Source organism: Leptodactylus fuscus, chromosome 2 (genome assembly GCF_031893055.1).
Source record: "Leptodactylus fuscus isolate aLepFus1 chromosome 2, aLepFus1.hap2, whole genome shotgun sequence".
Lineage (NCBI taxonomy): Eukaryota > Metazoa > Chordata > Amphibia > Anura > Leptodactylidae > Leptodactylus > Leptodactylus fuscus.
Window position 1 is genome coordinate 99661463 of NC_134266.1, and position 144179 is coordinate 99805641.

Here is a 144179-nt window from a genome sequence, read left to right on the forward strand (position 1 = left end):
GAAGAAAGGACAGCCCGCCCCGGCGGTCTCCATAGACGACCATTGTGAGGGGGCGGATTATGACGTGGATTATGCACCATAATCCGCCCCCTCTGTGCCCATGTTAACAAGCCCTATGACAGCACCTCTATGTTTGTTCTATATGACTTTAGTGTAGGTGTCATCAGCCTAAAAATTATTGTGCGGCACTTAAGTACCTCATCTTTGATTTTTTTAATTGAAATCGGCACGCCGAACAAAAAAGGTTGCCTACCCCTGCTCTACAGCCTAGCCCCTAACCCCACACAATCACATTTACATATACTTTACCACTTTCACCCTCGCCTTAACGATACTCCAGGAGGCTACCTCTTTAAGGCAGCCATGTTTGCCGACCCCCACTGCTCTGACGATCCGTGACACCACCCACCCAGCCACTCCACTCTGTTGCCAGGAGCATGCGCATCTTAGCCACCTACAGAACGTGTTTCTAGCACGCCACCATTTTGCGCCTCCACCGTAGGCCGCAGCACCCGAACTACTCTCTCCAGCCCGCCACACTCTCCGACGGCACTCTCACCTCACTGCTGTTTCGGCTTCACGATCCATCCACCTTCCCTAGGTTTCCACACCAACGACACTGGTAAGTTCCGATAGCATGTTTGCATTGGGACTACTTCTGGCCTGTATACTCCGATGTACCGTTTCAACACACCACGGACACATAACAGTCGATAATAATGTTACCAATCTGCCTTACTGCCCACCTTAGAATTACCCGGCGTCCCTTCACATAAACTAGAACTCAAGATTGGCGTCCCTGTTCTACTCATGCGTAATCTCGATGCACCCCGATTGTGTAATGGCACGAGGCTACGTGTCACACAACTAGGAACAAATATCATTGAAGCCACTATTCTTACAGGAGCAGGTACAGGTGACAGAGTGTTAACCCCACGCATTCCAATTAGCCCAAATAATTTCCCATTACAATTCAAACGACTACAATTTCCCCTTAAGTTGGCTTTTACAATGACCATTAATAAATCCCAAGGACAAACACTGAAAGTAGCAGGAATACATTTGGCCACACCATGGTTCTCACATGGACAACATTATGTTGCTTGCTCAAGAGTATCCTGTGCTCAAAACTTACATGTACTGGCGGAAAATAACAAATCATACAATGTTGTATATCCAAGTATATTCACTTGTAATACTTCTGTCCCAAAGACACTATGTACAGTTTCTCAGAACACCGTATAGCAGCTGAAATACAAATTACATTCAACACAAAAGTCTCATGTGTTCTCTGGATTACAGCAAAACCAAGATACAAAGTTACATTTCATATCCCATACCTTATACACACTACTAAAACCTTACCCGCGCCTGTATATACCCACTTCTACAATCACCGCAGACGAAGTCGCGGGTACCAGCTAGTCAGATATAAAAATGAATTATAAAAGTAAATAAATCACAATTTATCCCAGCAACAAAAATGGTTGGTCTACAAACTTAGGAAAAATATTTTCCCCATATAGTGTAAGCCTTAGGGAAGCCACATCAGAATAGGACCAAAATACACCTGCTGCAGCTTCCAACAGTCACGACTTCCTGCTCCTGAGTAGGCCCAAATGAATACACCTAGTACGGAGGGTGTTGCTGTGAGGCAGACACCGCAGCTGAATCAGCCACGGAATCCACCTGAAGAAAGGGCAGCTCACTTCTTTTTTTCCGCTAGCAGGAACAAACTGCTGGCGGAAGAAAGAACGCTAGCGGTCTGCATAAACCTCCATTGTGAGGGGGCGGATTTTGAGGAGGATTCAGCGCCAAAGTCTGCTCCCTCTTGCCCTGTGTGAACAAGCCCTTAGCAGGAGAAAAATAATCAGAAGAGTTGAACTGCCATTTTTTAGCCTCCAATAAAAATTTGACTAAAGAACGATCAAAACCTCAGATAACCCCCTAAATTAAATAAATAAAAAGTACATCTGGAACCACAAAAAAATACGCCTTATGCAGTCCTGTATACAGAAATCTAAAAAGATAGAAAATCTTGTCATATTCTGATTTTGTTTTTCAAAGTTCTGGATTGCATTTTCTAAGGCCCCATTCACACGAGGCACGTGATGGCGTATTTTGGTTCAGATTTTGACGCAGGAAGGCATGTCAGAATAGGACCAAAATGCGCTTGCTGCAACTGTTGGAAGTTGCAGCTTCCCGTTCCGGAGTAGGTGCAAATGAATGGGCCTAGTCCGAAGGGTGCTGCCATGAGCCGGACGCCGTGGCTGGATCGGCCTCGGAATCAGCATGAAGAAAGGGCAGCTCGCTTCTTTTTTCCGTGAGCAAACCGCACACGGAAAAAAGTAGACTGCATAGACTGCTATTGTGAGGGGGTGGATTTTGAGGAGGATTCAGCGCCAAAATCCGCCCCCTCTTGCCCCGTGTGAACAGGGCCTAAAAGTGTTAAAACACACCCAAGACAACATAAATTTGGTACCACCATAATTCTACCCTCAGTGAGCGGAGTAAAAGCGAAGACCATAAGAAAGTTGCACAAACATTTTCAGTAATTTCACTTTATTCCGAATTATTTTCCAGCTTCCCAGTCCATTGTACAGAAGAACAGTTTGTCCCGCAAAATTTAAAGGGATTTTACTATTAGAATCTTGTTTTAAGCTAAACCCATGTCGGAATAGCCTTAAAGGGATACTATCATTTAAACACTTTTTTTTCTAGCTGACACGTTGGAATAGCCTTAAGAAAGGCTATTTGTCTCCTATCTTTATCAGTCGCCTCTGGCCTGCCGTTCGGCAGAAATGCCGGTAGTTACTGGTATGCAAATGAGTTCTTTCGCAGCACTGGGGGCGGGCCCCAGCGCTCAGACAGCACTGGGGGCGTCCCCAATGCTGCCAGAGAACTCTCTCCAGTGATGCCTCCATCTTCAACAGCAATCGCGTCTTCTTCCGGCTGGGGTCACACTCCGCTCTTGCACGAATGCGCAGTACGCTCCTGTAGTTCTCCGTAGTGGGGATGCCCTCATTGCTGTGAGAGAATTCATTTGCATATCGGTAAAAACCGGTATTTCTATGGAACAGCGGGCCAGAGGTGACTGAGCAAGGTAGGAGACGAATAGCCTTTCTTAAGGCTATTCCAACGTGGTAAATAGAAAAAATGTTGTTTTAGTGGTAGAATCTCTTTAAGGCTATTCTTTACAACGGGATTCTAATGATAGAATCCCTTAAAGCCCTCATATGGCTCTGTGAACGGAAAAGTAAAAAAAAAAGTTATGGCTTTAGGAAAATAGGGAGTGAAAAATGAAAACTAAAAAATGGCTGAATAATTAGTTGTAGTAGATTCCTATTGAGATGTCATAAATGTGGCTTTGGATCTGACTAGACTGTGTTCCAGGATTCGCCACTGCAGCCTGTACTATAATGAGCGGACTAGCATGGAGACTCTGAGGCAATTCCTACAAGCTTTCACTGTGTGGATTGGAGCTGCCCCGGCACGTCCTCCCCCAGCCCACTTTATCTGCTTATTTCACTAGGGAATTGTTTAGCCTGGATCTCGCCATAACCAACAGGATAAAGGAAGCCATAGAGTAGACTTGACCTCTAGATTTAGCGGGATCACCGGAAGCTGGCACGGCATGGACCCGGAAGTAGTTACAGATCAGGTCATGATGGCGCCGGGTAGTGTGGAGAAGAGCACAGGCGGCCAAGGATGGATGCGCGGCGCGTATCGCTTTATAACAGACAGGAATGACTTTCGGAGGTGACAATCGTTCATGTCTCTGTGTTGTGTCGCGGCCGGGCTTGCTCATGTGTCTGGGCTGTTTCTGGTCATGGCCGAGTTTGCTCACTTGTCTCGTCCTTACAGGAATCTCTTCGTGAATTTCGGGCTGTTTGTGGCTGGAGTCTGGGCCGCTCGGAACATGTTTGACATTGACTTGATGGCGCCGCAGCCCGGCATATGATGGGTGTTACTGCTGGTGAGTATTTGTCACCTCGCTAGTCCATAGTAGGGGCCACATGACATGTCACTTGTAGGGATCTGTGAATCGCAACATCAGGTCACCCTCTGAAAGGTCACACTTTCTTAGCTAGACACTTTGTCATATCTTTCTTAGATATGGAATAGATTTCAGTCCTTTAGTTTGCTAAATCGCCCAGCACCACCTATGAGGCGTCAGAAGGCTCCTGCAGTCCGATCATACAGGAGCCACACCAGAGACGGGCTGCACGTGAACAAATGCTATACTGAAGAGTTGCCAAGAGGGGGCAGAAACACCAAACTGGATATGAGATTCTGGGTTTAAAAAAAATCAAAAAAAAAAAATCATCAAACTTATTAAAGGTTGCCTGAGCAAAAAAATAAATATTTTTAAAATATGGGGTGGGGGGGTGATAAAGAAGTTACCTGTCTGCATTGGGAGGCACAAGGGAAAGGTGAGTTTAATTTTTTTTTTTTACTTGTTTTTACCTCAAACTGAGCCTAGGATTCGCTAGAATCCCATTCACTTTTCTCTGTTTGTAAAACCCCGTGTTTTTTTTTCTGTGTTTCCGCGCAAGCAAATCGTGACATTTACGCCACGTCGGGCCCCGGCCTTAGACTAGAATGTTAAAAATGTATTCTCCTATAAAATCCTATTTATTTCTTGAAAGTAAACAACTTGAGGACTGCATATGTCTCAGTGGATTATCAGTAACCATAGCCACAATCATGTAACTTTGTTCACAATCTTGGGTGTAAATGTTGGCACCCCTGAGTTTTTTTCCAGAAATTGAAGTCTCTCTTAGAAAATTATTACAATTACATGTTTTGTTATATACATGTTTATTTCCTTTGTGTGTACTGGAACAAAACAGAGAAGAAAGCCAAATATTATATAAAAAGTAGCAAAAGATAGAAAAAAAAAAAGCGCAGGGCACTCACCAAGCAACGGGTTCTTTAAAAGCAGAAGACTTTATTTCATCTTTTTAAAAACATCCAGTGCATAGGGATAGAGGAGATGGTATAACAAACAGATCAAGCGGCGATCGTTTCATGTAGTAAGCATTTCATCAGGCTTGCAGCGATGCTGAGCTGTGAGGATCGCCCCCCAGTACTAGTCTATGGACGAATACTGTCCTAAGGGGGGTGTTCCTCACAGTTTTGCGTCATAACATGGCGGTAAGGAACGCCCCCTCTGACAGTACAGATATATGGACTTCCTCAGCTACTAAAGTGCCACCATGTGAGGAAGTGTTCATTTGTGGGTAGCAGGGAAAGGTTTACAGGTAGTCTGTCAGCATAGAATTGAAATATGTAAGCTAAGCACAGCACCTTGTAGGGCTGTTTTTTTTTATTCAGGCCGGCTGTTCCACTTTTGTAAAAAATCGTCCTTTTATCCCTATGCAAATGAGCAGAAAAGGGCTTTTGGGGCGTTGCTTTCCATCAGCAGTTTGGGTGAATTTCCCTGTGGTGGTGTACTGAATTGTTTTATCACTGTCAGTTAGTGAGGTACAGCCATCTGGTGTCAGTGTGTGTACACTACTCCTGGCACTGTTACTGCTTGTACTAGTGGTACTACTGTTGCTATCTTTCATATTGTCAGTTACTTGAGGGGTTACATCCAAATCTGTAAAATAACATTTGCCATAGTAAATCATTAATATAGTGAAACGTAAGAATATTAACAGTTAAAGGGGTATTTCCATCGTGGCATTTATGTAACCTTTGCTACCCATGTCTGCCTTGAAAATGGAGCTTATATTTGCAGCTGCAGTGAAAAGAGAGGGCTGTGCATGTTTGGGTCTCTCCAATCACAGTAACAGGGCCCCATTTTCAATATAGTTGCAGAGCCAACCACTTGGACAGGCATCTTATTAGGTGTTTGTAGTTTATTTAGTGTATATATTCCACAAATTCCAAGATGGGGTATGTCTGTTTAAGGCCGGGGCCCCATGTGCTGTTAAAGCTGCGATTTGGCCGTGGCAGAAAAACAATGGTGTTTTTTACAGTTACTGTAAGGTGGATTGGATTCGCTACCTTATAAAAAAAAAAAAATACGCACAACAAACATGCTGCGATTCCCAAAACCATTGCGGTTTTGGAAATCGCAGAATATCAAAAATATCTCTGTAAACGTCATCGGTTTCCCTATACTCACTTTCTGTGAAAAACGCTGCAGGAAAAAACAAAATTTGTTGCTGCCTCTGTTTTTTTTTTTTTCCCCATTGCGTTTTTGCTGCGGCCCGCTATGTGGAGCTTTAGCCTAAATGTCTCCTGTTCTATGCTGTTTGCAGACATCTCATTTTCCTAGTCTCTTGACGTGGTCACCATTAATGATATTGAACACATCAACAAGTTTATTTTCCTGGCGTGGTCTCTGTAACTACCTGAGCAGGTGAAAGGTGCAGAGATCAGCGCGAGACTGCCACAAGTTTGCTATGAGGCTCCAGTTTGATGAGAATGTCTATAACCTATTTTTAGTTAAACAGTTGCTTTTGTTTCCCACTTTGCAGATTTCTGTGTGTCTCATGGAGTCTTTCTTTGTTGCAGTTTATTTCAGTCCCTTGCATCTGTACAGAAATCGGCAATTCCCCATGTCACCGTTTCAGGGTCTCCATTGTGCCGTAGAATGGACCAATCACATCGCTGATGACTTGGACTTGTTTGGGTTATTTATTGCTTTATAAAAGGATCACTGTGCTGGCAAAGATGAATAAAATAAGAGTTATTTGAGACATTTGTTTTGTAAATTTTAATGCAGAGCTTTGTCTTTACAAAAATAAAAAAAAATCTAAATAAAAGATGTCTACCTTTTATACTTGCCAGGAACATGGCCAGTTTACTTGGTGCCTCTAATAATAAGGCCAAGTTCACATTTCCAGTACTAGGCTGTTGTTCTCACTCATGTTAGAATTAGAGCAATGGACTTAAACGGCGCTGGAATGAATGATGGAGACGGGTCCTGATGCATTCAGGAAGACTTCCTCCATCTGAAAACTAAACATTGTGTAAAAATATTTTCACAGCACTCTGAAATGTCAATGGTTGGTCATGATCGGACATCTTAATGTAGGATATGAATCTGGGACTCAAAAAAATAAAGCTGAAATTGAACATTTGGCCAATTTTTATTGCAAAAATAGATTGCGAAGGTTCTGTCCACCATTAAGAATTTTATCATACATTGGATTGCTGCAGGGGAGAGAGGGAGGTAGATGAAAGATGGGATCTGCTGCTAGGAGAAGTGGGGCAAGGTCCTAGATATCTTATCTGAAAAGTAATCAAACTTGAAAGCAAGTATCCCCATGCAGTTTTTTCCAAGAGATCCCAGAGTATCATAATAGCCCATGGGATGTGAGCAAACACACAAAAACAGTTACTCACCTCCCCTGTGTACTGGCACTGCTCCTGGTTCCTCTTTAGGCCTACTAAATGATGTCAGGGACCCCTGAGGCCATGTAATTTTGGAGTCTTGAAGAGAACAAAGACCAGCACCAGATCTTGGGGAGGTAAGTAACACTTTTTTTTTTGTGTGTGTGTAAAAGTCTGTTCACCTCCCATTGACCTCTTCTATTTATACTCTCGGAGGTGAAGAGACCCCAGTGTATAATACTAATTCCAGTTTGGACATTTTCAGTCTAAACGAAACAGCTGGTGAAGGTTAGCGAACATTGTAATAATCAATGTGTACAAAATCACATGTTCTCCAGATTGACTGTCGGTTTCTGTTATTTTTCAATTAATTGACCAGCCCTAGTCATGGGGCACATGCACCTTGAACTTCTTCTTGGCCGATTGTGTGAGATTGGGGGAAGTTTGCCGGATCTGAGCTGTGAAGCCAGCCCTGGGCAGGAAAGGAGATTGTTTTTACGGGGAGGGGTTTCATCGCTTGTAGTGGCTCTGAAGATAGGAAAACCGATACACCAGTGGGCAAGGGAGTACCCCTTGTGCACCAGGAACGTTGTGAAATGGTGTATCAATGCTACTGTAATAATAAAGGTAAGTTAGTAAACCTCTCACTGTTACCAAACAAGTGTCATATTTATAATTATGTGTATATATTAGTCTTAAATTTAACAGTTTTGTTAATCCTTGGAATAAAAACAATTTGTTAAATTATTAGTTTTGACCTTTTGCCCAGATATCAAGATTCATACAGCTCTTATACAAGAATGTTAATTGGTAGTTTTGTTTGTGTTTTTAGACTAAACAGACCAAGAAGTAGAGTTCGGGTTCTGGCTTCAGAAACAGGTCATGCAGATAGGTTCGCTTCTGAAGTTTCTAATGAAGGAGAATTGGACTCTGCTTTAGTTTACAAAAAAAAAAAAAAAAAGTGTCTTCCTGGTTCATGATAATGTAAAATCTCAGAGAAAGAAGTGTAAAAATCCAGATAGAGTTTTTGTCCTGTCTACACTAAAGAGGAGGGTAAGAGGACTCAAAGGATTGGGACAAGGCTCAGTGTGGGCACTCCAGTAGCAAAGGCTTCTAAAAAGGGTGTCTTTGAGGGTCCACCTAAGTAGCTAAACTGATGACTTTCTTAGGTGTGCCCTGGAGTCTGCATCAGGTAGTTTTAGACCTAGTATTGCAGCTACAAGTGAAGCTAGATCAATGAAGGTCTGGGTAGTTCATTTGGAATCTCACATTAAAGACTACACCCCTAGGGAGCCGCTTTTGACTTCTATTCCTTCGTTCATGAAGGACTTTGACTTTATGGCTGATGTCTTGGCAGGCTCTGTTAAATTTCTATCAGGTCTTTGGCTTTTTCTAACTGCACAAAGGGCTCTGTGGCTAAAAACCTGGAAAAAGAGAGAATCAGGGATAAAAAAAAAAAAAAATAGTGTGTGGGATTCCACGTGAAGGGAAGAAAATCTTTGGTTCTTGTTTAGATGACCTACTTAAAGCCTCAGACAAGAAGTAGGGTTTCCTAACGTTTTCAGCTCTTTTTTTTTCCTTTAAGAAAAATCAGACCCTTTTGATACAACAAGAGTAAATTTCAGGAAAAGAAGGACCCCAGAATAAAAGAAATAGGGGATTATTTCTTTTCTCAACAGGATAAGCATAATGAAGAACCACAGCAACGAGGTCCCCAGTTGGAGAGGGGTTGACCCAGTTCCATCATGTCTGGAGTGGACAAGTGTGGTAACCACAGGTCTCAGCCAAGTTGCCCCTTTCATAAAGGTGCTTACTAAAGGATCTTGAGACAAACGCCTCCCCAGATAGGCGGACAGAGCGGCTACATGTACCTTTAGGGTGGCAGCAGCGAGCCCTCTGTCTAGTCCGTTTTGAAGAAAATCCAGGACCACCCTCACTGTATCAGCCATCACAGGGAATATATGTATCTCCTGGTTAGTGCCTATGGTTGTATTTTGTAGCTCCTACAGTGTCACTATTCAACTTATAAATTTACTACACGTGTGGAGACAGTATTACAGAAGGACTAGTTGACTTTTTAGTTTGCGCATAATATACCCAGACTAGCTCGCTAGTACCTAAGTCAACAGAGTGAATTCATATTTTATGTGCACAGTTAGGCAAATTGATAGAACTCAGTCCATATATAACCATCTTCTAACACTCTACCCAGCGCCGCACCTCTAATGAGCCGACCTGAGGCAACAGGACAAGCTGCGTGCGTTAACGTTATGGCAGCCCGGCAGTGGAAGCGAGCGGTGGCTTGGGGTGGGCCTGTGGATGCAGCGCTGCTTTAACTCTCGCCTATTAGCAGCAGCTCTGCTCCAGCGGACGCCCCTCATTCCTATCAGAGAGCAGGTCGTCTCCCTGCCTGCTTATGCCGCCCCTTCTTCACTCTCCTCCCCACACGCCAGGTGACGTGGCCATGTAATCAGACCCACACCCGATGTGTGCCTGTGCTCCTGCACGGTCTCACAAGACCACTGCGCAGGTTGAAGATCAGACAGTAGTAAGTACGCTGCTGCTGCTGAAAAAAAGCAGCTATAGGCACTGCTGTGAGGGAGGATGTTCCTGACACTGTGAGAAACGCCCTTCTGACTGTGAAGAGCTACGGTACCGGCACTAATAGCTCTTCACTGGGGGCACAGATCGGGAAAGCTGATAGTGAGCTTGAATTCAGGGCTCTGTTGGCTTTCCAGCAGTATATAAAACTGCATGTGCCCCAACTCATGAAAGGTCCTCTTTAATGGGCTCTGTGTAGGTGATGACAATATGGGTCAGGTGTCTGGAGAAGTGAGGATTCAAAGATGTCATCTGCCTCAGGCTGCAGAAAGGCTAGGTTCACCACTGACTCTACCCCCACCTATTCACCAGAGCATGGATAGGTTGTGTCTAAGATGAGCAAGTATGGGTAAAAATTGGCCTCTGAGGATTAGAGGAAGGAGGAAAATCTATTACAATTTCAGGGTAAGGCCTCCACTTCCTCCATAGCTAGGTGGATCAGGCAGTGTATTTCTCTAGTTTATACTTCCCAGCCTTTGTCCCCTCCAGAGGGTTTCGGTGCCCATTCTACCAGGGCCATAGCTACCTCTTGGGCAGGAACTTGGAGCTCTCTTCACACTTTTTAAAGACATTATTATTATTTTTTTTATCATTAAAGTTTTATTAAAGGTTTTCCCAAGGGTTTTACAAAAGGGAGGGGGGGGGGGGGGAGGAAAGGCAAGGGAAGATCAGGGAAACAATGGGAAAGAAAGAAGGGAAAAAAGGGGTTGGGAAAGGAGAACAGGGGGAGGGGGAGGCGGACTCTGACGCAGCAGAGTTAATATGGTGTAGTAGCAAAACAGAAAAAAAACAATAATCTGCAATATAAAAGTACAAGCAGGAACCATGCGAGAACCAGAAAAATGGTTTTCAGGAAAGAATTTGAGAAGTAGGCAGGCATCACAGGGGTGAGGAGGGGAAAAGGGCACGAAAATCTGAAGAGTAATAGAACATGTTCCACAGTAGCCAGGTCTGGTGGTGAAGTCGGTCATCAGGGCGAAGCATCGCCAGCATATCCTCCATTGTACGGATATGGAGGAACTCTTTCAGCCAGGAAAGGAGCGTGGGGGGGGATTGGGACTTCCACAGCCTCGGGATGACTGAACGTGCAGCTACCAACATAAACCCTAATAACTTGCGAATAGGTTTCCGGAACTTACGAGGGAAAAGGGAGAGAAGTAGAGGGGCCGGATCATCTTCTAAAACGACTCCTGTGACTTGAAGAATAACCCCTCTTACACTATCCCAAAAATGGCGAAGAAGGGGACATCCCCACCAGATGTGGGCCATCGTGCCGCGGTCGGTGAGACATCTCCAACACCTATCAGAGGTGGTTGGAAAGATGGTATGGAGCAGAGTCGGGACCCTGTACCATCTAGAAAGGATCTTGTAATTAGTCTCCTGAGCCTTACAGGAGATAGAAAATTTGTGACACATCTCAAAGGCCGATGACCACACCCCCAGCTCCCACCCCACCCCCCACGAAAGGCGGTAAGCCACCCTCCGGGTCCTCTAACAGAAAGTTGTATAAAAGAGAAACCGTATGTCCCGGCTGAGAAGCGGAGAGACAGAGGTGCTCTAAGGGCAGAAGTGGTCTATGGACATCTTGTGAACGCTTCAAGGACAAGTAGAAATGTGATAGTTGAGAACAGTGCCAATGGGCAGTCACTGAGTCTGGCCTGGAGGCTAAGGTCAACAAATCCGAGCGAGGAAGGAGAGCAGAGGTAGAGGTAACATGTGTAAGCCGAAGAAGAGGGTGGGGAGGGGGCGACCTAGAAAGGAGGAATTAAACGCTGCTGGAAAGTCGGGGTTGCCCGAGATCGGAGTCAGAGGGCCATCATTCCAGAAAAGCAATCGCATACCACTATAAATTCGGCACACACCCATAGTTTGACTCGCAACGAATGGGAGCAGATAGGGTTTGCAGTCCGTCCAAAATTTCTTGTGGAGCCAAGGGAGCGCCGTGAGCGGTATAGGGCTCAGAGACTCTTCTAGGGCGACCCAGAGCTTAGAGCGGGACGAATGGTGCCAATCGAGAATACGCGTGGCGACTGCCGCAAGGTAATACTTAGAGCAGTCAGGCACTGCTAGGCCTCCTCTCCTCTTAGGTTGGGACAGAGTACTCTGAGCAATGCGAGGGGGCTTAGAAGACCAGATAAACTTACAAAAAACCTGTCTAACCGCTGTGAAAAAAGATGCTGGGAGGATACAGGGGACTGTCTGGAAAAAGTACAATAGACGAGGGAGAACGTTCATTTTCAGGAGGTTGATGCGCCCCAACCAGGAGAGACCCTTAGCGTCCCAACGACCGAGATCAGATCGCAGCGTGCGCAGTAATGGAAGAAAGTTCAACGTGTAGGTGTCTGATAGGAGACTAGGAAGCTGAACTCCCAGGTATCGGATCGACTTGTGGGACCATTGGAAAGGGAAAGAGGCTCGCAGAGAGCTAAGGTCCGTCGCAGGCAAGGAAACATTAAGTGCAGAACTTTTAGAGAGATTTATCTTATAATTGCTATATGAGCTATAAATTTCAATCTCTAAGTATAGAAGGTAGAGACGTAAGGGGTTGTGTAACAAAGAGGAGAACATCATCAGCGAATGCGGAGACTTTTAAATGTAAGTCACCTGTTTGCAGGCCATTAATATCAGGGTTCTTCCTAATCGCCACCAAGAGATGTTCCATGACCAGGGCGTATAATAGGGGAGACAGGGGGCAGCCCTGACGGGTACCATTATAAATATCAGAGAGGAGAGAGAACCATTGACTCTAACCCGAGCCACAGGGGAGTTATAAAGAGCTCGGATGCGAGTAAGCATAGACGGGCCAAGTCCTAATTGAAGAAGTGTGGCCTCCAAGAACCTCCAGTCCACCCTGTCGAAGGCCTTCTCCGCATCCAGGGATAGGAGCAACATAGGTGTACGGGAGCGCTGAGCATGACGGATGGCGGAGAAGGCCTTCAGGGTATTGTCATGAGCCTCCCTACAGGGGACAAAGCCCACCTGATCTGGGTGAACAAGCTCCCCCATGTGCGGGCTGAGTCGGTTGGCTATCAGTTTGGCATATAATTTGGCATCGGTATTAAGAAGGGAGATAGGCCTATAGCTGGAACAGAGGGTATGATCTTTGCCCTCCTTAGGAAGGACGGTAATGTGCGCTTGGAGAAAGGAGGAGGGGAAGGGTGTATCAGAAGAGACAGAGTTGAAGGCGCGTAAAAGAGGCAAGAGCAGCTTGGCCTTGAGAACTTTATAAAACCGAGCCGTGTAGCCGTCGGGGCCGGGGCTCTTACCTCCCGGAAGAGATGAAATACCTGCCTCCAATTCCTGATCCGTGAACGGGGCCTCAAGAAGAGCCGCGTCATCACGTGACAAGGACGGCAAAGCGGTCGCTGCCACATATTGCGCTAATGTAAGAGCAGAAGATGAAGAGGAGCAAGAAGAGCCGGGAGGAGGGAGATGATAGAGGGAGCTATAATAATCCGAAAAGGCAGAGGCAATGTCAGACGTAATATGCGTAATGGAGCCCGAGGGTTTCTTAATGGCGGCACGGGATCAAGCAATACTGCACATACCCGAGCGCCATTTTCTTGTGCACTTTGTTCCATAGTCCACAACAAAATGGCGCTCGAGCATGTACAGTAGCGCTCAGAAGGGAGCGTTACTGCGTATGCCCGATATTTCAGTGTACAGGAGCGAGATGAGAGACGCTGGAGGTGGTTACAGGGAGAGAGGAATTTTCAGAGCACAAGCAAAATAGGGGACAGTTTGAAGGTATGACGCAGAGGGGGTGCATGAAGGCTTCAAGAAACGCCCAGGTTGCACAAACAGGCTCATTTACATTTCGATTTTACCTTATGTAATATAAATGGAGGAGTAGCAGCACCTGAATAGCGTTTTTAGGCATATGAATATCAAAAAACAAGTTATTCAAATGATAGAACCCCTTTAAGATTTAAGTATTTTCTGGCGTATAAGACGACCCCCAACTTTTCCAGTTAAAATATAGAGTTTGGGATATACTCACCGTATAAGACTACCCCTTTTCTGTTGGGTACCTCTTTTTAATGCATACTTACCCCTTGGCATACTCTTTAATGCTTTTTTTTTTATTTGCTTTCCAGTCCCGAATAGAGATGAGCGACTAGTATTCAAAACTATAGTTTCGAATACCTCGCTCCATAGGAATGAATGGAAGCGGCCGCCGCTGGCACTTAACCCCTTGGTGTTCAGCCACTTACATTCGTTCCTATGGAGCGAGGTATTCGAATACTATTCGCTCATCTCTAGTCCCGAACCATCTTTTATGTAACTGAGGGTTCACACTACCGCCGCTGTCTGCCCTGGGATTTCCGTCCTAAACGCCAGCTTGCCAGCACTCTGCTTTACAAGCCATTCATTTGAATGGGTTCTAAAGCAAACCGCCGGTGTCCGTATGCGGCCTCTCTGCCTGGATAACAGTTTTTTTTGCACGGATAATCTGGCAGGGCCAGATTTACCATAGATATACCATATACCATTTTGAGGAATGTCTATTGCTTAGATCACCTTTTATTGAAATCAGAGGCCAAACAGTGAAAGAAAAAGGGGGTTTGGCACTTTTGATTTTGACATTCACCGTACAGGAAAAATATTTTATAAGTAGACCGGGCATTTTCGGACATAGGAATAACTAATATGTGTATGTATCACAGTAGTTTTCTGCTTTTATATGTATTCTAGGGAAAGGAGGAGATTTAGAACTTTTTTTTTTTAAAACATTTTTTTTTTTTTTTAACTATTTTTATTAGCCCCCACAAAGGGGGCTTGAACCTGCAATCATTTGATTGCAAGTCTCCATAGACGGCAATACAAGTGTATTGCTGTCTATGGGAGATTCTGTCTATTACTATTACGGCTGGTCATAGATTAGCCACGATAGTAATATTGCTATGACAGGCCTGGGAGCCTTTATTAGGCTCCCGACTGTCACTGGAACAGGTCGGCTCCTGCGACCTCGTCGCGCAGGAGCCGGCCTGCAACTTTAAAGGTATGGAGCCAATGGGGACCGGCCCCGGGGGGTGTTTTTGCACTTTTGGGGTGGGGGGGGGGTGGGAGTTAAGTGGAGGCCCGGTTGCTATGGCGACCGCTCTGCAGCAGAGTGGTCGCCATTAGCTTTATGGGCCCCTTCACATGGAGGATACACTGGCTGATTCTGAAAGTGTAAACGTTCCGAATCAGCGGAGTTTAAAACAGATCCCATTGCTTTCTATGGGAACCGGCATACATGCGCTCCCCGTAGAAATGAATGGAAAAAAGCAGCCCATTCAATTCTATGGGGAGCGCACGCATGCCGGCTCCCATAGAAAGCAATGGGATCTGTTTTAAACGCCGCTGATTCGGAAGGGGCCCTATACCCGGCGGATGCCGTGGAGGCCGGAGCCGCAGCATCGCTCCACTCCTGCCGCTGAAGGAAGCTGGCGGTGGCAGGAAGGTTGCGATCCCACCTCCTCCACCCCCTGCCCCACCGTATACCCGGCGTATAAGACGACCCCCAACTTTTCAGAAAAATTTTAGGGGTTAAAAAGTCGTCTTATACGCCGAAAAATACGGTAATTCTGTCCTAAGAAATTGTGAGGTAGGATTCATGCATGGATAAGGCCTCTCCTTTAGACTATGGGCAAAAGTGATGACCATCATTACAGCATCATTCAGTGTCACTGAAGTATTTAGGTGGGCCCTGGCTGTATTATATAGCAGGCAACTGCCATGATCAGAGTCTGCATGGTCAAAACTGTTACCCCTTTAGATGCCATGACCAATTGTGAGAGAGGCAGTGGTGTAACTAAACTCTTGTGGGGCCTTGTTAAATATTATAATAATACAATATTCTCTAGCACACAAAGGGTTAAACTCTACTGACATCACACTTCTATATTCTGGGTACATGGGTGCGGTTAGAGTACACCATAGTAGAAATCTCCTTACATAGCAATAAGATGAAAGGTAACACCCCCTCTCATGAATATAAATGAATAAGAAATACACATGTCTAGGTCTATCTTTGGGAAGACCAGAGTGGGTGACCCTGGCAGGTGGTCAGTCATGAAGGACGTCGTGACCAGCCCAAATCCACCAACCAGATGACAAGTATGAGCCAAGCTGTAACTACAGCATATTCAGATGAAGAACTTTAACTTCTCTGAAGATGTAAGCTATTGAGACATTGATATTTCTGTTATTTCGGACATTTTCCCTGTTCCTGTGTTTTCCTTCAAGACTTTAATTAAACTCTACACTTATTCATAACATAGTTACATAGTAGATGAGGTTGGATAAAGACATCAGTCCATCAAGTCCAACCTATAACCCTACAATCCCTACAGTGTTGATCCAGGGGAAGGCAAAAAACCCCATAAGGCTCATGCCAATTGCCCTATTTCAGGGGAAAAAATTCCTTCCCGACTCCAAATCTGGCAGTCAGTATAAAACCCTGGATCAACGTGTCCTTAAAATCTAGAGTCCATAACCTGTTATATTTTTCTCACAAGCTGGCTCTTCCTATTGTGTTAAGGCCTACAACACGTGGTCACAAGTTTCACCGTAATACAGAATATTTAACAGGCCTGGTGTAATCTGGTTTCTGCAGCCCCCTACCTTATCCTTACAGTGAATTTTTGATAGCGATGGTTACGGGTGCTAAGGAGTTTAATCACCCTTAGTGTGGTTAGGGTAATCTGTGGGTCTCCTTGATTTACAGGCCAGATGGAAGCTGCAAGCTCAGTATTGATGGCAGTGCTTATGGGTCCCCTAAGGTTCCTGGGCCCTGGTGCCACTGCACCCCTTCAAGTTACGCCCCTGGACAAAGACACCAAAGTAGTAGCAGTGCATGGGCTCTGCCATATTGGGCCCCCATCCCCACTCACTGGAATGTCATTGAAGGGCAGTGATCAGTTACCATGACAGCCAGGAGCCTATTAAAGGCTCTCTCATTAGTCCTTACTAATAGAGATGAGCGAACACTGTTCGGATCAGCCGATCCAAACAGCACGCTCCCATAGAAATGAATGGCAGCATCTGGCACACAGACTTTGCCGGCGGCCGGCCGCTTAACCCCCCGTGTGCTGGCCACTTCCATTCATTTCTATGGGAGCGTGCTGTGAGCATGCTGTTCGGAACGGCTGTTCCGAACAGTGTTCGCTCATCTCTACTTACTAAGATTCTATTAAACACTGCAAAATAGAAATTAATGAATTCACAATACATTTTTTTTTTACACTGTAATTATTAGACTCCCAGGGTATCTGATCACTAATGCAAATGCATTGCAATTTGCAAATTGACAGGTCTTCTAACTGGTGATGATGAAGATTCTGGTGGAGTAGCTGCCCCTGGAAGAATAGATCCTTCTGTAAAGAGAGAATAACTGGTTCTGTCAGCACAATCTTCTGTAAGAGTGGGAACCACCTATTTTTTGGCCAACATGGATCTATCAGAAAGACTTTGGCCTTGTCCCTATGGATCTTTTGCAGAAGTCTTGAAGTAAGAAATAGAGGAGGGAATGCATAAGCAAGATCCCACTTCCAAACATGTGAGATGGCGTCTACTCCTGTTGATTGCTACTGTGGATTCAGAGAGAGAAATAGAGCTGTTTTGGTATTAATTTTGTTGGCAAATAGGTCGATTTTGGAACTTTCTCACAGACTCGTCAGATATAACAAAATTACAAACTGAATCCGAAGACCGATTTAACCCCTTCTTGACATCCGCCAACAGTATGGCAGATGTTAGGTCAGGAGCTGAGCGGCTGCCATAACAGCAGTCTCTCCTGTATTACACAGCAGAGACCCAGGGCTAATTTGGGAACTGATCACAGGCATTAGCCCCCCAGTCAAAGCTGACTGAGGCGCCATTTTGCCAGGGATTGCCGACACCCAGAGGCTGGTCTGCCATTTACCTCTATTGCAGGTTGCTCTACAATGCCTGCAATAGAAGCACCAATATTTTGCAATGCATTAGCATTGTAATGAATTGCATTACTGATCAGACCCCCTGGGGTTAAAGACCCTTAGGGGGTGTAATAAATGGAAGGAAAAAAAGTAAAATAAATAAATAAATAAATAAATAAAAAAAAATTAAATCACCCCTCTGTCCTAGAACACATATAAAAGTATTTAAATAATGTGAAACACTACACATTAGAAATCTCTGTGTCCAAACATGACCCCAGTTTACAAACTTGTAAAAATATTTTTCTCGTACCATGAATACCATAGCAGGAAACAAAAATCAAAAGTGCCGAACCGACGTTTTTTCGCTGGCTTGTCTCTGATAAAAATTTGAATAAAGTGTGATAAAAATAATAGACATTCCCCAAAATGGAATATAATATGTTAAATAACTAAAAAGTACACCTGGCCACACAGAAAAAGACACGGTATGCATCCCCATACACAGAAATATAAAAAATGGTTATGGGTGTCAGAATATGGCAACTTTAAGAAAAATGTTGCATTTTTTTCATGCCCGCACTACAAGCAGACATGCGCAGTCGGCTCTGCCCAGGCCCGATGCCTGGCAGAGTGAATGAAGAGCCGGAAGACACCGCGGGGAAGCTGCACAGAGAAGACTTCTAAAGGTAGGAGAAGAACCAGCGTTGATTGGACGACTGTATATTATTCGGCCAATCAATGCTGGTTCTGCATCGAACTTTTACATTCGAACAGCGAGTGGTACTCGATCGAGTACGTGTATTTCGAATACCGTAGTATTCGATCGAGTACTACTCGCTCATCTCTAGTTATAATGATGATCTATTGATAAAGTTATGGGAACTACCCCCCCATCCGTATATAATAGTTCCCCTAGGGTTATTAACAATAAGGCCTCCTTATCCATAACCTCCCTCCCCTTATAAATTACCCTAGACTTATTAAAACTAATCCTGGTTAGTAAATATGTGTCCCCCTTATCTCTAGTACCCAGACTCGTACTGTAAAAGCTGGCTCTCAGCTTTCCTTCGGTATATAGCTGGTGCCAGAAGATGTGAAAGGTCCTCTTTAAGTAGTTACTGTGAAAATTGCAATGGCAGACGTTTCTCTGACATGGATCAATCAATCCGTCAGTCATGTTGTCAATCCCTGGTTCAGCATTAAATATAAAAAAAAAAAAAAGTGCATGGCATGATAGGCCATTTCATAGAGACTTAGCATCCCCCCCCCCCAAACTACCTCCCTGATCAGGCAGTTTGGTTGGATTTGCAGATGGTGAGATCATGTATATGAACAACATACATTAGCAGCATTGTGGCAGACTTCAGTATGGACAGCATAATATACAGAAATCCGATTGTATGGCTGATAAAGTAATGGAATTTGTGTGAAGTAATCTTGGCCCATGGCTCCGCTTTGTCAATCTGCAGTTTTCACAGATGTGCAATTTGCTTTGGCGACTTTCTGAGAAACAGAAGGAAATGCATTTCGTAGAATAAAATGTATTTAGAATCAAGAGATAAGCAAATCTAGATCTGTGTGCTTGGCTCTGCTTTGTCTTTCAATTGGTATCTCCCAGAGGAGGAAAAATAAGATTTTGGACTTAACTCTACTGAAATAAAAGTAGAACTCGGTCTCTGAACTGCTGAGGGAAATCCTGTTGTGCTGGCTGGATTTCTACGGTCACTTTTTATGTAGCATAGTTTCATGACAAATCCACAGGGCACTGTTTGCCAACCGCCCTCATACAATCTGAATAGGGTTCAGCGATCGTTTTCGGAAAAGATCGGATTCCAATCGGCGATCGAGAAAATGTCACGATCGCCATCGGAATTCCGAACACGATCTTTTTATGTGGGATCGAGATCGGTGATCTTTTCCCACAATGCTTTGCTTAGCCTTCACACTGAGTATACGATGTATATTCAGTGTGAAGGCTCCGCTGCAGTTCCATAGGAATGAATGGAAGCAGCCGACACACAGCCTAAACCCCCTGCGCGCCGGCTGCCTCCATTCATCCGAATGGAAGGCTAAACTAAATCTCTAGCAGTTACTTACCTCTAGAGATGGCTGCTCCGGTGCCCTCCTTCTTCTTGCCTCACTGCCCCGCCTCCCAGGTTAGTGTTTAAAGCGCTAGGTAGGCGGGGCTTGTGGCTTAGAGTGTGGGCGGGTACAGGGCTGGGAGACGTGACGTCTCCCCTCCCAGTACCCGCCCACACTCTCCTAACCCGCCCACACTCTCCTAACCTGGCAGGGAGGGGGCAGCGAAGGAAGAAAAGCAGCGTGGAGCAGCAGCGAGAGGAAGAATGAAGGCACGGGGCACAGGAACAGCCATCTCTGGAGGTAAGTGGACACCAGGGGGTAGGATTGCTTTTAAAATCCAATCTCCGATTAATAAAAAAAATCCCATTGACTTGCATTGGGATCGGAATTGGGATCGAGATCGAATGAAAAATGATCGGAAATTGGATTTTAAAATCGATCCTGAAAAGTCAAGATCGGCTCAACCCTAAATCTGAAGTGTCTGATTCAAGACTAAGCATAACATTTTATATTGATTTTTTTTTCCCCTCCAGCATTGAAAAGATATAGAGCAGAAATGCACACTGCATTTCAGGAGTTAAACAGAAACTGCTGAAGTGCAAAGAAATAAAATTTAAAAAAGTGCACAAAAATTTCAACCAATCTTATCAGACTGAATATTTATTAACCTTTTAGGAGTTGGGTCAATATTGTACAAAATAAAAATGGTTACAATTTTGTGCCAGCACGTAGGTGACCTGGTTTTGGATAGTCTCCTGAGTTTGTCAGGTGAAGAGAGCAGCAACAGGAAGATACCACTCCCGTGTAGTACTACCATGTTAAAAGGGGGAAAACAATCAAAGACGCCATAGATTACCCACCATCAAAAACTGTAAGAAAACTGAAGATAGCTGGTCCTCTACACCTCTTTGACATACCATAATATTAATAAAGGAAATAAAAAACAAAACAAAAAACACATAGAAACCAGTGACAGACAAAATTCAAATTTCTGACTTCAAAACTATGGTCTGCAGGAGGGAAGCTGCTAATTCCATATACATTGCCCAAAGGAGTAATATGAATGGTTTGTAGGTCACACCAGGCAAGAAGTAGTGTTAGTCATTAGGTATTGTGGTGCAATAAAAGTTCTGATAAGGCCACTCATCAATTTTCAAAAAAAACAAAATGTTATACCACTCAGGCCTGGTTCACATCTGCGTTCGGTATTCCGTTTGGGGAGTCAGCTTGGGGACTCCCTGAATGGAATACCGAGCGCATTAAAAAGCGGTTAGCTCAGAAAGCACACAGACCCCATAGATTATAATAGGGTCCGTGTGTTTTCCGCAGTACTTCAAGCAGTACTTTTCTCTCTGTATGATTTATGTGGACACTGCAGAGAAAGCACACAGACCTCATTATCGTCTATGGCAGACCTGGACAATGTATGGCCCATGGGCCACGTACGGCCCTCTGACTGGTTCTGTTTGGCCCGCATAGCTTGTGAGATAAAAGTAGATGCCGAATGGTAAATCCACTAAAGGACCTGTGATGACGTCATCACGGGTCCTTTAGCTCAACTAGGATAGGCTAAGACTCGTTAGTGGGGGAAGCCACACGGGACAGTGCGGTTGCTGTTACACAGAAAGAGCAAGCTGCTGAGAATGGAGACTGAAGGAAGATAAGGAGAAAAGAGATATTATATGTGAGTAAGGGAAGTGAACTGGGGGCAGTTAAACTGAAGGCAGATGGAGGGGGGACACTCAACTAGGGGTCAGATGGAAGGGGACATTAAACAGAGGCATATTAAACCATGGGGGGGTAGCTGGAGGGGGACATGTCTGCCTCTATTTGCTCCCCAGTTTAATGTCCCCCTCCAGCTGCCCCAGTTTAATGTCCTCTCTAGTTTCTGCTAGTTTAAACTGAGGCAACAGGAGAGGGACGTAATGCTGTGGGACATTTGGAAGGAAACATTATAATGTGGGGGTGTATAATGTTAGGGTGACTGTAGGAGGATTATACTTTATGGGAGCACATGGAAAAATGATTGAGAATGGGTAGAGTCAACATAGAAGTGGGTGGAGCTAAATTTGCTGTGGCACACATAGCCCTCTGGAACAGTTTCAATTTCTCATGCAGCCCCATGGGAAAATTAATTGCCCACCCCTGGTCTATGGGGTCCTTGTGCTTTCTGAGCTAACCGCATTTTAATACGTTCGGTATTCCGTACGGTAATACTGAACTCAGATGTGAACCAGACCTAATACTTTAAAAAAAAAAAAAAATACCTTTCAAAAACCCTGGAAAACACAGCATCAGGCAAAGTTGTTACACTTCAAAGTTATTACGTCATTTCCTCAAGCAATAGATACTCACTAAGCTATCTGACATGAATGCATATATTTTATAGCATTTTCATATTTGAAACCAAAGAAATGTGGTTAATAATTCATCAGTAACAAGTATATGAAGAAAAAAAAATAATTATAGAACAGATTAAGATAAATCTCTAGAATAATCTGGATTTTTCATTTTGTTTGAATAAGATATTCCTAAATTTGAAAACTTTTGCTGAAAATATACAAGGTCTCATTTGACTTTATAACTTTCATCTCCATTAAAAGTATTTTCCAGAGCAGGAAACTGAGGGTAAAAGATTACTTATCCCTCCACTCTGGCTAGTCATTGCCTGGAATGGCATCTTAATGCACTTTCAGGAAACCGTTTGGACCGGATCCCAGGCAGCCTGTGGACATGGAGGGACGAGTATTTTTTATTTGCCATTTAAGGATAAGGCCCCACGGCGAGGGCCTCAAAAAAAAAAAAAAAAAAAAAAAAAAAAAAAAAAAAAGGGAAACCTGCAATGTCTCTGTAGTTATAATTGACATGCTGTGAATTCCAAAACCACACTAAGGGCGAGTTCACACTACGTAAACGGCAGCTTATTCTGAATGTAAAACATGTTCAGAATCAGCGGTATATAAAGCAGTTCCATTCATTTCTATGGGAGCCGGCATACGAGCGCTCCCCATAGAAATGAATGGGCTGCTTTTTTCACTACGAGCAGTCCCATTGAAGTGAATGGGATGTGCTGGCGTGTACGGCTAGCTCTGCTCATGCCGAGCCGTACACGCGGGCACTCCCCATTCACTTCAATGGGACTGCTCGTAGTGAAAAAAGCAGCCCATTCATTTCTATGGGGAGCGCTCGTATCCCCGCTCCCATAGAAATGAATGGAGCTGCTTTATACACCGCTGATTCTGAACATGTTTTACGTTCAGAATAAGCTGCCGTTTACGTAGTGTTAACACACCCTAATTTTGGAAATCGCAGTGTGTCCACTGTGTGTATGTTTCATAATATGTGGCTGGGATTAATTAGAATCCCGTCCACTTTGCAAAGACTGTAAAATTCTGTGATTTTTAACCGTTGTGGGCCATGTGGGCCTTAGCATGCCACTATTAGGCATTTTACCATTTATTTTTGTAGATAGAAAACCCTTTTATTATATGGAATTTTGTGAAAGCCTATCTGCAGTTCCTCCCCCCCCCCCCCCCCAAAAAAAAAGGGATATTCCTATGAAGATAATCATATCTATATTTGTAGAGGATTAAAAGTTAAACATTTTTGCAGATATAAGTAATTAAAAATTCTGCAGAGTTTTAAAGATTTTCTCTAACTTTCTTAGTGGTGACAGTCTTTTATCTTGATCAGTTGCCATGGATACGACCACTAATGCAGAAACTTTCTATGGTCTGGGACTTGTCAGGAACCAGCTATGATTTTTATTGTAGCCGGGTTATCAGGCAAGGATACTACGTGTATCAGAAGATATCCCGGCCACAATAAGGAAATCATGGCTGATTTTCTGACCTTAGAAAGCTCTTGCATTCATGGTCGTATCCACTGGCAACCGATCAAGACCACAAGACTGTGACCACAAGATATTTCAAGAAAATCTTTAAAACTCTGCAGAATGTTTCATTACTTATATTTGCAAAAATGTTTAACTTTTAATTATCTACAAATTTAAAAATAATTATGTACATAGGAATACCCCTTTAAAGGCAAAGGATCCACCTTGCAGAAAAGCAGCTTTTTTTTGCTGTAGATTTTGATGCATTTTTTGAGCCAAAGCCAGGAGTGGATTGAGCAGAAGGGAAAAGTATATGTACTTCCTATATATTTCCCATTCCTATTTGCAGCCACTTTTGGCTTTGGCTCACCCCCCCAAAAAAATAAAAACAAACAAACAGACAAACAAAAAACAACAGCATAATCTGCCACAAAAAAGCAGCTTTTCTGCAATGTGGGCTTTAGGCCATCAACCCTAAAAAAAAATAGTTTAAGGCGAAGGCTCCACATTATGGAAAGGCAGCTTTTTTGTTACGGATTTTGCTAAGGTTTTTAGAACCAAAGTTAAGAATGGCTACAGAATTAATTGGAAATATATAGGAAACCGTTACACTATCTACTCAATCCACTTACTTTGGCTTAAACAAAAAATAAAAATAAAATAAATAAAAAGCAAGCAACAAAAACTGTCACAAAAAAAAGCTGCGTTACAGCAACATGGGAACTCAGACTCTTGCCGAGCTTTGATAGCAGACACCCATAACCCTACACAGATCAGCTGTCTGAAGCAACAGAACATGTGACATCACATTCATCGATTACAAGGCCTGTTTGAAGGTCAGTCCTATTTAAGTGAAGGGAGCTGAGCTGCAATACCAAGCACAGCCACTACACAATGCGCTTTGAATTTGGGTGAAGATGCAGCCCCTGAACGTCTTCAACCTGTCTAAAGGATATCCCATTTAACTTTGCATTGTAGAAGATTATCATATTCTGTCTCGTTCCTGAGCTCCATCAATACAGACAACAAATGAATGAAGCTCCAGCAGTACTCGCTCTCCTAGACATCTGTATCAGGAATTAGGCCTCAATATGCTGCTTCTACTGTAATCACTAGCATTTTCCACGTAGACTTTTGGCTTATAAGATTCTGGAAAAGTCTTAGAAGGGCTAAAGAATATCAGTTTGATGGATTTGCTTCTAGAGCTGCAAGAGCCAAATATAGAAAACATTTTCAAATAAAAACTTATTACAGAAGTGCAAAATGCATGGGGAAAAAAAAAAAAAGATCCAAAAATATGTAGAGTCGTTTAAGAAAAAAAATTAAAATAAATAAAAAAAAACATTTGCTTTCAGCCAAAACATTTGCGGAGTAGAAACTAATTTCTGAAACAAATGTAGAGTGTGAGTAAGGGTCAGTTCACACGTGAACGGCCCGCGCGGGTTTTGACACCGAGAGAGACGCGGCGAGCCGCATCTCTCTCTTGTCAAAACCCGCCTGCCGCGACCATCGCGGTCGCGGCTTTCCCCTCCGCTGTCGGCTCAAATGAATGAGCCGACATAGGAGGGTGCTGCCGGGGGCGGAAGCCGCGCACCTGAGCCCGCGCGGCTTCCGCCTGAAGATAGAGTAGGTCGCTTCTTTTCTCCGCTAGCGGCGGGTTGCCGCTAGCGGGGAAAAAAAGCCCGGTGGTCTACATAGACCACCATTGTAAAGGGGCGGATTTTGAAGCGAAATCCGCTGTCAAAATCCGCCCCTTTGCCCACGTGTGAACTAGCCCTAATAAATAGCACAGATGAATGCGTTACTGGAGCTCAGGAAAAAGGGGGCCATTGGAAGCTTATGGACCATCATGAGAAAGCGACAGCAGATCTTACAAAATACCCAAGCAGAAAAATCACACAAATTTATTTGCTGAAGGGATTTTCCCATGAACAAAACCAGATTTAAATTTGTAGTCTATTAAAAAAAGTTAAAGCACGTTTGCAAATATAAATTAAAAATTTGGCATTGTTTTGAAGACTTTCTCCAACTATCTTACGTTAGGTTCACACTAGTATTTGAGTCTCTATACGAGACTCCGTCCTACATTTCGCTTGAAATCAGGGGAGAGAAAAGTCCTGCTAGGAAGAGCTTTCTCTCCTTTTTTGGCGGAAACCAGGCAGACCCCATCATAGTCTATGGGGTCTGCAGATTTCTGCATGTAACAGCTTTTTAAGTGGAGACGGGTTCAATATTTTGGGTCCCCAAACTGACCCAAAGGACGGAAATTTGAATGCTAGTGTGAACCTTGCATTAGTGGTGACAATCTGCTGTCCTGCTAGGTTGCCAATGAATACGACATCAATGCAGGAGCTTACTACAATCTAGCACTTTTCAGATTCCCAGTAATGATCTCCTTATTGTGGCTGGGTTATCTTCTTATGCATGTAGTGTCTGTGTCCAATAACCCCACCGCAATAAGAAAATCATGGTTGTGTTTCTGACAAGTCACAGATGATAGAAAATTCCTGTATTCATGGTGGTATCCGTTGGTAAAGGCAGACTGTCACCACTAATGTGATTAGAGAAAATAATTAATTTGTAATTAATTATAAATTTAAAAAAAATTGCAACTAATTGCAAGAATGTTTCACTTTTAATCTTCCACATATTTAAGTATGGTTATATTCACGAGAAAATAGGTTTACCCTAAAGCCCCATGTAGCAAATTGCAGCAGAAAAAAACCCACAGCAAAAACAGATTGCGTTTTTTAACAGCGTTTTTCATTTTGTTTTTGCTGCATTTTTTCTTCACTTATTAAAGGGATTCTACCATTAAAGCAACTTTTTTTCTAATTACCACGTCGGAATAGCCTTAAGAAAGGCTATTCGTCTCCTACCTTTAGATGTGGTCTCCGTCGCGCAGTTCCTTAGAAATACCGGTACGCTAATGAGGTCTCGGCAGCAATGGGGGCGTCCTTCTTCTTCATCTGCCTCCTCCCCTTGTCTGTCTTCTTTCTTCTTCATGTCTGACGCCTGTGCAGTCGGCTGCAATTGCACGCATGCGCAGTACGCTCCTCACATCTTCGCCGAACAGAGTGTACTGCGCATGCTCAGTAAGGTCCGTACAGCCCTCCGACGCGCGAGTTAACTCATCCAGGCGTCGGAGGGCTGTACGGACCTTACTGAGCATGCGCAGTACACTCTGTTCGGCGAAGATGTGAGGAGCGTACTGCGCATGCGCGCAATTGCAGCCGACTGCGCAGGCATCAGACATGACGAAGAAAGAAGACGACAGACAAGGGGAGGAGGCAGATGAAGAATAAGGACGCCCTCATTGCTGCCAAGACCTCATTAGCGTACCGGTATTTCTAAGGAACGGCACGACGGAGACCACATCTAAAGGTAGGAGACGAATAGCCTTTCTTAAGGCTATTCCGACGTGGTAATTAGAAAAAAAAGTTGCTTTAATGGTAGAATCCCTTTAAATCTGTAGGGAAAACTGGTTTGTTTCTGTAGCGAAGATTTGCATACTGAGTTTTTCAAAAACACATTCATTTTCTTCTGCAGAGTGTGGATGAGATTAACCAAAATCTCATTAAATTTGCTGGTATTGTAAAACACAGTTTGGGGTTTTTTCAGCTACATTTCCGTAGCAGGCAAAAATGCTGAGTTTCTGCAATGTGGGCACTATAGTGGCAGATTTGACCATATCTACTGTGAAAGGTGAAAATCTGGGTCAGATGTTTTATGCAGTATGATCCACTATCCTGCTACTATAGAAGCAGAGTACAGTGGTCTCAGGTAGACACAGTTTCAATGTTGCAATGCAGATTATAAACAGAAAGCTCTGCAATAATTATTTAGAAAGCTACAGGTTTTACTGTTGGAGACACATCTGATCATGTAGAGCAAACTTCTATATTCTCAACCCTTGAACATTATACCTAATTTTTGTTCTTTTAATACAGTTTAAAGGGGTCTTTATCATTAAACAGGATAGAGGAGTGTCAGATGGCTGGGGATCAAACTGCTGGGACTCTCAATGATTGTGATAACAGGGGTCTTAAATTTCCATGCCTCCTCCATGTGAATGAAGCATGACCAACCGGCAGTCCTTTCACTTCCATGGAGCTTGGAACTGAAGCACCAGTTGTGGAATGCACTTCTGTTTCATTCACATGCAAAGGGCATGCCTGGGGGAATTTTGGGTCTCCATCCTTCAGATCACCTGGTCCCAGCGATCAGGAGGCTGGTCCTGGACATTTATCTTGTGGATAAGAGTCTTTAATGGAAAAAAACAAAAAAATCTGTTGAATTGAAAGTAAAGTGATTCTTTAAAATTTTTAAAATTATACTGGTGAAAAAGAAGAAGAAAAAAAACAAAACAAAACACATGGCCTGGTAATATCTGTATAGACTACACTCCTTTTTGCCATGATGAAACAACTAAGACCGTTCTGTGGTCACAACCTTGTAGCAGAAATAAAACGGATTTAACAAAACAATTAAGGAAAAATACATTTGCTGCTGCACAGCAGACAAGTACAGCAATGGATGTGATTTACCATTAGATACAATATCATGTAAGAGCCAATGTAACCCCTCTTGTGCTGATTCGTAAGAGGCTGCACTCACTCTTCTGTGTCTTCTATTGATGAAGTAATTGAAAACCACGCATAACCAGGTTTAATGCTAGATTTTCTGTATTAAACTAGGTCAATGGATAGTTGTAGCAATATTCTTCTCTTACAGACACATGTAGGAGATTCCCCACCCCTCCCTGGGCTCCTATTATGAGGGCAAATTGGTCACATTGCCAGTCTTCTGTTGCTACTCTGACAAGATGAATAAAAAAAACACAGCTAAGAATCAGTCTACAGATTTAAAAACACCCCATCGCCCAAAAATTAAAAACAAAAAATAAAATTAAAAAAAAAAACCACACCGGAAATCCACCGGTGGTAGTGGTGTCAGGGTATAGTTATTCGCCTGCTGCCACGCTCCTGGGGACTGGATGGAGCCTGAGGTGATAATAGAAGATCAGGAATCCCTGGATCACTCTGTGGGTTGTTGCTCTGCACACCATTCTGTGGATTACTCCGCTGAGTGTAGAAAAGGATGTAGGCCTGTGTCCTGCATACTTCCTCAACAGAGCACATGTTCAATTTGGAATCATTGCAATGAACCCAAAATCCTAAAAGGGAGAGGAAGAAATAAATAAGTGAAGACAATAATACCTACAGGAGAATACTTGGCAGGGAGAAGAGAAAAAAAAAGGCTTACCGCCCTCTGTGTTGTAGCAGTATGCAGTGTAGTGTCCAGAGCCAAACCCTTTACCATGATGCATTACTACTGCAGACAAGTCATACAAATATGTCCCTGTATCTGAGGGAGACAATGAAACTCTACAGTATGGTTCCATGTTCAACACTTGGTCAAAAAACACATGGACTCCAATTTTCTCACGGTGATTACGGCCAGACCACCTGTATAAGAGAGAATACCATTACTATACGTGTGTACAAAACAGTGAGTTACACCAGATGAATTAACGAAAGTAAGCAACATTTTTTAATTTCCCACTATTGAACACTAGAGGGAGCATCGTCTCTACAGTTTACACAGCACAGAGATGATTTCAGGATTCTAAAAGACTTGACTACATCAAAAGCATAAAGCATATCTACAATTATAAATCAAATTTTCATAGATTGTATGTGAGAATACAAGAAATATTGTAATAGATCTGTTATTAAGAAAATTTCCACTTTTCCATATAAAGCTCATGCACAAAACTCAAGAGTAGGAACCTGGACAAAAAACAAACAAAGACATTCACATTAAAATCGTGATGATAAATTTTGCCTAATTTTTATGCAATACAATATTTTGTTCCAATATGCATGCATATGCGATTAGTCTATTTTTAAATTAAATTAAAAAAAAAAAAAAAAAAAAAGAAAAACAAAGTGTGTGAGTGTGTGGGGGGGGCTTGGTTAGCGGCCACATGTAAGAGGAGCTCCACTCAGAGCCGAATCTATCATCCTGTACCCAGCCTGTTACCCGGTGCCGCGGGCCTCTATACTTAAGAGACACTCTCTGGACTCTGCCTCTGGAAGCTCCTGTGGCGGTGTTTTCAGGCATCTATACAGCCACCAGCGGTCGTGGCCTAGCCGTACACAACTGACGGCCATTTTACATCCCTGCTGCAGCACTGTGTGGTGATTAGAGATGAGCGAACACTGTTCGGATCAGCCGATCCGAACAGCACGCTTCCTTAGAAATGAATGGAAGCCGGCCGGCCGGCGTCACAGGTGCTTCCATTCATTTCTATGGGTGCGTGCTGTTCGGATCAGCTGATCCGAACAGTGTTCGCTCATCTCTAGTGGTGATCTAATGCGGTGCCTGTCCTGCATGATAGTTGGATTGCTCTCCTGGATGCCCCTATGCCTCTCTCTTCAACCACCCTGCCTGGAAACAGGGACATTTATTTTGGTGAGTGAGGCCTTTGCTGGACTCCGTGCTGTCTGGGTTGTCTTCCGTCCATCTCCTCCCCGATTTACAGCCACTACCATCATCTATGCTGTGTGTGTGGATCCTCTGTTGATTCTTTGGATGGTTATTCGGATCATGTCCCTCATGCTGCTCCTCCTGGCAATCTGCTAATATACAGTGGACTTTTGTACCTTCATATATATATATATATATATATATATATATATATATATATATGCTGCCTGCTCCACTTTGTACTACTTGCTTATAATCCTGGGACTGCTGCTGCTTGCTTCAGTGGACATGTTTTTTCTTATCCATCATCACACCTACTCTCACAGTGTGCGAGAAGACCGGTCGCAGACTCTCTAAAATGAGTCGCCTGCAGTCAGCTTCTGTTTCTGATCATCGTCTACGGGGGTTTGCTAGATCTGCTAGCCCCCCTGCTCCCATTTCACCTGTGACTTCCCCTCCTGACCTGCCCATGGAGGATACTGAACCCACCTTGAAGCAGGTGACTGCACAACTGTTGGAGGCGATCCAGGCCAGCACCTCTTCCCTAACTGGTAAAATTGAGAAAGTTAAAATTGACCTTGGCCTGCTTCACCACGACTTTCAAACTTTGTGGGACAGGGTGATCGAGGACCGAGTCTCAAGTGAAAGACTCTGTTCAACCCCCTTCCTGCTAAAATTCAGGAGTTGGCACGGGTGGCGAGCCTCTGGACACAGCGGGCTGATGACTTGGGTCTTCCAGATCGGGCGGAGGGTGTGGATTCTTGTTTCTTTGTGGAGAAGTGGCTACGAGACACCTTGCCAGATGAGCATTTTTCACCTATATTTTCTGTTGAACGGGCCGATAGGGTTCTAGCCAAGCCACCTCCCCAGGGTGCCCATCCTCGCCCTCTGCTGGCTCGCCTAATTAACAGCACGGACCATGATACTACATTGCAGGCTGCATGCCAAGCTGGGCACATTAAATACAATGGAGCTGCAGTGGCGATTGTCCTGGATTTTTCAGCTGCCCTCCATAAAACCCAAGCATCCTTTGTGGCAGTAAAAAGGAAGCTGTGGGAAAAGGCTATCCAATACTCCATAGTTTATCCTGTAAAGCAGGGATAGGGAACCTTCGGCTCTCCAGCTGCTCTGAAACTACAACTCCCAACATGCTCCATTCACTTCCATGGGAGTTCCAAGAAAAGCAGAGCAAGTATGCATGCTGGGAGTTGTAGTTTTGCAACAGCTGGAGAGCCGTACGTTCCCTACCCCTGCTGTAAAGCTTCAGGCCGTTCATGGCGACCAGTCCCTGTTTATCACTTCTCCCAAGGATGAGGAAGACTGGCTGTCCCTTCTACCTCGTTCCCCACAGCGTTGATTCTGTGACCTGGTGGTGAGAGGTCCCGTGGGACCATATACACGGACCTATATGTTTTACGAGTTACCCCGAGTTTGTCTGTATTTGTTATATATTTCTGTATGACTCCATTGTTATGGTGGACATTATGTTGCTCTAGTTAATCCTGGGGCCCGGGGTGTTTAAGTTGCTATGGTTTTGCACTTTCGGCTCTGTTACATGTATACACGTAACCTACTTTCTTGAGATAGTGCACCCCATGTGGATGGTGTGTGGGGCACTTTCTTCCCTGTTACTTGTAAGTCTAGTGTCTTTCTAATGTTTGTACAGTTTCTTGCACCTCTTGCAGGTGTATTGTTCTTTTATATTTATGTTCCTACTTGGTTTTTGATTTGCCGCACACTGCCTTGTGCCTGGGTCCGAGCGCACCTACTACTGGCCTGTACTCCTTGTCTGGGGTCCTAGGCCTACAACTATAGAAGTGTAAACCGCTATGGAGATACTTCGTGTTTTTTCATGGAATATGAGGGGTATGGGTAGTCCACATAAACTTTCTACTATTTTCTCTCAGATCAGACTGGTTGATCCTCATATTGTGTCTCTTCAGGAGATCAACTTAGTGTTAGATAATTCCAGATGGCTTCAGAGGCTGTGGGTTCAATGGGCTGTTCACTCCAAGCATACTACATTTTCTAGAGGGGTGTCTATCTTAGTGCATTGTAGACTTCGGTGAGAGCCGGGCTTGCTTGAGAGAGATCCTGAAGGGCGATATGTGTTTGTCCAAACTTGGATAGACTCCACTTTGTATGTAGTTTTGGGTGTGTATCTATCCCCTGCGTCAGACCTTTCTGTGCTCCAGGGAGTTTGTTGCTAAATTTCCTGGTGCAGTGGTGCTTTGCCTGGGGGATTTTAATAAAGTGATGAATAATACTCTGGACCGGTTCTACACTGGTTCAGATCCGGTTCTACACTGGTTCAGATCCTTTGCCCTCCTCCCATCCCATCTCCATGGCCAGTTTGGTCCAGGAGTTGGGATGGCAGGATTTGTGGAGGATTCTGTTTCCTGAGTCTCATGTATTCTCCTGTCACTCTGCCCATAGGCACACCCTGTCCCGTATAGATTATGCATTGGTAATGTAAAAATTTGCTCCATTTTGCAATGGGTCTTTTAGTTAAGCTGAACCATGGTGAGACAGTCAGGATGCAGAGCTGCCGTATACACCCCTTTTGGCTAAAATTATTTTTACCAAATGATAGGATACCTGACCAGCTTCAGGTGTGGTCCCTTTTGTGGGAAACCAATAAAGCATACCTCAGAGGTTGTGTTAAGTCCTCCATCTCCTTTATTAAACGGGAGCCCTCATTGCTGGAGACCATCCTGGACGGCTCAATGTACCCCCCCAAGTGGCTTATGTTGCTAACCCAACTAATGAGACTAGATCCCAGTGGTTGCAGGCGGGTAGGCAATACTTACATGCGTTACATGATAAAGCCTGTAGATCCCAGTTTTTCACCAAGCAGAAATTCTAAGAACTCAACAATCAGTCGAGTAGTTTGTTGGCCTATCTGGTGCATCAGAATACGGCTTCTCCTGCCATTCTTCGGGTGCAATCAACAACGGGTGAAACCATATCTAGTAGCCAGGACATTCGAGCCAAATTTCACCAGTATTACAGTGATCTGCATCTCTCTAGGCTTAGGGTTGGTGACCGAGAGCTTGCTGCCTACCTTGATTCCATCCCCTCCCCTACCTTGTCAGATGATCAGTGTGCACTATTGAACTCCCCCTTCACTTTGGAGGAGTTAACAGAGGCATTGTCAGATATGGCAACAGGAAAGTCCCCGATGGCATTCCTGTAGAAGTTTATGCTCAGTATAAGGATGTGCATCTTCCTGTGTTGTTGAATTGCTATAAATCTGCCTTTGTGGGCTGTAGACGCCCGTCATCCTTCTACGATGCTACTATTATCCTAATGCTTACGCCAGACAAGGACCCGCTGGACTGCGGCTCGTACAGGACTATATCTTTATTAAATATAGCCTATAAACTCCAAATCAAAATGTTGGCTAACAGGCTAAACTTTGTAGTCTTAGACTAGGTCAAACAGGTTTTATGCCAGGCAAATCCACGTCCAATAACCTCAGGCGTGTCAGCCTGTAAGTACTTGGGTATTGTCATTCCTAAAGACCATAAGCAATTTCTAGATCAAAATATCTTCCCCCTTATCTCACATTTCAGGACTGAATTTCAGACTACCCTGCCTTTATCTGTAGCGGGTAGAATAAACCTTGTGAAGATGATTATTCTACCTAAACATTTTTTGGGTTTTTTTTTCATGTAGATTGTGAGCCCCATATAGGGATCACAATATACATTTTTTTCCCTATCAGTATGTCTTTGTAGAATGGGAGGAAATCCACGCAAACAAGGGGAGAACATACAAACTCCTTGTAGATGTTGTTCCTGGCAGGATTCGAACCCAGGACTCCAGCGCTACAAGGCTGCACTGCTAACTACTGAGCCACCATGTTGCCCCATAATTATTGTACCTAAACGTTTGTAAGCTCTAAGCCACTCAGCTGAGCCAGTGCCGCTCCGGTTTTTTAAACATATGGATTCCCTAATTAATTACTTTGTATGGGGCCAATCCAGATCCAAGCTGAGGCAGTCCCGCTCTGCAGCGACTAAAGCAGCTCGGTAGTGCTTCACTCCCCGACCTGTTTCTTTACTATCTGGCGGGTCAACTACGTTTCATCAAGCCTTGGCTCTCCTCGGACTCTCTTCCGGGAACCGAGGCGCATCTGTCTCACCACCTGGATTTGCGTACCCTGCGGCTGGGGTTGGAATATCCTCATCTGTTTAGGGGTAAACTTTTGCCCATTCATGCCCTGGCAGTACAGGTTTAGAGGCAGACTCGTAAGGTGTCCTCATACTCTGATACCCCAGCGGACACCCCGCTGTGGGATAATCCTGGTTTGCCTGATCTTTTGGAGTCAACCTTCCATGCCATGTTTAAGTTCTTGTTCAGTAAATGTGCAGCCCCTGTGGCAGTTCCAGTGTATCTACTAGTGACTTAGAAGGCCCAGTTTATAAGACCAAGAAAAGTGCCAAAACGCAAAAAGTTGTAATAATTTTAGTCACATATCATAAACCTCAAGTGTGTCATATGCATGTAACGGGGGGTCTCCATGAGGACTCCCTGAATGGATTACCAAACTCAGATGCGAACCAAGGGTAAAACCCATATTCAGTCATACAAAACACATATAAAATAATCAAGATGTACTGCATATACTAGAGTATAAGTTGACCCGAATATAAGCAGACCCCCCTAATTTTACCACGAAGAATGGGGAAAACTTATCGACTCCAGTATAAGCCGAGGGGGGGAAATGCATGACATTCTGTTTGTGCTCATGTTAATTCTAGTCTTCTTCAGGCCTATATGGTAACATCCAAGACGTCACGTGGTCTGGGAAATTACCATATAGATCCAAAGACTGTGGTAGTAGTAATAGCCTGTTACTGCTAGCACAGGCTTTGGGCCTGTATGGCAACAGGCTGCTACTGCTACCATAAGGCTTTGGGCCTGTATGATAATGCCCCAGACGTAATAGCCTGTGCTAGCAGTAACAGGCTATTACTACTACCACAGGCTTTGGGCCTATACGGTACTGCTAGCACAGGCTTTGGGCCTATATGGTAATATCCCAGATTACGTGACGTATGGGATATTACCATATAGGCTCGAAGCCGGCTAGAATTAACATCGGATCCCAGAGAGGGGAGTAAAACTGTATTATTTTCTCTCATCTTCCCTGGGGCTCCGATTATTATACTCGGGGGTGGGGGGGGGTGTCTTTTCAGACCCCCCCCCCCCCCACACACACGTATAATAATAGCGGCAGTGGGATCGCGGCCGGGGCTCGGGCCTACTCACTGCCAGCCTCCGCGGCCTATAGTATAAGGTAAAGTGGGGGTCGGCAGTGAGCAGGCCTGGGGAGGTTGGTAAATAGGTCGATACCTGTTGGAAATATTCCAGCAGGTAGCGGCCTAATATAAAAAACAAACACACATCAAGTTCTCATACTTACCAACCCTTGTGCTGCTGCTCCCGCCGCTGTTCTTCTTTTGCCGCGGCTGCTCCTGCATCTCAGTGTAGGGGGCGTGATGACGCCGCCTGTGATGAGACGCAGTAAGGTGCGTGTCTGAGCTAATGTGGCCACGTCAACCGGCATGTGATGTAGCCGGGGGAGGGGGCCGGGACTAAAGCGGAGGCCCGCTGCAGCAGAGTCAATACGATCGAGTCAATTACCGTATTGACTCAAGTGGTAATTGAACTGGTCCGCAGTGAAAGACATCTGTGGGAGGCTGCTGGAACAGCGTCTCCAGGGCCACCTTAACATGTTTCCAAGGCAGAGAAGATGCTCTGGAAACATCTTGGGGCGGTCCCGGAGACAGAGTTGCCTCACCACTCACCTATCGGCGGCAGCACCGTTTCAGCGGCCTCCCACAGAAGTCTTTCACTGCGGACCAGTCATGTTACATTTTCAATTACCGTATTGACGCGAGTATAAGCCGAGGCGCACTTTTTAGCACAAAAACTGTGCTGAAAAACTCGGCTTATTCGGTACACATTTAATATGGACTGTCAACATCAACTACAAGAACTTGTACTCTCAAAAGCACTAATACAGAAAGCTAGCAAGATATTGCTGTTATTCACTATTATTTTAAAAATCTATACTGCACATAGCAAACTAACACATATATATATATATATATATATATATATATATATATATTTTTTTTTTTTTTTATAGGTGTCAAAGAAATGTGGCAACCAATATTGTGAATTGAATTAAAAAGGAGCTCACATGAGAATATAATTTTCTATCCCCCTATATAAATTGTGGAAACTTACAGATTGTCATTTTAAAGATGCAATTCTCTTCTTTAGATTTAGGGGAAGAATAAAAGGGATGGCAAGTTGTGTCCAATTAGGTATGGCTGGTTATGAGAATTATAACGCAGGGATGGGTTTGCGCCATGTTTTTTTTAATGTAGATAAACCTACTATTTTACATTTTGATCCCACAAATTTCAGGAGAGGGGAGTTTATTATTCTATACACAACAGTGATACAGTGTAACTTATTAAATACAATTTGACCCCCCCCTCCCAAAAAAAAAAACAACTAATAATTTAAAGTGGCTGCAACAGGAAAGGGGTAACATATCCTTAAAAAAGTAATCACAGGGTCAGAGCAAAAGAAAAAATATGTAAAACTTAACTTTTAATAAATGAGATAAAATCTGCAACCTATAGTGTGAACATCTGCCTTAGATAGCATTAGATACATACGGTCTATTGAGTCAGTATCTTAATGGGACACCAGGGGTAATTATCTCCCTGACATATATATTTGACCACATCTTTCTGTATATTAAGTTATCCAAATCAGGAATCTGTACAAAACGGGAAGGATGCGTGGAAGTGACCTGTGTATGAATTATTATTTATTTATATAGCACCATTAATTCCATGGAGCTTTACATTTGGGGGTTACATACAACACACAAAATATACAGGTAGATATAATACTAACAATGACCGACTGGCACAGTGGGGTAGAGGGCCCTGCCCGCGAGGGCTTACAATCTATGAGGGAAGAGGGATAGATACAGAAGGAGAGGGAGAGACTGTACATATGGTGGTGTGGTGATAGTGTTATTGGAGGTTGTAGGCCTTCCTGAATAGGTGAGTCTTCAGGGCCTTCTTGAAGCCTGTAATTGTGGGGGTCAGTCTTATGTGTCTTGGTAAGGAGTTCCAGAGTATGGGGGATACACGGCAGAAAGCTTGGAGACGGTTGTGTGAGGAGCGGATAAGAACAGAGCGGACAAGGAGGTGTGTGTGGGCAGGTAACAGGAGATTAGGTCGGAGATATATGGAGGGACAGGTTGTGAATGGCTTTGTATGTTAACATTAGTAGCTTGAACTCCATTCCCTGGGCAACGGGTAGCCATTGAAGGCACTGGCAGAGGGGAGCAGCCAATAAAGAATGGGGGGAGAGGTGTATTACGTGAGCATCACAGTTTAAGGTGGACTGGAGGGGGGGTGAGGGTGTTTTCTGGAAGTCAATGGAGAAGGGTGTTGCAGTAATCTAACCGGGAGAGTACAAGGGCATGGACTAGCATTTTAGCAGATTCTGGGGTGAGGAAGGAGCGGATTCGATGGATGTTCTTGAGCTGGAGGCGGCAGGAAACGTTGAGGGTTTGAACGTGCAACTTGAAGGATAGGTCGGAGTTCAGGGTTATCCCAAGGCATAAGACCCGTGGGACAGGGGTAAGAGTGGTTCCGTTAACTTTGATAGATGGGTCAGGTAGAGGGGCTGTACGGGGTGGGGCGAAGATGATGGACTCTGTTTTCTCCAAGTTGAGTTTGAGAAAGCGGGAGGAGAGAAAGGAGGCTACGGCCACTAAACAATCTGGAACTCTGGCCAACAGAGAGGTAATGTCTTGTCCAAAGAGATACATTTGGGTGTCATCAGATTAACAATGCTATTGAAAACCATGAGATTCTATGAGTTGGCCCAGGCCGAGGGTGTAGATGGAGAACAGGAGGGGCTGAGGACGAGCCTTGGGGGACACCTACAGAAAGAGGGCAGGGTGAGGAGGTGGTGTGCGAGTGGGAGATGCTGAATGTGCTGTTGGTGAGGTATTAGGAGATCCAAGAAAGGGCCAGGTCTGAGATACCAAGGGATGAGAGAGTTTCTAACAAGAGGGAGTGGTCAACTGTGTCACAGGTAGAGGAGAGGTGAAAGAGGAGAAGGACAGAGTAGTGACATTTGGCTTTGGCGGTTATAAGGTCTTTAGCGACTTTGGTTAGGGTGGTTTCAGTGGAGTGACGGAGTCTGAAGCCTGACTGAAGAGTGTCAAAGAGCAGGTTGGACAAGAGACAGGTGGATAGCTCGGAGTGGACATGAATGAAAACAGTTGTCACTTCACTAAACCCGGATTCATATTCCGGTCATTCATCTCAGGTATAAACCTATGCATTGGGCTCCTACTAGTATAGAGTCTTGTGGTACAAGATCGCCAAATATGTTAGTATACTATGGTCCCTGGGTAAAATGTCAGACCATAACGACATCACTAAGTAGAACTGACAGATGTCCTAGATTTAACATCTGCCGCTCCACCATTGCAGTATTCTTTCCCACTAAGATACTGACCCAATAAACCGCATATACTTTATAATTCTATCTAAAGATAGATGCTCACACTATAGGTTGAAGATTTTATCTCATTATTTATTATTTTAAAAAAAAAGTTACGTTTTACATATTTTTTCTTTTGCTCTGACCATTCACTTCTGTGAGTTCTATTTTATTTGTCAGGTGGCTATACACCCTCTGTGATTTGAATCCTTAAAAAAAAGTATGTCCATGTTTTTGTTAGCTAAACCTGAAAATGCGGGCAAGATCAGCTGACTAGTTTATGTATGGGCACCTTCTACCTCTTAGAAAGCGGGAGCAACCATGTTGGAGTTCAACAATGCCATCATTTTCCCCTTGGCTAAGGCTAACAACAGCTAACACATCTTATCGCCACAAAGAAAGTCCAAGTATCCAAGTTCAAAAAACAGTGCTCACACTACAGGAGATATTTAGACCAAGGTAATATGAAACATGCTCCTGTAATTCCTGCAAAAGCATATGAGCATATTAAAGACATGTGAAGAGCGTTATCTTACCTGAACCGCTTAAGGTGCAGCCGCAAGACCTGAGGTAGTCTGAATATCATAAGCTGTTTCTTGGCCTCACTCAGCACAAGGGGCTTTGGGGAGGATTTCCGCCTCCGCCCTGCAGCATAAATAAAAGTTCCCATTAAGACAATACGGTATTGATCAGAGATGTAGTAAACCAGGAATATTGTGTGCTTCCCAGATATGTACAGTCATTGCCAGACTGGAGACTGGTTTACACAATGTTTGCTGCTACAGCATAATTAGTCAGAAGTACAATTATAAGCATTTCAGAAGTTTTTCGACTTTTGGCAAAGACTATAATTTAACTGCAATATTTATTGTTGACCCCAAGTGTTCAGTTTTTTCTGTAATTTCTCCTGGCCAAAACCTGACTGATGACAATGCCTGGAGCATGGAGTTTATCATTTCTGTGTTTTGTTAATCCACAGTTTCACATGGGGAACATGGTCATGAACACAGCATTTAATGTTTTGTTCACTGAGCCACTTAGTTATCACTTTTGCCTTACGATATGGCAATCCATCATCGCTCACCAATTTTCTACAGGATTGTTGGGAGAAGTTGCTCTTTGAAGATGTTTAGATACCATTTGTGTGCTTATGAAAAATAATTATTAAGCTCACTTAATTGAAAATTATAAAATAATTTGTTATAAACAACTGCTTATGAATACTGCAATACCCCATATGTTGTTATAATCTGCTGTATGGGTATATGACAGGGCTTGGATTAGAAAGGGCACCATTTGGCTTTTGGATTGCAGATTTTGCGGGAATAGTTTTTAGGTGCCATGTTGCATTTCCAGAGCCCCTGAAGTACCAGTACATGGAATTTCTCAAGGGGTATTATTAGCTTGAGCCCAATAGAGCTTCCCAAAAATTAATGTACACAGTGACAATTGAAATTTTGAAAGAAATATGCCATTTCAGTGCCTTTTATGTTATACTCACTTTGTGTCATTTGAAACATGCACTCTTAAAAAGTATTGAGTGGGTTATCCTGGGTACAAAATTTGTATGTGGGTAGAAATTGCTGTTTGGGTACACAGCAGGGCTCAGGCAAGAAAGGAGCACTGCGCTTTCTAGCATTTGGAGAGTAGATTTAAATGAATTTGTAGGGGCAATTTTATGGTTTCTGAAAAAAAATAAATGACATGGTGTCCAAAAATCTAAATCTGTGCTCCAAAAGCACATAGCGCTCCTTAAAATATGTGCCCTATGTGCCCAAATAGTAGATGACACTCACATGAATGACACTGGTGTAGGATAACGAGGATAACTTACTTAAGGTCACATGTGGGTATAACCTGCTGTTTGGGCACAGCATGGAAGGAGCGCTATATTGGATTTTAGATCACAGCTTGGTTTTTTGGACATCATGCCTCTTTTGCAAAAGTCAACTTTTGAAATAAATCTACTTTGAATTGTGTCCATTACTTGGCTCGCTGCCTGTACAGTAGCCAGTATAACCAATGTCACACCCTGAAAGAAAAAAATCTTATGTAGAGATTTTTATTTATTTTGCTTACTTATATAGTACTATCATATTCCGCAGCGCTTTACAGACAGTACCACTACTGTGCCATATAGGGCTCACAATCTACTTTCCCTATCAGTTTGTCTTTGGAGTGTTAGAATTAGCCAGTACTAAGCCAAAAGTAGATAATGGTCATTGACAGATTGAAATAATTATTGTTTAGGAAAAAACGCTTCTGTAAAGTGTCGCAGCCTTGGTTGGAATATTCTGCAATGGTGTCATGATCATATACAAGTACGAGACACACTGAGCTCTCTCCATACACGACTGATGCCAGTTGTATATTGCAGCCAGCATCCGCTGCTGTTAACACTTTAGATGCTGCGGTCCCGTTTAAACAGCGGCATCTAAAGTGCACAAGCATTCCCATCTTTTACCAGTCGACACTCTCTGGAACGTCATCAGAAAACGGTGATCACTTGCCATGACAGCCGGGAACCTATTGAAGTCTCCCAGGCTTGTCATTACCATAGTTCCATTACAGTGGCTATAGGCAGTAATTGACTTTACAAAACACTGCAATACATTAGTATTTCAGTATATAGTATGACAGACCATCCTTTCCCTAGATCACATATAAAAAAAAACAAAACAAAATAACACTTTAGGTATCCGTGTGCTCAAAAAGCTCAACGAAGTATTAAAACATAAGAATATTTATCCCATACACGCCACTCAAAAAGGAGGACTCAAGATTCTTGTGATCACTGGTGACCCCAATGGTCAGACCCCCACCAAAAATTTATTCCATATCCATTCAAGTTTGTGATTGTTGTGACCCATAATCTAATGTGTTGGTATAAGCCCTGATGCACACAATTGTGTATATAGTCATTTTAGACAAACAATGACCTATTCATTTGTATAGCCCCATACGCATGATGGTGCATTATCACAGACCCATGAGCCCAGAGCAAGACTCAAGGCACACCCCATTCACCAAGAGCAGTGAATGGGGCCATTGAAGTATGGCCAGCACACTGAAGTCACCCATGGACCAGGCTGATGCATTGGTCAAGTGTATGAGGCGTAATAGCTCTCAAGTGCTCTTCTGTCAATCATGCGTTCTCTAGTATACTTGTCTGATAAGGGGCTTCTGTACTGAAAACACAAAACACAATGTAGACTTATATACAATATAGGTTAGTTGAGTGACACACTACTGTTTGGTTTACATGCTGACTGATTACAAAAGCTGTCAGTTTTACAAAGAAAATAATCACTGGCTAAGAAACAATTATAAAAAAGTATTAGATGCCACTCACTGTTACACTGGTCACAAGCATAGATTCTTCCTTCCAGCGCCTCAGTTTCTGTAAACTTGGCCAGCATTTCTGTAAGAGTGCACTCAGTAGTAGTGACTGGAGTAATTCCCTTTTCCAGACTATGATAACGCTCTGGAAATTCTAAAGACAAGTCCCAGAAAGGTTCCACTGTATCAGACTTATAACTACAAGTCAAACATGTAACCTGCAAACATAATAAAATATTGGTAATAAATTGCAACAAGTAAACAAAAAAAAAAATAAAATATATATATATATATATATATATATTATTGAGAGTCTAGAAAATATATTTTTTTGCGAAGTATACAGATATTAAATGTCAATGATTTAGAATTTGTAAGCACAGATTTAGGATTTTCCTTGAGCTATTTACTTCACCTCACAATGGTCAGTATTTTGCACAGGTATATAATACAGGATTTTAAAAAATTATATTATATAAATAAATAATCAAGAGGAATTAATAAGACGGCTGCTTTGCTTTGGGTCCTGACAAAAAACAACTCCAAAATGTTTTGGTTTTTTTTTTCCCCCAAAATGTTTCTATCCCCAGAATCACACTGATCCATAGAATAACGTTATGAGATTTTGAAGTCAAAAATTGAAGTAAAAAAAAAATGCATGCGGCAGGAAGGGGTTAAAACAGCTAACATATTTGCTATGCAACACAACAGTCCATCTTACCTGACTGAGCAGTTGTCCATGGAATATTGTATTTACTACCTTCAGCACCTGTTTGGTAAGCTTTCTCTGGGAGATAGGAATAAGTATTCTGTGCTTGCTGCCTTCAGACTCCAGTTCCTGCTGCACTTTGTCCAGCAGCTCACAAAGAAACTCCTGGGCATCTTGTTGGTCATAACCTCTGAAAGCTGGGATTAGACTCCAAACAGAATGTAACATGGCAAAGGGCGAAACCAGCGCCCACTTCCCTGACCACATTACACGAAAGAGGGTGTGCAGTTCATGGCAAAGGGACAGTTGTTTGGTGCTGGGTTCCTTGGCTTGAATTAGCTCCAGGCTTTTTTTAATTGATGACCCCCCACCATTTAATCCAAGGCCCCCAGATGGGTATCCCGAACCAATGTTACCCGTACGGTGCTTGCCATTGGTGCCTTTATTTGTTAAAAGTTCTTCTTTCTCACAGGGATCCAGGGTGAGGAAGCATTCCCTGAACTTCTGCAGGTGACTGAGCACTTGCAGTATAGAGTTCATATAGCAGGTGTTTCCAAGGTTGCGAAGCCCTGTCACTCCGGGAGTCACAGTAGGCTTGATTGAGTATAGCTGGTTAAAGCGTCTTTGAGCTTCTTTCCTTGAAGCAGAACTGCTGGTTGTCATGTCCCTGAATTTACGAGGAATAAGGCTATCCCTGTGTGTATGTGACAGTAGACGGGCACTTTTCCTGGGGGGAGTGTTCGCAAGTTCTTCTAGAAGACGCCGTTTTACTTCCAGTCTCCTTAATCTAGCCTCTTCTTTCTTCTTCTCAAGCTCTGCTTGCTGTTTCTTTTCTTCTAATTTCAGCTGTCCCCTAGAAGATTTTTCAAACCAAAGTCGTAGTGCCTTTGCTAGCAAAGTTTGGCGTCTATGACGTAATGCTGTAAGCATCAATGGCTGCCCTTGTGATGACCTGTGGCATCCAGACCCTTCACTAGCTGCGGTTTGTGATCTTAAGCTTCTTCGACTTGATGCTTCCTGCTTTTGACTGCGCACAGCAGAAAGTGCACTTCTCAGTAGCTTTAAGTCACCCTCTGGGTTATCATTTAATACATAGTCCTGGCACAAATAGCAGAAAACATAAAGCTCATGCACCTCCATAACCAAGGGGTGTCTACTTTCCTGAAAGTGGCGCAAGGCATGTTCTTCAATATAACGCCCACAAGCCACATGTGAACACTTAAGACAAGCCCACACAGATTCTCTTGTATCACAGTCCACACAGCGCCATTTCTGTGGATTTAGTATGGAGTGGTCCTGTGCCAAGCGTAGACGTCCGACGTGTTTACATCGATCCATGTCTTACAAGATCCTATTGGGTACTCTATTAAAACAGAGAAAAAAAGTTAATACATTAATATACATTATACACAAATGCCCATGATTGTAGGTTCATACTATCGTCACTGTAGGAGAGCAACTAACAGATGCAGTCACAGACCCCTCTGGGGCGTTCGTCTGCATTCACTCCAATGTAAAAATCATGGTAGAAGCTTTCTTGCATTAAGTTTTTTTTAAAAGTGCATTCAGGCTTTCAACAGTTTCAAAAGACAATATGCATGATGGTATATTGTGTGTCTGTCAAGTTTATTACATTAGAGTCTGCCACAATTAAAGAGATATTCCCATCTCAAGGATCCTAAGCTGCTGGTTTATGCAAATTCAAGAGTTTTCCTAAATACATTGCTTTAGAAATGTTGCTTTGTTTGCTTACTATGTTAAATTATTCCCCTATTGTTTACACATTGTTAAAACACCTAACCTGCTATCTGATACCAGGTCGAATGACATGCTTACTGCTCTCTGGGGGCTGAATTATTTTTTTTTTATTAAAGGGGTTTTCCCATATCAGTGTTTCAGAAGCTCTGCCTGCAGTCTGTTCTTCTCGCATCCTGTATTTTTTCCCCCTCCTCGCTCTTGCTGAACAGGACAAACTGCAATTAGCTGAACGATTGTCCTGCTGGCAAGAGCAGCGAGTGACATCACTTTTCCTACAGGTCCATGGTTATAGCAATGCTGTGTAAAGAATGGGAGGAATAAGATCACATAGAAGGCAAACAAAGCAGTATTTCTAAAGCAATATAATTAGGAAGAGTCTTCAATTTACATCAGCTACCAATACACATAGGATCCTTGAAATGGGAAAAACCCTATAAGTTCAGAGAAATTAAAGTTGTTGTTTTTTTTTCGATGGTCACATTGTACAAACTGGTATTTTTAAAATTTCTGGTGATGAAAATAAGAGGGTTTGTTTTTTTAATTTTTTTTTTCCCTTCGACCGCTTTTTACTTATATACTTATATACTATATACATCAAGTTGCCTAAAATCATTGTTTTCCTTATTTTATTCATGTCTATTTCTTGCATAATAACACTGCCCACAGATGACGGTATCAACTTTTCTCAAAGTAGATCCTTATTTTAAAAGGGATTTTCCCTAATGTAGCTTAATTTTTTTAAAAAAATATTAGAAATAGACCATCTCCCACCGAAAAAAAAAAGAAAACGTCCCATTTCGCTGTTTCTGGGGACAGGAAGCCACCAGTACTCCTCTCTCCCCCTCACACTCACCAATGCTCACCGCTCACTTCCTCACTGGCCATCGCTTCCTTCAAATGTATGCCAGAGCCGGCGCCTGCGCAACAGAACGCCTGCAGAAACAAAAAGAATCAGTGTTTTATTGCACATGCGTGGCTTCTGCCCGGCGTTCTATTGTTCAGGCGCCAGTTCAGGATCCCAGGTGAAGAGGCAAAAGAGGGGACAGCAGCACCTGAAAGTCATCTCTAGGATAACAAGACAGATAAGTATGATGGGTTGGGGGACAGAGTTAGTTAGCTAGGTAGGGCTAGTAGTCCATGGGCTAGCTAGGGAAACTGGTTGTGAGGGAGGAAGTGAGAGGGGGATCTGAGTGAACTGCAATGCATCATGGTAGATGTAGGCTAAGACAGCAGGAAGCTACACATGTAAACAAATGCAGAGGACACCAGAGAACGCCAGAAAATCACTCAAAACACTGCTAAAGGTATTTGGGTGCACTTAGTGCTATTGATTAATAGCAGACCTTTTTTAAAAAATATTTTTTTTGCCTGGAAAACCTCTTTAAACTTCAAATAATTAAAAAAAAAAATATTGGTTAACCCTTAAAGTAGACACTAATCTTCTGTTAAGAGGAGCATAACAAAGGAGAGGTAGACCGCAAAATAATGACTATAATGGGGGGTCATCATTTTAAAACTGAAATTGGTGGAGTAAAAGGACTTTTGTGCAGGATTTTTCCACCACTGATTTTCAGGCGGACACTGCAACTAAGTATCTGGCGCAGATATCAACAAAGCCTTATATACTTGAATGCTTCATTGCACGACTTTGTAGCCGATGACACAGATTCATCACATTCACTTATATAAATTACATAAGTGAATCCTTATATAAATAGGCGACAGTGGAACATCTAAAACGGACACTGAAACATAAACAGCATAACACTGAGAAGATAAAATGTCTACTCTTGAACAGATGGCTGGATTCACTGAGACTAGCGGATTAACCCCACACATAGACTGGATTATTAAACTAACAGCTTGTCCACAAAAATTAATGAATTGATTAGATCTTTACACATGGTGAAAGATTCACTGGCCCAGATTTACTAATAGTTAGACAGTGCAAACTTAGACAGGCAGTCTTAAAATACGCCAGATTTATCACACCAGCTGGCGGGTGTATTTTAGACTGTTTAGTCCATGTTTATACTACCTTTAGTTGGCTTACTTTGAGACAGAATTTTATGACAATCCACATGTCTAGCAAGTAGAAAAATTTTAGGAAAAACTATATGCACCACATTGTGACAAAGATGCTCCACATTTATATCTAGTAGTAACCAAAATAGTAAATCTGGAACAGAGAAAATTGCAAAATAACCAAAGTTTCCAGCTCCCTTAATCAGAGTGAACTTGCGGACATTGATTATTTCAATTATTTTGCACCCATATTATCCAGTCTCACACTGAAAATGGCTAAAGGATATGGGCACTAAGTGTACACTATCCAATGTGAATAGCAAAAATAAAATTTCAGTAGGATGGCATATAAATGGAGAGTGTAACATGTAAAAAGTGGAGTGTCCTAAAATGACTGTCTAAAGATAATTGTAGGTTACAATCTGTTACAACTAAAATAGTTTGGTCAACCAGGTAACCATCAAAAAAATAGGTTAGGTTAGCGGTGGTGATTCTATCATCAGGAAACTGTTCCTGCAGCCAAGTTTAGAATCAGGGAAATGCTGATGTAGTTAGAAGCTTCCCTAAAGCTATCAAATTGGTTAAGTTTAAGGTCAGTTCACACGGAGGAATTTGCCGCGAATTTGGGGGCGGATTCCGCCCCCGAAACATTAGCAGATTCCTCCTGAATCTACCTCCCATTGTTTCCAATGGGAGGCAGAGATCGCAGCAGAAAGCGGAAAAAAGAAGCATCCTGCTTGATCTTGTCGCGGAGTACGCAGGTTGAGACTCCCTCCTGATTAGGCCTATTCATCCGGGCCTATTCAGAAGCGGGATGCCACGATGGAATGCTGTGTCACAGCATCGACATCCCATCGTGGCTAGCTGCGCAAAAAAGCCGGCGGCAGAAAATAAAGAATTTCCTCTTCCGTGTGATCTGACTCTTAATGCCAGAAGTGTCTGCAAAAAAAAAAAAAAAAAATACCTGTCTCAACTCCCCCCGCCCAACTACTTAGTCTAGGTAGCTGCTTATTTCAGCATAGTTAAAAAAAAAAAAAAAAAAGGAAACGTTAGGCCCAATTCCCACGGAGTAGCACGCCGCTCATTTAGACACGTATACATGTGTCAGAGCGAGGTGCTTCAAAACAGATCCCATTGACTTCAATGGGTGCCAGCTTACGCACGCTACACATTGAAATCAATGGGAGGCTTTATATCCCATTGATTTCAATGTGTAGCACGCGTAAGACTGGCACCCATTGAAGTCAATGGGATCTGTTTTGAAGCACCTCGCTCTGACACATGTATACGTGTCTAAATGAGCGGTGCGTTACTCCGTGGGAACGGGGCCTTAGGGAAGAATGCTTTTATATACTTTTCTAGTCTAATTTTGGGGGTTTATAGTGTGTGATGTTTATGCCCTCCTCATGGCCACAGATATATGTCCAGAAGGGAGGAAACCCTATAGCGGAGGATTACCACCACCCCTCCCCCTCAATGGCAAATTATTTGGTGTGAGCTTTCGAGAAGTGTGGTAGAAGACTGTTATGTCTCCTGCTCTCCTTTACTCTCTGAATCATGTGATTCCTGCCACTTGTTGGAGATGCACCTCAGCCCCAGCCATGGCTAATCTTTTTCTCCAGCCAGTGCCATCAGATCCTTTTCTCCACATAGTCAACTTGCCACCAATGTAGATGGGCAAGAAATTGGCTAAGGCTGGGTTGACATCTGCATCTGATATCTGTCCGCTTGCAAACAGTTTTAAGAGAGAAACGGTTTGGTAGCAAAAGAAATATTCCAAACAGTTACACAGTGGATACCCATATCCAATTTTTTTTTTTTTTTTTTTAGACGAAATCGTCAAAAAAAACAAACACATAAAAAAAAAAAAACAAAAAAAAACAGTCAAGCTGGATTATTTTGGGTCACCGTTGGCCCATCAGCCACCCTGTGCAGACTCACTGTGCTCCCCCCCCCCCTCCTTTTTGGATTGCCCAATCAGGCAGTTTTCACAGTGCATTCACCTCACTGGATAAATGTTCTTAATAACTGTGGCTTTCATCTTCATCTAAAACAGCAACATCTAAGTCTCATTGCCCTGCCTTCCCTGCTGACACTCCCACTCACGTAGGGCTGGGTGATTATCGCATATATGAAAATAACTATTCATTTTACCTTGATTACAATTAATGAATGATTATTTTAGGACATGTCCTCTTTACAAATTGTACAGTGCTGTGTAATATGTTGGCGCTATTTTATATACCACAACATGCTGAATTTTGGTTTTGGTTATTCACATATCAGCAATCCTGATTAAATAATATAAGACAGTGTATAGTTACTGACTTTACCTTTAGCCAATGGAGGTGTGAGACTTAAAGAGGACCTTTCACCACCTGGGGCACATGCGGTTTTATATACTGCTAGAAAGCCAACAGTGCGCTGAATTCAGCACACTGTTGAATTTCACGACCTGTGTCCTGGGTGAAGAGCTATCGGTCCCAGTACCGTATCTATTCACAGTCAGAAGGGCGTTCCTGACAGTCTGTTTAAGTGCCCTCTTCATCTACCCCCAGTTTCATGTCCCCCCCTCCATTTCTCCCTTAGTTTCATATCCCCCCCTTCATTTGCCCCATTTGATGTCCCCCCCCCCCCCCCAGTTTCATGTCCCCCTCCATCTGCCATCTCTGCCTTAGTATAACATTCCCCTTCCATCTCTGCCCCTAGGAGACACACACATACAGACACACACACACACTCTCCACCCTGCATCTCACATTGCCCTCTCAGTACCTTATGACACACACCACATGTCTCCATCTTCTTGCACTGTCCTGCATAAGACGCCCCCTAGACAAGCTGTGCGGGCCGGTCTGAATCAGTCAGAAGGCCGGATATGGCCCACGGGCCAGGCTTTGCCCAAGTCTGATCTATATGGAAATTTCACAACAACTAATTGACCCGACTTTCGATTATGGTTATTTTTCAAGTAATTGCCCAGCCCTAGACTCACAGTCACATCACCAAATCTGCATTACTTTCTGCAAAAGCATATAATGCAGTATTTCATGACACAGACAGTTGATGCAGCAACAGGAGAGGACCAGGAAAAATGTCTCAAGCTAAGGCTCCACATAGCGGGCCGCAGCGAAAAAGCCTCCAATGGAGAGAGACAGCAACTGAGCCAAAATTTACATAATAGATGCAGGGTGCAAAGCATTTTGCATCATATCCTCAAGATACTTTTCAACCAAAAACACCTACAAACAACCACAGCATTCCAAGAGATTTAATACAGCATAAAGTTACTGAAAACCAAACCTACTTATTGCTCTTCCTAGTGGTTCAGACTAAAGGGAATAATAGAATTACAGTGCCTACAAGTAGTATTCAACCCCCTGCAGATTTAGCAGGTTTACACATTCGGAATTAACTTCAGCCTGGAAGATCAGCCTGGAAGTGTGAAATGCACTGCAGCAAAAAAGAATGTTATTTCTTTGTTTCATTTTTTTTTTAAATTGTGAAAAGTTTATTCAGAGGGTCATTTATTATTCAACCCCTCAAACCACCAGAATTCTGTTTGGTTCCCCTAAAGTATTAAGAAGTAGTTCAGGCACAAAGAACAATGAGCTTCACATGTTTGGATTAATTATCTCTTTTTCCAGCCTTTTCTGACTATTTAAGACCCTCCCCAAACTTGTGAACAGCACTCATACATGGTCAACATGGAAAAGACAAAGGAGCATTCCAAGGCCATCAGAGACAAGATCGTGGAGGGTCACAAGGCTGGCAAGGGGTACAAAACCCTTTCCAAGGAGTTGGGCCTACCTGTCTCCACTGTTGGGAGCATCATCCGGAAGTGGAAGGCTTATGGAACTACTGTTAGCCTTCCACGGCCTGGACAGCCTTTGAAAGTTTCCTCCCGTGCAGAGGCCAGGCTTGTCCGAAGAGTCAAGGCTAACCCAAGGACAACAAGGAAGGAGCTCCGGGAAGATCTCATGGCAGTGGGGACATTGGTTTCAGTCAATACCATAAGTAACGTACTCCACCGCAATGGTCTCCATTCCAGACGAGCCCGTAAGGTACCTTTACTTTCAAAGCGTCATGTCAAGGCTCGTCTACAGTTTGCTCATGATCACTTGGAGGACTCTGAGACAGACTGGTTCAAGGTTCTCTGGTCTGATGAGACCAAGATCGAGATCTTTGGTGCCAACCACACACGTGATGTTTGGAGACTGGATGGCACTGCATACGACCCCAAGAATACCATCCCTACAGTCAAGCATGGTGGTGGCAGCATCATGCTGTGGGGCTGCTTCTCAGCCAAGGGGCCTGGCCATCTGGTCCGCATCCATGGGAAGATGGATAGCACGGCCTACCTGGAGATTTTGGCCAAGAACCTCCGCTCCTCCATCAAGGATCTTAAGATGGGTCGTCATTTCATCTTCCAACAAGACAACAACCCAAAGCACACAGCCAAGAAAACCAAGGCCTGGTTCAAGAGGGAAAAAATCAAGGTGTTGCAGTGGCCTAGTCAGTCTCCTGACCTTAATCCAATTGAAAACTTGTGGAAGGAGCTCAAGATTAAAGTCCACATGAGACACCCAAAGAACCTAGATAACTTGGAGAAGATCTGCATGGAGGAGTGGGCCAAGATAACTCCAGAGACCTGTGCCGGCCTGATCAGGTCTTATAAAAGATGATTATTAGCTGTAATTGCAAACAAGGGTTATTCCACAAAATATTAAACCTAGGGGTTGAATAATAATTGACCCACACTTTTATGTTTAAAATTTATTAAAATTTAACTGAGCAACACAACTTTTTGGATTGTAAGATTTATGCATCTGTTAATAAATCCTGCTCTTGTTTGAAGGCTCTAACTTATTTGCATCTTATCAAACCTTCTAAATCTGCAGGGGGTTGAATACTACTTGTAGGCACTGTAAGTCACAATTTGAATTCACCCCATGACTAGGGCCCATACATGGCTGATTTCTTATAGAAGTCTCTTTGATTGAAGATCACTTCCTTTCATGTAAATGCGAGTTTTTTGGCAGCACACATATGGATTTCTGAAAACGCATTTCTTGTGAATGGGACAATGGCAAAATAAATTAAACTAACAAAATTGCCACATATGAATACATCATATTTGGTTTGGTAGTGACATGTATGAATGACCACCATGGGTTTCTGATATGTCTGGAAAGTGCAGTTAAAGCTTCTACACCTAAGTAACATTACAGAAATAGATAATTATAATTTTACAGTTAATCCAAGTCTATCATAGCATGAGATCACAAAGCCAAGTTATACAAAAGATCTATACAATTATAAAGCAAACAAAAAAATAAAATAAAATAAATAAGGGCAGGGGTCTAGCGGTTTATTAAAATACCGGTAACCCGATCAGCATTCAGCAGAGTAGTCCAGGAAACCAAACAAAATCTACTTTAAAACAATTTTTCATTTTAATTTATTAGAATACTCAAATTGAACATCATATGCATTCAGAAGCTGTAGCATCAGGTGTTTGACTTGCTAGCAGGAATACTAAGGAGCGACAAGTCTGGAATTATGTGGAGTGTAACTGGGGAAAGAGAGGGAGGAGAAAATACTAAAAAGTCTGCCTTCGGTTACCATAGCAACAGTAGCTCGTTCAGTGCTGCATCTTTTCAGTCTCTACACGTGGGACAAGAATATTGGATCCAGCTGAGTTCATAGGACTAGCAGTTTAACATTAGTACATGAAACCGCAGCAAAAGTCCAGGGACACACTTGGTAAAATCATCATGTGAAACGCTCCACAAATTCAAGAATACCTTAGATGTGCCCAGACAGAAATGACTCTAGTAGAGTAGGCCTCGGTTTAATCAAATCCCTTCCACAAGAAGCATAACAAGCCCACAGTGCAAAGTCACATTTTTGCTGTGTGGGACCCTACCCCAAGAAAGATCACAATCTCAGCTCCTCTGTAGTAAAACTCATTTTTATGCAGATGAAGAAACTTTGTTTGCTCTTTTTCAGTGATCAGTTTGAAAAGAATTGCAATGCAAGGATAAACATATCCATCAACCCAGGACAGGAAAGTTTATTAAATGGAATTTCTTTGGAGAAAAAAAAAAAAAAAAAAAGGAATTATCCTCGTGAATTTGCTTTCCTGGAGGGTCTCTGCTGTCCTAGGTCCTGGAGAATTACCAGAAAAACTGAAAGAGGAATGGACTACTGCCGATAACACTTTAGGACACAATAAAGGATCATAAACAGAATATAAATCTAATCTCTATTGTTTTACCAATAACATTTCTCAACCTGTGTCAAGTGTACCAAAGAGATTATGCCATGCAGTCTCTGTGGCTTAGAACTACCACCCCCCCTCAAGCATGGCAGCCAACTTTAGAAGTGTGATGATGGAGGCACGTGTGATAGTTATAATCACTCTGCTGCCCACTTCCTCTCTCCTCCAGGTGATGAGTGCTTTTTCTGCCCAGACAGACAGATATGACTCTGGTAGAGAAGGCTTCGATTTTCCCTAGAACAGTATTGGACTGGGATGTCTAGGGCTCACTAGTAGAACTGTTTCAAGGGCCCTTGACCAGGACCCCTGCTTTACCGAGACAGTGCGACTACAGGTAATAACAACGCCATGCTGCTCACCCACCATACGATGAGTACTACCTAAACTAACCACTACAAACTGTATGGCAAGTGAACAGCAGGGCTCCTGGAAAGGTTACCATTACCTGTAACCGCACTGTCCTATAAAAGCTGTTCTGGCTGTTGTTCCCCTCAGATATTAGTGGCCAATCCTAAGGACTGGCCATCAATATTAGAAACATGGATAAATCTATTAAAGAGGTTGTCCAGGAATTGGAGCATACCATGTGTTTTGGGGGTTTTTTTGGCGGTGTCCTCCCAGCGTGGTCTGGTCCTGCAGTTCTGCTGGTAGTCACATACAGGACTGGACCGCTCTGAGAGATACTGGGTACAGGAGACTATGCTTGTGTGCTGATGGCCATGCGGAGAAAAAAGTACTTCATGAACTACTTTCCTCTCCGCATGACTCGTACGGAAAACGGACCCCATTATAATCTATGAGGTGCGTGTGCTTTCATTACTCACCACTTGTCAATGCATTCGGTATTCCGCTCGGGGGGGTCCCCAGGCAGACTGCCCGAACGTAATACCGAACGCAGATGTGAACCAGGCCTTTCACATAAACCATATATCTACACATATACATTCATACATAATATATACATCAGCGCAGCACCTGGGATGTAAACAATACTGGGACAGATTACATGCTCCATAGTGAACCCCACACAGGATTACATGCTCCATAGTGGCACCTAAATAGTATTATGTGCTCCACTGTCGTCCCCGCACAGTATTATATTCTCCACAGTGACCCCCACACAGAATTGTGATAATATCCTAGTCAGCTAAAGGACCTTTGATGACATCGTAGAATTTAGCATCTACCGCAGTTAGAGACCCGAAGCAGATGCTCATCTCAGGCTAGGTGAGTAAAAGTGTTTTGTTTTTTCTTCTTTCACCTACCCTGGACTGAAATTTAATGGAAAGGTGCCCCAGAAAACCCTGCATCTGCTAATGTCCTTCACTCCCGATGAGTGCTGCAGGGGCCAGTTTGGGATGGTCAGGTACCCGACTGGACCTCTGAACATCCCAGTCGGGCCCCTGACCAATGCATTTGCATAATGACTACTAACAGTCAGACTCGGGGCCCACCGGTTCTCTGGTGGGTCAGTCTGACCCTGCCCTAGAAGACTATATATTACCATCTCAGTGTGTTATGACCTGGCTAGAGCAATCTAAAATCTTTGGTCACTTAGAAATATATAAAAAAAAAAAAAAAACACACACACAACACACACCCCAAGGAAACTGTTCAATGCATGGCAAGATTATGCAATTTACATTCAGTTTTGGAACAGAAGAATTGCTTTATTTCTGGTAACACAATCTTGGGGGAAGAAAGTAAGGTCTGATCATATCTCTATTCTCCCAGCCCCTTCCCGCTCTATGCCATACTATTAGATCATGCTCATGCTATGTTCACATTTGCACCAGACATCCACCCATTCAAAAAACAATCTTTTTCTTAAACAACAACAAAAAAAAACCCTGTTATACAGCACATACCATAATCCGTCTTTTTTGACAGATTGGTCAAAGGGTATTTGTCCAACTGTCCATTTGTGGAAAATCTGGTCTCCTTCCCCCATTTAACCTCATTCTTTGAATGCGTAGAGAAGAATGAAGTGGAAAAACAGATTGCAAAATGGACACAAAAGGTTTACTATCCATTGGTAATCAGCTTGTGTCAGTCTTCCATAGACCTCAAAGTTTTGAAAAAAAATATATAAATATATTAGTTTTTATTTTCTATGATCTTTCAACGGATCAAAGAAACTGATTAAAGGCAGAGACACAGATGTGAACCCAGCCTAAGCTTATATTTAACGCTCAGAGCTGTTATAGTATGGCACTTTCATTCCACAGCCAGCTACTGGAGTCAGAATCCACTCCAGCGGCCTAAACCCTCAGACCTCATGATCAATAGCGATCATTGCTTCTGGGTGGTTAAGAGTAAATTTAAAAAAAAAATAAAATAAAATACTGCAATGTGCAAACTAATGTATTTTGTTCACCTCACCTCCCTCAAAAATTTATGTTTAGCACAAAATTGCAGTTTGCAAATAGTTTACTTTCGAAAGTGTCAATTTTGTAAAAGCTGTAAGACAAAATTAATATAAATATGGTATCACAATGGCCTGCTGGACAGGTAAAAACAAAATGCAACAAGATTAGATGATTTTTTTTTTTCTTCAAACGGACACCCAAAATCGTTAATAAGCGCTTATCAAAACATTTTATGAACCCAAAAATGGTGTCAACTGAGAGTACAACACACATAAAAAATAAGCCCTTGCATAGCTATGTCAAGAGAAAAATAAAATATGATCTTCAGAAGATGGAAAGTATGAAAAAAGTCAGAGCACTGACACCAAAACTACTGGGCATCATTAAAAAGTTAAATTAAAAGTCCAGAGGAAATAGTAATTATAATGGGGCTGAGAGCAAGGTCTTTACACTGACGTAATGGGTCAGGATATGGAAATATACCAATGACCGGTTACATCATCAGAAAGGTTAAAAAAAAAAAATAATATAGGTAGGCCACATGACCTACATATATCACTGAAAAACTATAGAATATGGGTAAAAGAAAAAAAAAAAAAAAAAGAATATATTAGAAAGTTGGAGGGGAAGTGTCAGGAATTGTCAATTTATCGTGGACAACCCCTTTAAACCAACATATGGCTCTGTGAATTGGGAGGTTGGGAAGGGGGACACAGCATTTTTGGAAGTAGGGAGTACAACAAAAAGTGGCAGCATTACAAATACATCACATTAAAGGTCGCACCATAATAATTATCCTATAAAATAATTTATAGCATTGAAAATAAATAGGTAGGATCCTCTGTATCTATTCAACGTTGGTCTTGCTATGTAATAACAGCATGCCATAGTATTCTGTATGCATGCAATTATAGAATAACTGTATTTGTTTTACCATGTCAGGTTCCATAAAATAAGATGGTGCTTTATAAGACTAATAGCAGTTAGTAATTAGACACACTGTGTAATGCTCGCTGTCTAGGGCCTGCAGGAGCCAGAAGAACAAGTAGGCCCAAGGTGTCAGTGAGGGACACTGAATCACTGAAGTAGTCAGTAGCTAGGCAGCTGAGGATTTATTTTGTACTTGCTGTTTAACTGTGAAAAGTGTAAAGGTGGCTGAGGTCAGTTTTGAGGGGGTTTATGATATGCTAACCATCTTGATGAAGAGACTGTGATCTTGTGAGCTAACATTACCCACAAGTCATCATAATACCTAGAAGTCATAACATCACAAAAAGTCAATCAGGCTTTAACACTTTTCCTGCCAAGGGCTTATATCATATCATATATATGTCCTGCAGAAGGCACCTCAGTAGCCATAGAATAAGTCCTTACTACTAATGCCGATTTCGCAGGATTAAAAAGGGCCATCAAGGAAATATTGCCATTTTCTTCATCTCATTCCTCTTGAAGAATTCCCACCCACAGGGAGGGAGGGAGAGGGAGAGAGAGAGAGAGAGAGAGAGAGAAAATATGGGGGAGGGGGGGGGGGGGAGTATATATTGCAATCACTTTATTGGCTGCGGTGTGATACCATTATAGTTGAGTTTCTAATATACATCTTGTAAGTCATCGCATAGGATTTCTGCCACTGCTCTCCTGTGAAACAGCAGTCCAATTCCCGCTCACAGATCCTAGTAAAAGTAGACCCTTCATTCCAGCTCAGTAACTGGTAGAAGATTTTGGTATCTCTTGTTTAAAAAAAAAAAAAAGATTCTAAGCACCATAATAGCCCTTACAGAACCAGAACAATTCTCAAGTAAGGGTGCATTCACACTTTGGATATGCTCAGCTCATTCTGAGCGTAAAACACGTTCACAATCAGCGTGTACAAAGCAGATCCCATTCATTTCAATGGGAGCGGGCATACGTGCGCTCCCCATAGAAGTGAATGGGCTGCTTTTTTCCCTATTGGTTTCAATGTGATACGCGCGTATCACATTGAAACCAATAGGGGAAAAAGCAGCCCATTCATTTCAATGGGGAGCGCTCGTATGCCGGCTGCCATTGAAACGAATGGGATCTGCTTTGTACACGCTGATTGTGAACGTGTTTTACTTTCAGAATCAGCTCAGCGTATACTTAGTGTGAATGCACCCTAAAAATGCTGTTCAGAATAGAGATATGCAGGTCTCAAACCTTGAGAGCTCCTGTGGATCCTCAGAAATGGAGCTTTAAAGAGTCTTTCCCACGTATTGCCATAATCTCCATACAGCACGGAGGAGGAAAAGGAGCAATGGAGATGCAGACTGAACAGAAAACGAAAAGTCATAATTGTCTGTGCATAAACGGCATGTGACCTCAGAGGAAGAGGTGGCAGAGACTTCTGTTCATGTTATTACCTCTTCTATCAGAGAGCATACTATACTTTAGCTTTGACTGTCTGTTGTACCCCTCTAAGCATAATCAGAGGGGGTATTATTCTGTAATACCCCTCTGAACACAATCATTTTTCAGTGCTGTGACCTAGCAATCAGATTGCAGTGCCAAGAGAGTTGCACAAACACTTACACAAAATCATCAATTAGTTTACATTTGACAATGTCCCTATCCAGGCCATTCCTGATCATTACAGAGTAAAATATGCAGACAGCCTCTCTAGCAATTACAATTATCACTGGAGATGAGCATATAAAACATTTCTGACAGGCAGAATTGTTACATAACATTTTCACCCAATGACTCAAACACAAAAAAAAAAAAAAAAGAAGAAGAAAAACCAAGACAAAAAAGGACGTATAAGCGGGCGTTTATATTTGTACCCATCGCACAGACATAATACCCAGACTTCCTGTGGGTCATCAAGTCTAGAATTACGTCTGACGCTAGGTTCACACCTGCGTTCAGCACTCCGTTCTGTGCTTTCTGTCTTCTGCATGCAAGAAGACGGAAAGCACAGACCGGGTCCAGCCGTGAGCAGCGGTGAGTGTTTTATGCTCTCCGCCGCGAAAACTTTTTTTTAAAATCCGGACACAGAGTACTGCATGTCCAACTGTGTCCGGATTAAAAAACCCGGTTTCGCGGCAGAGAGCATAAAACGCTCACCACCGCACACCTTTCTCACCCATTCAAATGAATTGGTGAGAGTCCTGCAGGTTTCCGTCTCCTGCTCTGTTTTATGCAGGAAACGGAAACCTGCAGAACGGACACCTGGGCGCAGATGTGAACGAGCCCTAACTGCGGTAAATAGGAACTGCGGGAAATTCAGGAGTCGCATCCATAATATGTGAGAAATAAAGTGCCCATATCATGCCAAACTGAAACCAGCCCTACTTCTCACATTAGTTAGATATAGAGATTTTAACCTTAATAAATTATAATTTTTATAGGGGACTTCAAAATTATATTCATGCACAAAATTGGCTGAAGCATTTCTTTAAAGGGATTCTATTATTATTATAATCCCATTTTTAACTAAGCCCACGTCTGAGTAGCCTTAAGAAAGGCTATTTTTCCTCACCTTTAGAAGTCTTCTCCGCGCTGCCGTTCGGTAGATATCCCGGTTTTCGTAGTTATGCTAATGTGTCTCCAGACAGCAAAGTGGTTGTCCCCTGTGCAGCTTGAAAACTCTCCAGCGCCGTTTCCATCTTCTTCTCCCGCGTCACCATCACGTCTTCATCCAAAAGCTCTGACTGCACAAGTTTGTCAGCCATTTTCCTGTGGCCTCTTCCGTTCGCCACAGGAAAATGCCGACGGACCTGCGCAGTCCATGACAGTGACGCAGGAGAAGAGGTGGAGAAGATGATGGAGGTGGCGCTGGAGTGTTCAAACAGCACAGGGGACCCCCCCCTTTGCTATCTGGAGACTCATTAGCATAATGACGAAAAAATTTTTAGCACAGTTTTTGTGCTGAAAAAGCCCCCCTCGGCTTATACTCGGGTCAAGCAAAAAATGACAAGCCGCAGTAGTAATGTATAGAATCTCCCATAAAATAGTGAAAAAAAGAAGCTTTAAAAAAAATCTATAATAAAAAAGTAAAGTAAATGAAAGTTCTAAATCACTCCTTTCCCTAGAATACATATAAAAGTAAAAAATTACTGCGAAACACATTCACATTAGGTATCCCTGTATCTGAAAGTGCCCAGTCTACTGAATATAGGGTATCTACAGTGCTCCTGTTCCATCGGGAAGGGGTTAATAGGAGCACTGAAGATACTCTATATTTAGCCAGGCTGAATTCCAAGTGGGGGGGGAAACAACAACAAACAAAACAAAAAAAGAAACAAAACAAAAACAAAACACAAAAAAATAGTCCTCAAGCTCAGGGAAGGAGCAGACAGACAACCAAAACACCCACTCCCCTTCCCCAGCAACTACTGCACCCAAAAACTCCGACCATTTTAATTTTTGAAATTTTCCAGCAGCTGTTGCATTTCCCCCCTTGGCTTATACTCGAGTCAATAAGTTTTCCCAGTTTTTTTGTGGTAAAATTAGGGGCCTCGGCTTATATTCGGGTCGGCTTATAATCGAGTATATACAGTATCTGCATTTGTCACAAAGGTGGACGTTGGTATGGATAACCTATTGAGACATGTAATCCACAGATTGTCCATTTTCAAAAAATATATAGGATTTTTGGCTACACTTGCTTATTACATGTGTAATCCCTATATCTTCTAGGTTGATAGTTCAACATTTCCAGTTTAAAACTGGGGCCCACTGCAAAAAATATCCGTGGCATTTTACAGTCACAGCAAAGTGGATCTGGAGATAATATCTCTCCTAGAGGGCAGCAAGCAGAGGCACTGTTTCCCTATTTACATCTATCACTTGTATTTCCATGGTTTTAACAAGCCCTCCAGATGTCACCCTAACTCGCAACATGGAATGCAGAACATTATATACTACAACGTGATTTTCTCCTGTTCTCATGCACCCGTCTCTACATTAATGCTTAATATTTGATGTGTTATGATGATACTTGACATATGATGTTACTAAAGCACAGGATATTTCCAAAGTAGACTTCTCAAGTGATTTTTTTTTTTCTCTTTTTAACAGGACATTGGCTCTGAACTCAGCACCCGTGACTATGAAAGATTCCAAGAAATTAATTTCTCATCAGCTACACTGCAGCACCTTGGCGGAATACTAAATGGCATCCCTTGTGGAATACGATCACACCTGAGACCAACTTTCTTTCAGGATAACCCAGAATATTGCAACAAGTTCAAAGCTACTCTCGACAAGTGCTCGCTAGATCTCATCCTCCTCTCAATACAACATCTTCAGTCACCTATAAAGAGTCTGACACAGAAGATTAAAACTTCTTAACAAACTGTTCCAAATAACAAGTGTTCTTAAACTAAAGAGAAGATTGACAAAACTTAACAAATATCGTAAGTTTACCAAACAAACAAAAAGACAGATTTTTACACAATGCCTAAGATTATCAACATGAACGGATCTACAAATGGTGCAATCCCACCTTGTATCCAAATAGTCCAATGAGACAACGGGGTTCCTGCAACAGACAGGGCTATACCAGCAACAGTTCCAGACACCATCCAAGCTCTCAAAGAAACTACAAAAAAACGAGGTGGAAACATTTTTGCAGAGATTTCCTCTGCGTACTCACTGCTCCTATTATACCTATAGCCGTGGTTCTTAACCTTGTTGAGGTACCGAACCCACAGTTTCATATGCACATTCACCGAACCCTTCTTTAGTGATAAATCAAATATGAGTTATTTCCAAATTCAAGACATAGGTATATGTTATTTTACTGGTACACAAAATGAACCGAGGCATATGGCCTAGGGTTCGATCGAAACCTGGTTAAGAACCACTGACCTATATGGAAAACACCAGAGTATCCGCAGGTATAATCGGAATGCTGAGATTAACAAAAACTCAACTTTGCACCTGTTGAGCTCTTATTTTTTAGTTGGTGCGGTGCATTTAACGCTTAATTTGGTGTACACTTTTTTTTTTTGAACACTTTAAATCAAAATTGCATGATGCTAGTTGTTAGTGTACAGTAGCAAGTGGAATTCTGACAATGCTGCAGGTGACTACTTTCATAAAATATATAGTTATGTTTTTTAAATGTTGTAATTTAGGTTTTATTTGAACATCTCAAAAGTGTGTTAGCCAGGACAATTAACATCGATGCAAAATGTCTAAAAACCCCTGGCAGCAAAAGGGTTAAAGGGCAACTATACTTTCTGCCAACTTTTTATTTTCTGGCACCATTTGTGTTATTAAGTGTTTTAGAATAAACATTATGGCCCCTTCTATGAAATTTTGCATTATTTTCACCCTTTCCCTTGCTTTTCTATGTACGGAGTACAGGCTTTGTGAAGCAAAGAAAATTTGAAAATGAAGAAGGTCACTTCAAACTGCTATATCTCAGCTGCACATAAATATGCCAGTGCCAACTGCGTACTCAACCATTCATATCTCTGCATCCTTACTGTCCGATAAAAGCTCAGAATCCTCTTTCATAGGACACCAAAAGCAAGTTTCTATGTTTTAGATTGTCTGAGATATAGAAGCTTGAAGGGACCCTTCACATCTTCATTTTCCCTTAACTTCACAGTCCCATATTCCATACACAATGAGAAGCAGGGGAATGGTCTTAATAGAGAAGCAAAGGAAAGGAAAAAAAAAAATGCAGAATTTGATACAAAAATGAATGAATGATCCAAATACTTCCAGAAAAATCAACACACCCACTTACAGCTACAGGAACATTGTTGGAGGGGAAAAAATCCAACCTGCCCGTGCTGCTGGCTAATTTCCAGATCCATAAAAAAAAAAAAGAAGAAAAAAAATCTGATTTTCTCTGTATTGTTTGTTGTGGTCACACAGGTATGTTTGTGCCCGTTACAGGCCCCAGTAGAGCTGCATCGGCATCTCGTTCATGATTAGGCCTAATCAGGAGTGATTCTTGACTCAGCCACAGAATCAGAGGGCATGCTGCTTTTTCCCGCTAGCTGAGGGACCCCCACTGAAATGAATGAGAGACGGTTTTTGCAGGATTTTGAGGCGGATTATTAGGTGTCAAAAATCCACCTGCAAAATACTCCGTGTGAACATACCCTAAGGGATGCTCTGATTTCAGTAGCATCATTTATGTGTGGGTATGGTGTAATTTTGTGAAAAATATGTTTTATTAGAGGACAATGTGTATATTTATGCTAAATCCAACTATAAGTAACATTTACAGTCACAAGTACTAAATATGTATATACACACACAGTATATATATTTATTTATATAATTTATTTATTTATAAAGTCCAAATACACTTGTTTGCTGCTTGGTATGAATTTTGCAGACATTTAATTACCGAGCTGAGAAGAGGAGTACATGAAATGAAAAAAGCAAACAAGCCAAGCACTCCTAGAGTACAGACACAGATTTATCTTGAAATCAGCTTAGAGCGGACATAGCTCAGTAACATGAAGGACTGCAAGCACTGACCTCACAATGTAACTAAAACTGCTTCACAAATTACACCATGTTCACACATAAGTGACAAGGGTAAGTCCAGGGCGTTGGTCACTACTTTATACTGCCCTCACGAAGAGTAGCATCAAAATGCCAACAGGCTCTCTCTAAAACCAACCATATAGGCCTCTTATGTAACCAAAACAGTTTGGACCCGTCACTGACTTCATAAAACTTCCGGAAGGGTCTTTATGATCTTTGGGTTGAATCTAGAATCGAAGGATTAAAATAAGGTATGTTTGGGCCTTGGAACCAGTAGATGGAACTGCCTCAGCTCTACACCCTCTGGATTTTTGGGGGTAGTGTGGTTCAAGTAAACACCAACTATAACTCTCCTAACTATAACCCGAACCTGTCCGGGTTGATGTGGACACAAAAGGTGGAGCCTCAACAATCACAGGAAGCAACGCCACCTACTGGGTCCACAACAGACCAGCACCTTATTTCAGCCTTATTTGAGCCATTCCAGAGCAATAATTGCAGTGCAGCATGGCATGCTATCCCACTGTTATTACTGAGTACTGCTGCCATGAATGTGGTAGAAGTAAAATGCAACCTCATCATGAAAACTAGAAGCCAAGATTTTGCAGCACATGACCCTGTACATCACATAGATAGTCAGCTTTATTATATATAATATATTATATTATATATATTATAATATATTAATATAGTTATTCTTTCTAGAGTCACCTCTTCCACCAAGTAAAAGCCACAAAATTATTAGACTGTTGGACACAAAGAAGACCTTTGAAGTCCTCTGTCACCCGCGATATTATATATCGCTGGAAAGCTGGCAGTGTGCTGAATTCACTGCACTGTCAGCTTTGACAGTATGTGAAGGCCAACCCTTCTGAGAGTGGCGATACATCTCCTGCACCTAGGCGCACATTGGGAAAAATGACAACGCGCATTGTCATCCTTCTAGTTGTATACAATACTGTGGGTTCCAGAGGACATGAAAGGTCCTCTTTAGGCCGTTGCCCCACGTGGCGTAAACACCGCAAATTGACTGCGGTGGGAAAAAAAAAAAAAAAAATCACAGCGTTATACAGTCACAGCAAAATGGATGGGATTCTATTGAATTCCATGCCCATGGTGTGGTTTTGGAAATTGCAGCATGTCAATTATACCTACATAAACGCTGGCGGTTTCCCTATAGATATAACTGAAACAGAAAGCCTGAAGAGGAAACCTCTGCAAACTTTCTGTCTAAAGCACTGCAGGGAGAACCGTGATGTGTTGCCACCATAGGTTTTCCCGCAGTGCTTTTTTGCTGCAGGACGCCACGTGAGGCCAGGGTTTTGGGTTTTTCTTTTAGGTCCTCAAAATAGGCCATAAATATATGATCTATAATGCTCCTGTTCCGATCATCTGTACAAACCAGCTTCATACACAGGTGTAAACAGCACGGGTCCAAATGCAGAACGCTCCATTGGCTGTGTAGCGATGTTGGTCCGTATCAATCATATAGTTATGGCCTATCCTGAAGATAGGCCATAAAAAAAAGAGGCCCAAACAACTCCTTTAAAATTAAACTAATTTAAATTTTTAACAATTTAGGGATAGGAAGATACGCCTCATCAGTGAGGGTTCTACTGCTGATCATAAAAACATGTGCCCTATGTACCGCTGTTAAAATGGAATCATGAAGGTGTCTATAGGGAGATGGCATTGTACTAGACTTCTTTTAGGGCTAGGTCACATGGGGCTAGTGACTGCATATTGTGGTCCTGATTTTGATGCTGGAAGTAAGGGGTGTACTGCATGGTGGTGCCCCTTTACACTGGGTTCACACCAGCGTCTGGACTCAGTTATCAGGTTTCCATCTTCTGCATGCAGAAGACGGAAAACTGTCAGGCCGAGTCCGGCTGTGAGCGCCGGTGAGTGTTTTATGCTCTCTGCGGCGAAACCGTTTTTTTTTTTTTTTTTTTTAAATCGGACACAGAGTACTGCATGTCCATGTAAAAAAACAAAAAAAAAACCGGTTTTGCCGCGGAAAGCATAAAACGCTCATGGCCCAACACTTTTCAAACCCATTCAAATGAATGGGTTGTAAAGATGCCAGAAGGTTTCCATCTCCTGCCCTGTTTTGTGCAGGAAACGGAAAACTGTGGAACGGAGTCCCGGGCGCAGATGTGAATGAGCCCTTACTTATACAAGAGCAGCCTGCACATAGAGGTCTGTGCACCCCATCAGTCTCTGAATGACCGCTCTAGAAGTTTTCTCCATTAGATACTAGAGCCATCCGCCAGAGCAGAGAGGAGCTGAGGAGTGTTCATAACAGAGAGCTCTAAGTACTTTACATGAAGGGGCCGCCTGGACACACTTGTGACACCATAGTATGACTATCACCCCAGGTAGGTTTACCCTTATCTCCTTGTTCTATATATATAGACCTAAGCACAGTGCAGCTACAGGCTTGTAACTTCATGCACCAGCTAAGCAACCAGCCTTCAATATATTTCTTCTAGGAAATCAGAAGAACTGCATAAAGAGCAACTCCTCAAAGAAAAAAAAACGCTTCACTCCAGATTCCTCCCAGCCCCCCTGAGCCAAGAAGACACCATGAACAGACTATAGTGATGTATGTGACAATCTAAGTCTTCCTAAGCAGATGGCAGAGGGGACAAAGGGACAATGACTGCCAGATCTAGTCTCAGGGCATAATAAGGAATTGCTATGTAAGTAATGGGAAGTGTAACCTGGCAAGTAACTTCTCAGGAACAGAAGAAAAAAATCCCCATACAAAAACCTCCAAACTCCCGGCACCTAGAGAAGAGAGTGCAGACTGCAGGTGGAAACGTGACTGGAGGCTCCTGATAATAATAGCGGCGGATACCGAGAGTGCAGTAACTAAGGCCAGAACAGGAGCATGAAGCCAACTACAACCACTGCGCCCTGTGCACACACTACAGACCTGCGTTCCCTCACGCATCAATCGCAAGCACAGCCATTGCTGCTTTCTATTATTTACATGTGCATGTATACATACAAGAACTGGGTATGTGCCTCCCCCGGTACCACCTCCTCCGGTTTCTCTGTGTGCTCCTCCCCCAGCCCCTTCATTATCCAGCACCCCGCCCCCTTTTGAACCGGTACCTGCTTTCCCGGTGTCCGCTCCTCCTCCTCCACGGTGTCTCCGCCTCATGTCTTCACCGCTCCCGCTCTTTATTCCGCCATTCGCGGCACGCTCGACCTGTCACCCACCGCCACCGCGCAAAGCCCCGCCCCCTGGCTCTATATACCATTATCCCACTGGCTCCCGCCCGCCGGCGCTCGTTCCTCCACTTGCTGTGATTGGCGCAGGCTGTAGCCACACACAAAGCGCTGCCTCCTTCCTCCACCACGTTCAGCGCACGCAGGCCGTGCTAGGAGTATTATTGTGGCTCTACGTAAACTACGTACCATGTGTGAGAAGAACTTGGCCGTAAAGTGTACCAGTGTTCGTGAATTCAGGCGTCTGTGGAAAGTGTGGTTGAGCAGTAAAAGGGTAAATAAGGTTGCAGGAAACAAAGAAGTCTTAAAGGTGCAGGGCCTAGGGGTGAATAGAATTCGGGGGCCAGTCTGTACGTGTGTACTACTATTGAAGCTCCAGAAAAAGAGACATACAACGTGTAATAAATGAGTTTGTGTGACTGTAATATCATTTTATACTGGTGAATAATCACCTCATAATACAATGTGCAGGCAGCAGTTGCATAGTTTCAGCCTTGACCACATTTAATCCCCCTATTAATGATAGAGGTAATTGTAAAATCATTCCGCTCCTTCCTGTTCTCTGGTTACAGAGCAGAGCCATGTCCAATAAGTGATCATTCATTAATGGCTTATGTCACCATTCTTCAGACAGCAGGGGAAAAGGCGGCTGTAGACGCGCGTCCTATCAGCACTGAAAAGCCTTACAAACTTCCAGCAGGACAGTACCCTTTGTATATGCTTCTATACGTCACATTTGCTATAGGCAAAACTTCTGTGGATGTTTCAAAGGATCCATGGCAGAAATCCAAGGTTGAAATTCAGATTCTGGCTGCGGATGGGCCAGAATATCTGCACATGGATTAGCCCCATCATGATTCAGAGGAGCTATCCTAACTTTCATTTATAATCCACGGCCATATCATTATATAACATATTTAATCCATCCCACAGTTAATGTACATGAAGAGGCCACCAGATCCATTACCTGTTGTTTCAACCACCCACTGATTTATCGCCCATAAGTAAGCAGAAAAATCATAGCGTCAGATACCGGTCCCAGAAATCCTTTATGCTGAAGTTAAGACCAATTATTAAATTGCACCTACACTTTGAAAACTTCTTTAGTTCAGAAATCAATGGTGTAGATGAAAATAGCAAACTTTGATATTACCTATTTCTCTTAGGCCTTCACATCTGCGTTCGACCCCCTAATGGAAACCTATATGCATTAAAAAGCGGAAAACACGCATCCCCCGTGGACTATAATGGGGTCCGTGTAGTTTCTGCATCAAACATGCAGAGAAAAAAGTCCTGCATTTTTACGAAAAACAGGATATTATGCTTATGTAAGTTAAAGGGATCCTATCATACAAACACATTTTTTTCTTAGTAACACATCGGAATAGCCTTAAGAAAGGCTATTCGTCTCCTACCTTTCGTTGTCTTCTCCGTGCCGCCGTTGCATAGGAATCCCGGTTCTTGTCGGTATGCAAATTAGTTCTCGTGGAGCAGTCAAACAGCACTGGGGGTGTCCCCAATGCTACCAGAGAACTCTCTCCGCCGCCTCCTCCATCTTCGTCCTGTGACAGTCCCAGGCACATTTTCAGATTTTCCAGTGATGTTCCGTTTTCCTGCTTTTGGAAACAGAACATCACTAATAGTAACCCTGACCCCATCATACTTACCTGTCTTCCTGTCCGGATCTTCTGGCCACAGAACATCTCTGCCACTTCAACTCTATTCCGCAGGAATGGGAGGCCAGCAAACGTCAAGAAGAAGAAGAAAAGCCTACTGTTTTACTAGCTTCCTACTTTCTCATATCTGTCTCTATGGCATTATTTTTAATTTAATAAACACATTTTATTGGAATGAATGTACTGGCTAGTTAGTTTCTTGTGTTGCTGTACAGTCATGGCCAAAAGTTTTGAGAATGATACAAATATTAATTTTTACAAAGTCTACTGCTTCAGTTTTCCTAATGGCAATTTGCATATACTCCAGAATGTTATAAAGAGTGATCAGCTTAACAGCAATTACTTGCAAAGTCAATATTTGCCTAGAAACTGAACTTTATCCCCCAAAACACATTTCAACATCATTGCAGCCCTGCCTTAAAAGGACCAGCTAACATCGTTTCAGTGATTGCTCCATTAACACAGGTGTGGGTGTTGATGAGGACAGGGCTGGATATCAGTCTGTCATGATTAAGTAAGAATGACACCACTGGACACTTTAAAAGGAGGCTGGTGCTTGGCATCATTGTTTCTCTTCTGGTTATCTCTAAAGAAACATGTGCAGTCATCATTGCACTGCAGAAAAATGGCCTAACAGGGAAGAGTATCGCAGCTAGAAAGATTGCACCTCAGTCAACAATCTATGGCATCATCAAGAACTTCAAGGATAGAGGTTCCATTGTTGGCAAAAAGGCTCCAGGGCGCCCAAGAAAGACCAGCAAGCGCCAGGACCGTCTCTTAAAAGTGTTTAAGCTGCGGGATCGGGATACCAGCAGTGCAGAGCTTGCTCAGGAATGGCAGCAGGCAGGTGTGAGTGCATCTGCACGCACTGTGAGGGGGAGACTCTTGGAGCAAGGCCTGGTCTCAAGGAGGACAGCAAAGAAGCCACTTCTCTCCAGAAAAAAACATCAGGGACAGACTGATATTCTGCAAAAGGTACAGGGAGTGGACTGCTGAGGACTGGGGTAAAGTCATTTTCTCTGATGAATCCCCTTTTCGATTGTTTGGGACATCTGGAAAACAGCTTATTCGGAGAAGACGAGGTGAGCGCTACCACCAGTCTTGTCTCATGCCAACTGTAAAGCATCCTGAAACCATTCATGTGTGGGGTTGCTTCTCAGCCAAGGGAATCGGCTTTCTCACAGTCTTGCCTAAAAACACAGCCATGAATAAAGAATGGTACCAGAATGTCCTCCAAGATCAACTTCTCCCAACTGTCCAAGAGCAGTTTGGCAATCAACAATGCCTTTTCCAGCATGATGGAGCACCTTGCCATAAAGCAAAGGCGATAACTAAATGGCTCAGGGAACAAAACATAGAGATTTTGGGTCCATGGCCTGAAAACTCCCCAGATCTTAATCTCATTGAGAACTTGTGGTCAATCATCAAGAGACGGGTGGACAAACAAAAACCTACAAATTCTGCCAAAATGCAAGCATTGATTGTGCAAGAATGGACTGCTATCAGTCAGGATTTGGTCCAGAAGCTGATTGAGAGCATGCCAGGGAGAATTGTAGAGGTCCTGAAGAAGAAGGGTCAACACTGCAAATATTGACTTGTTGCATTAACTCATTCTAACTGTCAATATAAGCTTTTGTTACTCATAATTTGATTGCAATTATATTTCTGTATGTGATAAAAACATCTGACAAACACACATAAAAACCAGAGGGCAGCAGATCATGTGAAAATATAAGATTTGTGTCATTCTCAAAACTTTTGGCCATGACCGTAGTCATCGCTACTCCTGGATGATTTTGGGGCATTTTTGTATTTGCCTGTGTCCTAGTGTTTTGCTATTGCCTGCTACTTATGTGGGGCAATTTCTATCCAAAAAAACAAAGTATAAATAATAAATTCATCCTCTATACTATGGGTAGGCAATAGTTTTTGTTTAATATGTCAATTTCAATTTAAAAAAAAATCAAAAGAGTTGGAGTTCCGCGCAATAAACGTAAGGGTGACTACCTCTATGCTAAAGTCATATACCACAAACTGGTGAACCCAGCCTCTCTGCTGCCTGAGGCAGACGATCAAATGACACCCCCCTCGACTGAATACTTTTTCAGACTCCCGAATATAATAACAGCAGTAGTGGGTTCGCGATCTTGGCCCGCTCACAGCTGTCCCCCATGTCCTACAGTAGAAGGGATAGCGGGGTGCAGCTATGAGTAGGCCCGGGGAGGTAGGTAAATAGGCCGCTACCTGCTGGGGATACTCCAGCAGACAGTGGCCTATTATAAAACAAAAAAAAGTTATTTGAGAACACCAAATTCCATACTATTTCCCTAGTGGCTCTTATGATTGGGAAGTGGGGTCACTTCTGGTGTATTTTCCATTGCAAGCTCTAAATCTGGGGTGTAACCCGATATACACTTGCATATCGTATACATTCTATTCTTACCGCAGTCTGTTTTGTCGTAAAGATATGGCGTCAAGGTGGCCGCCAATACAGTGGCAATCCGCTGTGCTGTCTGGATCTCTTCGTGGAATGCTGATTCCGCCTCTCAGGAGGTCATGGCTCTTCCCTTCTCTCAGGACAAATAGAGCTGGCTTTTTGAAAAAAGGCCTTAAAAAGCTCATCTCTGAGGCTACAGGGGGAAAAAGCTCTCTGCTCCCCTAGAGGCACCCTAAGCACCAACCTACCTCTTCCAGCCGTTCTTAATGTTTCCACTCCTTTCGGGGCTCCAGAGGACAGTCTTCCCTGAACTTCTGCTCTGAAATGTGCTCTTTCAAGCCCAGACCTGTCTGGCAGTCACACTCCAAGTCCTACAAGCCTTCCTATTCCAAGCCCTCCTCTGCGTGAAGGTATTTTCCCACTCAGGGCTGTTAGAGTTAAGGGGAAGTGTCTTCTTGCCTTCTGGGAGATCTGGTTTCCCTGCACTGACAATACCTGGGTCTGAGAGTTACTGTTGACCAGCTAGTAGATAGAGTTCTCCTCCTTTCCAAAAAGAAGATTTTTTTTTTCCACTTTACCTTCTTCCTAGGGGCCTTTCTTTAGGCCATCTCCTCTCTTCAGCGGCAGGACATCATTGTTCTTGTTCCCGCTTCCAGAGTTACTATTCCAACCTGTTCATGGATCCCAAGGACGGCTCTCTTTGCCCCATCCTAGATTTCCTGATCTGTGCCCCGGGTAAAGAGCTTCCGGTCCCGGTACCGTAGCTCTTTACACTCAGAAGGGTGTTCCTGACAGTCTGTCAGGTACGTCCTTCTCCACAGCAGCGCCTATTGCGCTGTACAGTGTGAGCGGGGAGGAACGCACCCTCCCCTCCTGATAATAGTCGTCTATGGACGAGCACTGTGAGCAGAGGAAGGAGGCGTTCCTCCCCGCACACACTGTACAGCGAGATAGGAGCTTCTTTGAAGAAGGACGTACCTGACTGACTGTCAGGAATGCCCTTCTGACGATGAAGAGCTACGGTACAGGGACTGGAAGCTCTTTACCTGGGGCACAGATCGGGAAAGCCGACAGTGCGCTGATACCTGCGGTGGGAAGGAATTAACATATCTGTTTTAAATCAATGGATTGATTGTATTTGTGGGACTATTTTGTAGTACGATATCCCAGAGAAAACTTTGATTCTGAAAGGAAACTAAAAGTAATGTGACAAATTTGTTTTGTACTGATTTATGCTGTGCACTCTACATATCTTTTGCATGGCCTTTAGACCGTACCTGACACAACCACTGCACCTATACCAGATTAAATTCCATTTATTTGCAACTGCCATAGGGATCTTAAGGGGGTTGTCCTATGAAGTAAAGTGAAAAGGACCTTTCCTGTGCTCCACATTCAACCTGACTGCATCCAGGCTGAATGTGAGTGGGAATGGTGATGATTGGCGCTCCCATTCCCTTCAACTGGAGTTGACGTACATCACTCTGTTATTTCCAGCACTCCAATTCACTTCAGTGGGAGCGTGGTAGATAGCAAAGTGCTGTACTTCGGCTATCTCTGGTGAAGTGAATGGGAGTGCCAACTGTCAAGAGTCCCACCCTCATTAAGCCTGGCTGCAGTCAGAATGGTTCCTAATTTTATACTGCCTAGTCTTAAGTTTATACCACTTATTTTGGGGCAATCTTAAAAATTATGCCCATTTAAAACACACTCCTTTTTAAGTCAGTAAATGTCAGCACTGACCTTGAATTCAGTGTAGAAGAGTTGCAGTCAGGCTGGGTAATGTGAAATGGACATGGCCTTTTGAAATGGCTCTTACACTCATGCCTTCCTATTTTTGACATCGTACAATGGCACACACTTATACACTGAACATAAAATACATTATATCTTACCTTTATAGCAATGAGAATTGTATATGTGTAATTTTAGACACCATACAAGCCTGAACCTTCACCAGGTGTTCTCAGTCACCAGACCTTCTTTCTGCACAGTCACAAAGGGCTGGTGGTTGCAACATGAGCTGAAGGCTGCCTTGCATATATAGTTGTTTGTTAGATGCAGCCAGAGACTATTTCTCCTATCAAAAAAAATCAAATAACCCAAAACTGTACCAATGAGTATGTCAATGAGTTATGGTTCTCACAAAATGGTGACAAAAAAATATGATTATTATTATTTTTTTAAATAGTGTGTTTGCATAAAAGTAGTATATCAGAATTATAAAATGATATATTTGCTGTAATCGTGCTGACTGGTGCATTACAGTATAAGGAAAATGTTCGTTCTTGTACCGTGTTAGCCAGTGGGTTGGAAATATTAAAAAAAAAAAAACAACTTTGATAGTCTTCAGTAGTTGATACCTTTTTAATGGCTAACTATTAATGCCCCCCCCCTTCCTGCTGGAATTCTAACCCTATGTGCCCTTTCTGTATATAAATATGCATCCTTCTTAAATGTTTTAAATTTACTTGATAAAGGAGCCGAAGCGTTCCGAAACGTCGCAATTTGTCATCATTATGAGTTAGCCATTAAAAAGGTATCAACTACTGAAGACTATCAAAGTTTTTTTGTTTTTTTATATGGTGCATACATTAACATATCAATAATACTCCACAGTGAATGCCAAAAATACAAAACACACAAAACAATTTCAGAGTTGTTGGATACTGCCCAGCAAAATAAAGCAGGTTATCCTGCAAAAGACAAAGCCTTCACATAATTTTATAGCTCCCAGGATACAGTGATATAAAAAAAAAAAAAAAAAAAAAATCAAACAACTCATTCCCCAATTCAAAGAAAGAAGGAAGTACTGACACAGCAGTTTACAACCGCATTTGGTTACAACACCCATAGATGAATTCCATAAGGGGATTCAACTTTACAGTCCAGTGATGTTATGTTCGTGGCCTAGTTGCAATATAAAATTTTGCATCCTTTTTTTATTGTTCTCCTAATGTATCTTGATCTGTTTGTGAGTTGTAGTCTGTCTACACTGAAAACAGGGCTGAGCAATGAATTGAGGAGTTAAACAGGTAGTAGATGACTGATAAGCGATAAAACCATTTTTCTTTGAGGTATAGTACAACATTTCTTATATTTACTAACTGAACGAAATCCCATTACAGATTACATTTGATCAAGTTTTATCTTTAGTTCATAGACAAACTAGAATACACCAAATAAAGTACACCTCAATATCTATCAGTTTTCAAACCTTAACAAAAAAATAAAATGTTTTATATAAACTAATGGAATTTTATCAACACACCTCTCATGGCTCTACTTACTTTGTACACTCATTTACATTTATGCCAGAAAGATGCCTTTTTGGAAATACAAGTAAATAATTAAAATTGCATGTTTACTAAGCCACCCTTCCTTCTGAAGCAGATATTCAGAGTCCTAACTGAGTTTCTAATGAAATACCCTTCCTCCTACCAAAACCCTTTGTTGTGAAGAAGGCCCAGCACAATTTTTTAAGCAAACAAACAAAACAAAATATACAAAAAAGATGTGGTGCTGTTATAATCTCATTCCAGTTACTGTGCCCTGCTGGTGCTTGCGGATCTTGTTAAGCAGCTCCATGTACTGCATCATGGTGTCTGCGGGTGTATACAGCGCATCATGTTTTGAGTTGAATACAGGGGGAACAGTTGGTGCATGGTTGCCCATAAAACTCTGCATAAATTCCACCATCAGGTTCCAGCAGTCGCCTGGCACAGCGCAAGGGCAGTAGTCCACCTGACAAAGATAGAATTGTAGAAATTAGTTTGGTACAACTTTTAGTAGTAACAGAGTTTTCTCAAAATATAAAGTTATCCAAATACCTATACAGAAGTTTGTTCTAATCACTTTTTATGCTGCAGTTATCCAGTCTAACACATAAGGGCAGTTTTATGAAGACTGGAGTTTTCAATGCCAGGTCTTCATATCCCTTGCACCCAAAACGTCACACAGCTCTTCATAAACCAGGCGCACCCTCCACGGAGATATGTGCCTGCATACTGGAATCTAAAGTCAACTGCCATAAATGACCATGAATTCACACCACTCAACAAACCCTGCTCAAAAAAAGTGGTGAGGGAAACGCAAAAGTTGCTAATTTTTGCCTCCCAAAATAGATTGTTATTAACGTTTAATTGACAACTGCAGTCCGCAAGAATGCAAACAAATACGTCTCTGGCTTTGTATTGCAGCTATAGCGCCATAATGAAAGTTTAAAGGGAGTCTATCACTACCCCCAGCTACTTTAAACTGCTCCCATAGTGCTGTAGTTGGTGTTAGCAGAATAAAAATGAGACATGACAGAAGTTAAAGTACACATTTATGTTTTTTTTATTTCTGGTTAAAGTAAATAGAAGTACCTCCACAGATATCCCTCGACCACTTTGTCCCATGGTAACTGTACCAATCTTGATAAGGAAATCACAATACTGGTAACGTGTGCCACGTGCCTCCATCTTGTTGGCCTTAGCATTTTGAAAGAACCCTTTTAGTTTTATCATCAGTACATCCAGGTTTTGGTCAGCAACTAAACAGGGACCATTCTCAAACAAAGCAAAGGTACTGAGTGGGTATTCTGAGCAGTGCATAATGTAAAGAAGCTTCCCAGACTGACCTAGATCATAGTAATGCAAAGAGAAAAAAAAGTCACTCAATTATATTAGCAGTGCAGGTAATAGAAAGGATGAAGAAAATAATGAATCACGTCACACACGTTAATGACAATAAGCACCAGAGAACAGTGTTAGCCTGGGATTTCTGCTACAAATTCTTTGTTTAAGACAAATCCCGAACATGCAGTATTCTCTAGAGAAACAATTGTCACTTATTATACTCTGAAAGGTCCCCACAGTATAGTAGCATTTTTGGTTTGGCCCAGACTAAACTCATGATAAGAACACTTAAAGAGGTTGTCCAGGCTATTTTTTTTTTTTTTTTTTATTAGGCAGGGGTCGCCCCTTTGTCCTTCGCTGAGACCATTGATTGGTCTTAGCGGTCATGTGTGTGGGGGACTTCCGGGAAAACAAAGGAGATGCAAAACCGGACTGCACTAGGAGACACAGGACAATAGGTGAGTTTTTTTTTGTTTTTTTTTACCTCCCCAGCATAATTAAAAAAAAAGAAAAAATTGGACTGGACAACCTTTTTAATTACACTGTAAAATAAGAACGAGTGCAACCTACAGTAAATAAGTGCCATTAATTAATTTAGGTCATAATTGCACAGCTCTATCTGAGGCTCCACATTGCAGAAAAGCTGCATTTCTTTTAGCTAAACCCAAATGTAGCTATAAAAAGGAATGGGAAATATAAAGGAAACACTTATACATCTCCCTTCTGCTTAATGCATTCCTGGGTTTGCCTAAAAAAAAAACCAAAAAAACATCTGCAATAAAAAAAAAAATTCTGACTTAGCCTTAAAGAGGATGTCAACAGGGAATAAGTGTCCAATCGCTGGGTCCCCCAGTGATCAGGAGGACAGGGAAAGACTTAGGGTCAGTTCACACGTGAAAACCGCCTAGCTTATTTGTGCGAGGTAAAAAACCTCGAGGAGTTTTTTTGCCGCTGTTTTTTGCATTCCACGCGGTTTTTGACGAGGTTTTTGACGCGGTTTTCGCTAGCGGTTTTCGCTAGGTTTTTTTTTCCCTATATGTGCTATAGAAACTGCAGGCGAAAACCGCGCGGTTTTTTGCAAAAAACTGCGCGGTTTTGTGTGCAAAAAACCGCGCGTTTTTTTACCGCGCGGTTTTCGCCTCCCATTCACTTCTATGCAATTCTTCAGGCGTTTTCCGCCTGAAGAAAGGTCATGTCGCTTCTTCAGGCGGAAAACGCTAGGAGGAAAAAAAAAGCTAGTGGTCTACATAGACCACCATGTTAAAGGAGAGGTTTTTGAAGCGAATTCCACTGTCAAAAACCTCCCCTTTGCCCACGTGTGAACTAGCCCTAAAAGTTCCTTTAAGAGGTTGGCCTTTTTTTTTTTTGTAGATGGTGAGCCCAATGTACATTTTTTTCCCTATCAGTATGTAGAATGGGAGGAAATCCACGCAAACACAGGGAGAAGATGTTGTTCTTTGCGGGATTTTAACCCAGGACTCCAGCGCTGCAAGGCTGCAGTGCTAACCACTGAGCCACCGTGCTGCCCCAAGAGGTTGGCCATTTTGAGAGCATTATTGACCCACAAAAGTTACTGTTTCCATAATAAAAAGTTATACAATTTTCTAAGATACAATCTGCATCATTTTCTCAGTTTTCTAGATCTCTGATTACTTTAATTCATTCTGTTACTTCTAGTAGATATAATTCTGACCATGTAATTAATGATCATGTAATCCATGGTCATGTGATGGAAACACAGATGCATGGCTCATTACCAGGCAGATGTCTAATTACTGTGCTGTGACTGTAACGAGCTGTGCACCTGTGTGTCCATCACATGACCAGAATTTCATCCACTAGAGGTAAGCAGAATGAATGACAGCAAGCAGAGAGCTAGAAAACCGTGAGGAATGGATACATAAAGTATATTGGAAAATTTTAGAATTTTTATTATACAAACAATAACATTTGTTTCTCAGTATTGGTCTGAAAGTGGCCAACCCCTTTAAAGCCTTATTGTGAATCAAACATCAGTGAGCTTGCGAAAACAGTGCTCGATTCTCCTTAGGGAGGCTGATGGCATGTGGAGATTACAGTTCCAGCAGCTCCATAGCAGAGAATGGAGCGTCTTTCATGCTAGCACATTCACAAGAAGGCTTTAGGCTAAGGCCCCACGGGCCGGAAACGCAGCGCTAAAGTGCTTCGGGAACAACTGCGGCATGGCAGTTCTTACCGCAGTGCTTTGAACAGAAAGTTCACAGAGTTTTACTCCGCAGACTTTCTGTTAGAATTATATCTACGGGGAAGCTGCCGGCGTTTCTGTAGATATAATTGACATGCTGCGATTTTCAAAACCGCAACGGTTTTGGAAATCGCAGCGTGTATGTGCTACAATTTTTTCCGTAAAGTGGGGATGGGATTCACATGAAAATCGCGGCGTTTCCAGCCTCAGGGGGACTTTTGTTCCCTTTACTAATCACTGGGAACTGGACGATTGCACACTAATTTCCTGACTTGTGGATAGGGTATAAGTGTCCATAATGGCACAACCCTATAATGACACAGATTTATGTAGTGTGAAATGTCTATTACCTGTTGCCCCCACATTGGTCCCTGCAGTGTGGTAGGTTTCACAGTCCACATAGAACGTCCCTTGTTTCTCAGCCCCTAGCTGCTCCAACTTACGAGTAAGGATTTCTACAGTCTGCTGTACACTTTTCCCTTCTGCTAATGGTACCTGTGCGACACTGAATAGTAAAAAGTTACATGTACATGATTTTAAGTAATATATAACCTCAAACACAAGAACTTGGTGTGCATGTAAGAAATTTAAACACAAACTACTCTAAGGGTTGGTTCACACTAGCGCTTGTATTCCGTCCGCAAGGAGTCCCCCCCAGACGGAATGCAATTGCAATTGATGTGCTTGCAAAGCACATGGAGCCCATAGGCTATAATGGACTCTGTGTGCTTGCCGTGCACTGCCCGCACGAATGAATTGTGTGGGCAGTGCGCGGCAAGCACATGGAACCCATTATAGTCTATGGGCTCTGTGTGCTTAACTGCACAGCGCTTGCATTAGCGTTGGTATTCTGTCCGGGGGGGTGTCTCCATGCGGACAGAATACAAGCGCTAGTGTGAACCAACCCTAAACCTGTTTCTGATGTAGTAACTAGGCTGCAGTGATTTTGCATCCATAGTGATGTCATATGTTCAAAGTGATTTCATTATAAACATTAAGATTATATCAGGTAATGATGACCTATCCTGTGGACAGATCATCAGTGTAAAAAGTCAATTTGGGACTGGAAAATCCAATGAATTATTCTGAAGCATCTTGCTTGGTCCTGAGTACCACAAATGAAATCTAGGCTTTTCAGCAACTTGCATAGATTTCAGCTATAGCTTGCCAGCAAGTTATAATAAACCTGCTATACTCAGGGGTCCTGCATCTGCCCAGCTTTAACAAACGGAGCAAGCAAAGTGCAAGAGTTGTCATTTTTGCAAAAAAAACCCCAATGTGCGTTTTTGGAAATCGCAGCACGTTAGCTGGCGGTTTACTTAGGGCTAGTTCACACAGGGATATGGAGGAGGATTTTGACAGCGGAATCCACGTCATAATCCTCCTCCATACAATGTTAGGGCTAGTTCACACGGGGGCAAAGAGGCTGATTTTGACAGCGGATTTCGCTTCAAAATCAGCCCCATTACAATAGTGGTCTATGTAGACTGCTAGCTTTTTTTTTTTCTGCTAGCAGAGAAAAAGAAGCGACATGACCTTTCTTCAGGCGTTTTCCGCCTGAAGAAAGCAATAGAAGTGAATGGGAGGCGAAAACCGTGCATTATTTTTTACAAAAATACACGTGGAAAAAAACGTGACGCAGTTTTTTCAGCCCTTTCACTTTACCGGAGGGGAAAACAGCCTGGCTTTTTTAAAGCTGTTTTTACAAAAAGAAGATCCAAAAAAAGCTTCCTAATTAGGAAGCTTTTTTTTCCGGTGCCAAAATAAGCCACACGTTATTTACGTGTGAACTAACCCTAATTGAAACGGAAAGTCCGCAGAGGAAACCTTTGTGAACTTCTTCTTTAAAACGCTGCAGGAAAAACCAAAATGTGCTGGCGCCACGTTTTTTCCACAGCGCTTTTCTGCTACGGGACACCCCGTGGGGCCTTAGCCTATGGGTGTTTTCACATTGCAGTGTCTGAAGTGATGCACAGGCTCTCATTAAACCAATAGTCTTTGTTGGGTTTTTTTTGTCAACGTGGACACTTATCTATTAAAAAAAGAGTATGCATCTGTGGCTTCCATCAGGAAATACTCATGACATACACATAAAAGTCATGAAGTAATGTAAAAAGAGACGGAAAAAACACCCAAAACTGCATAAAAAGTCAGGGTGAAAAAAACCAAGCCATAAAGGTCACAAAACAATCGGTTTGGAGAGAGCCTAAACATGACAAACCATCTCTACAAGCTGTAAAGCTGTATGAGCAAAATCTCCTAGAGGAATGAGATCTCTGGGGATACACAGAAGGTTCCATTCTGTCCAATCTCTGTATGCAGTCTGCATTCTATATCACTGACTAAACGGCGCTGCTCATTATTTACTTACCAGGTAACACCCATGTTTTTGGAAGTGGCGCTTGGAAATGACGTAACAGCGCACAGCTATTACGTTGATATGTTTCGCAACCCCAAATATATTTCACTTGTGGTGTACTTGCAGTAGTTAGACCATTTTATCGTAGTATGTTCTAACTAAAACATAGCACGGGCGGCTACAACAAAATGGCCGCCCTAATAACTCTTGCAGGCCTAGTGTCCACAATATTAGAACTGAAGGGGCGTGAATTGAGTGACGTTTACAAAAGTTCGACAAAGCGCATGCGCTGTAGCTTCTGTCCTACACGTGTGTGAAGATGCCGAAACAGCGGAGCTCACGGGGCTCAGCCTCCAGACACGCGGGTCTGACAGAACAAATCCTGCAGGATGGATCAGTCCGACCGACCACCAGGGTAAAGCGACGGGGCCAAGGAGTTGAATCACAAGATGATGGCTATGTGGATGAGAAGCTGTCCCGGAGGATTCTGGAGCAGGCCCGGATTCAGCAGGAGGAGCTGGAGGCTGAACATGGGGCTGGCAGCTTGATTCCCAAGCAGAAGACCACTGTCTTAGGTAAGTGACTGGAGGGATAGTGCCAAGGAGACATTTATCTAGTACACTTTGAGGACACAGCCAGTTTTTTTTTTTTCCATTAATGGGCGCTTATTTTTTGCTACACTTGGTTCTTCACATTGGTGTCATTTAATTTTCTGTACTGGGAAGCTGGAAAACAATTCTAAATGGTTGAAATTGGGAAGAAAACCCAACAGATTTACAGGGAGTCTGCCGCCGTGATACTTCCTCATAAAGCACAAGGGAGTGATTTTATTTTTTCACCACCGCGGCCCAATCTACCTCATTAAAGGGCTCCAATCATTGGATTCCCTTTTTTTTCTCCCTAACACGTAGGAATAGCCTTAAGAAAGGCTATTCTTCTCCTACCTTTACCTTTCGGTAGAAATCCCAGTTTTCTTCTGTATGGTAATGAGTTCTTTCGCAGCACTATGGGCGTCCCCAATGCTGTGAGAGAAATCCCCAGCTGCTTCTTCCAGCATTGGGCTTCAAACTTCTAGGCCAGCGCAGTCAGCTCCTCCATCAGGCCTCGGGCAGAGCCAACTGCGCTTGCCTGCGGCCATTTTCTTGTGGCCATTTACACCATCTTACTGTGTAAGCGGCCACAAGAAAATGGCCACGGGCATTCTTAGTCAGCTCTGCCCGATGGAGGAGCTGACTGCGCATGCCTAGAAGTTTGAAGCCCAATGCTGGAAGAAGAAGTTTATCGTGGACAAGCCCTTTAAGGCATATAGTACTATTACAGCGGAAGCCTTCTGTGCTCTCAGACACTGAGCGGGCAGCCACTGGAGTGGTACACCTTGCTACAGCACACCCAGGTGGAGCTGAGCTTGGATTAACTACTTAGATGCCCATGTCAAACATGGCCGTAGCATGTAAGGGGTTTTGCCACTTATACTGACCCAGCTACCTGTTAGGAGGTTGTATTTTTGTAGCCTGATCCCTGGGCTGCCAGAGACACACAAGTGCATAAATAGAAGTCCTCAACCTAAAAATAAATTTTTTTTTGCAAAAACAATTTTGTTTCCCCAATTTTTTTTCTCTGCAAAATTAGTAACCCAAAAATAATAAATTGGGTACTGCCCTAATTGTACCAACTTATAGAATAAAAATCACAGTGTGCTGAATAGCAAAAAAATGAAAAGGTAAAATAAAACAATGCAAGTTTATTTTTTTTTCTTTTTAAACCCACTAAGAAAGCGATAATGCAATTTAGTCAGAAAGTTATAGGCACCCCAAAATGGTGTAATTACAAAGTAATCTATCTCATCCCTCAAATAACCAGCAAAATTTAAAAAAAATAAAAAAAATCAATGTGATAAAATGTGACAACAAAAACCCAAAAATCATTTCAATCAATTATACCATATCTTTAGGGAAAAGCTGGCTGCAGCAGGAAGGAAATTTGTAAGTTTGTGAGTAATGTTGAGTGAATAGTATTCAATCTATTACCTCGCTCCCATAGGAATTCGTGTAAGTGGCCGAACACCAAGGGGTTAAGCGCATCAAATATTCACTGAGCTTAACCCCTTGGTGTTTGGCCGCTTACACGCATTCCTATGGGAGCGAGGTATTCGACGAATACTATTCGCTCATCTCTATTTGCAAGCATATAGAACTTATGAGGAAAAAGACACCAGTAATGACATGGGAGCTCCTAGGAAAATAGTAGTGAATTTGGAGTACCGAATGTACATATTAGTCACTTCTTTTAGTGGGTGTTCACACTTGTGCCCGTGATCGCATGCTGGGTCTCTGTTCTATTTCCCAGGAAAACTGGATAGGGGACGGCTTCATGGCGGTCAGTTTTAAAACACATTTATTTGAATAGGTTTTAAAAGCAAACCGCCGGTGTCCGTATGTAACATCTCTGCAATTAAACTGTTTTTTTTGGCCAGACACAAAGTGCTGCATGTCCATTTTGTGTCCGTGCAAAAAAACCCCAAAAACCTGGAAGCCATCCCCTATCCACATTCGCTTTCAGCTTTTTCATCCCGGACAACCCCTTTAAGGCAAATTAAGTCAAATGAATGACAGTAAGTAGAGGTCTAGAGAATAGTTAGAGAATTGATATAGAAAGTATATTGGGACACTGTTGAATTTTTAATTATACAAACAATAACGTTTGTCTCTTAATCCCTTGCCAGGGATTTTCAGATATTTTGCTCATTTGGTAGTCAGGGTAATTTTTAGTTTTTAGATGACAAATAAAACCTAAATTGCAACATTAAAAAAAAAAAATCATACTAACCCCCTTCCCATGTATTTTCTGAAAGAGTAGACACCTGCAGCATTGTCAAATGCAACTTGGCATTGTATACGAACAGTCACCTTTATGAAATTTTGATTTAAACTTTTGTCCACCGCAGGAATTTTTTGATTTGTTTTTGACTCCCTGCCTTCCAAACATTATCATTTTAATTTTCTGTTCACAGAGCCATATGAGGCCTTAGTGTATGAAGGACAAATTGTCGTTATTAATGGCATCATTTATGAACCTGAACAATGTTTCCTAAAAGTTGCCATATTTTTTTTTTTTTTTTATATCTCAGTGTACAGGGATGCATAGGGTGTCATTTTTTTAATTTTTTTTTTTGTGGGGCCAGGTTGGTGCACTTTTTGAAGAATACCATTTTGAGGAATGTCTATTATTTATTGCTTTGAAATGTTTGTGGGAGGAGAAACAACGAAAAAACTGTATATTGATACTTGGGATTCTTCACTATGACATTCACCATACAGAAAAAATGTTTTTATAAATTTGTAGGCTGGGCGTTTTCGGACATTCGGATACCTAATGTCTGTGCTTAACAGTTATTTCAAACTTTTATTCTAGAGAAATGTAGATAATTTGCACTTTTAATACTCTTCCTGTTAAACGCTTATAGGGTTAAGTTTCTTTATATTCTGTTTTGTTTTTAAGGGGTACAGTTTTGAAAATGAGGAGCTTTATGGGAGTTTCTAAAACAGAGGACTTTTAAAACCCGTTCAGAACTGAATTAGTCCCTTGAAAAAATGGATTTTGGAAATGTTCTTGAAATTTTAAAAAAATAAATTAAAATTAAAAAAAATAAATTCATACTCCGAGTTAAAGTGTTCCAAAGTTATTACCACATAGTGACATATGTCAGATTTTTTTAAAAAAATCAAGCTCTGTCAGGAAGTCAAAAATTGACTGTGATGGGAAGGGGTTATAAAGTCACTGAATCACTACAGTGTGGAATACATTTTATTGACAATGGCAACTGGTGTGGCCACCCAGTTTGCCATGGTGAGTATGATAAGTCATGGCTACAAGGTGTAATCGTACCATCAATGTCTTTGACTGAATATTGTCAATAATACTATTTATTATAATGTTTTTTGTTGTTGTTTTTTTTTTTTTTTTCTTTCATAGATTGCAAGAGTAAAAATGACTATTCTGATTCTGAGGATGATGAATGGCCTACTTTGGAGAAGGCTGCTTCAATGGATGCAGGGTGCTACAGCGAGGACGTGGAGGTGAATCCTGAGGATGAGAGAGCTATTGAAATGTTCATGAATAAAAATCCACCACTAAGGTAACGGGCTCATTTTTTTTTTTTTTTTTGTTCATTAGAGGAATTGGTGAATATGTCCTGGAAACAACAGTTTACCTTGCTACAGCAGGAAATTCAAAATCTTTGGGTTACATTGTCTATGTTTGCTATACAGTCTCCACTATACGCAACTTCACTCTTCACAAATCTCTATGCTGAATTTTTCTTTTTAGCTTCTAGTGATTTATAATGTTTACTATGTCTGTCAAGCTCTTTCTGTGTCCTCTATTTTCTACGAATTCTAGGTATTTTGTTAAGGTATTGTCTTCAGCAAAGTTTTGTCACTATATTACTTTGTTTTGTAGTTCTTTAACTCCTTCCCGACATCCGCTGTATTAGTATGGCGGGTGTTTAACTATGGCAGCCACTCGGGAGCGGGGCAGCCGTCATTGCTGCTTGGTGTCTGCTGTTTTAAACAGCAGACACCATACGCTAATATCCACGGTCAGTGAACGCACCTATCACAGGCATTAACCCCTTAAGCGCCTTGGTCAAAGCGGGGGGGGGGGGGGGGGGAGTAAAAAAAAATGAGAATGAAAATTGAAAAATGCCCATGTCGTGAAGGGATTAATGGAGTTATCCACTTTCATAAAATAAAAAGGGGTTTTCCAGCCTTAAGTCAGTATCACAGTATGGTACCAATAAAAAGAACAGCTCATCCCACAAAAAATAAGCCCTCAAGATGGCAATGCAAAAAATTGATAATTTTTTTTTTTATTCTTTTCTTCCACAAAGGGGTTTTTGTTTTGTTAATATGAATAATGCTTAAAAAAATATGTAAATTGAGTTTTGCTGTAATCATATACCATAGTATAAAGATAACTTGTTGGTAATGCTGTACAGTTAAAGGAAAAAATAATTAAAAGCAATGCCCAAATTTTTTATTTTTTGTAACTCTGAAAGTGTTAATAACTGTTGCCAATAAGTTATATCCACCCCAGAAATAGTGGCATCACATCCCACAACAAAAACAAGCCCTCATATGGATACATCACCCAAAAACTCCAAAGAACCCCTCCCTATTTCTTGTACTATGCAACAACAAACACCTCCCCTTCCTCCAAATCTTTAGGGCAAAACTGATTGCAGAAGGCAGGGAATTGTGTTACCTGTGCAAGTGTACATCAGGGTACACCTCAGATTTAGATATTATGGGGGGAAAACACACCAGAATTGAATGCTTACATATTCACTTTTTGCCATCTGCTGTGCAAAAAACGAATGAACATTATAACCCTTGATAAATTCTTTTAAGGGTGCAGTTTTCAATACTGGGTCACTTCTTAGGGTATTCCACTTTACAGGCCACTTGGGGACTGTGCACACATTTCATGGCAACCAAAAACCAAACAGTCTAAATCTGTACTCCAAAAGCCACATACCACTTCTTCACTTCTGCCTAAACAGCAGTTTATGCCCATAGGTATAACACTGTACTCGTATCACATTATGTGGATTATCTTGGATACAACAATCTGCTGTTTGGTCACGCAGCTGGTCATACAAGGGAAGAAGCACTATTTGGTTTTTGGACACTTCTGTAGAGCCCCTGACAGGCCACTAATATGGTTTTCCCTGACGTGACCACATTTTGGAAAGTACAGCCCTTGAGAAATCTTTCTAGGTTTATAGTGAGCATTTTAAGTAACACCAATAGTCTATTGCCACTTTCTTGTGTTTAGATACTGAGCATTGTGGTGTGGGCGATTGGAGCACTTAGCTGTATCAGTCTCCTGTGATTGGTTATGTTCATGTCCATTGTGAATGGGCTACAGTATTTTAGGTATATATCATCATTTTATGAGATGAGAATCTCTTTAAGAGTTAATGTAGATTTTCTGGGTAGCAATAGATCTGCATGTAAAATCAATTAATTGTCGTGCTAAGTGTAAATATACTAAATTATAAGAACTCTTCTTTGTTTTAGACGAACCCTCGCTGACATAATCATGGAAAAGATCACAGAGAAGCAAACAGAAGTAGAGTCAGCAATGTCAGAGGTTCCTGGAAGACTAATGCCCCAACTTGACCCTAGAGTGTTAGAAGTATACAAAGGAGTTAAAGAAGTAGGGTGTATACTAAATTTATTTATTTTATTTTTTTTAAGTGTCTGATTTCGTAGGGATTGATTAAAGGTCTTATTCAGATTGTAATGACCTGTAGGGTAGGGTAGGTCATCAGTATCAGATTAGTAGGGGGTTTAGCACCCAAACCTTCACCAATAAGTTGATGATCGCACATTGTATGTAGCTTAAGGCAGAATGTTCAGTAGACTATGCAGTGACTGTGCTCCGCTCCCATACCCTTGGCACAGACATTGCACAAAATACTGTACTGTCTTTTTCCAGCTTTGTACAATTGCTGTAATTGCTTATTGGTGAGAGAGTTGAATGTTGGACCCCCACTAACCTGATATTGATGATCTTTCCTAAGGCCATCAATATCTACTGTTGGATAACCCCTTCAACTATACAACTTACCTCAAAATCACTGACTTCAGGGCAAATTTTATAACTGTTTGTGGTCTCTGTTCTGAATATCTACAATGCTGAATTAGAGATAATGAATTAGTGTCACATAGTAGATGAACCTATAATCCAACCTATAACCCTACAATGTTCATCTAGAGGAAGGCAACCCTCCCTCACGAGTCTGATGCCAATTGGCCCACAAAATTCATATAAAACCCTGGATCAACTTATGTTTGCCAAACTCTAAAAACCATACCCTGTAATATTTGTCCATTCAAGAAAGGCATACAGGCCCTTTTTGAGCTTGCATGATATATCCACCATCACCACTTCATGTGGCATTGAGTTCCATAGCACCACTGTTTTTGCAGTAAAGAATCTATCTACCGTATTTTTCGGACTATAAGATGCACTTTTTTTTCCCCCAAATTTGGGGGGAAAAGAAGGGTGCGTCTTATAGTCCGAATGTGGCGCGTGGCATCCGCTGTACTAGAGAGACGGATGCCGGCAAGGGATAGATGCCGGGGCCTGAGACATCGCTGCGCTCCTCTGCCCTGCATGAAGCCAGCAGCGGGAGGAGTGATGCTATTCCGCTCCTCCGTCCCCCCGCCGCTGGCTTCATGCAGGACAGTGGAGCGCAGCGATGTCTCAGGCCCGGCACCTGTGCCAGCGTCTATCCCTCCCCGGCATCCGCCTCTCTAGTACAGCGGATGCCGGGTCAGTATCGGTGGCCTCTTCTCCCCCTGTGAAGTCAGTATCGGTGGCCTCTTCGTACCTGTGAAGTTGCAGGCCGGCTCCTGCGCGGCGATATCGCAGGAGCCGACCTGTTCGGGTGACAGCCGGGAGCCTAATGAGGCTCCCAGGCCTGTCACTGCTGTATTAGTATTGCGGCTGGTCTCTATGACCAGCCGTAATACTAATAGACAGAATGTCCCATAGACGGCAATACAGTTGTATTGCCGTCTATGGGACTTGCAATCAAGTGACCGCAGGTTCAAGCCCCCGGGGGGGGGGGGGGGGGGGAGAATAAAATAGTAAAAAAAAAAAAAAAAAAAAGCTTTAAAAATATAAATAAAAGTTCTAAATCACCTCCTGTCCCTAGAAAAAAAAAAATATATATATATATCATATACCACCGGGTTTTTTTTCAATACTAGGTGATCTTTTTTTTTTTTTTTTTTTTTTTTTAAGATATTCCCCAAAATGGTATAACTAAAAAGTACAGCTGGCCCCGCAAAAAAAACACTCTATGCATCCCCGTACAGCTACAGGGTCACCTGTCAATGTGGCCTTGCAGCTGTTGCAAAACTACAGCTCCCATATATTAAATATTTTACGATTTTTTTTTCCCTATTTTCCTCCTCTAAAACCTAGGTGCGTCTTATAGTCCGAAAAATACGGTATGTTGCCAGTGAATTGTTCTTTCCCTTAGGCATAGAGGATGTCCCCTTGTCACTGTCACTGTCATGGTTTTTTTTTGTTTTTTTTTTTACTAATTGCCCAACCCTACATAATCATACTTTTTTTTTATTTCTTAGATCTAAATGCTTAACCCTTTTTATTTATTTTTTTCTAAATTACCATTTGTCTACATTAAAATTCATTTTCGAAGTCTTCACCCATGCTTACAGTATCCCTAGATTCCCTAGAGCAGTGATGACGAACCTTTTAGAGACAGTGTCCAAACTGCAACCCAAAATCCAGTAAAATATGTCAAAGTTGCAACACGGCAATTTAACCTTAATACTGTGTGGATCCACAACTCTAGACAGTTACGGACCTGCAAAATACAGTTGTGTAAATGGGGTTTTACAGACCTTTCAATGGTACAAACAACTTTGTACTGAAAGGTAACAGTCTCTGCATTACCAGCACCGATAGCTTTTCACTGGGGGTACAGAACGGGAAAGCCGATAATGTGCTAAATTCAGCGCCCTGTCGGCTTTCTAGAGGTGTATTACACCGCATGTCCCTTAGGTGGTGAAAGGTCCTCGTTAGGCCATGTTGTTTTTTTATGCTTTCTAGCCTTTTAGCCATTTAATTTGTGTTCCCTTCACTTTGAGGATATAGTCCCGGTTTATGCTACAAAGTTTTATGCTCCTAAATTATACTGTTACCCTCTCTACTAAACATTTATTTAGATTGTCAGGTTTTTATGTCTAAATTAGGTCTAAAGGCACCTCGCCTCACATTGGGTCCTGCACTGGTTGTAAAAGATAATTGTCTTTTATTACTAACAGAAACCTGTTACCATTGTTGGACCTGCAGGTTTCTGACTCCAATTAAACCAATGAATAATGTAGTATTTTTCTTGTTTGTGTACATATTTGGAGATATATTATATACTAAGCCTTATTTTCTCCCCATTAGGTGTTATCTACATACCGGAGTGGTAAACTACCCAAAGCCTTCAAAATCGTGCCAGCTTTGGCAAACTGGGAGCAAATTCTATATATTACTGAACCAGAATCTTGGACTGCTGCAGCAATGTACCAAGCAACACGGTATGCTGTAATATTCTGTGACTAGAATTGCCGTATTTTTCGGACTATAAGACGCACCTAGGTTTTAGAGGAAGAAAATAGGGGAAAACATTTTGAAGCAAAAAATGGTAAACTATTTAATATATGGGAGTTGCAGATTTGCAACAGCTGCGAGGCCATATTGACAGGTGACCCTGCAGCTGTACGGGGATGTATGGAGCGTTTTGGTTTTTTTGCGGGGCCAGATGTACTTTTTAGTTATACCATTTTGCGAAATGTCTATTGCTTAGATCACCTTTTATTTAAATCAGAGGCAAAACGGTGAGAAAAAAAAATGACGATTTGGCACTTTTGATTTTGATGTTCGCCGTACAGGAAAAATATTAGTAGACTGGGCATTTTCGGACACAGGGAGCATGGCGATGTTGCAATTCCTCTCCTCTGCCCCTCTTATAGCCATTTTCCTCCCAAATTTGGGGGGAAAGAAGTGCATCTTATCATCTGGAAAATACGGTATATACAATCTCCTCTAACGGTGTCATGTCAGACTGGTCTTTATGCTCTAATTTTTCTGTCTTTCAGAATCTTTTCTTCTAACTTGCGTGAACACATGGCGCAACGATTTTATAATTTGGTTCTGCTTCCACGTGTGAGAGATGACATTACAGAGTACAAACGTCTCAACTTTCACCTTTACATGGCTCTTAAAAAGGCTCTATTCAAACCTGGTGCTTGGTTCAAAGGTAAATTTGACTTGTAATAAGACTTCTGTAAATTTCTCAACTCAATCCTGTCTTACAAACAAAATTTGTAATGTTGATATATAATATATATTTCTGCCAAAAAAAGCATATTTAGTAACTTCTTTCTAAATTAATAATATAAAACAAATGTATTTGTACTGATATTTTGACGGTGGCTCAGTAGTTAGCACTGCAGCCTTGCAGCGCTGGAGTCCTGGGTTCGAATCCCCCACTAGGAACATCTGCAAGGAGTTTTGTTCTCCCTGTGTTTATTTGGATTTCCTCCCATTCTACAAAGACATACTGATTAGGAAAAAAAAAACGTACATTGTGATCCCTACATGGGGCTCACAATCTACATAAAAAAAAAAAAAAAAAAAAAAAAAAAAAATTGAGATGACTCAGCAATACAGCAATATGTACTCTGGCTTGCCAGGACTTTATAATGCTATTTATACATCAACACTGGCAAAAAAAAAAAATGGAGAAAAAAAAACTCCTCCTTACAGGACTTACTTTCTCTGCTTTGCCAATTTTTAGCAGTCTCTGCGACAGACTCCAAGGCAAGTGTGAACCCGGCCTTAGGAACTAAGGGCTCGTTCACATCAGCGTTGTGAACTCCGTACTTGAGGTTTCTGTTTCCTGCCTAAAACAGAGGCAGGAGACGGAAACCTGCAGGAGTCTCTCTCACCCATTCATTTGAATGGGTGAGAGAGATGTCCGGCCGTGAGCGGCGGTGAGCGTTTTATGCTCTCCGCCGCGAAACCGGGTTTTATAATCCGGACACAGTCGGACATGCAGTACTCTGTGTCCGGATAAAAAAAAATCCGGTTTTGCGGCGGAGAGCATAAGACGCTCACGGCCGGACCCGGTCTGTGCTTTCCATCTTCTGGCATGCAGAAGACGGAAAGCACAGAATGGAAAGAAGAACGCTAGTGTGAACCTAGCGTAAGAGCAACACATGTACTACACAAAAAAAATGCTCTGAACGAGCCTCAGTATGTTACTAATCTGGACAGAAGAACAAAGTCACTATTGTATAAATGTCATTGTACTGGTTACTTTACAACCATGTAGTAATCTGCAACTTTCCAACTAGGAATCCTCTTACCTCTCTGTGAGTCTGGTACTTGTACCCTGAGAGAAGCTGTGATCATTGGAAGTATCCTAACTAAATGCTCTATACCAGTTCTTCACTCAAGGTACGGTCTGATTTCCTCAGCAGCAGTTTCTTGTAGCTGCTTTTTTAAATCTGTTGACTGTCAGTTATTTAATTATTTTATTCTTGTGCTTGTTTTGTTTGTTTTTTAAAGCACCAGATAGTGAAAGAAGGGACACTTGACTTTGTGTTTTACCCCTGTTGTGAATGTAGCTGCAGTGAACACAAACATAACCCGCTTCTATTCACTTTGACGGGACCACTGGAGAAGTCATGTACTACAGCTATTTCCAGTGCTCCCATTTAATGAATGCAGCTACATTCACCGCAGCTTATGTGGAAGGAACACCCACTGTTCCCAGCTTCAGTGGGGGCTCATTACTACCTATCAAAAATATTTATCCTATATCCTAGAGTATAACTTGCTGCCACATAAAACTTTAAATTTTGTACTTCTTTTCAAAAATTATTAAATAGCTCCACTTCCTTCCAGGGGCTTGAAACTGCGATCATAAGATCATTTGTACCGTACTTGTACAACTGTATTGCAATCTATGCATTCTTTTATGACTACTGAGGCCTGCCAAAAGCCTCAATAATTCTAATACTATGACAGGCCTGGGAACCTTCAGAAGGCTCCCGGATAACATACTAACCAGACAGCTCCCACAACAATAGTTGAGGCGGCCGCAGATGGAGTATCAGAACTTTGATCACAGGCATTACTGATGAATCTCCGATGTGTAAAATAGCAGAGAACCAGCAATTATGTCACTCAAAAACAATTAAATTATGTAATTCTGTAAACTAGAATTCATTTATTGCCCAGCTGACTGTTTTATGAAATACTATCTAGAACAGCGGTTCTCAACCTGTGGGTCGCGACCCCGGTGGTGGTCGAACGACCAAAACACAGGGGTCGCCTAAAGCATACCTCCCAACCGTCCCGGTCGGTGGGAGGTATGTCCGCCCGGAGGACGCCGATGAGTTGAACACACAAGCGATTAAAGCAGGAGCTGTCACAGCCAGCTCCTGCTTTTAACGCTGTGCTGCGGCTTCTGTATGTGTAACCGCGATGTGATGACGTCACATGGTGTCTACAACAATACGAGTGAGCCGGACTGTGTAGAAAGCGGCGGGGGAGCGTTGGAAGGGGAGTGTAAGAGTTTTTGTTTTAAACATTAAGGTGGAACCTAATGAAGGGGGGGATGGCATGGCACTGGGGCAGATGAAGGGGAGGGGGACGGCATGACACTGGGGACAGAGATGGAGGAACATGAAACTGTGGGCAGATGAAGGGGGGACGGCATGACACTGGGGGCAGAAATGGAGGGACATGAAGCTCTCAGCAGAGATGGGGGAACATGAAACTGGGGAAGAGATGGAGACATGAAACTGGGGGCAGATGAAGGGGTTATATGAAACTGGAGGAGAGATGGAGGGGGGGGGGGGGACATATAGTGTACGGGTTCCTTAGGAGGATTATACTGTGTGGGAGCACATGAAAAATGAATGAGAATGGGCAGAGTCAACATAAAAGTGGGCGGGGCTAAATTGAAAATCGAAATTGTGAAAATAAAGTGCTCTTGCATACACATTTACTGTTTAGAATAGTGAAGTTGAAGTTATTGTCTACAGGTTTACTGTGCAGTATACATTTACATACACCTATATTGCAGCATACATCAGATAATCTCCCACCATAAACATCTGGCACAAACAACCCCCCTTTTTTTATTCATACTAACATCTTGTTTTACTTTGTTTCACTTATTACAGTGCTGCTATGCTGAAGATTGCAGAAATGCCTTATAATGGAGCAAACAGTATCTTCCTTCGGCTTCTGATAGACAAGAAGTACGCTCTTCCTTTCCGGGTTCTTGATGCCCTTGTCTTCCACTTCTTGGTGTTCCGCACGGATCGTAGAGAACTCCCAGTACTTTGGCATCAAAGTCTTCTTGCCCTCTGCCAACGATACAAGGAAGATATGTCCTCGGAGCAGAAAGAGGCCTTACTCGAACTATTACGAATCCACAATCATTCACAGATTTCTAACGAAATTCGTAGGGAGTTGGTTAATTCTAAATCTAGAGATGTCGAGGGTGCCACACCAGTGGACATGGACTAACTATTACAAAGTAATAGTAAACGTTTTGATGTAGCTGTGCTAAATCTAAAATTAAATTTTTAGTTCTAAAGCTTAAAACTAATTTTCTTTGGTTTGTTGCCGTGTAACTGCAGTGCTTAACCCCTTAACAACCAATGCTGTACGTCATTGATCACATAAGAATGTACGCACGACGGATGCCGGCTGTGTAATACAGTCAGGACCTTTTAGATGCCATGGTCAAACGGGACATCTGTGTCTAAACTGTGACGGCTGCGCCCTCATGAGAGGGCAGTGATCGGTAGCCATGACATCTGAGGGCTTTATTGAAAGCTCCCAGGCTTGTCATTGCATTAGATCTATTGCACACTGACAGAGGCAGCGTGTAGTAGAGAGGTACACATTATTGCGGTGAATAGTATGAGTGATCAGACCCCCTAGGTTTCAAGGTACTTAGGGGGTCTGATCACAAAAGGAAAAAAAAAAAATTCAAAGTAAAAAATAAACATAAGTTCACTTTGCCTGCTATAAAAAAAAGTAATAAAAAGTGAACAAACCATCAGATCTTTCCCCAAATGTTATCCGTAAAATCATCCTCTTGTCTTGCATTAAAAGACGCCACACCCAGTTCCATACATGTAAATATGAAAAAGTTAGTTACATATATATTATAATTTATATAGAAATTTGGTATTTGTGTTCGTACAGAATACAGGCAACATGTCATTTTTACTGCACAGTGAATGCTGTAAAAATTAAACCCATATGAAAATGGCACAAATGCATTTTTGTTCTCCAATTGCACCTCATTATGAATTTTATTCCAGCTTCCCAGTACATTGCACAGCATATTGAATGGTGTCATTAGAAAGTACAATTTGTTTCACAATTAATAAGCCATCATGTGAAAAATGAAAACATTATGGCTCTTGGAATGTGGGGAGGGAAAAATGAAAATGCAAAAACCAAAAATGCCCTGGTCTTTAAGAGGTTAAAGCATAACTAAACTGTTAACTTTTGCTTTCCTGGCAGTATTTGTGTCAATAATAAATTTTGTAATATACTTCATTAACAAATTTTGTCTCCTTTCTGTGAAATCCTGCATCTCTTTGTTCATATACTTCTGTATGAGAGCTGTTTCTGCTATCACTGCGTAACTGTGTATGTCTTACAGGGCTGTGTAAAATGGAGAGAAAATGGGATATTTATATCAAATATTATAGAACTGCATATAAATATTCTAGTAACAGTGTTTTCAACCAGGTATATCTCTGGAAATAATATAGATAGCACTGCAACATGTTATAACACCCAAGTTCTGTTTAAAGTGTCTTTCCCTCACCCTCATTTTCTCTAACATCCAAGCCTGTATACCATACACAGTGACAGCAGGCAGAAACAGCTTTCAATAAAGAAGCAAGAAGAAGAAGAATAAAGAAATGCAAGATTTCACAGAAAGGAGGCAACATTTGTTAGTAGAGTATATTACAAAATTTATTAGACACAATGCTGCCAGAAAATCAAAAGTCCAAAAGTGTATTTATGCTTTAAATCGCTGTAAATCTAAGAAATTGGCAAAAATTGCTTGACGAATCTGAGTAATCCAAGTACTAGACCATATTCAGTGTAAAGTAAAAACTGATTTGATGTCATATGGTCAAGGATTGATGTGGTTTTTTTTAATTGTTCAACTAAAGAATTTCTAATATTTCGACTTTCTTTAGTTTAGCATGTAACATACAACAAATCTCTTTTTCCATCTACATCCAAGGCTAATGCATAATTGTTTCGGTGAATTAATAGTGATAAATATATTTGACGCTAGAGTGGATGAAAAATGCCCAGGTGCAGGTGTGAACCTAGCCTTACTGAGTGGCTATATATGTTTAAATTCTGCGAAAGAAGCAGTTTAAATAAACATTTTAGTGAAAAATTTTCAAAATTAGTATGGCTGCCTATATTGAGAGGAATTTACTAATCCATCTATGCTAGTTTTCTGGTGTAGATGTAATGCATCTCCTGCACACATCACTTTGTCAAATATGCGCCATATTTTTGCTTCTTTGAGCGCTTGTCAGATTTTTACGAATTCAGGCAGTGACAAAGGGCTTCACAAATTTACTATAATTCATGGCAGAAAACTGAGTTCTATAACTGCAGTACGGACATGCTGCGATTTCCAAAACAGTCTAAGGCTCCACGTTGTGGAAATGCAGCTTTTTTTTTTTTTTTGAAGTGAAAGGAGAGGTAAAAGAGCTTCCTATTTATTATATCTACGGAAACGCTGGCGGCTTTCCTGTAGATATAATGGTAACAGTCTGGAGGAAAATTCTGTGAACTTTAACGTGGTGTGGGAAAAACTGCCCCCTGTTGTGGAAATGCAGCTTATTTTGTTGCAGATTTTGTTGCATTTTTTTTTTTTTTTTAAAGTGGATCCAGCAGAAGGGAGAAGTATAAGAGCTTCCTATGTATTTCCTATTCCTTTTGTAGCCATTCATGGCTTTGGCTCCAAAAAACTGCAACAAAATAAGCTGTATTTCCGCAATGTGGTGCTTTCGCCTTAGACTATTTCCCTTGCTGGGCAGTTCCTTTGGGATGTTTGCCTGGCCGTGCCATGCAGCCCCTGGTGTCTCCTGCTCCTTTTCTTGGTAATGGTCGGTAAGGTTGAGTAGGCTATATGGATTAAGCTTCTCTTTCCCAATGGTGTTATGGCATACTCTAGATCTAGAGTATGCCTATTATCACGTCCCAATACACGAGTTCTCTCAGAAACAGCTAAGGCTAGCAGTATTAGTCAGTGGTCCATTGCTACACCTTCAATACTGAACCTTACATCCTCCTAATCTCCTTTTATCTCTGGATCAACAATTAATTAGGTGAAGAACCACTCTGGAAGAACTTGATTAGTGGATGAAGTGGGAAAAATCCTCTCCATCTCCTTCCATAATAATTTTTAGTAATTCAGCTGGAATCTTTAGTACAGATGAGCTTCTTTCTTCCAAAGTGCTAGTTAAAAAGATCAATGACCCTTCCTTTTTATCTTTCCCATCTTTACTCAAAAATCATAAATGGTACCCCTCCTTTCTAGTGCTAACAGGCTAAAACATAGCTTTTATTTCTAAAGGGTAAAATAAGGCATTGTGTGTCCCCCCCCCATTAAAAACAGATAGGACTCCATATGAACACCTAGTCCCTTTTCAAATGACAATCAGTAGATAGAAAAAAAAAAGGGAGTAGAGAGATCCCACTACAATCTGGGCTGATATACCAAAGAGTAATGTGTAGCACGGTTCAGCCTCCGATAGCAAAGGGTCACCCACTCCATTCCCCCATATTCAAAGCTCCAACCTACTAAGGCAGGGTAGTATTCCAGATATTTAGTGAGGACAGTATCAATATATTCCTTAGCTGCTGTGGTGAGGATGACTAGGGAGTTTGCGCCTATACTGCCACCTGTGGGTCGGTGAGCACAAGCCCAGCAGTCAATGAGGTTCACTCCCTTCAATATACACCCAGCTGGCACATTCCTCTCTGGAGGTAAACTACACTGCCTATGAACTTCTGAGAGACATATACCTCTCAATCTATAATCTCTCAACGCGTTTCACCTATTGTTTAATCAGGAGAGTAATGTATATAGTTGGAGATAACAAAAATAATAAAGGCTGCAGTGAAAACCGCAATTCCTGCAACCTAGATGGTAGGTTGCAGTACTGCAATGAGTCGGACCCAGTGTAAGCACGTTTTCCCATCTTTACTCCTTTGACAAAGCCGTGTCAGTACTGGGGCTGATGACATTAGTCATACCAGCAATAAGGTGGGCTCAACACCACTCCAGGTTCCTTAGGAAGATTCCATCTCTGTGGAATGGGTTACCTTTTTTCCATGGATGACAAGTTTCACCTCCGCTCCGGGAAGATGGCCTCTCTTCTCTGGTGGACTCAAGATAACCTTTAATCAGGTTGCCCATCATTGATTCAGTCCCCTGTAATTCATTCAATCTTTACAATCCTACCAGCAGTTCATTTCAAAGGGAAAGAACAATCTAGTAGACTTTATAAGTCATATTCAGGTAAAATAGGGGGAATGGTGTTTGAACAAAGAGTTATTTTAGGAACTAGCACAGAAATAAGGCTCCCCTTCTATAAACTTTTTTTTTGTATACGTTTTTCTCCCTGAATCTGAAAATGCTGTAGGGAAAAATAGAAAAAAAAACACTCCTTGTGCAAATCTTTGTGGTTTGGGGCTCACCTCTTATGGTTGTGAGCAGTCACAACCACTTAGAAGATATATAAATAGTTGTGAGGGCTGCTGCTGTGTGTCTCTTCTTTTGGATCCTCTGCATTCCAAAGTTAAAATGATAAAGCCTCTATCCTTACTTTACTGATTATGCTTAGAATGAAAGGAGACCACAAAAAAGCACTCCTCACTGGATCTCCATAAAGCCTGACGAGCTTGAAGGTATTTAAAACAAAGTGGATAGACCAACTGATAATACAGTGGTAGGGACTCCTAGTTTAGTCTCACAAGGGTGTTGTCATGGTTGAGGATAAATCGGCAATTACTCCTACCAGTAAATGTCTTTCTGGGAAGCCCATGACAGCAGCCAAGGTAGTCCCCCCCTTTGTTTTCCTCTTAGCCTGCAGTTTTTTCTTCATTAGGGACACAATTGTCTAGACTGGCTCCCTTTAAGGCCTGCCACAAGCATTAAATCACGGATCCAGACAGAGATGGATCATAACTTTACAACTTGGGATCTTTTGGGGGTTGTTTTTTTTTTTCAAATTTCCCATTTGAATGATATAGATTTATAATATGTCAAGTTCTGAACCATAAGGCAAGTTTTGAAAAGGGCTGTAACATAATTTAATATACTGTACATGGCCATATCACAACCCAGTTTTTGAAGAAACCATGAAAGCATTATTATAGGTACATGACATCAGAAAAAGCACTGAAATCTTCTGGAAGGATTTTCTTGACATCATACAATAATGCTTTTGGCACTTAATATGTTTAAAGGTTTTGGGTTTTTTTTGGTAAAATATTTTCCTACTTTGACTCTTATTACCTTGTCTGAATGCATAGAAAACTTTATACGTGGATCAGCAGAACTAGTCTAAAAATGCAACTTACACAAATCAATAATACTTTGTGTAACACCTGTCAGGGTCTGGGGTTGCTAGATGGGGTGGCATAGACACACAAGTCCAGTTTCTTTAGTCCAAAACAAAAGTAGAGTTTTATTTTCACTCAAAAAGGTAGTGCAGCAACAAAAGGAAACAATACAAAAATAAATACCTGCCCGGCTAGGCTCTAACTAATCATAGAATAGGTTACCTCACCTAGAATAACAGAAATCCAAAAAAAACTGTAGAATCATTCAGGACACAGCTCCCAAAAATATGACCTCCCTGTCAGCTCTCTAGCCAAGCTCTGCAAAAGTGTTGCTGCTAGAGCTGGCCTCCTTGTCGAGGAGACTTTCTGCAGCTGAGTGCTGAGTTGCTGCCGGAACATCCCCAAAGTGTGGACTGGAGGGGGGTGGAATGACAGGTCCCACTACCAATCCTACCTGTCATTCCTAAAAATCCAGCCCAGTACTGAGCATTTACCAAAATGCTCAGCAGACGAAAGTTGTCTGCTGAGAACAAACATTCCTGGAGTTTTCTCATCTCACCCACCTGAGTAGTCTGGGTGAGATGTACACCCCCTCCATTACCTGACCAGCCATCGGCTTATACACAGTAAAGGTATAATATTTAGTAAACCAATTAGATTTATTAAAATAACATTTTGGGAAGGCTCATATAATCAGAGATTTACTGACTGGAATATGTACTGACGGAAACGCTTTACTGCCTGTATGAGCTGGCAATTTGTATGTGGTTGAAGGAAGGATATAAGCAAAGATGTAGCAAATTTACTGTGAGGAATTTCTGCAACTAAAATCAGTTTCATTCATTTGAATGTTTGGGAGAAGGGGGGGGGGGTTGGCAGCAAAGATATGTTTCTGCCAGCTCCTTTCAAATTTCATGGAAAATTTCTGCAATAAAATAGTGTATAAATCTACAATAAAGGTATTCTTCAACCACCATGAATTTGTTTAGAAATTGTATAGGCTAGGTTCACACTGGCATTGTCTCTCTTGTTGTAGTCCATCGGAGGACCAGAACAATGGAGAGGCGGAATTCAGTGGGTTAAAACTGAAACTGTGTGTGAATGTGAACATAGCCTTGCAATTCTATAAAAGAACAAAATACCTAATGCTCCCATTGGTGTCTATTACAGTGATGACAAACATGATAACCACTACAACCAATCGCTGACTGGAGATGGATAAATGCGGACCAGGAATACAGCAGCAGATGACTTGTTAAAAGTAAAAAATGTAGTAATATATACCATACAATTGCCAGTGATGAACTAGAAAACCTGAATAAATTTCTGCCTCTAAAGCTAAGGACCCACCTTGCAGCTTTTTTTGTTTGTTGCAGGTTTTGTTGCGGTTTTATGAGCCAAAACCAGGAGTGGATTGAGGAGGGAGAAGTATAAGAACTTCCTGTATATTTCCCATTCCTCTTGTAACTACTCTTGGCTTTGGCTCAAAAAACCGCAACAAAATCTGCAACAAAAAAAAGCTGCATTTCTGCAACGTGGGGCCTTAGGCTAAACAAGGTTTGGAGAGGTTATAGTCTTATCTCTCATTTAACTATTCTCAGTAGACTATCTGCTAGATGTAGAAGTACCTGGAAAAATTAGAAAGAATTCTGTCCAATTTTTCTTTTACATAAACTCAGACAATTTTGCAGTTTGTTCAAATGGAGATATAACTGATATCAATAAAAAAAATAACAATAAAAAAAAACATAAAATCAAAACTTCTTGGAAGTTACTTGTATCTTTCATCAAACTATAAAATGTTACAATGATGGGAATGCTCTAAACAACCTTTGTAAAGACTTGGACACATAAGTGTGGTCTTCAGGTGTATATGTACAAGTTCTTTCCATTTCACTTTTACATGCCAGTAACTCACTCTGTAGAAAGATGATTAATATTAACTGTTAATCCATCTCAAAAAGTAACTGTTCAGATAACACATCTGTAATAATAATTCAGCATTTTCTTTGATGCCTCAACTAGGCAAAATTGTCAAGTAAGGGCTCGTTCACATCAGTGTTGTGAACTCCGTTATGCAGGTTTCCGTTTCCTGCCTAAAACAGAGGCAGGAGACGGAAACCTGCAGGAGTCTTTCTCACCCATTCATTTGAATGGGTGAGAGAGATGTCTGGCCGTGAGTGGCGGTGAGTGTTTTATGCTCTCCGCCGCGAAACCGGGTTTTATAATCCGGACACAGAGTCGGACATGCAGTACTCTGTGTCCGGATAAAAAAATCCGGTTTCGCGGCGGAGAGCATAAAACGCTCACCGTCGCTCACGGCCGGACCCGGTCTGTGCTTTCCGTCTTCTGGCATGCAGAAGACGGAAAGCACAGAACGGAAAGAAGAACGCAGGTGTGAACATAGCGTCAGAGATCATCTTCTTGGATATTAATACAACTGTGCTTTTTGATCACGAATGGTGTAGGCTAGAGAAAAACTCCAACTGCGGTCGATTCAGTATAGTGGCACCTATTGACAGATGTTAAAAACTTGAAGTTGTTGAGGTGGTGAAAGGTTCTCTTTACACGTTCACTAACTTTTCAGACGGCTGGGGCCTGGTTCACATATGCCTTCAGTATTCCGTTCGGAGAGTCCGCTTGGGGACCCCCCCTCCCCTCTGAGTGGAATACCGAACGCATTAAAAAGCAGTTAGCTAAGAAACCACACGGACCCCATAGACTATAATGGGGTCTTTAAACGATAGCCACTTTTCCCCTTCAGTTGTTGCTGCATGAGATATCAGAGTGGTCAGACACCTCTCCAACTGCCTGTGACAGCTGATAGCCAGAGTTTTGTCAAGTCAGACACATTTTAAAAGTGGGTTGTCTTGGTTGTATTTTAGTTTACAATCCTGAAATTGTTGCTTAGATTATAATTAAGTCATCTATCCCAAAAGTCTATCAAAAGCACAACAAGTTCAAAAAATATTTCTGTCCGTACATAGGATTAAGGCTACAAAGTGTACATTTTTCAACACAGGAGAAATTGGGTCATCTATTTTGGGGTGTTTTTCTTCATTTTCATGTGTTATGTGCAAAAAAACCTGTCTTTAAAATCACACTTTTGAGTAAAAAATATAAAAAATGTTTGTTTGACGCTAATTTTTCCAAAACCTATGAGGATAAAGGGACACTATACCCCTCAATAAATAGCTTAAGGGGTCTAGTTTATAAAATGGGGTCATTTATGGGGGTTTTCAATTGCTTTGGTAACTCACATCTTGTTTGAATGTGAAATGGGCCTAAAATATCTGCATGCAAAATTTGTATTTTGAAATCCATTTGGCACTCCCTACCTCTTGGGCCCTACTGTATGTGCGTACATAGGACTAAGGCCACAAAGTGTATATTTTTTAAATGGCAGAAGTGGGGTGATATATTTTGGGGTGTGTGTCTTCTTTTTAATGTGTTGTGTGCAAAAAAAACTGCCATTAAAATGACACATATTTGAAGAAAATGAACATTTAATTTTTTTCATCTTTTTTAATAATTCCTGCAAAACAATATTTGTTTGAACAAAATGCTCACTAAACCCCTCAAAGAATACCTGAAGGTGTCTAGTTTTACAAATTGGGTCATTTAATGGGAGGTTCTGTCATTATGCCACCAATTCCTGTCTGCAAACATAGCTTGGTACAGGAAAAAAATCACATACTCAAAATTTCCAAATTTGCTTATAAACTTGTAAATTGTCTAAATTACTCAAATATACTAAAATTATTTCAAATATGCTTGAAACACAAAAGGAACATTTGGAAATATATAGCTACTAACTTTTTTGCCCTGTATTATTGTTTATATGTGAGATATTGCAGCTGAAAATAGAAAAAATTGAAAAATTTTCAGCATTTTTAAATAAATTTACGCAAGTTATATCAGTCTAATTTTACCTTCTCAGTAAAGTACAACATGTCACAAAAAAACAATATCAGAATCACTTGGATGCGCTATACTGTTACCGAATTATTTACTGATAAAGTCACACAGGATTCCAAGAAAATCCAGTAATATAAGAAAAATTGCTCAATACTGTATAAACAATTCCAAAAAGGAGCAAAATGGGAAAAGAAAAAATATCTAAAACATAACCTTTAATAAAGTCATTTAAAATATCAAACACAGATATAAAAGGTGTAGCATTTAGCCAAAATAGCTGATAAACATCTCCAAAATGTGGTAAATAGCCACAAAAAGACAAGTCACTACAATATAATTAATGGACACGGCGGTCCCACGTAAGGAAAAGAAACCAGTAATAACTTACCCACTGGGTGTGGTTGACATGGAGACGTGGAGACGTGTATCAAATCCAGGGGGTCAGCATAAAACGTGCTAATAACTAGCAAAGTTGTAAAGAGGCAAGGTGTACTATCCCTGAACTGTTACATATCAACAGGGAGGGGACTAAGAAGCCCTAGTACCTAAACACGGGGTCACCTCCCTAACTGGCCGGCGCCCCGTCAGGAACCTCACCCTATTACTGGGATCTATCCCTAATGCGACCCTCCTAGAGTAATATGTGAATAAGAAAAAAGAAGTGTGCGTAGAAATGAAATTACACAATTAGGCATACAATCTCAGCATGCCCAGATAGACATAAATTACTTAAACAAACCCGACATGCATGTTTCGTGGTGCCGAAAGCACCCACTCATCAGGGGTAGTAGTCAATGCCAATAGAAACACGTGAGAATACAAGTACAGATTCACACACACATGCTCACCATGGGGGAACAATCTACTTTAGTAGACATACTAAAGTAGATTGTTCCCCCATGGTGAGCATGTGTGTGTGAATTTGTATTTGTATTCTCACGTGTTTCTATTGGCATTGACTACTACCCCTGATGAGTGGGTGCTTTCGGCACCACGAAACATGCATGTCGGGTTTGTTTAAGTAATTTATGTCTATCTGGGCATGCTGAGATTGTATGCCTAATTGTGTAATTTCATTTCTACGCACACTTCTTTTTTCTTATTCACATATTACTCTAGGAGGGTCGCATTAGGGATAGATCCCAGTAATAGGGTGAGGTTCCTGACGGGGCGCCGGCCAGTTAGGGAGGCGACCCCGTGTTTAGGTACTAGGGCTTATTAGTCCCCTCCCTGTTGATATGTAACAGTTCAGGGATAGTACACCTTGCCTCTTTACAACTTTGCTAGTTATTAGCACGTTTTATGCTGACCCCCTGGATTTGATACACGTCTCCACGTCTCCATGTCAACCACACCCAGTGGGTAAGTTATTACTGGTTTCTTTTCCTTACGTGGGACCGCCGTGTCCATTAATTATATTGTAGTGACTTGTCTTTTTGTGGCTATTTACCACATTTTGGAGATGTTTATCAGCTATTTTGGCTAAATGCTACACCTTTTATATCTGTGTTTGATATTTTAAATGACTTTATTAAAGGTTATGTTTTAGATATTTTTTCTTTTCCCATTTTGCTCCTTTTTGGAATTGTTTATAAAGTCACACAGGGCAAATTTCTAAAATTTGGCTTCGTCATTAAGGTCCAAAACAGGCTGGTCAGTGTGACCCCTGGTTCACACTAGCATATACTGTATATTCCGTCCGGTCCGAATAATTTGTGCGGGCAGAGTGCTGCAAGCATACAGACCCCATTATAGTCTATGGGGTCCGTGTGCTTTTACAGCACAGTGTTTGAAATTGCGATTGTATTCCGTCTGGGGGGACTCCATGTGGACTCTGATCGGACAGAATACATAACGCTAGTGTGAACCAACCCTGAGCTCTAATGTCGCAAGATCAACCATGTCTGCTATTCTGAATAGGCCTGACGTAGGCCATACACTAACCATGTTAGTTGACAATCCCTCAGGGAGGAGGGGATTAAACAGGAAAGAGGCCATTAAAGAGATTCTACCATTAAAACACTTTTTTTGTAGATAAGACGTCAGAATAGCCTTTAGAAAGACTATTTGTCTCTTACCTTTAGATGTGATCTCCGCCGCGCCGTTCCTTAGCAATACCGTTTTTTACCAGTATGCAAATTAGTTCTCTCGCAGCGATGGGGGCGTCCCCACTGCTGCTCGAAAACAGGCTCCAGCGACGCCCCTATCTTCTGCTGGATCCTCCCCTTCTTTCTCCGGCGTCGCCTCCGACACCTGCGCAGTTGGCTCTGCCAGTGAGACACTAGTAGAGCTGCCTGCGCATGCCGAGGCCGCAATTGCGCACATGTCTAGATGCCAAGGGGACCAGTGAATGACAAACAGACCAAATATCCCTAGTGAAGCGAATAGGGACAAGCAAGAGAAGGCAGGCGAAGGGAGGAGGTATGTTACAAAGTATCTTATATTTACATGTACTATTCATTTACTGTTTTATAAGCTGTTTTATAAGTTGGGGTATGCCCAGCTGTACTGTTTGAAACAGTGGCGTAATTGGGAGTGGCGAACTTTTGACATGCCCCCCCCCCCCGACTGATACCGACACCAAAGACCTCGACCGCCCCCTCCTACACATTCCTGCGTGCTCTATTATGCCCCATAGTGGCCCCTGCACACAGTATTATGTCCCTTAGTGGCCCCTGCACACATTATTATGTCCCTCAGTGGCCCCTGCACACAGTACTGTATTATCCCCCATAGTGGCCCCTGCACACAGTATTATCCCCCATAGTAGCCCCTCCACACAGTATTATTCCCCATAGTTGCCCCTGCACACAGTATTATGTCCCTTAGTGGCCCCTGCACACATTATTATGTCCCTCAGTGGCCCCTGCACACAGTACTGTATTATCCCCCATAGTGGCCCCTGCACACAGTACTGTATTATCCCCCATAGTGGCTCCTGCACACAGTATTATCCCCCATAGTAGCCCCTCCACACAGTATTATCCCCCATAGTGGCCCCTGCACACAGTATTGTACCCCATAGTGGCCCCTGCACACAGTATTATGTCCCACTGTGGACACCCATAAACAATTATTATACTCTGGGGTCTTTTCAGACCCCAGAGTATAATAATTGGAGACCCAGGGGGAGAAAAACATTAAAAAAAACTCTGTTACTCACCTATCTCCCATCTCCTACGCTGTCGGCCTCCGAAGTAGTCCATCTATAATGACGTCAGACGTCACATGACCCGGAACGCAGGCCGGGGTCATGAGACGTCAGATGACTAGGCCGAAGCCTGCCTGGATTGTGTTTTTTATGTTTCTTAACTCTCCCGGGCTGCCGATCATTATACTCGGGGGTCCGAAAAGACCCCCCGAGTATAATGATAGCAGCGGTAGCGGCTGTCACCGGGCCCCTAATGTCCCGGGCCCTGTGGCAGCTGCCTCTGCTGCTATGGCAGTAGTTACGCCACTGGTTTGAAAGCAACTGAAGGGCTAGTTTAGGCTGAGGCCCCACATTGCAGAAATGCTGATTTTTTTAAAAAAATTTTTTTGTGATTTTGCTACGTTTATTTTTTAGAGCTAAAGCCAGGAATGGCTGCAAAAGGAATAGTAAATATATAGGAATCTCGTATTCTTCTATCTTTGCTCAATCTACTCCTGGCTTTGGTTCAAAAAACTGCAGAAAAATCTGCAAAAAACCCAAAAAAACTGAGTTACGTTTCCACCTTATACAGTGCTTTTCTATTTGTAGTAATGAGTAGCACATTTAACTATGCCAATAAAGCAGAGGTGGGTCCCTACTCTACTGGGTGCAGCGCCACACAGCGACCGCCACAACCGCATCACGGCGCCCACAGGGCGAGCGACCCAGTGGTCCGGCAACACCCCTGTCACCAGACCAAGCCCCCAGGGCTCCGGGCTGCGCCGCCCCATGGGCACCGCACCACAGAAGCAGCAGACACCATGCAACACCACACCATGTGAACAGATCTCAAAAATTCACCTTACCATATTGCCCCAGTCAGAGGACTGAGAGCTAGTAGGTGGGTCCCTTTTTGGAGTCTCCTGCTAATTAAAAACACCTGGGCAGATTTACTTCATATCAAAAAAGGTAAAAGGGATATTACATCACCCATTCAGGATACACGATCATGATGGAGCTTCCGCGTTTCAGGACACATACACATGATGTAATGTAATGTGAACCTAGCATTAGGCTCTATTCAGATAACGCTTTTTTACATCCATTTAACGAATCTAAGAAACAGATGCAAAGCGATCACAAATGGATGGCCATCCATTTACCTAGACACCAATGTTATAAGAACCAGATTTTTTTTTAAACATTGATATCTATTAGAGATGAGCGAACACTAAAATGTTCGAGGTTCGAAATTCGATTCGAACAGCCGCTCAATGTTCGTGTGTTCGAACGGGTTTCGAACCCCATTATAGTCTATGGGGAACAGATACTCGTTAAGGGGGAAACCCAAATCCGTGTCTGGAGGGTCACCAAGTCCACTATGACAACCCAGGAAATGATGCCAACACCTCTGGAATGACACTGGGACAGCAGGGGAAGCATGTCTGGGGGCGTCTAACACACCAAAGACCCTCTATTACCCCAACATCACAGCCTAACAACTACACACTTTACACACTCAATACCACCTCTCTGACAGTAGGAAAACACCTTGAAACATGTGTATTTGGCACTTGCAGTGAGGAGAGCTTGTCACCAGCAGTGAATTTGGCCCTTGTAGTAAGTTGAGGTTGGCACCAACATTTGTTTTGAAAATCAGGGTGGATTGAGCCTCTAACCAGCAGAGTTTGGGCAAATTCATGGTGGAGGGAGCCTCTAAAAACCCCAGTTTGGACCAATTCATGGTGGAGGGAGCCTCTAAAAACCCCAGTTTGGACCAATTCATGGTGGAGGGAGCCTCTAAAAACCCCAGTTTGGACCAATTCATGGTGGAGGGAGCCTCTAAAAACCCCAGTTTGGACCAATTCATGGTGGAGGGAGCCTCTAAACAGCCCAGTTTGGACCAATTCATGGTGGAGGGAGCCTCTAAAAACCCCAGTTTGGACCAATTCATGGTGGAGGGAGCCTCTAAACAGCCCAGTTTGGGCAAATTCATGGTGGAGGGAGCCTCTAAAAACCCCCAGTTTGGACCAATTCATGGTGGAGGGAGCCTCTAAAAACCCCAGTTTGGACCAATTCATGGTGGAGGGAGCCTCTAAACAGCCCAGTTTGGGCAAATTCATGGTGGAGGGAGCCTCTAAACAGCCCAGTTTGGGCAAATTCATGGTGGAGGGAGCCTCTAAAAACCCCAGTTTGGACCAATTCATGGTGGAGGGAGCCTCTAAAAACCCCAGTTTGGACCAACTCATGGTGGAGGGAGCCTCTAAAAACCCCAGTTTGGACCAATTCATGATGGAGGGAGCCTCTAAACAGCCCAGTTTGGACCAATTCATGGTGGAGAGAGCCTCTAAAAACCCCAGTTTGGACCAATTCATGGTGGAGGGAGCCTCTAAACAGGCCAGTTTGGGCAAATTCATGGTGGAGGGAGCCTCTAAACAGCCCAGTTTGGGCAAATTCATGGTGGAGAGAGCCTCTAACCAGCCCAGTTTGGACCAATTCATGGTGGAGGGAGCCTCTAAAAACCCCAGTTTGGACCAATTCATGGTGGAGGGAGCCTCTAAACAGCCCAGTTTGGACCAATTCATGGTGGAGGGAGCCTCTAAAAACCCCAGTTTGGACCAATTCATGGTGGAGGGAGCCTCTAAACAGCCCAGTTTGGACCAATTCATGGTGGAGGGAGCCTCTAAAAACCCCAGTTTGGACCAATTCATGGTGGAGGGAGCCTCTAAAAACCCCAGTTTGGACCAATTCATGATGGAGGGAGCCTCTAAACAGCCCAGTTTGGACCAATTCATGGTGGAGAGAGCCTCTAAAAACCCCAGTTTGGACCAATTCATGGTGGAGGGAGCCTCTAAACAGGCCAGTTTGGGCAAATTCATGGTGGAGGGAGCCTCTAAACAGCCCAGTTTGGGCAAATTCATGGTGGAGGGAGCCTCTAACCAGCCCAGTTTGGACCAATTCATGGTGGAGGGAGCCTCTAAAAACCCCAGTTTGGACCAATTCATGGTGGAGGGAGCCTCTAAACAGCCCAGTTTGGACCAATTCATGGTGGAGGGAGCCTCTAAACAGCCCAGTTTGGACCAATTCATGGTGGAGGGAGCCTCTAAAAACCCCAGTTTGGACCAATTCATGGTGGAGGGAGCCTCTAAAAACCCCAGTTTGGACCAATTCATGATGGAGGGAGCCTCTAAACAGCCCAGTTTGGGCAAATTCATGGTGGAGGGAGCCTCTAAAAACCCCCAGTTTGGACCAATTCATGGTGGAGGGAGCCTCTAAAAACCCCAGTTTGGACCAATTCATGGTGGAGGGAGCCTCTAAACAGCTCAGTTTGGGCAAATTCATGGTGGAGGGAGCCTCTAAAAACCCCAGTTTGGACCAATTCATGGTGGAGGGAGCCTCTAAAAACCCCAGTTTGGACCAATTCATGGTGGAGGGAGCCTCTAAAAACCCCAGTTTGGACCAATTCATGATGGAGGGAGCCTCTAAACAGCCCAGTTTGGGCAAATTCATGGTGGAGGGAGCCTCTAAACAGCCCAGTTTGGACCAATTCATGGTGGAGGGAGCCTCTAAAAACCCCAGTTTGGACCAATTCATGGTGGAGGGAGCCTCTAAAAACCCCAGTTTGGACCAATTCATGGTGGAGGGAGCCTCTAAAAACCCCAGTTTGGACCAATTCATGGTGGAGGGAGCCTCTAAAAACCCCAGTTTGGACCAATTCATGATGGAGGGAGCCTCTAAACAGCCCAGTTTGGGCAAATTCATGGTGGAGGGAGCCTCTAAACAGCCCAGTTTGGACCAATTCATGGTGGAGGGAGCCTCTAAAAACCCCAGTTTGGACCAATTCATGGTGGAGGGAGCCTCTAAAAACCCCAGTTTGGACCAATTCATGGTGGAGGGAGCCTCTAAACAGCCCAGTTTGGGCAAATTCATGGTGGAGGGAGCCTCTAAAAACCCCCAGTTTGGACCAATTCATGGTGGAGGGAGCCTCTAAAAACCCCAGTTTGGACCAATTCATGGTGGAGGGAGCCTCTAAACAGCCCAGTTTGGGCAAATTCATGGTGGAGGGAGCCTCTAAACAGCCCAGTTTGGGCAAATTCATGGTGGAGGGAGCCTCTAAAAACCCCAGTTTGGACCAATTCATGGTGGAGGGAGCCTCTAAAAACCCCAGTTTGGACCAATTCATGGTGGAGGGAGCCTCTAAAAACCCCAGTTTGGACCAATTCATGATAGAGGGAGCCTCTAAACAGCCCAGTTTGGACCAATTCATGGTGGAGAGAGCCTCTAAAAACCCCAGTTTGGACCAATTCATGGTGGAGGGAGCCTCTAAACAGGCCAGTTTGGGCAAATTCATGGTGGAGGGAGCCTCTAAACCGCCCAGTTTGGACCAATTCATGGTGGAGGGAGCCTCTAAAAACCCCAGTTTGGACCAATTCATGGTGGAGGGAGCCTCTAAAAACCCCAGTTTGGACCAATTCATGGTGGAGGGAGCCTCTAAACAGCCCAGTTTGGGCAAATTCATGGTGGAGGGAGCCTCTAAAAACCCCCAGTTTGGACCAATTCATGGTGGAGGGAGCCTCTAAAAACCCCAGTTTGGACCAATTCATGGTGGAGGGAGCCTCTAAACAGCCCAGTTTGGGCAAATTCATGGTGGAGGGAGCCTCTAAACAGCCCAGTTTGGGCAAATTCATGGTGGAGGGAGCCTCTAAAAACCCCAGTTTGGACCAATTCATGGTGGAGGGAGCCTCTAAAAACCCCAGTTTGGACCAACTCATGGTGGAGGGAGCCTCTAAAAACCCCAGTTTGGACCAATTCATGATGGAGGGAGCCTCTAAACAGCCCAGTTTGGACCAATTCATGGTGGAGAGAGCCTCTAAAAACCCCAGTTTGGACCAATTCATGGTGGAGGGAGCCTCTAAACAGGCCAGTTTGGGCAAATTCATGGTGGAGGGAGCCTCTAAACAGCCCAGTTTGGGCAAATTCATGGTGGAGAGAGCCTCTAACCAGCCCAGTTTGGACCAATTCATGGTGGAGGGAGCCTCTAAAAACCCCAGTTTGGACCAATTCATGGTGGAGGGAGCCTCTAAACAGCCCAGTTTGGACCAATTCATGGTGGAGGGAGCCTCTAAAAACCCCAGTTTGGACCAATTCATGGTGGAGGGAGCCTCTAAACAGCCCAGTTTGGACCAATTCATGGTGGAGGGAGCCTCTAAAAACCCCAGTTTGGACCAATTCATGGTGGAGGGAGCCTCTAAAAACCCCAGTTTGGACCAATTCATGATGGAGGGAGCCTCTAAACAGCCCAGTTTGGACCAATTCATGGTGGAGAGAGCCTCTAAAAACCCCAGTTTGGACCAATTCATGGTGGAGGGAGCCTCTAAACAGGCCAGTTTGGGCAAATTCATGGTGGAGGGAGCCTCTAAACAGCCCAGTTTGGGCAAATTCATGGTGGAGGGAGCCTCTAACCAGCCCAGTTTGGACCAATTCATGGTGGAGGGAGCCTCTAAAAACCCCAGTTTGGACCAATTCATGGTGGAGGGAGCCTCTAAACAGCCCAGTTTGGACCAATTCATGGTGGAGGGAGCCTCTAAACAGCCCAGTTTGGACCAATTCATGGTGGAGGGAGCCTCTAAAAACCCCAGTTTGGACCAATTCATGATGGAGGGAGCCTCTAAACAGCCCAGTTTGGGCAAATTCATGGTGGAGGGAGCCTCTAAAAACCCCCAGTTTGGACCAATTCATGGTGGAGGGAGCCTCTAAAAACCCCAGTTTGGACCAATTCATGGTGGAGGGAGCCTCTAAACAGCTCAGTTTGGGCAAATTCATGGTGGAGGGAGCCTCTAAAAACCCCAGTTTGGACCAATTCATGGTGGAGGGAGCCTCTAAAAACCCCAGTTTGGACCAATTCATGGTGGAGGGAGCCTCTAAAAACCCCAGTTTGGACCAATTCATGATGGAGGGAGCCTCTAAACAGCCCAGTTTGGGCAAATTCATGGTGGAGGGAGCCTCTAAACAGCCCAGTTTGGACCAATTCATGGTGGAGGGAGCCTCTAAAAACCCCAGTTTGGACCAATTCATGGTGGAGGGAGCCTCTAAAAACCCCAATTTGGACCAATTCATGGTGGAGGGAGCCTCTAAAAACCCCAGTTTGGACCAATTCATGGTGGAGGGAGCCTCTAAAAACCCCAGTTTGGACCAATTCATGATGGAGGGAGCCTCTAAACAGCCCAGTTTGGGCAAATTCATGGTGGAGGGAGCCTCTAAACAGCCCAGTTTGGACCAATTCATGGTGGAGGGAGCCTCTAAAAACCCCAGTTTGGACCAATTCATGGTGGAGGGAGTCTCTAAAAACCCCAGTTTGGACCAATTCATGGTGGAGGGAGCCTCTAAACAGCCCAGTTTGGGCAAATTCATGGTGGAGGGAGCCTCTAAAAACCCCCAGTTTGGACCAATTCATGGTGGAGGGAGCCTCTAAAACCCCCAGTTTGGACCAATTCATGGTGGAGGGAGCCTCTAAACAGCCCAGTTTGGGCAAATTCATGGTGGAGGGAGCCTCTAAACAGCCCAGTTTGGGCAAATTCATGGTGGAGGGAGCCTCTAAAAACCCCAGTTTGGACCAATTCATGGTGGAGGGAGCCTCTAAAAACCCCAGTTTGGACCAATTCATGGTGGAGGGAGCCTCTAAAAACCCCAGTTTGGACCAATTCATGATAGAGGGAGCCTCTAAACAGCCCAGTTTGGACCAATTCATGGTGGAGAGAGCCTCTAAAAACCCCAGTTTGGACCAATTCATGGTGGAGGGAGCCTCTAAACAGGCCAGTTTGGGCAAATTCATGGTGGAGGGAGCCTCTAAACCGCCCAGTTTGGACCAATTCATGGTGGAGGGAGCCTCTAAAAACCCCAGTTTGGACCAATTCATGGTGGAGGGAGCCTCTAAAAACCCCAGTTTGGACCAATTCATGGTGGAGGGAGCCTCTAAACAGCCCAGTTTGGGCAAATTCATGGTGGAGGGAGCCTCTAAAAACCCCCAGTTTGGACCAATTCATGGTGGAGGGAGCCTCTAAAAACCCCAGTTTGGACCAATTCATGGTGGAGGGAGCCTCTAAACAGCTCAGTTTGGGCAAATTCATGGTGGAGGGAGCCTCTAAAAACCCCAGTTTGGACCAATTCATGGTGGAGGGAGCCTCTAAAAACCCCAGTTTGGACCAATTCATGGTGGAGGGAGCCTCTAAAAACCCCAGTTTGGACCAATTCATGATGGAGGGAGCCTCTAAACAGCCCAGTTTGGGCAAATTCATGGTGGAGGGAGCCTCTAAACAGCCCAGTTTGGACCAATTCATGGTGGAGGGAGCCTCTAAAAACCCCAGTTTGGACCAATTCATGGTGGAGGGAGCCTCTAAAAACCCCAGTTTGGACCAATTCATGGTGGAGGGAGCCTCTAAAAACCCCAGTTTGGACCAATTCATGGTGGAGGGAGCCTCTAAAAACCCCAGTTTGGACCAATTCATGATGGAGGGAGCCTCTAAACAGCCCAGTTTGGGCAAATTCATGGTGGAGGGAGCCTCTAAACAGCCCAGTTTGGACCAATTCATGGTGGAGGGAGCCTCTAAAAACCCCAGTTTGGACCAATTCATGGTGGAGGGAGCCTCTAAAAACCCCAGTTTGGACCAATTCATGGTGGAGGGAGCCTCTAAACAGCCCAGTTTGGGCAAATTCATGGTGGAGGGAGCCTCTAAAAACCCCCAGTTTGGACCAATTCATGGTGGAGGGAGCCTCTAAAAACCCCAGTTTGGACCAATTCATGGTGGAGGGAGCCTCTAAACAGCCCAGTTTGGGCAAATTCATGGTGGAGGGAGCCTCTAAACAGCCCAGTTTGGGCAAATTCATGGTGGAGGGAGCCTCTAAAAACCCCAGTTTGGACCAATTCATGGTGGAGGGAGCCTCTAAAAACCCCAGTTTGGACCAATTCATGGTGGAGGGAGCCTCTAAAAACCCCAGTTTGGACCAATTCATGATAGAGGGAGCCTCTAAACAGCCCAGTTTGGACCAATTCATGGTGGAGAGAGCCTCTAAAAACCCCAGTTTGGACCAATTCATGGTGGAGGGAGCCTCTAAACAGGCCAGTTTGGGCAAATTCATGGTGGAGGGAGCCTCTAAACCGCCCAGTTTGGACCAATTCATGGTGGAGGGAGCCTCTAAAAACCCCAGTTTGGACCAATTCATGGTGGAGGGAGCCTCTAAAAACCCCAGTTTGGACCAATTCATGGTGGAGGGAGCCTCTAAACAGCCCAGTTTGGGCAAATTCATGGTGGAGGGAGCCTCTAAAAACCCCCAGTTTGGACCAATTCATGGTGGAGGGAGCCTCTAAAAACCCCAGTTTGGACCAATTCATGGTGGAGGGAGCCTCTAAACAGCCCAGTTTGGGCAAATTCATGGTGGAGGGAGCCTCTAAACAGCCCAGTTTGGGCAAATTCATGGTGGAGGGAGCCTCTAAAAACCCCAGTTTGGACCAATTCATGGTGGAGGGAGCCTCTAAAAACCCCAGTTTGGACCAATTCATGGTGGAGGGAGCCTCTAAAAACCCCAGTTTGGACCAATTCATGATGGAGGGAGCCTCTAAACAGCCCAGTTTGGACCAATTCATGGTGGAGAGAGCCTCTAAAAACCCCAGTTTGGACAAATTCATGGTGGAGGGAGCCTCTAAACAGGCCAGTTTGGGCAAATTCATGGTGGAGGGAGCCTCTAAACAGCCCAGTTTGGGCAAATTCATGGTGGAGGGAGCCTCTAACCAGCCCAGTTTGGACCAATTCATGGTAGAGGGAGCCTCTAAAAACCCCAGTTTGGACCAATTCATGGTGGAGGGAGCCTCTAAACAGCCCAGTTTGGACCAATTCATGGTGGAGGGAGCCTCTAAAAACCCCAGTTTGGACCAATTCATGGTGGAGGGAGCCTCTAAACAGCCCAGTTTGGGCAAATTCATGGTGGAGGGAGACTCTAAACAGCCCAGTTTGGGCAAATTCATGGTGGAGGGAGCCTCTAAAAACCCCAGTTTGGACCAATTCATGGTGGAGGGAGCCTCTAAAAACCCCAGTTTGGACCAATTCATGGTGGAGGGAGCCTCTAAAAACCCCAGTTTGGACCAATTCATGATAGAGGGAGCCTCTAAACAGCCCAGTTTGGACCAATTCATGGTGGAGAGAGCCTCTAAAAACCCCAGTTTGGACCAATTCATGGTGGAGGGAGCCTCTAAACAGGCCAGTTTGGGCAAATTCATGGTGGAGGGAGCCTCTAAACCGCCCAGTTTGGACCAATTCATGGTGGAGGGAGCCTCTAAAAACCCCAGTTTGGACCAATTCATGGTGGAGGGAGCCTCTAAAAACCCCAGTTTGGACCAATTCATGGTGGAGGGAGCCTCTAAACAGCCCAGTTTGGGCAAATTCATGGTGGAGGGAGCCTCTAAAAACCCCCAGTTTGGACCAATTCATGGTGGAGGGAGCCTCTAAAAACCCCAGTTTGGACCAATTCATGGTGGAGGGAGCCTCTAAACAGCCCAGTTTGGGCAAATTCATGGTGGAGGGAGCCTCTAAACAGCCCAGTTTGGGCAAATTCATGGTGGAGGGAGCCTCTAAAAACCCCAGTTTGGACCAATTCATGGTGGAGGGAGCCTCTAAAAACCCCAGTTTGGACCAACTCATGGTGGAGGGAGCCTCTAAAAACCCCAGTTTGGACCAATTCATGATGGAGGGAGCCTCTAAACAGCCCAGTTTGGACCAATTCATGGTGGAGAGAGCCTCTAAAAACCCCAGTTTGGACCAATTCATGGTGGAGGGAGCCTCTAAACAGGCCAGTTTGGGCAAATTCATGGTGGAGGGAGCCTCTAAACAGCCCAGTTTGGGCAAATTCATGGTGGAGAGAGCCTCTAACCAGCCCAGTTTGGACCAATTCATGGTGGAGGGAGCCTCTAAAAACCCCAGTTTGGACCAATTCATGGTGGAGGGAGCCTCTAAACAGCCCAGTTTGGACCAATTCATGGTGGAGGGAGCCTCTAAAAACCCCAGTTTGGACCAATTCATGGTGGAGGGAGCCTCTAAACAGCCCAGTTTGGACCAATTCATGGTGGAGGGAGCCTCTAAAAACCCCAGTTTGGACCAATTCATGGTGGAGGGAGCCTCTAAAAACCCCAGTTTGGACCAATTCATGATGGAGGGAGCCTCTAAACAGCCCAGTTTGGACCAATTCATGGTGGAGAGAGCCTCTAAAAACCCCAGTTTGGACCAATTCATGGTGGAGGGAGCCTCTAAACAGGCCAGTTTGGGCAAATTCATGGTGGAGGGAGCCTCTAAACAGCCCAGTTTGGGCAAATTCATGGTGGAGGGAGCCTCTAACCAGCCCAGTTTGGACCAATTCATGGTGGAGGGAGCCTCTAAAAACCCCAGTTTGGACCAATTCATGGTGGAGGGAGCCTCTAAACAGCCCAGTTTGGACCAATTCATGGTGGAGGGAGCCTCTAAACAGCCCAGTTTGGACCAATTCATGGTGGAGGGAGCCTCTAAAAACCCCAGTTTGGACCAATTCATGATGGAGGGAGCCTCTAAACAGCCCAGTTTGGGCAAATTCATGGTGGAGGGAGCCTCTAAAAACCCCCAGTTTGGACCAATTCATGGTGGAGGGAGCCTCTAAAAACCCCAGTTTGGACCAATTCATGGTGGAGGGAGCCTCTAAACAGCTCAGTTTGGGCAAATTCATGGTGGAGGGAGCCTCTAAAAACCCCAGTTTGGACCAATTCATGGTGGAGGGAGCCTCTAAAAACCCCAGTTTGGACCAATTCATGGTGGAGGGAGCCTCTAAAAACCCCAGTTTGGACCAATTCATGATGGAGGGAGCCTCTAAACAGCCCAGTTTGGGCAAATTCATGGTGGAGGGAGCCTCTAAACAGCCCAGTTTGGACCAATTCATGGTGGAGGGAGCCTCTAAAAACCCCAGTTTGGACCAATTCATGGTGGAGGGAGCCTCTAAAAACCCCAGTTTGGACCAATTCATGGTGGAGGGAGCCTCTAAAAACCCCAGTTTGGACCAATTCATGGTGGAGGGAGCCTCTAAAAACCCCAGTTTGGACCAATTCATGATGGAGGGAGCCTCTAAACAGCCCAGTTTGGGCAAATTCATGGTGGAGGGAGCCTCTAAACAGCCCAGTTTGGACCAATTCATGGTGGAGGGAGCCTCTAAAAACCCCAGTTTGGACCAATTCATGGTGGAGGGAGTCTCTAAAAACCCCAGTTTGGACCAATTCATGGTGGAGGGAGCCTCTAAACAGCCCAGTTTGGGCAAATTCATGGTGGAGGGAGCCTCTAAAAACCCCCAGTTTGGACCAATTCATGGTGGAGGGAGCCTCTAAAACCCCCAGTTTGGACCAATTCATGGTGGAGGGAGCCTCTAAACAGCCCAGTTTGGGCAAATTCATGGTGGAGGGAGCCTCTAAACAGCCCAGTTTGGGCAAATTCATGGTGGAGGGAGCCTCTAAAAACCCCAGTTTGGACCAATTCATGGTGGAGGGAGCCTCTAAAAACCCCAGTTTGGACCAATTCATGGTGGAGGGAGCCTCTAAAAACCCCAGTTTGGACCAATTCATGATAGAGGGAGCCTCTAAACAGCCCAGTTTGGACCAATTCATGGTGGAGAGAGCCTCTAAAAACCCCAGTTTGGACCAATTCATGGTGGAGGGAGCCTCTAAACAGGCCAGTTTGGGCAAATTCATGGTGGAGGGAGCCTCTAAACCGCCCAGTTTGGACCAATTCATGGTGGAGGGAGCCTCTAAAAACCCCAGTTTGGACCAATTCATGGTGGAGGGAGCCTCTAAAAACCCCAGTTTGGACCAATTCATGGTGGAGGGAGCCTCTAAACAGCCCAGTTTGGGCAAATTCATGGTGGAGGGAGCCTCTAAAAACCCCCAGTTTGGACCAATTCATGGTGGAGGGAGCCTCTAAAAACCCCAGTTTGGACCAATTCATGGTGGAGGGAGCCTCTAAACAGCTCAGTTTGGGCAAATTCATGGTGGAGGGAGCCTCTAAAAACCCCAGTTTGGACCAATTCATGGTGGAGGGAGCCTCTAAAAACCCCAGTTTGGACCAATTCATGGTGGAGGGAGCCTCTAAAAACCCCAGTTTGGACCAATTCATGATGGAGGGAGCCTCTAAACAGCCCAGTTTGGGCAAATTCATGGTGGAGGGAGCCTCTAAACAGCCCAGTTTGGACCAATTCATGGTGGAGGGAGCCTCTAAAAACCCCAGTTTGGACCAATTCATGGTGGAGGGAGCCTCTAAAAACCCCAGTTTGGACCAATTCATGGTGGAGGGAGCCTCTAAAAACCCCAGTTTGGACCAATTCATGGTGGAGGGAGCCTCTAAAAACCCCAGTTTGGACCAATTCATGATGGAGGGAGCCTCTAAACAGCCCAGTTTGGGCAAATTCATGGTGGAGGGAGCCTCTAAACAGCCCAGTTTGGACCAATTCATGGTGGAGGGAGCCTCTAAAAACCCCAGTTTGGACCAATTCATGGTGGAGGGAGCCTCTAAAAACCCCAGTTTGGACCAATTCATGGTGGAGGGAGCCTCTAAACAGCCCAGTTTGGGCAAATTCATGGTGGAGGGAGCCTCTAAAAACCCCCAGTTTGGACCAATTCATGGTGGAGGGAGCCTCTAAAAACCCCAGTTTGGACCAATTCATGGTGGAGGGAGCCTCTAAACAGCCCAGTTTGGGCAAATTCATGGTGGAGGGAGCCTCTAAACAGCCCAGTTTGGGCAAATTCATGGTGGAGGGAGCCTCTAAAAACCCCAGTTTGGACCAATTCATGGTGGAGGGAGCCTCTAAAAACCCCAGTTTGGACCAATTCATGGTGGAGGGAGCCTCTAAAAACCCCAGTTTGGACCAATTCATGATAGAGGGAGCCTCTAAACAGCCCAGTTTGGACCAATTCATGGTGGAGAGAGCCTCTAAAAACCCCAGTTTGGACCAATTCATGGTGGAGGGAGCCTCTAAACAGGCCAGTTTGGGCAAATTCATGGTGGAGGGAGCCTCTAAACCGCCCAGTTTGGACCAATTCATGGTGGAGGGAGCCTCTAAAAACCCCAGTTTGGACCAATTCATGGTGGAGGGAGCCTCTAAAAACCCCAGTTTGGACCAATTCATGGTGGAGGGAGCCTCTAAACAGCCCAGTTTGGGCAAATTCATGGTGGAGGGAGCCTCTAAAAACCCCCAGTTTGGACCAATTCATGGTGGAGGGAGCCTCTAAAAACCCCAGTTTGGACCAATTCATGGTGGAGGGAGCCTCTAAACAGCCCAGTTTGGGCAAATTCATGGTGGAGGGAGCCTCTAAACAGCCCAGTTTGGGCAAATTCATGGTGGAGGGAGCCTCTAAAAACCCCAGTTTGGACCAATTCATGGTGGAGGGAGCCTCTAAAAACCCCAGTTTGGACCAATTCATGGTGGAGGGAGCCTCTAAAAACCCCAGTTTGGACCAATTCATGATGGAGGGAGCCTCTAAACAGCCCAGTTTGGACCAATTCATGGTGGAGAGAGCCTCTAAAAACCCCAGTTTGGACCAATTCATGGTGGAGGGAGCCTCTAAACAGGCCAGTTTGGGCAAATTCATGGTGGAGGGAGCCTCTAAACAGCCCAGTTTGGGCAAATTCATGGTGGAGGGAGCCTCTAACCAGCCCAGTTTGGACCAATTCATGGTAGAGGGAGCCTCTAAAAACCCCAGTTTGGACCAATTCATGGTGGAGGGAGCCTCTAAACAGCCCAGTTTGGACCAATTCATGGTGGAGGGAGCCTCTAAAAACCCCAGTTTGGACCAATTCATGGTGGAGGGAGCCTCTAAACAGCCCAGTTTGGGCAAATTCATGGTGGAGGGAGACTCTAAACAGCCCAGTTTGGGCAAATTCATGGTGGAGGGAGCCTCTAAAAACCCCAGTTTGGACCAATTCATGGTGGAGGGAGCCTCTAAAAACCCCAGTTTGGACCAATTCATGGTGGAGAGAGCCTCTAAAAACCCCAGTTTGGACCAATTCATGGTGGAGGGAGCCTCTAAACAGGCCAGTTTGGGCAAATTCATGGTGGAGGGAGCCTCTAAACAGCCCAGTTTGGGCAAATTCATGGTGGAGGGAGCCTCTAACCAGCCCAGTTTGGACCAATTCATGGTGGAGGGAGCCTCTAAAAACCCCAGTTTGGACCAATTCATGGTGGAGGGAGCCTCTAAACAGCCCAGTTTGGACCAATTCATGGTGGAGGGAGCCTCTAAAAACCCCAGTTTGGACCAATTCATGGTGGAGGGAGCCTCTAAACAGCCCAGTTTGGGCAAATTCATGGTGGAGGGAGCCTCTAAACAGCCCAGTTTGGGCAAATTCATGGTGGAGGGAGCCTCTAAAAACCCCAGTTTGGACCAATTCATGGTGGAGGGAGCCTCTAAAAACCCCAGTTTGGACCAATTCATGGTGGAGGGAGCCTCTAAAAACCCCAGTTTGGACCAATTCATGATGGAGGGAGCCTCTAAACAGCCCAGTTTGGGCAAATTCATGGTGGAGGGAGCCTCTAAACAGCCCAGTTTGGACCAATTCATGGTGGAGGGAGCCTCTAAAAACCCCAGTTTGGACCAATTCATGGTGGAGGGAGCCTCTAAAAACCCCAGTTTGGACCAATTCATGGTGGAGGGAGCCTCTAAACAGCCCAGTTTGGGCAAATTCATGGTGGAGGGAGCCTCTAAAAACCCCCAGTTTGGACCAATTCATGGTGGAGGGAGCCTCTAAAAACCCCAGTTTGGACCAATTCATGGTGGAGGGAGCCTCTAACCAGCCCAGTTTGGGCAAATTCATGGTGGAGGGAGCCTCTAAACAGCCCAGTTTGGGCAAATTCATGGTGGAGGGAGCCTCTAAAAACCCCAGTTTGGACCAATTCATGGTGGAGGGAGCCTCTAAAAACCCCAGTTTGGACCAATTCATGGTGGAGGGAGCCTCTAAAAACCCCAGTTTGGACCAATTCATGATGGAGGGAGCCTCTAAACAGCCCAGTTTGGACCAATTCATGGTGGAGAGAGCCTCTAAAAACCCCAGTTTGGACCAATTCATGGTGGAGGGAGCCTCTAAACAGGCCAGTTTGGGCAAATTCATGGTGGAGGGAGCCTCTAAACCGCCCAGTTTGGACCAATTCATGGTGGAGGGAGCCTCTAAAAACCCCAGTTTGGACCAATTCATGGTGGAGGGAGCCTCTAAAAACCCCAGTTTGGACCAATTCATGGTGGAGGGAGCCTCTAAACAGCCCAGTTTGGGCAAATTCATGGTGGAGGGAGCCTCTAAAAACCCCCAGTTTGGACCAATTCATGGTGGAGGGAGCCTCTAAAAACCCCAGTTTGGACCAATTCATGGTGGAGGGAGCCTCTAAACAGCCCAGTTTGGGCAAATTCATGGTGGAGGGAGCCTCTAAACAGCCCAGTTTGGGCAAATTCATGGTGGAGGGAGCCTCTAAAAACCCCAGTTTGGACCAATTCATGGTGGAGGGAGCCTCTAAAAACCCCAGTTTGGACCAATTCATGGTGGAGGGAGCCTCTAAAAACCCCAGTTTGGACCAATTCATGATGGAGGGAGCCTCTAAACAGCCCAGTTTGGACCAATTCATGGTGGAGAGAGCCTCTAAAAACCCCAGTTTGGACCAATTCATGGTGGAGGGAGCCTCTAAACAGGCCAGTTTGGGCAAATTCATGGTGGAGGGAGCCTCTAAACAGCCCAGTTTGGGCAAATTCATGGTGGAGGGAGCCTCTAACCAGCCCAGTTTGGACCAATTCATGGTAGAGGGAGCCTCTAAAAACCCCAGTTTGGACCAATTCATGGTGGAGGGAGCCTCTAAACAGCCCAGTTTGGACCAATTCATGGTGGAGGGAGCCTCTAAAAACCCCAGTTTGGACCAATTCATGGTGGAGGGAGCCTCTAAACAGCCCAGTTTGGGCAAATTCATGGTGGAGGGAGACTCTAAACAGCCCAGTTTGGGCAAATTCATGGTGGAGGGAGCCTCTAAAAACCCCAGTTTGGACCAATTCATGGTGGAGGGAGCCTCTAAAAACCCCAGTTTGGACCAATTCATGGTGGAGAGAGCCTCTAAAAACCCCAGTTTGGACCAATTCATGGTGGAGGGAGCCTCTAAACAGGCCAGTTTGGGCAAATTCATGGTGGAGGGAGCCTCTAAACAGCCCAGTTTGGGCAAATTCATGGTGGAGGGAGCCTCTAACCAGCCCAGTTTGGACCAATTCATGGTGGAGGGAGCCTCTAAAAACCCCAGTTTGGACCAATTCATGGTGGAGGGAGCCTCTAAACAGCCCAGTTTGGACCAATTCATGGTGGAGGGAGCCTCTAAAAACCCCAGTTTGGACCAATTCATGGTGGAGGGAGCCTCTAAACAGCCCAGTTTGGGCAAATTCATGGTGGAGGGAGCCTCTAAACAGCCCAGTTTGGGCAAATTCATGGTGGAGGGAGCCTCTAAAAACCCCAGTTTGGACCAATTCATGGTGGAGGGAGCCTCTAAAAACCCCAGTTTGGACCAATTCATGGTGGAGGGAGCCTCTAAAAACCCCAGTTTGGACCAATTCATGATGGAGGGAGCCTCTAAACAGCCCAGTTTGGACCAATTCATGGTGGAGAGAGCCTCTAAAAACCCCAGTTTGGACCAATTCATGGTGGAGGGAGCCTCTAAACAGCCCAGTTTGGGCAAATTCATGGTGGAGGGAGCCTCTAAACAGGCCAGTTTGGGCAAATTCATGGTGGAGGGAGCCTCTAAACAGGCCAGTTTGGGCAAATTCATGGTGGAGGGAGCCTCTAACCAGCCCAGTTTGGACCAATTCATGGTGGAGGGAGCCTCTAAAAACCCCAGTTTGGACCAATTCATGGTGGAGGGAGCCTCTAAAAACCCCAGTTTGGACCAATTCATGATGGAGGGAGCCTCTAAACAGCCCAGTTTGGACCAATTCATGGTGGAGAGAGCCTCTAAAAACCCCAGTTTGGACCAATTCATGGTGGAGGGAGCCTCTAAACAGGCCAGTTTGGGCAAATTCATGGTGGAGGGAGCCTCTAAACAGGCCAGTTTGGGCAAATTCATGGTGGAGGGAGCCTCTAACCAGCCCAGTTTGGACCAATTCATGGTGGAGGGAGCCTCTAAAAACCCCAGTTTGGACCAATTCATGGTGGAGGGAGCCTCTAAACAGCCCAGTTTGGACCAATTCATGGTGGAGGGAGCCTCTAAAAACCCCAGTTTGGACCAATTCATGGTGGAGGGAGCCGCTAAACAGCCCAGTTTGGACCAATTCATGGTGGAGGGAGCCTCTAACCAGCAGAGTTGGTGGAAATCAGGGTGGAGGGAGCCTCTAACCAGCAGAGTTGGTGGAAATCAGGGTGGAGGGAGCCTCTAACCAGCAGAGTTGGGGGAAATCAGGGTGGAGGGAGCCTCTAACCAGCAGAGTTGTGGGAAAGCAGGGTGGAGGGAGCCTCTAACCAGCAGAGTTGTGGGAAAGCAGGGTGGAGGGAGCCTCTAACCAGCAGAGTTGGTGGAAATCAGGGTGGAGGGAGCCTCTAACCAGCAGAGTTGGGGGAAATCAGGGTGGAGGGAGCCTAGTATTAGCAGAATTGTGCAACGCTTATGGTGGATGAGTATGAGGATGCGGAGGAATTGGAGAGGTTGAGTACAGACATGGAGTTTCATGTTGGGGTGCTTTACACAGGTGGGCCCAAAAATGAAGGCTCTATCCAGTGGTGGTTCATTTTTATCAAAGTGAGCCGGTCGGCACTCTCAGCTGACAGATGGGTGCGCTTGTCAGTGATGATGCCACCGGCTGCACTGAACACCCTCTCAGATAGGACGCTGGCGGCAGGACAGGACAGCACCTCCAAGGCATATAGGGCAAGTTCAAGCCACAGGTCCAACTTCGACACCCAATACGTGTAGGGCGCAGAGGGGTCGGAGAGGACAGGGCTGTGGTCGGAAAGGTATTCCCGCAACATGCGCCTATACTTCTCACGCCTGGTGACACTAGGACCCTCCGTGGCGGCACTTTGGCGAGGGGGTGCCATCAAGGTGTCCCAGACCTTAGACAGTGTGCCCCTCGTTTGTGTGGACCGGTGAGAACTTGGTTGCCTACTGGAGGAACTGCCCTCCCTGCCGCCAACGTCACATGCTGGAAACATCTCCATCATATTCTGCACCAATTGCCTGTGGCAAGCATTGATGCGATTGGCCCTCCCCTCTACCGGAATAAAAGACGAGATGTTGTTTTTATACCGGGGGTCAAGGATAGCAAAGATCCAGTACTGGTTGTCCTCCATGATTTTGACAATACGCTTGTCGGTTGTAAAGCACCCCAACATGAACTCAGCCATGTCTGCCACAGTGTTAGTTGGCATGACTCCTCTGGCCCCACCGGAAAGTTCAATCTCCATTTCCTCCTCATCCTCCATGTCTACCCATCCGCGCTGCAACAATGGGACGATTCGAAGTTGCCCGGAAGCCTCCTGTATCACCATCACATCATCGGACAACTCTTCTTCCTCCTCCTCCTCCTCCTCCTCCTCCTCCATTAAACGCAGTGAAGCGGACAGATGTGTGGACCTACTCTCCAGCTGTGACGGATCGGATGCTATCCCTAACTCCTCTGTGTGATCTGAGTTATCCCTGATGTCAATCAGGGATTCTCTCAGAACACACAAGAGCGGGATTGTAAGGCTCACCATCGCATCCTCAGAGCTCACCCTCCTTGTGGACTCCTCAAAGACCCGTAGGATGTCACAAAGGTCTCTCATCCATGGCCACTCATGGATGTGAAACTGAGGCAGCTGACTTTGTGGCACCCTAGGGTTTTGTAGCTGGTATTCCATCAAAGGTCTCTGCTGCTCAACCACTCTATTCAACATCTGAAACGTTGAGTTCCAGCGTGTGGGGACGTCGCACAAAAGCCGGTGTTGTGGCACATGCAGGCGTTGCTGGAGAGATTTTAAGCTAGCAGCGGCTACTGTCGACTTGCGAAAGTGGGCGCACATGCGCCGCACTTTCACCAGTAGCTCTGGAACATTGGGGTAGCTCTTTAGGAAACGTTGCACCACTAGGTTGAAGACGTGGGCCAGGCATGGAACATGTTGGAGTCCGGCAAGCTCCAGAGCTGCTACCAGGTTCCGGCCGTTATCACAAACGACCATGCCTGGGCCCAGGTGCAGCGGCTCAAACCATATTGCCGTCTCATCGAGGAGGGCATCCCTCACCTCGGAGGCAGTGTGCTGTCTGTCCTCCAAGCTGATCAGCTTCAGCACAGCCTGCTGACGTCTACCAACGCCAGTGCTGCAACGTTTCCAACTCGTAGCTGGGGTCAATCTAACAGCGGAGGAGGAGGCGGTGGCGGAGGAGGAGGCGGTGGCGGAGGAGGAGGCGGTAGAGGAGGAGGAGGAGGGGGGGGTGTTCTTCTCGTGTCCCTGCCAGGAATGTTAGGCGGGGAGACGAGGTACACCGGGCCAGTTTGGGAAGCAGTCCCAGCCTCAACTACATTCACCCAGTGTGCCGTCAGTGAAATGTAGCGTCCCTGTCCGCATGCACTTGTCCACGCGTCGGTGGTCAAGTGGACCTTTGTGCAAAGCGCGGAACTAAGGGCCCGCCTGATGTTGAGTGACACGTGCTGGTGCAAGGCGGGGACGGCACACCGGGAGAAGTAGTGACGGCTAGGGACGGCATAGCGAGGTGCCGCAGTTGCCATCAGGTCCAGGAAGGCGGGAGTTTCAACAAGCCGGAACGCCAACATCTCCTGGGCCAGCAGTTTAGCGATGTTGGCGTTCAAGGCTTGCGCGTGTGGGTGGTTAGCAGTGTATTTCTGCCGCCGCTCCAATGTCTGAGAGATGGTGGGTTGTTGTAAAGAAGCGCCTGATGGTGCCTTTGATGGTGCAGGAGAAGGAGATAAGACAGGAACAGGGGAGGATGAGGGAGAAGTCAACAAAGTGGCGGAGGCAGATGAAGTGGTGTCCTGGCTCGTCCTCTGGAGTGCATCGCCAGCACAGTCAGCAGTGGCAGTGGCAGAGGCAGAGGCAGTGGCAGAGGCAGTGGCAGTGGCGTGAACGGCAGGCGGCCTTTGTCCTGCCGTTGCTGCCTGCCACTGATTCCAGTGCTTGGATTCCAAATGACGGCGCATTGAAGTGGTGGACAGGTTGCTCTTCTCAGAGCCCCTAATCAATTTCGAGAGGCAAATTGTGCAGACAACACTATATCTGTCCTCGGCGCATTCCTTGAAAAAACTCCACACCTTCGAGAAACGTGCCCTCGAGGTGGGAGTTTTTCGGGGCTGGGTACGAACTGGAACATCTTGGGAGATTCCGGGTGTGGCCTGGCTTCGCCTAAGCTGCTGACCTCTGCCTCTGCCTCTAGCTACCCTTTTTGGTGCTGCACTTGCCTCAACATCCACACTACTTTCCCCGCTTGACATCCCCCCTGTCCAGGTCGGGTCAGTGTCCTTATCATCCACCACTTCCTCTTCCAACTCCTGTCTCATCTCCTCCTCCCGCACAATGCGCCGGTCAACTGGATGCCCTGACGGCAACTGCGTCACATCATCGTCGATGAGGGTGGGTTGCTGGTCATCCACCACCAAATCGAACGGAGATGGAGGAGACTCTAGTGTTTGAGCATCTGGACACAGATGCTCCTCTGTTAGGTTCGTGGAATCGTGACGTGGAGAGGCAGGTTGAGGGACAATGAAAGGAGCGGAGAACAGCTCTGGGGAGCAGGGACAGTTGGGGTTATTGTTCTGTGAAGCTTGGGAATTTTGGGAGGAAGGAGGACAAGACTGTTGAGTAATAGGAGGAGAGGAGGCAGAGTCTGACTGGCTGCTGGACAATGTGCTGTAAGCGTTCTCTGACAGCCATTGCAAGACCTGTTCCTGGTTCTCGGGCCTACTAAGGTTTGTACCCTGCAGTTTAGTTAATGTGGCAAGCAACCCTGGCACTGTGGAGTGGCGCAATGCTTGCTGCCCCACAGGAGTAGGCACGGGACGCCCTGTGGCTTCACTGCTACCTTGCTCCCCAGAACCATTCCCCCGACCTCGCCCACGGCCTCGTCCACGTCCCTTTCCGGGAGCCTTGCGCATTTTGAATTCCCAGTTAGAAATTGGCACTATATACCAGTAGCAAAAATTGTGGGTGCACGTAACCCCAATATATTCTTTGAATTCCCAGTCAGACAATGGCACTATATACCAGTAGCAAGAAATGAGGGTATTTATAACCCCAATATATTCTTTGAATTACCAGTCAGAAACTGGCACTATATGGCAGTAGCAAGAAATGAGGGTATTTGTAACCCCAATATATTCTTTGAATTCCCAGTCAGACAATGGCACTGTATACCAGTAGTTAAAATTGTGGGTGCACGTAACCCCAATATATTCTTTGAATTCCCAGTCAGAAACTGGCACTATATGGCAGTAGCAAGAAATGAGGGTATTTATAACCCCAATATATTCTTTGAATTCCCAGTCAGACAATGGCACTGTATACCAGTAGTAAAAATTGTGGGTGCACGTAACCCCAATATATTCTTTGAATTACCAGTCAGAAACTGGCACTATATGGCAGTAGCAAGAAATGAGGGTATTTGTAACCCCAATATATTCTTTGAATTCCCAGTCAGAAACTGGCACTGTATACCAGTAGTAAAAATTGTGGGTGCACGTAACCCCAATATATTCTTTGAATTACCAGTCAGAAACTGGCACTATATGGCAGTAGCAAGAAATGAGGGTATTTGTAACCCCAATATATTCTTTGAATTCCCAGTCAGAAACTGGCACTGTATACCAGTAGTAAAAATTGTGGGTGCACGTAACCCCAATATATTCTTTGAATTCCCAGTCAGACAATGGCACTATATACCAGTAGCAAGAAATGAGGGTATTTATAACCCCAATATATTCTTTGAATTCCCAGTCAGACAATGGCACTGTATACCAGTAGTAAAAATTGTGGGTGCACGTAACCCCAATATATTCTTTGAATTCCCAGTCAGAAACTGGCACTATATGGCAGTAGCAAGAAATGAGGGTATTTATAACCCCAATATATTCTTTGAATTCCCAGTCAGACAATGGCACTGTATACCAGTAGTAAAAATTGTGGGTGCACGTAACCCCAATATATTCTTTGAATTACCAGTCAGAAACTGGCACTATATGGCAGTAGCAAGAAATGAGGGTATTTGTAACCCCAATATATTCTTTGAATTCCCAGTCAGAAACTGGCACTGTATACCAGTAGTAAAAATTGTGGGTGCACGTAACCCCAATATATTCTTTGAATTCCCAGTCAGACAATGGCACTATATACCAGTAGCAAGAAATGAGGGTATTTATAACCCCAATATATTCTTTGAATTACCAGTCAGAAAATGGCACTATATGGCAGTAGCAAGAAATGAGGGTATTTGTAACCCCAATATATTCTTTGAATTCCCAGTCAGAAACTGGCACTGTATACCAGTAGTAAAAATTGTGGGTGCACATAACCCCAATATATTCTTTGAATTCCCAGTCAGACAATGGCACTATATACCAGTAGCAAGAAATGAGGGTATTTATAACCCCAATATATTCTTTGAATTCCCAGTCAGAAACTGGCACTATATGGCAGTAGCAAGAAATGAGGGTATTTATAACCCCAATATATTCTTTGAATTCCCAGTCAGACAATGGCACTGTATACCAGTAGTAAAAATTGTGGGTGCACGTAATCCCAATATATTCTTTGAATTACCAGTCAGAAACTGGCACTATATGGCAATAGCAAGAAATGAGGGTATTTGTAACCCCAATATATTCTTTGAATTCCCAGTCAGAAACTGGCACTGTATACCAGTAGTAAAAATTGTGGGTGCACGTAACCCCAATATATTCTTTGAATTCCCAGTCAGACAATGGCACTATATACCAGTAGCAAGAAATGAGGGTATTTATAACCCCAATATATTCTTTGAATTCCCAGTCAGACAATGGCACTGTATACCAGTAGTAAAAATTGTGGGTGCACGTAACCCCAATATATTCTTTGAATTCCCAGTCAGAAACTGGCACTATATGGCAGTAGCAAGAAATGAGGGTATTTGTAACCCCAATATATTCTTTGAATTCCCAGTCAGAAACTGGCACTGTATACCAGTAGTAAAAATTGTGGGTGCACGTAACCCCAATATATTCTTTGAATTCCCAGTCAGACAATGGCACTATATACCAGTAGCAAGAAATGAGGGTATTTATAACCCCAATATATTCTTTGAATTCCCAGTCAGAAACTGGCACTATATGGCAGTAGCAAGAAATGAGGGTATTTATAACCCCAATATATTCTTTGAATTCCCAGTCAGACAATGGCACTGTATACCAGTAGTAAAAATTGTGGGTGCACGAATCCCCAATATATTCTTTGAATTACCAGTCAGAAACTGGCACTATATGGCAGTAGCAAGAAATGAGGGTATTTGTAACCCCAATATATTCTTTGAATTCCCAGTCAGAAACTGGCACTGTATACCAGTAGTAAAAATTGTGGGTGCACGTAACCCCAATATATTCTTTGAATTCCCAGTCAGACAATGGCACTATATACCAGTAGCAAGAAATGAGGGTATTTATAACCCCAATATATTCTTTGAATTCCCAGTCAGAAACTGGCACTATATGGCAGTAGCAAGAAATGAGGGTATTTATAACCCCAATATATTCTTTGAATTCCCAGTCAGACAATGGCACTGTATACCAGTAGTAAAAATTGTGGGTGCACGTATCCCCAATATATTCTTTGAATTACCAGTCAGAAACTGGCACTATATGGCAGTAGCAAGAAATGAGGGTATTTGTAACCCCAATATATTCTTTGAATTCCCAGTCAGAAACTGGCACTGTATACCAGTAGTAAAAATTGTGGGTGCACGTAACCCCAATATATTCTTTGAATTCCCAGTCAGACAATGGCACTATATACCAGTAGCAAGAAATTAGGGTATTTATAACCCCAATAAATTCTTTGAATTCCCAGTCAGACAATGGCACTGTATACCAGTAGTAAAAATTGTGGGTGCACGTAACCCCAATATATTCTTTGAATTACCAGTCAGAAACTGGCACTATATGGCAGTAGCAAGAAATGAGGGTATTTGTAACCCCAATATATTCATTGAATTCCCAGTCAGAAACTGGCACTGTATACCAGTAGTAAAAGTTGTGGGTGCACGTAACCCCAATATATTCTTTGAATTCCCAGTCAGACAATGGCACTATATACCAGTAGCAAGAAATGAGGGTATTTATAACCCCAATATATTCTTTGAATTCCCAGTCAGACAATGGCACTGTATACCAGTAGTAAAAATTGTGGGTGCACGTAACCCCAATATATTCTTTGAATTACCAGTCAGAAACTGGCACTATATGGCAGTAGCAAGAAATGAGGGTATTTGTAACCCCAATATATTCATTGAATTCCCAGTCAGAAACTGGCACTGTATACCAGTAGTAAAAGTTGTGGGTGCACGTAACCCCAATATATTCTTTGAATTCCCAGTCAGACAATGGCACTATATACCAGTAGCAAGAAATGAGGGTATTTATAACCCCAATATATTCTTTGAATTCCCAGTCAGACAATGGCACTGTATACCAGTAGTAAAAATTGTGGGTGCACGTAACCCCAATATATTCTTTGAATTCCCAGTCAGAAACTGGCACTATATGGCAGTAGCAAGAAATGAGGGTATTTGTAACCCCGATATATTCTTTGAATTCCCAGTCAGAAACTGGCACTGTATACCAGTAGTAAAAATTGTGGGTGCACGTAACCCCAATATATTCTTTGAATTCCCAGTCAGACAATGGCACTATATACCAGTAGCAAGAAATGAGGGTATTTATAACCCCAATATATTCTTTGAATTCCCAGTCAGACAATGGCACTGTATACCAGTAGTAAAAGTTGTGGGTGCACGTAACCCCAATATATTCTTTGAATTCCCAGTCAGACAATGGCACTATATACCAGTAGCAAGAAATGAGGGTATTTATAACCCCAATATATTCTTTGAATTCCCAGTCAGACAATGGCACTGTATACCAGTAGTAAAAATTGTGGGTGCACGTAACCCCAATATATTCTTTGAATTCCCAGTCAGAAACTGGCACTATATGGCAGTAGCAAGAAATGAGGGTATTTGTAACCCCAATATATTCTTTGAATTCCCAGTCAGAAACTGGCACTGTATACCAGTAGTAAAAATTGTGGGTGCACGTAACCCCAATATATTCTTTGAATTCCCAGTCAGACAATGGCACTATATACCAGTAGCAAGAAATGAGGGTATTTATAACCCCAATATATTCTTTGAATTCCCAGTCAGAAACTGGCACTATATGGCAGTAGCAAGAAATGAGGGTATTTATAACCCCAATATATTCTTTGAATTCCCAGTCAGACAATGGCACTGTATACCAGTAGTAAAAATTGTGGGTGCACGTAACCCCAATATATTCTTTGAATTACCAGTCAGAAACTGGCACTATATGGCAGTAGCAAGAAATGAGGGTATTTGTAACCCCAATATATTCTTTGAATTCCCAGTCAGAAACTGGCACTGTATACCAGTAGTAAAAATTGTGGGTGCACGTAACCCCAATATATTCTTTGAATTCCCAGTCAGACAATGGCACTATATACCAGTAGCAAGAAATGATGGTATTTATAACCCCAATATATTCTTTGAATTCCCAGTCAGAAACTGGCACTATATGGCAGTAGCAAGAAATGAGGGTATTTATAACCCCAATATATTCTTTGAATTCCCAGTCAGACAATGGCACTGTATACCAGTAGTAAAAATTGTGGGTGCACGTATCCCCAATATATTCTTTGAATTACCAGTCAGAAACTGGCACTATATGGCAGTAGCAAGAAATGAGGGTATTTGTAACCCCAATATATTCTTTGAATTCCCAGTCAGAAACTGGCACTGTATACCAGTAGTAAAAATTGTGGGTGCACGTAACCCCAATATATTCTTTGAATTCCCAGTCAGACAATGGCACTATATACCAGTAGCAAGAAATGAGGGTATTTATAACCCCAATATATTCTTTGAATTCCCAGTCAGACAATGGCACTGTATACCAGTAGTAAAAATTGTGGGTGCACGTAACCCCAATATATTCTTTGAATTACCAGTCAGAAACTGGCACTATATGGCAGTAGCAAGAAATGAGGGTATTTGTAACCCCAATATATTCTTTGAATTCCTAGTCAGAAACTGGCACTGTATACCAGTAGTAAAAATTGTGGGTGCACGTAACCCCAATATATTCTTTGAATTCCCAGTCAGACAATGGCACTATATACCAGTAGCAAGAAATGAGGGTATTTATAACCCCAATATATTCTTTGAATTCCCAGTCAGACAATGGCACTGTATACCAGTAGTAAAAATTGTGGGTGCACGTAACCCCAATATATTCTTTGAATTCCCAGTCAGAAACTGGCACTATATGGCAGTAGCAAGAAATGAGGGTATTTATAACCCCAATATATTCTTTGAATTCCCAGTCAGACAATGGCACTGTATACCAGTAGTAAAAATTGTGGGTGCACGTATCCCCAATATATTCTTTGAATTACCAGTCAGAAACTGGCACTATATGGCAGTAGCAAGAAATGAGGGTATTTGTAACCCCAATATATTCTTTGAATTCCCAGTCAGAAACTGGCACTGTATACCAGTAGTAAAAATTGTGGGTGCACGTAACCCCAATATATTCTTTGAATTCCCAGTCAGACAATGGCACTATATACCAGTAGCAAGAAATGAGGGTATTTATAACCCCAATATATTCTTTGAATTCCCAGTCAGACAATGGCACTGTATACCAGTAGTAAAAATTGTGGGTGCACGTAACCCCAATATATTCTTTGAATTCCCAGTCAGAAACTGGCACTATATGGCAGTAGCAAGAAATGAGGGTATTTGTAACCCCAATATATTCTTTGAATTCCCAGTCAGAAACTGGCACTGTATACCAGTAGTAAAAATTGTGGGTGCACGTAACCCCAATATATTCTTTGAATTCCCAGTCAGACAATGGCACTATATACCAGTAGCAAGAAATGAGGGTATTTATAACCCCAATATATTCTTTGAATTCCCAGTCAGAAACTGGCACTATATGGCAGTAGCAAGAAATGAGGGTATTTATAACCCCAATATATTCTTTGAATTCCCAGTCAGACAATGGCACTGTATACCAGTAGTAAAAATTGTGGGTGCACGTAACCCCAATATATTCTTTGAATTACCAGTCAGAAACTGGCACTATATGGCAGTAGCAAGAAATGAGGGTATTTGTAACCCCAATATATTCTTTGAATTCCCAGTCAGAAACTGGCACTGTATACCAGTAGTAAAAATTGTGGGTGCACGTAACCCCAATATATTCTTTGAATTCCCAGTCAGACAATGGCACTATATACCAGTAGCAAAAAATGAGGGTATTTATAACCCCAATATATTCTTTAATTACCAGTCAGAAACTGGCACTATATGGCAGTAGCAAGAAATGAGGGTATTTGTAACCCCAATATATTCTTTGAATTCCCAGTCAGAAACTGGCACTGTATACCAGTAGTAAAAATTGTGGGTGCACGTAACCCCAATATATTCTTTGAATTCCCAGTCAGACAATGGCACTATATACCAGTAGCAAGAAATGAGGGTATTTATAACCCCAATATATTCTTTGAATTACCAGTCAGAAACTGGCACTATATGGCAGTAGCAAGAAATGAGGGTATTTATAACCCCAATATATTCTTTGAATTCCCAGTCAGAAACTGGCACTGTATACCAGTAGTAAAAATTGTGGGTGCACGTAACCCCAATATATTCTTTGAATTCCCAGTCAGACAATGGCACTATATGGCAGTAGCAAAAATAGTGGGTGTATATAGCCCCAATTCTATTGCTAGGGGACTTGCAGGGTATTTCTGGGGTGAAGGTGGAGGGGCACACCGTTGGAACGGGTATCGGGGGTATATATCGGGTATACGGGAATACACTGACAGTGTATTCCATTCAGGATCCTGGGAAAGCTGGGTTGCGGCGATTGAGCCCGTCAGTGCCACGTTACACTGACAAGCTTCTCCCTGGAATTTAGCTCTTACAAGAGCTGTTGTGGTTGTCTTCTCCTTCCTATCCTAGCCTGTCCCTGCCTACCCAGAATCTAAGCCCTAGCTAGCTGGACGGAAACCTCCGTCCTCGGTGAATTGCAAGCTCAGAATGACGAGAACCTGGGCGGCGCTGTTCTTTTAAATTAGAGGTCACATGTTTTCGGCAGCCAATGGGTTTTGCCTACTTTTCTCAACGTCACCGGTGTCGTAGTTCCTGTCCCACCTACCCTGCGCTGTTATTGGAGCAAAAAAGGCACCAGGGAAGGTGGGAGGGGAATCGAGTAATGGCGCACTTTACCACGCGGTGTTCGATTCGATTCGAACATGCCGAACAGCCTAATATCCGATCGAACATGAGTTCGATAGAACACTGTTCGCTCATCTCTAGTATTTGGCACTTGCAGTGAGGAGAGCTTGTCACCAGCAGTGAATTTGGCCCTTGTAGTAAGTTGAGGTTGGCACCAACATTTGTTTTGAAAATCAGGGTGGATTGAGCCTCTAACCAGCAGAGTTTGGGCAAATTCATGGTGGAGGGAGCCTCTAAAAACCCCAGTTTGGACCAATTCATGGTGGAGGGAGCCTCTAAAAACCCCAGTTTGGACCAATTCATGGTGGAGGGAGCCTCTAAAAACCCCAGTTTGGACCAATTCATAATGGAGGGAGCCTCTAAACAGCCCAGTTTGGGCAAATTCATGGTGGAGGGAGCCTCTAAAAACCCCCAGTTTGGACCAATTCATGGTGGAGGGAGCCTCTAAAAACCCCAGTTTGGACCAATTCATGGTGGAGGGAGCCTCTAAACAGCCCAGTTTGGGCAAATTCATGGTGGAGGGAGCCTCTAAACAGCCCAGTTTGAGCAAATTCATGGTGGAGGGAGCCTCTAAAAACCCCAGTTTGGACCAATTCATGGTGGAGGGAGCCTCTAAAAACCCCAGTTTGGACCAATTCATGGTGGAGGGAGCCTCTAAAAACCCCAGTTTGGACCAATTCATGATGGAGGGAGCCTCTAAACAGCCCAGTTTGGGCAAATTCATGGTGGAGGGAGCCTCTAAAAACCCCCAGTTTGGACCAATTCATGGTGGAGGGAGCCTCTAAAAACCCCAGTTTGGACCAATTCATGGTGGAGGGAGCCTCTAAACAGCTCAGTTTGGGCAAATTCATGGTGGAGGGAGTCTCTAAACAGCCGAGTTTGGGCAAATTCATGGTGGAGGGAGCCTCTAAAAACCCCAGTTTGGACCAATTCATGGTGGAGGGAGCCTCTAAACAGCCCAGTTTGGGCAAATTCATGGTGGAGGGAGCCTCTAAACAGCCCAGTTTGGGCAAATTCATGGTGGAGGGAGCCTCTAAAAACCCCAGTTTGGACCAATTCATGGTGGAGGGAGCCTCTAAAAACCCCAGTTTGGACCAATTCATGGTGGAGGGAGCCTCTAAAAACCCCAGTTTGGACCAATTCATGATGGAGGGAGCCTCTAAACAGCCCAGTTTGGGCAAATTCATGGTGGAGGGAGCCTCTAAAAACCCCAGTTTGGACCAATTCATGGTGGAGGGAGCCTCTAAAAACCCCAGTTTGGACCAATTCATGGTGGAGGGAGCCTCTAAACAGCTCAGTTTGGGCAAATTCATGGTGGAGGGAGCCTCTAAACAGCCCAGTTTGGGCAAATTCATGGTGGAGGGAGCCTCTAAAAACCCCAGTTTGGACCAATTCATGGTGGAGGGAGCCTCTAAAAACCCCAGTTTGGAGCAATTCATGGTGGAGGGAGCCTCTAAACAGCCCAGTTTGGACCAATTCATGGTGGAGGGAGCCTCTAAAAACCCCAGTTTGGACCAATTCATGGTGGAGGGAGCCTCTAAACAGCCCAGTTTGGGCAAATTCATGGTGGAGGGAGCCTCTAAACAGGCCAGTTTGGGCAAATTCATGGTGGAGGGAACCTCTAAACAGCCCAGTTTGGGCAAATTCATGGTGGAGGGAGCCTCTAACCAGCCCAGTTTGGACCAATTCATGGTGGAGGGAGCCTCTAAAAACCCCAGTTTGGACCAATTCATGGTGGAGGGAGCCTCTAAACAGCCCAGTTTGGACCAATTCATGGTGGAGGGAGCCTCTAAAAACCCCAGTTTGGACCAATTCATGGTGGAGGGAGCCGCTAAACAGCCCAGTTTGGACCAATTCATGGTGGAGGGAGCCTCTAACCAGCAGAGTTGGTGGAAATCAGGGTGGAGGGAGCCTCTAACCAGCAGAGTTGGTGGAAAGCAGGGTGGAGGGAGCCTCTAACCAGCAGAGTTGGTGGAAATCAGGGTGGAGGGAGCCTCTAACCAGCAGAGTTGTGGGAAAGCAGGGTGGAGGGAGCCTCTAACCAGCAGAGTTGTGGGAAAGCAGGGTGGAGGGAGCCTCTAACCAGCAGAGTTGTGGGAAAGCAGGGTGGAGGGAGCCTCTAACCAGCAGAGTTGGTGGAAATCAGGGTGGAGGGAGCCTCTAACCAGCAGAGTTGGGGGAAATCAGGGTGGAGGGAGCCTCTAACCAGCAGAGTTGGGGGAAATCCCTGTGGAGGGAGCCTCTAACCAGCAGAGTTGGGGGAAATCAGGGTGGAGGGAGCCTAGTATTAGCAGAATTGTGCAACGCTTATGGTGGATGAGTATGAGGATGCGGAGGAATTGGAGAGGTTGAGTACAGACATGGAGTTTCATGTTGGGGTGCTTTACACAGGTGGGCCCAAAAATGAAGGCTCTATCCAGTGGTGGTTCATTTTTATCAAAGTGAGCCGGTCGGCACTCTCAGCTGACAGACGGGTGCGCTTGTCAGTGATGATGCCACCGGCTGCACTGAACACCCTCTCAGATAGGACGCTGGCGGCAGGACAGGACAGCACCTCCAAGGCATATAGGGCAAGTTCAAGCCACAGGTCCAACTTCGACACCCAATACGTGTAGGGCGCAGAGGGGTCGGAGAGGACAGGGCTGTGGTCGGAAAGGTATTCCCGCAACATGCGCCTATACTTCTCACGCCTGGTGACACTAGGACCCTCCGTGGCGGCACTTTGGCGAGGGGGTGCCATCAAGGTGTCCCAGACCTTAGACAGTGTGCCCCTCGTTTGTGTGGACCGGTGAGAACTTGGTTGCCTACTGGAGGAACTGCCCTCCCTGCTGCCAACGTCACATGCTGGAAACATCTCCATCATATTCTGCACCAATTGCCTGTGGCAAGCATTGATGCGATTGGCCCTCCCCTCTACCGGAATAAAAGACGAGATGTTGTTTTTATACCGGGGGTCAAGGGTAGCAAAGATCCAGTACTGGTTGTCCTCCATGATTTTGACAATACGCTTGTCGGTTGTAAAGCACCCCAACATGAACTCAGCCATGTCTGCCACAGTGTTAGTTGGTATGACTCCTCTGGCCCCACCGGAAAGTTCAATCTCCATTTCCTCCTCATCCTCCATGTCTACCCATCCGCGCTGCAACAATGGGACGATTCGAAGTTGCCCGGAAGCCTCCTGTATCACCATCACATCATCGGACAACTCTTCTTCCTCCTCCTCCTCCTCCATTAAACGCAGTGAAGCGGACAGATGTGTGGACCTACTCTCCAGCTGTGACGGATCGGATGCTATCCCTAACTCCTCTGTGTGATCTGAGTTATCCCTGATGTCAATCAGGGATTCTCTCAGAACACACAAGAGCGGGATTGTAAGGCTCACCATCGCATCCTCAGAGCTCACCCTCCTTGTGGACTCCTCAAAGACCCGTAGGATGTCACAAAGGTCTCTCATCCATGGTCACTCATGGATGTGAAACTGAGGCAGCTGACTTTGTGGCACCCTAGGGTTTTGTAGCTGGTATTCCATCAAAGGTCTCTGCTGCTCAACCACTCTATTCAACATCTGAAACGTTGAGTTCCAGCGTGTGGGGACGTCGCACAAAAGCCGGTGTTGTGGCACATGCAGGCGTTGCTGGAGAGATTTTAAGCTAGCAGCGGCTACTGTCGACTTGCGAAAGTGGGCGCACATGCGCCGCACTTTCACCAGTAGCTCTGGAACATTGGGGTAGCTCTTTAGGAAACGTTGCACCACTAGGTTGAAGACGTGGGCCAGGCATGGAACATGTTGGAGTCCGGCAAGCTCCAGAGCTGCTACCAGGTTCCGGCCATTATCACAAACGACCATGCCTGGGCCCAGGTGCAGCGGCTCAAACCATATTGCCGTCTCATCGAGGAGGGCATCCCTCACCTCGGAGGCAGTGTGCTGTCTGTCCCCCAAGCTGATCAGCTTCAGCACAGCCTGCTGACGTCTACCAACGCCAGTGCTGCAACGTTTCCAACTCGTAGCTGGGGTCAATCTAACAGCGGAGGAGGAGGCGGTGGCGGAGGAGGAGGCGGTGGCGGAGGAGGAGGCGGTAGAGGAGGAGGAGGAGGGGGGTGTTCTTCTCGTGTCCCTGCCAGGAATGTTAGGCGGGGAGACGAGGTACACCGGGCCAGTTTGGGAAGCAGTCCCAGCCTCAACTACATTCACCCAGTGTGCCGTCAGTGAAATGTAGCGTCCCTGTCCGCATGCACTTGTCCACGCGTCGGTGGTCAAGTGGACCTTTGTGCAAAGCGCGGAACTAAGGGCCCGCCTGATGTTGAGTGACACGTGCTGGTGCAAGGCGGGGACGGCACACCGGGAGAAGTAGTGACGGCTAGGGACGGCATAGCGAGGTGCCGCAGTTGCCATCAGGTCCAGGAAGGCGGGAGTTTCAACAAGCCGGAACGCCAACATCAGGTCCAGCAGAGGCAGTGGCAGTGGCGTGAACGGCAGGCGGCCTTTGTCCTGCCGTTGCTGCCTGCCACTGATTCCAGTGCTTGGATTCCAAATGACGGTGCATTGAAGTGGTGGACAGGTTGCTCTTCTCAGAGCCCCTAATCAATTTTGAGAGGCAAATTGTGCAGACAACACTATATCTGTCCTCGGCGCATTCCTTGAAAAAACTCCACACCTTCGAGAAACGTGCCCTCGAGGTGGGAGTTTTTCGGGGCTGGGTACGAACTGGAACATCTTGGGAGATTCCGGGTGTGACCTGGCTTCGCCTAAGCTGCTGACCTCTGCCTCTAGCTACCCTTTTTGGTGCTGCACCTGCCTCAACATCCACACTACTTTCCCCGCTTGACATCCCCCCTGTCCAGGTCAGGTCAGTGTCCTCATCATCCACCACTTCCTCTTCCAACTCCTGTCTCATCTCCTCCTCCCGCACAATGCGCCGGTCAACTGGATGCCCTGACGGCAACTGCGTCACATCATCGTCGATGAGGGTGGGTTGCTGGTCATCCACCACCAAATCGAACGGAGATGGAGGAGACTCTAGTGTTTGAGCATCTGGACACAGATGCTCCTCTGTTAGGTTCGTGGAATCGTGACGTGGAGAGGCAGGTTGAGGGACAATGAAAGGAGCGGAGAACAGCTCTGGGGAGCAGGGACAGTTGGGGTTATTGTTCTGTGAAGCTTGGGAATTTTGGGAGGAAGGAGGACAAGACTGTTGGGTAATAGGAGGAGAGGAGGCAGAGTCTGACTGGCTGCTGGACAATGTACTGTAAGCGTTCTCTGACAGCCATTGCAAGACCTGTTCCTGGTTCTCGGGCCTACTAAGGTTTGTACCCTGCAGTTTAGTTAATGTGGCAAGCAACCCTGGCACTGTGGAGTGGCGCAATGCTTGCTGCCCCACAGGAGTAGGCACGGGACGCCCTGTGGCTTCACTGCTACCTTGCTCCCCAGAACCATTCCCCCGACCTCGCCCACGGCCTCGTCCACGTCCCTTTCCGGGAGCCTTGCGCATTTTGAATTCCCAGTTAGAAATTGGCACTATATACCAGTAGCAAAAATTGTGGGTGCACGTAACCCCAATATATTCTTTGAATTCCCAGTCAGACAATGGCACTATATACCAGTAGCAAGAAATGAGGGTATTTATAACCCCAATATATTCTTTGAATTACCAGTCAGAAACTGGCACTATATGGCAGTAGCAAGAAATGAGGGTATTTATAACCCCAATATATTCTTTGAATTCCCAGTCAGACAATGGCACTATATACCAGTAGCAAGAAATGAGGGTATTTGTAACCCCAATATATTCTTTGAATTCCCAGTCAGACAATGGCACTATATACCAGTAGCAAGAAATGAGGGTATTTGTAACCCCAATATATTCTTTGAATTCCCAGTCAGACAATGGCACTATATACCAGTAGCAAGAAATGAGGGTATTTGTAACCCCAATATATTCTTTGAATTCCCAGTCAGACAATGGCACTATATACCAGTAGCAAGAAATGAGGGTATTTGTAACCCCAATATATTCTTTGAATTCCCAGTCAGACAATGGCACTATATACCAGTAGCAAGAAATGAGGGTATTTGTAACCCCAATATATTCTTTGAATTCCCAGTGAGACAATGGCACTATATACCAGTAGCAAAAATTGTGGGTGCACGTAACCCCAATATATTCTTTGAATTACCAGTCAGAAACTGGCACTATATGGCAGTAGCAAGAAATGAGGGTATTTGTAACCCCAATATATTCTTTGAATTCCCAGTCAGACAATGGCACTATATACCAGTAGCAAGAAATGAGGGTATTTATAACCCCAATATATTCTTTGAATTACCAGTCAGAAACTGGCACTATATGGCAGTAGCAAGAAATGAGGGTATTTGTAACCCCAATATATTCTTTGAATTCCCAGTCAGACAATGGCACTATATACCAGTAGCAAAAATTGTGGGTGCACGTAACCCCAATATATTCTTTGAATTACCAGTCAGAAACTGGCACTATATGGCAGTAGCAAGAAATGAGGGTATTTGTAACCCCAATATATTCTTTGAATTCCCAGTCAGACAATGGCACTATATACCAGTAGCAAGAAATGAGGGTATTTATAACCCCAATATATTCTTTGAATTACCAGTCAGAAACTGGCACTATATACCAGTAGCAAGAAATGAGGGTATTTATAACCCCAATATATTCTTTGAATTCCCAGTCAGACAATGGCACTATATACCGGTAGCAAGAAATGAGGGTATTTATAACCCCAATATATTCTTTGAATTACCAGTCAGAAACTGGCACTATATGGCAGTAGCAAGAAATGAGGGTATTTGTAACCCCAATATATTCTTTGAATTCCCAGTCAGACAATGGCACTATATACCAGTAGCAAGAAATGAGGGTATTTATAACCCCAATATATTCTTTGAATTCCCAGTCAGACAATGGCACTATATACCAGTAGCAAAAATTGTGGGTGCACGTAACCCCAATATATTCTTTGAATTCCCAGTCAGACAATGGCACTATATGGCAGTAGCAAAAATAGTGGGTGTATATAGCCCCAATTCTATTGCTAGGGGACTTGCAGGGTATTTCTGAGGTGAAGGTGGGGGGGCACACCGTTGGAATGGGTATCGGGGGTATATATCGGGTATACGGGAATACACTGACAGTGTATTCCATTCAGGATCCTGGGAAAGCTGGGTTGCGGCGATTGAGCCCGTCAGTGCCACGTTACACTGACAAGCTTCTCCCTGGAATTTAGCTCTTATAAGAGCTGTTGGTTGTCTTCTCCTTCCTATCCTAGCCTGTCCCTGCCTACCCAGAATCTAAGCCCTAGCTAACTGGACGGAAACCTCCGTCCCCGGTGAATTGCAAGCTCAGAATGACGCGAAGCTGGGCGTCGCTGTTCTTTTAAATTAGAGGTCACATGTTTTCGGCAGCCAATGGGTTTTGCCTACTTTTTTCAACGTCACCGGTGTCGTAGTTCCTGTCCCACCTACCCTGCGCTGTTATTGGAGCAAAAAAGGCGCCAGGGAAGGTGGGAGGGGAATCGAGTAATGGCGCACTTTACCACGCGGTGTTCGATTCGATTCGAACATGCCGAACAGCCTAATATCCGATCGAACATGAGTTCGATAGAACACTGTTCGCTCATCTCTAATATCTATGCAAATGAATTGCCATCGGTTTGTATCCTGCTCTGTCCCTTTTTGTAACCATTTCTTGCATTTTCTAAACGGATGTAAATAATGTGATCTGTTGGTTGATATCATGCCACTTGTATAGCCTGGCAAACTTTATATTTAGTTAGTGTTCAGCTGAGCAGGGGTTATTTTGTGTCTTTGTCTGCATTTGACATTCTGCCTGTTGCTATGAAGCTAGTCCCCACTATGTCTATAAAAAGAAACTGTTTGATATGTTTGAGATCACTAGTTCAATTGGCACTTAGTATAAATAATGGTGTAATTTAGATATAGTGAACCTTGGAACATTGAACATGTAATTATGCCAACTTTCCAGTAAAGACGTGCCCCTTAAATTCTACCTTCTAATTGGACAAAATTCTGAGGTGTGAATATGACCAAGAAAGATAAGTTATCTGCTTAGCATACAGTGATGAGAGAAATGTCAGATTATTCAGTTGGTTTGAAAACATATCTAAATTTACATTAATTGTAAGAGGGAACTGGGCTGTATTTACAGCTGAGGTTGCTGTAGGTATTAAGCCTCACTACATCCCACTTACACTCATTATCATTATTTTTCACCAGTGTTAGGGTAATATTACATGTGTGGTAGCAGCCGCATTACCCACAGCCACTGATGGAACCCACATTACAGCCCCCATAATAAAAGAGAGAAGACAAGTAGGCCTATCATTTTTCTTTCAATAGCAATTGTGTTGTCACTATGCTAGGGCTACTTGGCAACTCCATTACTCATATTAGTGAATGGAGTTGCATTGCAACTAGAAGTCACAGTTGCAGCACCGTCTAGGTTGTAATGTGTCTCACTAAAAGCCACACAGCGATCTTTGGTTGCGTGATAGGAGTCTAACAAAAAGTAAAAAAACAAACAAACCTGTGTGTTGGACTAACAAGCACAGAAATATACATACTTAGAGTCAAAATTGTGTTTTTTGTAGCGACCCTCTTTTGATATTCTCTGAAAACTATAAAGTCTCTGTGCAACAGTATGTTGTCCATGTGAAAATGTCTCTTTTTTTCTCTCGTCTGAATATGCTCGTTGTTTTGTAATATCAAGAAATTTTTATGTACATTAATATTTGTTATTAAAAGTTACGTTTTATACTGAAGATTACAGACTTGCTGGATATACTTCTCTTCTGTTTTTATATAAAGTATGAAGCAGCGTAGTCAATTTTGCATAGTCTAAAAATGTGGCTGGGGTGGGCACATGACCAACCTGGCGATCTAAGGGTAGGTTCACACCTGCGCCCGGTCTCCGCTTTAGCCAATCTGGCGGGTTTTCATCTTCTGCCCCGAGAAACTGGATAGGGGATGGAAACTTGAATGGGTTTGCAAAGTGACCGCCAATGTGTCTTCTGCCTCTCCGCAGCGAAAGCATTTTTTTTTAACCAGACACAAAGTCGGACATGCAGGAATGTATGCTCAAAGTATGTATACATTTTTTGTAAACTACGTGAGTTAGAAGATATGCGGGGTCAGGGTTGTTTAACTGACGCTAGGTTCACACCTGCGTTCAGGGTCTCCGTTCTGTGGTTTCTGTCTTCTGCATGCCAGAAGACGGAAACCACAGACCGGGTCCGGCCGTGAGCGGCGGTGAGCATTTTATGCTCTCCGCCGCGAAACCGTTTTTTTTTAATCTGGACACAGAGTACTGCATGTCCGACTCTGTGTCCGGATTATAAAACCCAGTTTCGCGGCGGAGAGCATAAAACACTCACCGGCGCTCACGGTCGGACAGCTTTCTCACCCATTCAAATGATTGGGTGAGAAAGACTCCTGCAGGTTTCCGTCTCCTGCCTCTGTTTTATGCAGGAAACGGAAACCTGCAGTACGGAGAGAACGCAGATGTGAACGAGCCCTTAGTGTAGAAATATAATTTTATCCCAGACAACCCCTTTAAGACGACCATGGGTCCAAAAACAGTAAGAAAGGGAAGGAGAACAACTGTGATGGTCCTGGACAAGTATGAGGCAGCAGCAAGTAAGGGCATTCAGAGCCTGAAATGTTGCTTATATTCTTTGTGTATGTAAAGTACCAGAGATTTAAAGGGTTATTTCCATTTTCCAAATTGCTCCTGACAGGGGAATAACTGCTCCCAAGTTCCAACCCCTTGCAGGAACAACTGAGCAGCTCTGATTTACTTGTAAATTCCATAGGGGAATGTAAGAACTGTGTAGAACAACAAAGCCTATCTGTAGGTTATGATTGTAAGGGTCAGGTTATTTCCACCTTGGCAGTGATTTGAAGGAATGGGAATAACTATTTTAGGCTGGGGCCCCACATTGCTGAAACACAGCTTTTTTTGTTGCAGATTTTGTTGCGGTTTTTTCGGAGCCAAAAATGGCTACAAAAGAATTGGGAAATATATAGGAGGTTCTTAAAATTCTGCCCTCTGCTCCATCCACTCCTGACATTAGCTCAAAAACACAACAGTAAAATCTGCAACAAAAACCCCCTGCGTTTCTGCAAAATGGAGCCTTAGGCCGATTTTCAAAACTGTCGCAGTTTTAAAAATCACAGCATGTCAATTATATCTACAGAAACGCCAGCGGCTTTCCCGTAGATATAATTGTAACAGAAAGTCTGCGGAGAGAAACTCTGTGAACTTTCTATTCAAAGCGCTGCGAGAAGAACCGTGATGCGTTCGCGCCACGGTTGTTCCTGCAGCGCCTTAGTGCGGTGTTTCCGGCCCTTAGGGCCTTAGCCTAGGGCCCCATGTTGCGGAAAAGCAGCTTTTTTATATATATTTCCCATTCCCTTTGTAGCCATTCTTGGCTCAAAAACTGCAACAAAATCTGCAACAAAAAAAGCTGCATTTCCATAATATGGGGCCTCAGGCTGAGTTCAGACGGGTTTTTTGGTCCGGAATTTGAGGCAGAGGCCGCCTCAGATTCTGGACCAAAAACGGGTAGCTGCGACTGGATGCCAATGCACCGAAATGAATAGGCCTAGTTGGGAGGGAGTGTCTTCAGGTGGACGTCCGGCTGCGGAATCTACCTGAAGAAAGACTGGGAACAAACCGCTCGCGGAAAAAATAAATGACCGGCTACCATTGATTTCAATGGGAGGCGGTTTTTTGGTCAGGATTTTGATGCAGATTCTGCGTCAAAATCCTGACCAAAAAACCCTGTGTGAACTCAGCCTTAGGGCTAGTTCACACGTGGGCAAAGGGGAGGTTTTTGACAGCGGAATTCGCTTCAAAAACCTCTCCTTTAACATGGTGGTCTATGTAGACCACTAGCTTTTTTTTTCCTCCTAGCGTTTTCCGCCTGAAGAAGCGACATGACCTTTCTTCAGGCGG

At 43.8% G+C, this 144179-nt stretch overlaps 4 protein-coding genes across 5 annotated transcripts; 2 read left to right on the forward strand and 2 right to left on the reverse strand.

Moving 5' to 3' along the window:
• Positions 1-3644: 3644 nt before the first annotated feature.
• On the forward strand, positions 3645-6779 carry TOMM6 (translocase of outer mitochondrial membrane 6). 2 transcript variants are annotated; one of them, XM_075262695.1, is made up of 3 exons: positions 3645-3759; positions 3865-3976; positions 6529-6779. In XM_075262695.1, exons 1-2 carry the CDS (start codon positions 3665-3667, stop codon positions 3959-3961), a joined length of 192 nt encoding a protein of 63 aa, XP_075118796.1. In that variant the 5' UTR covers positions 3645-3664; the 3' UTR covers positions 3962-3976; positions 6529-6779. The 2 variants fall into 2 exon arrangements, with proteins under 2 accessions (XP_075118796.1, XP_075118797.1); XM_075262696.1 differs by having other exon boundaries at positions 6539-6779.
• Positions 6780-28348: 21569 nt separating this feature from the next.
• Positions 28349-66032, reverse strand: USP49 (ubiquitin specific peptidase 49). The gene is made up of 6 exons (XM_075264292.1): positions 65900-66032; positions 42881-44231; positions 42173-42377; positions 39357-39465; positions 29038-29240; positions 28349-28948 (listed from the first exon to the last, which is right to left on the reverse strand). The coding sequence occupies exons 2-6, from the start codon at positions 44204-44206 to the stop codon at positions 28725-28727; spliced, it is 2067 nt and encodes a 688-aa protein (XP_075120393.1). The 5' UTR covers positions 44207-44231; positions 65900-66032; the 3' UTR covers positions 28349-28724.
• A 6573-nt stretch (positions 66033-72605) lies between these two features.
• Positions 72606-79413, reverse strand: MED20 (mediator complex subunit 20). Its single transcript, XM_075262697.1, has 4 exons — positions 79344-79413; positions 77323-77477; positions 74497-74750; positions 72606-73873 (listed from the first exon to the last, which is right to left on the reverse strand). The coding sequence occupies exons 1-4, from the start codon at positions 79355-79357 to the stop codon at positions 73655-73657; spliced, it is 642 nt and encodes a 213-aa protein (XP_075118798.1). The 5' UTR covers positions 79358-79413; the 3' UTR covers positions 72606-73654.
• A 204-nt stretch (positions 79414-79617) lies between these two features.
• On the forward strand, positions 79618-92856 carry BYSL (bystin like). The gene is made up of 7 exons (XM_075264321.1): positions 79618-79906; positions 83304-83466; positions 85412-85550; positions 88326-88459; positions 89021-89181; positions 90281-90383; positions 92120-92856. The coding sequence occupies exons 1-7, from the start codon at positions 79651-79653 to the stop codon at positions 92466-92468; spliced, it is 1305 nt and encodes a 434-aa protein (XP_075120422.1). The 5' UTR covers positions 79618-79650; the 3' UTR covers positions 92469-92856.
• Positions 92857-144179: the final 51323 nt, after the last annotated feature.

Bases quoted from the DNA above. Each gene is read 5' to 3' on its own strand.
- TOMM6 (XM_075262695.1), top strand. From the start codon at position 3,665: ATGATGGCGCCGGGTAGTGTGGAGAAGAGCACAGGCGGCCAAGGATGG. The intron at 3,760-3,864 runs GTGACAATCGTT...TCGTCCTTACAG, and splicing joins GACAGGAATGACTTTCGGAG to GAATCTCTTCGTGAATTTCG.
- BYSL (XM_075264321.1), top strand. From the start codon at position 79,651: ATGCCGAAACAGCGGAGCTCACGGGGCTCAGCCTCCAGACACGCGGGT. The intron at 79,907-83,303 runs GTAAGTGACTGG...TTTCTTTCATAG, and splicing joins GCAGAAGACCACTGTCTTAG to ATTGCAAGAGTAAAAATGAC. The intron at 89,182-90,280 runs GTAAATTTGACT...CTTTCCAACTAG, and splicing joins ACCTGGTGCTTGGTTCAAAG to GAATCCTCTTACCTCTCTGT.
- MED20 (XM_075262697.1), bottom strand. The intron at 74,751-77,322 runs GTAATAGACATT...ACTATGATCTAG, and splicing joins GACCAATGTGGGGGCAACAG to GTCAGTCTGGGAAGCTTCTT. The intron at 73,874-74,496 runs GTACTTCTATTT...TATCTTTGTCAG, and splicing joins GTCGAGGGATATCTGTGGAG to GTGGACTACTGCCCTTGCGC.
- USP49 (XM_075264292.1), bottom strand. From the start codon at position 44,206: ATGGATCGATGTAAACACGTCGGACGTCTACGCTTGGCACAGGACCAC. The intron at 39,466-42,172 runs GTGAGTGGCATC...TTTATGCTGCAG, and splicing joins TGCTTGTGACCAGTGTAACA to GGCGGAGGCGGAAATCCTCC. The intron at 28,949-29,037 runs GTAAGCCTTTTT...TCTCCCTTTTAG, and splicing joins CTGCTACAACACAGAGGGCG to GATTTTGGGTTCATTGCAAT.